The sequence below is a fragment of the Bufo bufo genome, chromosome 11 (genome assembly GCF_905171765.1).
Source record: "Bufo bufo chromosome 11, aBufBuf1.1, whole genome shotgun sequence".
Taxonomy (NCBI): Eukaryota; Metazoa; Chordata; class Amphibia; order Anura; family Bufonidae; genus Bufo; species Bufo bufo.
In genome coordinates, this window is record NC_053399.1 from 35,382,663 (window position 1) to 35,516,823 (window position 134,161).

Genomic DNA, 134,161 nt, shown 5'->3' on the forward strand with positions numbered 1-134,161 from the left:
GTATTTGATATGTCATTTTAATGTATAATGTCATTTTATTAATGTTATTTATGTGTATTTCCTGGTTACCAGGCTTATTAGGGTGCAGTTCCTCCTCCTAGACGTTAGCGGGAGCTAGGGACCCCCTAATATAAATAGCCAGGTCTAGACAAGAGAGGGAGGTGCAGAGTCAGTGAGGGCTGTGGATTCCTGAAGTCAGTGAGCACCCTAGGCAGAGGGTAGCTGGGATCCAGCCTTTGATATGCAGCTAGATAGCCCAGGCTTCTAGTTGCCCCACCAGGAGAAGGGCCTACCTCCTGAGAGAAACCCAGTTCCCATGACATAGCAGAGCCGAGCCAGTATTCCAGCCAGACAAGAGAGCTGAAGGGCAGAAGGATTAATTGAAAGCAAGGCTATATACCTGAGGAAGATTCCCTAACCAAGGATAAAGCTGACAATAGGGCATACGGGCCTTGGGATAAAGACAGACAGGATTTCTGAGGAAAAGTGCACAGGATTTCTGAGGAAAAGTGCAGCCTGATCTGTAAGTGTGTTAACCCTCTGAGTATCTTGCAAGAACAAGAACCTAAGACTGTAAATAGTTAATTGTTTCCAGTAAAAGGAAGTTTTGGTTCACCACAACATCGTGTTCCTCCATTATTCCTATTACAAATCGGTGTGCCACCGTTACCGACACTGGCGTCACGAACTTAAAGGGATCTTGCCACCGGCACATTAAACCTGCAACACCCAGGGCACCTCACCTACCACCGGCCTGGTCCCTATACATTGAGAGTGCCCCAGAGGACTTCTGTGCCAGCCTCTCCATCACTGCTGTACGCCTGCCCAGGGTCTTCCTATAAACTGTGAGTAACCAAGAGCAACCCTTGATTGCCTAGTAACCGTGACCTCACTATCGCAATACCCTGCAGGGCTGCGTACTGCATATTGTGATGGGAAAAATGAATCCGGCCAGCAAAGGAGACAATATGGACAATCACAGTACATTAGTAAGTGCCTTGTATTCACTTTCTCTACATGATAAATGCCATTTGCTGAAGTGAGACAACCCCTTTAAGTTGATGTATCTTTCACTATACGGCCCTACAGAGATATGATAAAGATATACAGTCATGTGAAAAAATTAGGACACCCTTTGAAAGCATGTGGTTTTTTGTAACATTTTTAATAAATGGTTATTTCATCTCCGTTTCAACAATACAGAGAGATTAAAGTAATCCAACTAAACAAAGAAAACTGAAGAAAAGTCTTTTCAAGATCTTCTGTAAATGTCATTCTACAAAAATGCCTATTCTAACTGAGGAAAAAGATAGGACACCCTCACATGTATTCCCTCTTAAATTGGCTCAGATCTCACACAGGTATATCACACCAGGTGCACATAATTAGTAGATCGTTACTCTGCATGTTGAATGAGGCTTGCCCTATTTAAACCTCAGACATTTAGTTTGGTGTGCTCCTGACTGTTGAAGTGAGAGTGAGCACCATGGTGAGAGCAAAAGAGCTGTCAGAGGACTTCAGAAAAAAGATTGTAGCAGCCTATGAGTCTGGGAAGGGATTTAAAAAGATCTCAAAAGATTTTGAAATCAGCCATTCCACTGTCCGGAAGATAGTCTACAAGTGGAGGGCTTTCAAAACAACTGCCAACATGCCCAGGACTGGTCGCCCCAGCAAGTTCACCCCAAGAGCAGACCGCAAGATGCTAAAAGAGGTCTCCAAAAACCCTAAAGTGTCATCTCGAGAACTACAGCAGGCTCTGGCTACTGTTGATGTAGAAGTACATGCCTCTACAATCAGAAAGAGACTGTACAAGTTTAACTTGCATGGGAGGTGTGCAAGGAGGAAACCTTTGCTTTCCAAGAGAAACATCGAGGCCAGACTGACATTTGCCAGAGATAAAGTTGACAAAGACCAGGACTTCTGGAATAATGTTCTTTGGACAGATGAGTCCAAAATTGAATTATTTGGACACAACAGCAGAGGACATGTTTGGCGTAAACCAAACACAGCATTCCAAGAAAAGAACCTCATACCAACTGTGAAGCATGGAGGTGGAAGTGTCATGGTTTGGGGCTGCTTTGCTGCAGCAGGACCTGGTCAGCTCACCATCATAGAATCCACGATGAATTCTACTGTGTATCAGAAGGTGCTTGAAGAACATGTGAGACCATCAGTTAGAAAATTAAAGCTGAAGCGGAACTGGACCATGCAACATGACAATGACCCAAAACATACTAGTAAATCAACCAAAGATTGGCTGAAAAAGAAGAAATGGAGAGTCCTGGAATGGCCAAGTCAAAGTCCAGATTTGAATCCCATTGAGATGCTGTGGGGTGACTTGAAAAGGGCTGTACGTGCAAGAAACCCCTCAAACATCTCACAGCTGAAAAAGTTCTGCATTGAGGAGTGGGGTAAAATTTCCTCAGACCGATGTCGAAGACTGGTAGATGGCTACAAGAACCGTCTCACTGCAGTTATTTCAGCCAAAGGAGGTAACACTCGCTATTAGGGGCAAGGGTGTCCTATCTTTTTCCTCAGTTAGAATAGGCATTTTTGTAGAATGACATTTACAGAAGATCTTGAAAAGACTTTTCTTCAGTTTTCTTTGTTTAGTCGGATTACTTTAATCTCTCTGTATTGTTGAAACGGAGATGAAATAACCATTTATTAAAAATGTTACAAAAAACCACATGCTTTCAAAGGGTGTCCTAATTTTTTCACATGACTGTAATTGAAGAATTAAATGACTAACATACAAAACGCAGGGGAAAATAATACTTCAGCTCCCCCTAGGAGATCACGACTGGTCTTGTATGAGCAGCAAACACAAAGTCCAGCTTTATTATCTGAGCCTCGATGGAGAAATAAGCCTGTTTTTATCTAAAACTGTACAATAAGGCTGTTGATGCAAATGGTTAATGCATCACGAGGGCTGAAATCTAATCAGCTGCACTAGCATGCAAAACATATCAAGATAATGTCCTGCTTCACATAAAATAAGGAGCTCATGATTCTGATTCCACCTCTTCCTTCGGCACAATGAAGAAATCCCAATCATCCACTTATCTAATTAGGGTTCTTTCGACTGCAAAATGTAGGACAAGACAGACGAGCGACACAAGGCCATTGTTTAAAGAAAAAGCCAAAAAGGGGCGCAGCGGTCGAGCCTCATTCACACATCATCCACGGACAGCGCCCGTCCCCATTGATTTTAATGTGTGTATTCGCACATCAGTTTTTTTAGCACGGTCCGTGTTTTTAGTACGGATGCAGGCTCTATTTTGTCTGTGTTCGCGGATCCATCACGCCCATTATAGTCTGTAGGTCCGTGAAAACCACGGATGCCATCGGTGTTTCATGGATCATCAGGAAGAGATGCTTTGAAAATTTGTTTTCAGCTGTGCAGTGTCGGTGACACACGGATGAAACGCGGACATCAGAAAACGGACACACAGACCAAACACGGACATCTTCACGGAGGCATCACTGGTTCTGCTGGGGCAGTATTTTATGCTACAATGTGGTAGTTCTGCTGGGGCGGTATTTGGATCGGTTGGGGCTCTGCCTATTTGGGTAATCCCTGCCTTCTGCCAATTTGTAACCTCCCCTGACATGTCTGTTTTAGTAACTTCTTGCATTCCCTATAAAATAACAATTCTGAAGCACCTATTCTTATGGCTCTATGCTGTGCTATCCCTTTATTATTCCTACTAGAAGTTATGAAGAAATTACCAGCAGTCTGCAATAAAGGTCCAGATGGGTGCTACCAGTTGAGGAAGGGGGGTGTCCCTGCACAGTCTGAGACTGGCAACACTGGTTGGATAGTGTCAGACTGTGCAGGGACAGACCCACAGACTGTGCAGGGACACACCCACAGACTGTGCAGGGACACACCCACAGACTGTGCAGGGACACACCCACAGACTGTGCAGGGACACACCCACAGACTGTGCAGGGACACACCCACAACAATGTAGTGGCCCCCACTTATTAATGTCAGTGCACCTAGATTTTGGTGTCAATTGAGCCAAAATGTGGTACATTATTTCTCATTTACTGTAGGTTTAGAGAAATGATCTGTGCCTAGCCTGACAAGGCCATGTCAATTGGTGTTAAAAAATAAATAAAAAAAGGGAACTGTCACTTCACAGTAAAAGGAGTGTGACCCAATATGTGACATTTTGACCCAAAATGGCAACGCAGTTTGGATGTAAAATTCTGTCTCCAATTAAGCCAATCAATTTGGCATCACATTTATCGCCCAGCATCGGGAAGTGTATGCGTGTGGTGCAGGTGTAGATGGTGTAAGATTACCCCCTCTACAGGATTAGGAACTCAGTTTTTTTTTTGTTTTTTTTTATAAGCAGAGGAGTTGTCTCCGCTCTAACAGATTGTCTTGTTTTAATAGTGACCATACATGTAATATTAGGCTACTTTCACACTCGCGCTTTGGGCGGATCCGTCATGGATCTGCAAAAACGGATCCATTACAATAATAGAACCGCATGTATCCGTCATGAACGGATCAGTTTGTATTATCTGTAACATAGCCAAGACAGATCAGTCATGAACTCCATTGAAAGTCAATGGGGGACGGATCTGTTTTCTATTGTGGCAGAGAAAACTGATCCGTCCGCATTGACTTACATTGTGTGCCAGGACGGATCTGTTTGGCTCAGTTTCGTCAAGCGGACAGCAAAATGCTGCAGGTAATGTTTTGGTGTCCGCCTCCAGAGCGGAATGGTGACTGATCGGAGGCAAACTGATGCATTCTGAGCGGATCCTTTTCCATTCAGAATGCATTAGGGCAAAACTGATCCGTTTTGGACCGCGTGTGAGAGCCCTGAACGAATCTCAGAAACGGAAAGCCAAAACGCCAGTGTGAAAGTAGCCTTAAAGGGGTTCTGCAGTTTGCTTAAACGGATGATCTACCCTCTGGATAGATCATCAGCATCTGATCTGCGGGGATCCGACCCCCCAGGACCCCCGTCGATCAGCTGTTTGAGAAGGCAGCGGCGCTCCAGCAGCGCCGCAGCCTTCTCACTGTTTATCTCTGGCCGAGTGACGTCACGACTTGTATCAACTGGCCTGGGCGCGGCTAAGCTCCATTCAAGAGAACGTAGCTTAGCCGCGCCCAAGCCAGTGATACTAGTCGTGACGTCACTGGGCCTGCGGTAAACAGCGAGAAGGCCGCGGCGCTGCTGGAGCGCAGCTGCCTTCTCAAACAGCTGACACCAGGGACCCTCGCCGATCAGATGCTGATGATCTATCCAGAGGATAGATCATCAGTTTAAACAAACTGCAGAACCCCTTTAAAGTACAAAAGAAAACCTGAATAGGAGGGTCACGCTCTTTGTTCTAGGGTCTCACATACATAATATTAATGTTACATATTATTCTTTGATAAGGAAACTAGAAATTCCAGTGTCCTGAAGGCAGAAAGTTAAATTAAGAATTGTTGGACAATGTACGAACAGAGATCGGCGTATTCTCAGACGCCGCACGCTACAGGTGAGTCAGTGTAATGTTTTATGTAATAATCTGTAATATATTCTAATATATAATGCACAGATCTCTCAGCTGTATCCAGACCTGGATGTTGTCCCCCGGTGTTGCTTTTCAGCGCCTCTGTTTGCTACGTGTGGTTTGTTCAATTGCCAATTATACAATTGCTGCAGAATAATAATGGCTAAACACTTCCCTTGCTGTTCGTTAGCGATTCACTGGATATGTACTTGTAATCGCGAATACGTGAAAATACGGTACCACACAGAACTTCACAAGGGGGCGGTTCTGCAAAGCTGTACTCATCGCCGCATGGTACTGTCCACACTCCACTTAATCACATGGATCTCGCATTACACAGTATAAATGTAATATCGGGATTGTTAAATTACAAATTAACCAGGGATGCATGGCGCAAAAAAAAATAATTATAAGGGCTTATGCACGCGAATGTTTGTTGTTTTGCGGTCCGCAAAAGACGGATATCGGCCATGTGCTTTTGCATAACGGAAGGTCCAACCCCAAATATAACCCCCCTATCCTTGTAATGCAAACAATAATAGGACACATTTTATTTTTTTCGGAACGACCATGCGGACACGGAATGCACACAGTCACTTACGTTTTTTTTTTCTTCCCAGCCCCATTTAAGTGAATGGGTCCACATACGGGCAGACATGGGGAAAAAAATATGTTTTGTGTGAATGAGCCCTAAGGCCCGGGATGTGGCTGCGGATTTTAAGTTGGCAAATCCGCAGCATTGTACGGTAACAGCAAAGTGGATGAGAATTTCACAATGGTCATTCACAGGCTGTGTAAAAAAAAAAAAAAAAAAACGCTGAAAAACTGGTGTTGCGGATTTCAAATCCGCAGCATGTCAATTCATACTAGGATTTCTCTTGCTGATTTCACCCTTTCCAATGGAGAGGAGGAAATCTGCTGGCTTTTCGACGGCAAAAAACACATCTAATACATGCGGTTTTGTTGCAGTTTTTCGTGGGTTTTTCAGCTGGTTTTCGTCAGACACTTATGAGCCCAGGCATAGGACTGCACACACTGCTGATTACAAGCGCCTTTTCTGCAGGACCTGCACTGATGTCACCGCGCTCACCATGTGATTACATCATCAAAGGTCCTTTTGCAGGTCCTCAAAGAAGAAGAAAGAAGACGATGACGGCTGCATGATCAAGTGTATGAGGAGAGTTAATTTTTTTTATTTTTTAACCCCTCAAGCCACATTTTACTAAGCATTCTGTATTAAGAATGCTATTATTTTCCTTTATAACCATGTTATAAGGGAAAAATAATACAGTAAATTGACTTTTATCAATTTCCTAACATCATCTCCTAGCAACTATGCGTGAAAATCGCAGAATATAGAACATGCTGCGATTTTCACGCAACGCACAAGTGATGCGTGAAAATCACTGCTCATCTGCACAGCCCCATTGAAGTGAATGGGTCCGGATTCAGTGCGGGTGCAATGCGTTCATCTGACGCATTGCACCCGCGCGGAATTCTCGCCCGTGTGAAAGAGGCTTTTGGGTCATTTTGGTTCAGTTATTTATGAGTTTGTTTTTTGGTGTGGAGTTTACCGTGTTTTTCTGCACACAAATCTGCACCATGTGAATGAGATTTGCCAAATACAATGTTCACTTTTTGTATTGCATACGCGCGGAAATTGACCCGCTGAGTGGATTTTAAAAACCGCAACAGGTCAATTGTTTGTGCAGTTCTGCACCTTATGGCCTCATGCACACGACCGTTGTTGTGTTCCGTTCCGCAAAATGGGGTTCCGTTGTTCCGTGATCCGTTTCCGTGTGTGTCTTCCTTTATTTTTGGAGGATCACCAGACATAAGGGAAAGTTAAAAAAAAATCGAAGTCAAGTTTGCCATGCAAATGATAGGAAAAAAACGGACGCGGACGACAATCTTGTGTGCCTCCACGTTTTTTCACGGTCCTATTGACTTGAATGGGTCCGCGAACCGTTTTCCGTGAAAAAAATAGGACAGGTTATATTTTTTTGACGGACTGGAACCACGGATCACGGACGCGGATAGCAAACTGTGCATTAGCCGAGTTTTCAACGGACCCATTGAAAGTCAATGGGTCCGCAGAAAATCACGAAAAACGGAACAACGGACACGGAATAAAACAACGGTCGTGTGCATGAGGCCTATGTATGGTTTCCCCCATAGACTTCAATGAGGTTGTTAAAATAAACTGAAAATCTGCACACAAAAAAAAAAAAAGGCATAAAAACACAAAAACAGCAATAATGTGAATTCATATCCGGTTTTTAACCCTTTCCTGACATGGTGACTATGTTTTTGCTTTTCACTCCCTGCCTTCCCAGAGCCATTGTGGGTTTGGTGGACCAAGAAAGTCCAAGAAAAACGGACAGAGTAACGGGCGCAAATCCACAACCAATGGTAGAAAACAATTTGGTTTATTCAGGGTGACAACGCGTTTCGGGGTGCATGACCCCTTTGTCAAGTCTACAGAAAAAAATGTGTATCAATCATATACATGAACTTCGGTGAGGATAAATAAATATGGATAATAAATCTGGGAAGTCGTAGCGGGGATATAAATGTATATACATGTATAAAAGAGTAGATACGTAAATATGTATTCAAGTCAGTTAAATCGAGGATATAAAAAATACATATAATACACATACATATATATATATATATATATATATATATACATACACACACACACACTCTGGGAGGATTTAATGTTAAAAAACATATATATATATATATACTGTATATATATACATATATATAGAGACATCATAAAAGGTAACATGATAAAAGTACAATAGTCTCCAAGGGATTCATTGAAGACATCTTTGACGTTGGCATGGGTATATGCGCTTATCACTAGCTATCTACTGAGAACGTTAAGTTTGAGTGTCACAGCAATATGGCAATACTTGCATAATTTAGGGGAAATGCAGGGAAAATTGGGGAGAAAGGGGAACACATGGTAGAATTGGAGATGAGGGATGGAGATCAAATTAGGATTAAGTGTGACTATGGATAAAGATGTATATATGTATGTATGGAGATTTATGTGTCTGAGGTCATAGCAATAGGTCAAAGGGTTGTATGGTAAGAGATGGGAATAAAGGATAAAGATTGGATGAACAAATTGTGCTTGGGCCCCAAAGGGTGGCGGACAGGGTTGAATATGTGGTCAGGATGAAGAAGATAAGTTACTGGTGTAGGCATTTGGGAGAAGAGGTGCTGGCCTGCATGGATGTGCCAAGGCAAGGTAACTAACCTGGTGGATCACAATGGAGCCGCTCGTATCCCAGCACGTGGGGCGTCTGTTGCGATCGATTCACAGAAAAGGGCGCGCACTGTCAGTGTTTTAAATGAGCCGGCGTAGGAACGCTGGTCACGTGGGGTGGGTGGGGCTATGATCGTGATGCTTGCCGGAGGGCGGGGACGGCGAGAGGCAGTGGCGGTGGGCGGGGCTGGATTGATGACGCTGGCCGGAGGGCGGGTCGGGGGCGGGGCATGTTTTTTTTGCGGCACAAGTTGTACTTTCTAATGCCACCATTTAATACTTAACGGATGCAGTGGGAAGCAGGAAAAAAAATTCCCACACACTACAGAAAATGTGTGCACTAAAATCTGTACATAACGACGTGGCACGGATATTTAAAGGGCATCTGTCAGCAGTTTTGTACCTATGACACTGGCTGACCTGTTACATGCGCTTGGCAGCTGAAGACATCTGTGTTGGTCCCATGTTCATATGTGCCCGCATTGCTGAAAAATTATGTTTTAATATATGCAAATGAGCCTCTAGGAGCAATGGGGGAGTTACTGTTACTCCTGTATTTCTGGAGGGTAATAATATTACAGGCTATAGCTACTAGAGAGGGGTCGTTGATCCAGGGAATTATTCTGATGCCTGATTGGAGTCGGGAAGGAATTTTTTATTCCCCTAAAGTGAGGAAAATTGGCTTCTACCTCACAGGGTTTTTTTTGCCTTCCTCTGGATCAACTTGCAGGATGACAGGCCGAACTGGATGGACAGATGTCTTTTTTTCGGCCTTATGTACTATGTTACCTAGAGGCTGTGGTCTTTCTGATTGACAAGGCCAGGTATTATCATGTTTTCACTGCCTGGTCCTGTCAATCAAAGTGTAGGGGGTGTGGCAACAGTTTCAGAGAGAGCAGAGCCTCTAGGTGTAATGGCACCGCCCCCGTTGCTCCTAGAGGCTCATTTGCATAGATTACAACTTCATTTTTCTCAGCAATGCGGGTACATAGGAACATGGGACCAACACAGATGCCTTCAGCTGCCAAGACCACATGTAACGGGACAGCCAGTGTCATAGGTACAAAACTGCTGACAGATGCCCTTTAACCCCTTCAAGAGAAGTCTCGGGGTCACAGCACTGGTTATACTTTTATACAAGATAGAAAACAAATTAATATTTTTTTTTTATTGAGACCATAAACTAAAAGGCATAAATAGGTGCCAAGTTTACAGCTCCGTTCACACTATGTTCCGCATGTCTTCCATGTGAGTGCGGAATGAATTGGTTGTCTGACAAATTACTGTCCCTTTCATTGGATTTTGTACATGGCAGGGACTGTTCTTCCAATATGTTCCTGCATCCAAGCCTTAGAAGGCTGTCCATGTGCACACAGAGCGCACGGTGACTTCTCTTCCTGTAATGCACAGGGAAAAGATGACGTTTGGAAGGTCAGAACCCACTGCCTCGTGATCCTGCTTGGATTATGTCGCCGTTTCTGGAAATCCCCAGACATTCGCACTCGCAGCGGTCTGTAAAAGCACCTGCCTGATTAACCGTGAAGTGGCCATGCTAAGAAACCAGCAAACGTGGTGAATCAGCAGCTCTGTCCCCAGGGTTAATGGATCCAATAGATTTATTAAAAAGCTTGTCAAGTGCTGGTTTTTAATTTTACAATGAAGAATAATGCAGCAGACTCTCTCTGCACATCATAACCAACTGAGAGCCCAAGAAATGGGAATACATCACTTGTGTGAACAGAGCTTAATGCGTTTTTTTTTTTAACTTTAGATTTTTTCCATCTTGTCGTCATTCCGATTTTGTTGCATTAGAAGTCACTGATTTCTGTGAATCCTGCGCAAATACAAGGTAACCGACCGGAAAAGACAGAGCTGCACATGACTTCTCACCTGTGTGCATTTTTTGCGGATAGCACACCGACCCATTTATTTCTAGGGGACCATGCCCACGTTTGTGTTTTTGCAGATCCGTGTGGTCATTCCGCTAGTGATGGAACATGTCCTGTTGTGGATGAGGTTAGCCATTTCCATTGATGGGCGTGAGAAAAATGTAAGGTTTCAAGGGTGGTTTGTGGATGGGAATGCGTATAGGGTCGTGTGCATGAAGCCTTAGGGCTTTTTCACACGAGCGGATGCCGTGCGGGTAATCCGCTGCGTGAAAGACAGCCAAGCTGTGCTCCGGACAGCAGAGACACGGAGCATTAACATGACTGATAGTGCTCCGTGCCTCGATCTGACCTTTTTACTACAAAATCACGGAGACAACTTTATCTCACAGTGATTTTGTAGTAAAAAGGTCACAGAGAGGCACGGAGCACTATCAATCATGTTAATGCTCCGTGTCTCTGCTGTCCGGAGCGCAGCTTGGCTGTCTCTCACGCAGCGGATTACCCGCACGGCATCCGCTCGTGTGAAAGAGCCCTTAGACATCAGAACCAGAACAGCAGATTGAGCCTCTAAGGATAAGACCACATGGAGCAGCCGTGCTGCGTTTGGGATGGGACCGTCTGCAGCCGAGTACTGCGCGGCCATTAGAGCCACAGTTACATCCTATTAACTAATTACAGCCTCATTGTTTCTTCCGTCTTCATTGTTAATGGCCATGCACCCGCAAAACGGTGCAGCCATTAAAGGGGTTTACCCATCTTGCACTTTGGTGGCATAATTCTAGTATATGCCACCAATGCCCGATAGGTGAGACCCGCACCTATCTGACATTGGTAACAAATTGCTAGGATATGCTACCAAAGTGTAAGATGGGCCAACCCCTTCAACATTGCAGATAGAAGAAACAATGCAGATGCGGCTCATATGGCCGAGCGGTGGCAGGTAAACACTAACGGCTCATGCACACGAATGTATTTTCTTTCCGCGTCCGTTCCAGTTTTTTTTTTCGGACCGTATGCGGAACCATTCATTTCATTGGGTCCGCAAAAAAAAACAACTGAAGTTACTCTGTATGCATTCCGTTTCCATATGTCCGTTCCGCAAAAGGATTGAACATGTCCTAATATTGTCCGCATTACGGACAAGGATAGGACTGTTCTATTAAGGGCCAGCTGTTCCGTCATCCGTATTTTTTGCAGACTGCAAAATACATATGGTCGTGTGCATGAGCCCTAACCAAAAGGTAATGATTCAAACTTGGCATTATAGTAAGTACATTCCCACCTCACCAAAAGGGGAGCGTGACAGCCATTTTCAGAACCATTGCAGTGTATGGGTCTATTCACACTACAGTTTCTTTAATGGCTTATGAATAACATCATATGTGAACCCAGCCTTAAAGGTGTGTTCACATATGTTTAGAAACGTTTCAAATGCAGTCATATTACCGGATTTTCAGTCCATAAGACGCATATAGGATTAAGAGGTGGAAAGTAAGAAAAAAATATTTTTCATCAGTCCCCCAAATCAGACTCCCACTCAGATCAGATCCCCTTCTGTAGTTTTGGTCCGTATCCAATCTACATTTTTGTGGATTGGACGTGGAATCATTCATTTCAATTGGACTACAAAAGCTGCGGACAGCACACCATGTACTGTCCTCATCCGTATGTCCGTTCCGCAGCCACACAAAAAAGATAGACAAGGGTAGGAATTTTCTAGAGGAGTTTATTTTAAAAATGGTGGCATGCAGACCACAAAACTGACACAGTTGTGGGCATGAGGACTAATGGTAGCGCTCACTAGTATTCTCACCATAAGACGCATTGATATTTGGGGTGGAAGTGAGTCTTGTGGAATGAAAAATACTTGGATATGATCACAAGCGGCATATTTGTTGCAAAAGTCTGATTAAAAATTCGTTCCATACATATGATTGATTGTGGTTGCTTCTGCAGCACGTGCAAGGACTTCTGCAATCTCTGGTCAGATGAGGGAACACTTGCAAAATGTCTGCAACAGATCTGTTGTGTGTGAATATAACCATCCAGTCCACAGCTGTAGCCACAATTCTGTGGCCTCCACAAACATAGATCCTCACCAATAAGGCTACATTCACACAAACCAATTGAAGTTCATGGGGCTATTCACACAGATATATATATTTTTTTTTTAACGACCAGAGAATAGCTGCCATCAAAAAATAGGACATGTCCTATTTTTGTCCGTTTTTACAGCCAAACGGACTCCATTAAAATTAATGGGACTGTTTTAATGCACCCGTCAAATAGCTGTTAAAAACAGGTGCAACAAAACAAAAACAGGGGTTAAAATAAAATAATAATAATACAATAAAATATAGATATTATGAAAAAGTAAATAAAAATATTGACTCACCTCATCCACTTCCTCGCTGCAGGATTTAGGAACTGACGCGCCAAGCATGGTGGCATCATCTGACTGGGAGCGCAGTGAGGAGCGAGTGTTTCATCGTGTGCAAGTGAATGAGGTGAGCGTTTTATTTTTAATGGATCTGTTGACTACTGGGGGGAGGGGATGTGCAGGGGCACATTACATATACTGGGGTACTGGGGACACAAATGTATATAATGAGGGGCACTAACGGACCATTATTTATACTGAGTGGGCACTATGTGGGCAATGGCGCTAAGGGGATACTGTTTATACTGAGGGAACACTATCAGGCCATTATTCATACTGGAGTCACTTTAAGTCCAGTGGGCACTGTGGGGGGGGGGAATAAAATATACTGAGGGCACTGAAGGGGTTGAGATGTAAAAAATAAAAAGCCAATGAACTACATCCATAAAAACTGATGCAAAATGAATGCAAAACGGTCATTAAAAACAGATACATGCCCAGAAAATGGATGCACAAACTGATGCAAAATCGGCATGAAAAACGGACAGATTTTAATGGCCTTTTTTTTTTTACTGTTATGTGAATGTAGCCTAAGACCTCGTTCACATCTTCGTTAAGGAGATCCGGCGCAAATGCCGGCTGTTGGCCGGACAAAAAACCTTTGCATTGAATTGTTTTTGTCCGACTGAAACCCGACATTTATGCCGGAAAGCAGATGGATCACCGCCGGACCTCATTACAGTCAATAGGGTAACGGCGGTTAAGTAGAGAATCCGCCAACTCCAGATCCTGCAAGATCCAGCAGGCTGCTCTGTGCCGGAACATGGAGATGTGAACGAGGCCTAAGGTGTACAATGTGAGCACTGAAGTGTCTGCTCTCACATGACGGTATGCCACAGTCCGGGCCGGGAGGCCCCTGCAGACTACATGCAGCCATCTTGGTGTGTGGCACATTTTGTGACAACCTTTTTCTCTACCGCCATAAACTGCCGGTCTCTGATCCAAAATCTAGACTATTAAAAGCTGAGATTTATAGTCTCATCCTTTACAAGACATTCTCTGTCTGGCAGAATTAATGCGTTGACAACTTTATGTCTTCCATGGAAGAGAATAAACAAGAGCACTTCTTATTACTCAGCGGGACATTGAGTGGTGAAGGAATACGGAAAATGTCAGTGGCATGACTGTAAATAAATTATTATGTATTTTTTGTTCTAGAACTGGAGTCTGCAGAAAAGTTCGCAAACAATGTAAGAAAATGGACAAGTCAATAAAAAGGTAAAAAAACAAACAAACAAACAGCGCAATAGTCAACTTACATCATGAAGATGTCCATGGAGCAAACCTTTCATCATCAGGTATAAATCATTTTAGTAAATCATTGTATTCCAGACGCTTGATTGATACATAGCGTTGTTTGAAAACATTTAGTAAAACTTGTCATTTATTTCTTTAAAGGGGTTGTTCACCCCCAAAGGCCTCCTGGTGTGTCTGGACCATACTTACCGGATCCCCAGCCTGTGAGATCCAGCTCCTTCGGTGCCCAGCGTCAACATCTGCTTTGAAGTGGGTCCTGTGTGCTGGCAGCAGCAGTGAAGCATCACCCATGCACCATGTGACCCAGTGACAAGATGCTGGGGCGACACATCACTGCTATGGGCAGTCGTTGGCAGCAGTGGCTAGGCGACCTGCGTCAAACCACATGTTGACCCAGGAGCTGTGGTGGAGCAGTGGCGAGGATCAGGTAAGTATGATCCCAACCAAATGTGGGAGGGGGGGGGGGGGCTAAAGAAAAGGTCCAGAGGAGGGGATTTTTTTTGCGGTGCGGATGGATCACGGACCCATTCAAGTTGAATGGGTCTGCATCCGTCTGGCGGCAACCGAACTGATGGTGCCCGTGCATTGGGGACTGCAAATTGCGGTATCCAATGCACAGAGCAGCCGGCACACATTCCTGTGAATGAGGCCCAGGTGCGGACTGAGAACTTAGTGGCCCTGGAAAAAATACTAAAAGTGGCCCCGTTTTGTAGTTAGATCCAAATTGATGGAAGGCAGGGCCAACAATACCATATTGTGGCACATTATACCACCTCAACAGAGCCAAATACCACAGTCCATCATAAAATACTGCCAGCAGCACAAAATACATCCCCAAAAACTTCCACTGGTTGGCCAAGAGAAGGGCCCAGGCGGCCCCCTGGAAATAATTTCCCTGTAAGGTCTCTGGCCAATCCGCCCCTGATGAGGTCTTACTGTGTCAAAAGGTACAATATTAAGGTCATGCACTTCTTATAGCACGTTTGATCCCAGGAACCTGCTGCTCACTCTCTGGAAGAAAGCGATATATTCAACACAAAAGTACATCACATACCAATAACAAGAATGGTAATATCGCCACCTACTGTCCAATCGCAGCGCGTCACAGCCAGGGAGAAGGAACGCCCAGGGAGAGAAGCTGATGTCTCCTCCCCGGTGTTCCGATAGTAGTAATTAGAATACAGCGAGGGAGACGGTAACGGGGGCCACAGCGGGCGAAGGGAGCGGCGCCCAGAAATAATAGTAAGTGCAGGGAGATCTACATGTCCTGCTACTTAGTTAACAAAGTCCGAACCCATAAAAGGTCCTCTTTAACCACCTCAGCCCCCATGGCTTAAACACCATGAAAGACCAGGCCACTTTTTACAATTCTGCACTACACTACTTTCACCATTTATTGCTCGGTCATGCAACTTACCACCCAAATGAATTTTACCTCCTTTTCTTCTCACTAATAGAGCTTTCATTTGGTGGTATTTCATTGCTGCTGACATTTTTACTTTTTTTGTTATTAATCGAAATTTAACGATTTTTTTGCAAAAAAATGACATTTTTCACTTTCAGTTGTAAAATTTTGCAAAAACAACGAGATCCATATATAAATTTTGCTCTAAATTTATTGTTCTACATGTCTTTGATAAAAAAAAAATGTTTGGGTAAAAAAAAAATGGTTTGGGTAAAAGTTATAGCGTTTACAAACTATGGTACAAAAATGTGAATTTCCGCTTTTTGAAGCAGCTCTGACTTTCTGAGCACCTGTCATGTTTCCTGAGGTTCTACAATGGCCAGACAGTACAAACACCCCACAAATGACCCCATTTCGGAAAGTACACACCCTAAGGTATTCGCTGATGGGCATAGTGAGTTCATAGAACTTTTTATTTTTTGTCACAAGTTAGCGGAAAATGATGATTTTTTTTTTTTTTTCTTACAAAGTCTCATATTCCACTAACTTGTGACAAAAAATAAAAGCTTCCATGAACTCACTATGCCCATCAGCGAATACCTTGGGATGTCTTCTTTCCAAAATGGGGTCACTTGTGGGGTAGTTATACTGCCCTGGCATTCTAGGGGCCCAAATGTGTGGTAAGGAGTTTGAAATCAAATTCTGTAAAAAATAGCTGGTGAAATCCGAAAGGTGCTCTTTGGAATATGGGCCCCTTTGCCCACCTAGGCTGCAAAAAAGTGTCACACATCTGGTATCTCCGTACTCAGGAGAAGTTGGGGAATGTGTTTTGGGGTGTCATTTTACATATACCCATGCTGGGTGAGAGAAATATCTTGGCAAAAGACAACTTTGTATAAAAAAAATTGTAAAATTTGACCAAGATATTTCTCTCACCCAGCATGGGTATATGTAAAATGACACCCCAAAACACATTCCCCAACTTCTCCTGAGTACGGCGATACCAGATGTGTGACACTTTTTTGCAGCCTAGATGCGCAAAGGTGCCCAAATTCCTTTTAGGAGGGCATTTTTTGACATTTGAATACCAGACTTCTTCTCACGCTTTGGGGCCCCTAGAATGCCAGGGCAGTATAAATACCCCACATGTGACCCCATTTTGGAAAGAAGATACCCCAAGGTACTCAATAAGGGGCATGGCGAGTTCATAGAAATTTTTTTTTTGGCACAAGTTAGCGGAAATTTATATTTTTTATTTTTTTCTCACAAAGTCTCCCTTTCCGCTAACTTGGGACAAAAATTTCAATCTTTCATGGACTCAATATGCCCCTCACGGAATACCTGGGGGTGTCTTCTTTCCGAAATGGGGTCACATGTGGGGTATTTATACTGCCCTGGCATTCTAGGGGCCCTAAAGCGTGAGAAGAAGTCTGGAATATAAATGTCTAAAAAATTTTACGCATTTGGATTCCGTGAGGGGTATGGTGAGTTCATGTGAGATAACAAGTTAGTGGAATATGAGACTTTGTAAGAAAAAAAATAAAAAATTCCGCTAACTTGGGCCAAAAAAATGTCTGAATGGAGCCTTACAGAGGGGTGATCAATGACAGGGGGGTGATCAATGACAGGGGGGGTGATCAATGACAGGGGGGGTGATCAATGACAGGGGGGTGATCAATGACAGGGGGGTGATCAATGACAGGGAGGGTGATCAATGACAGGGGGGTGATCAATGACAGGGAGGGTGATCAATGACAGGGAGGGTGATCAATGACAGGGAGGGTGATCAATGACAGGGGGGTGATCAGAGAGTCTATATGGGGTGATCACCCCCCTGTCATTGATCACCCCCCTGTAAGGCTCCATTCAGATGTCTGTATGTGTTTTGCGGATCCGATCCATGTATCCGTGGATCCGTATAAATCATACGGACATCTGAATGCAGCCTGACAGGGGGGGTGATCAATGACAGGGGGGTGATCAGGGAGTCTATATGGGGTGATCAACCCCCCTGGAAGGCTCCAGGGAGACGCCTGTATGTGTTTTGCGGATCCGATCCATCTATCAGTGGATCCGTAAAAATCATGCGGACATCTGAATGGAGCTTTACAGGGGGTTGATCAATGACAGGGGGGTGATCAGGGAGTCTATATGGGGTGATCACCACAGTCATTGATCACGCCCCTGTAAGGCTTCATTCAGACGTCCGTATGCGTTTTGCGGATCCGATCCATCTATCAGTGGATCCGTAAAAATCATGCGGACATCTGAATGGAGCTTTACAGGGGGTTGATCAATGACAGGGGGGTGATCAGGGAGTCTATATGGGGTGATCAGGGGTGATCAAGGGTGAATAAGGGGTTAATAAGTGACGGGGGGGGGGGTGTAGTGTAGTGTAGTGGTGCTTGGTGCAACATATTACAGAGCTGCCTGTGTCCTCTGGTGGTCGATCCAAACAAAGGGGACCACCAGAGGACCAGGTAGCAGGTATATTAGACGCTGTTATCAAAACAGCGTCTAATATACCTGTTAGGGGTTAAAAAAAACACATCTCCAGCCTGCCAGCGAACGATCGCTGCTGGCAGGCTGGAGATCAACTCTCTTACCTTCCGTTCCTGTGAGCGCGCGCGCCTGTGTGAAATGTGAAAATCTCAGGATGCGTCCAGGAGGAATGAATCAACCACCTTCCGGACGCATCCGTGCGTTAGGCGGTCGGGAGGTGGTTAAAGGCTATGTACTCCTTTGAGGACAATTTTTTTATGATTGCATTTTACTCATTTGGAGCTCAAAATAATTTTTTCAGTTGGTCTTTATTAAAAATATTGAGCCATTCTATCACAAAGGGTTAACTGTTTTTCTAACTGTGTGACTGGTACTTTCACTTTGTGCTGGTCATCTAATAACCCTTATTTCAATTTCTAAAAGGTCATAAACACTTATTTAAGCCACATTCTTATCAGTAAGATAAGGATTGAGTTTTGATGAGTGCTTATAAGGTCTAAGAGCAGATATAAGGAGCCCATCAACTCCCTGTCTGACCAGAGAAAATTCTGATCCTCCTAGTAGAGCATCTCAACTCTGTACAGAGAAAAGGGCTCCATATTTTTAATGAAGACCAATTAAAAAAAAATGTTTAGCTCATAATGAGTACAATGCACTAATAACAAAATTGCCGGTATAGGTGTACATAGCCTTTAATTATTGTTTGGTCAAATTATATCTAATTCACAGTGCCTTTCACTGATTGGCATTCACTGTTTAATGAAACAAAATGTTCTAAATCAGGGATGCACAACCTGCGGCCCTCCAGCTGTTGTAAAACTACGACTCCCACCATGCCCTGCTGTAGGCTGATAGCTGTATACTGTCTGGGCATGCTGGGTGTTGTAGTTTTGCAACAGCTGGACAGCAGAACTTTGAGCATCCCTGTTCTAAATGACAAAGTATAAAGGCTGATTCACATGGCTGTTCCAATTTACGCCTGCCAAAAATAGATGTATGCCATGCTGTGTGATGCCAGGGTGTGCCAGTGTTTTTTCCACACCCATACACTTGAATGTTCGGATGTAAGATGGACAAGAACAGTGCTTGCTATGAGAAGGTCTGTGCCGGAAAGCAGATGTGTGAATTGAACCACTGTCTTTAATGGGTTTGGGTGCAGTCCGCTGTGAACACAGTAGGCACATGGATGGAAAATCCTGTTGTGTGAATCAGACCTAAGAGTAACTTAGACTGAATCTCAATCCAAATAACACAAATAAATGGAAGAAAAAAGCACCTAAAATATACAAGTGTATTTGACGTGTTTCAATCCTCAATGGCAGGCGTGCTTTGTGTACAAAGAGACAACGAAGGATTAGCAAAATAACACAAAAACAAATGTAGAAATCTGGGCTAAATAATTTATTCAATAATTCATTTAACTTATGTAAATTGGAGTTGAGATGTCTCATCCAGGAAGGGTTAAAGTGTAAATGCCATTTCTTCTTCTTCTTTTTTTTGTTAAATGTGTAGGGTAAGTGATAATGAACATTTTTCCAATATGGTTTATTTATTGATTTTGCACTTTTTAATGAAAAAAACTGACACTGAGGTCTTTACAGCAGAGTGAAGATGTTCCTCACTCGCTGTCTCCCTCATACATGACTAAAGCTGGCCATAAACACGTATATATTTATATACTGCCCTGTCCGACATCTTTGCACAGTCAGCAGTGAGTGCCGACACCGTCCGTGCGATCTGAATGCCCGACACGCTCACTAGCTACCGGGAGATGCAGAGGAGCCGGCAGTGATCTGCTATCTCCCAGGGGCTAATTAGTGAACAGGCCAGAGACATACAGATCACAAGGACGCTGTCAGCACTCACTGATGACGGTGACAGGGCAGTATATAAATATATATAGATTCATCTTATTAGCCAGAGCTCTTCACCTCACAGGTGAAGAAGCGCCCACCTGCCTGTTGATTGACAGGGCCATACATCTCACAATCTGGGTCCTCCCCTGCATAACGGAAACGGGACGGATCCGTTATGCAGCCCATAGACTTCTATTATGACGGACCTCTAAAGACATTCCGTCATAGAATTGCATTACGGTCCGTGGTAACAGAATCCATAATGCAATTCTGCTTTTACAAGTAAACAAATCACAAACGAATTTCACAATATGAAATTCGCTCACCTCTAGCGATAAGGACCCAGTGCCAGGTTTTGCACTGTACGTACTCATAGTATACTCTTTATTTGATTTATTTGCTTTTCGCACCCGTCTTCTAGGCAGTGTACTGCAGTAAGTGGATGACTACCCAGAATCTTCTGGTTCTTGTGGAGACCGGTGAAGTCATCCACCATCCAAAGGTGTTGTATTGCTGATGTGTCAAGAAAGTATATTGGCCTCAGCGCTGTATGCAGTAAAAACAAAAATATGCTTTTTATTACGTTTTTAAGTGCAGTTTACAGGTGGAGACATAGGGCACTGGAACAAGTCAGAGTTCATCTTAAAATGCTTCTGTGATTATGAAGGTCACTCCAGATAGAAATGGGCCCTAGAGCCTCAAGGATGTCCAGTAATGTATCTAGTAAAGGTGGTTGTGGGATACTGGACATACAGAATACAATATATACTACCGTAGCTGGCTATTTTTTTTTAGATCTTTTCTACTGCATCTACTCTGTGTCCTTGAGCATGGCTTCCCAGCTTTATGATGCCTCTTTTGCTTGCTGTTGCCGCTGTGTTACCGCTTTCAAATACTTTTCCCTGAGAGGTGGAAGAGCGTCGTACAAATCAAAGCCCAGCGGACTGCTGCCTAAGAGTTGTCTGTAGTACAAGAGATGCTTCTTCAGACCCTGGAATTAGAAGGGTAGATTAGCAAATATCCTAACAAACAAAGTCTATCCATTCTCTCCACCATGCGCTTCCTAATTCCTGTTCGGGAAAGTCACTATTACACAGGAGGAACAACCCCTTCCCTTAATAAGGACCTTCGAGCGGCTACATATTTTTCCTGCAGCAGCTTTCTACTCTGCCTGTTAGAAGGACCCCCCCCCCTTCCCTTCTAACAGGCAGAGTAGAAAGCTGCTGCAGGAAAAATATGTAGCCGCTTGAAGGTCCTTATTAATGGAAGGGGTTGTTCCTCCTGTGTAATAGTGACTTTCCCGAACAGGAAACCATGGGCGTTACTACCAGGGTAGCAGGCAAAAGCAGCTGCTATGGGGCCCATTTCTGCTCAGACGTAAGGTGCCGTTAGTAATGACTGTGGAAGGCGGTGTGTAAAACTGAATAAAGCCATGTGTTATCCCTTTGTGTGGTGGTTAGAGATGAGCGAATTTCCGCTTATGAAATTCGTTCACACTTCGTTTGGTGGTAAAAGGTGAATTGCGTTATGGATTCAGTTACCACGGACCATAACACAATTCTATGACGGAAAGCATAATGGATCTGTCCTGTTAAGTTATGCAGGAGAGGACTCCCCAGCATAACGGAAACGGGACGGATCCGTCATGCAGGCCATAGACTTCTATTATGACGGAATGAATAAAGGAATGCCTCTAAAGGCATTCTGTCATAGAATTGTGTTATGGTCCGTGGTAATGGAATCCATAATGAAATTCACCTTTTACCACCAAAAGAAGTGTGAACGAATTTCAAAATATGAAATTCGCTCACCTCTAGTGGTGGTACTTGTTGAACTACTCCTGTACCATATCATGTACATTATACCAGCACGTGACATCATTGTAGGTTTTTTCCCTTGCTGTGAGGTCATACAGTAGGTACACCGTAATCTGTTTTTGAGGTTTGCATCATCTCTGTGCTATATGATGTTGTGCATTATCCTTGTACGTTTGTATAAGGGCTCATTCAGATGGCCGTGAATGTTTTTGCAGTCCGCAAATCACAGATATCGGCCTGTGTGCGTTCCGAATTTTGCGGAACGTACATGGCCATCCCTATACTTGTGTGATTGTGGACAAGAATAGGACATGCTATATATTTTTTGCAGGGCCACAGAACGGAACTGCGGCTGTGGAGAGCACACAGTGTGCTGTCCGCATCTTTTGCGGCCCCATTGAAATCCATTGAAATGAATGGGTCCACACCCATTACGCAAAATTGCGGAACGGATGCAAACTCATTCACACGACCGTATTCTTGTGCTGTAACCTGTGTAGATGATCACTGTGCACATTGCCTCACTACTGTGCCATCACTATAAGCACAAGTCCACTATAATGATATCACTGTTTGCATTATCCCTGTACTGTGACATCATGGAAGCATTATCCAACTATTGTCAGATACCTGTGCCTATTTCTTTTTTTATAGTATCGTGACATCATTCACTACTGTGACATCACGGCAGCGTTTTCCCACTATTGTGACATCATTGAGCATATTATTATACTGTCGTGGGATCATTCTGGGCATTATCCCTGTACTGTGTCATTAGGGAGACCAAAATAATCATTAAACTTTCCATATTCTGAACTTGGCAGAAAATGCAATTACAGAATGTTCCAAATAGAATGCAATTATTGTAATTTCTAAAAACAGGAACGTTTCCTATAATAACCTGCAAGACTTCAGAGAAATCAAACTCCTTACACGTGTCTTGTAGGCAACTTCTGTAAATATCTTAGTACACATAGCTTGTCAAAGGAGAGGGGATAATAAATATAATATATAAACTGGCTGCGATCCAAGGCGTACAACTACATTAGTAACTCTTGAGTGTACAGCCGGTGTGAAATCATTATAATATGAAGTAGATGACTCTGATGTTCAGTGAAAGGAGCCTTGTAATGTATTTGTCTTGTGTGATATCTGGTCTGGAAGCGCTGAGATAAGTGTCGGTGTGCTGGCTTACATACCTCATCCACCAAGAGGTACGTCTTCCTGAGCATGTTTTTCCTTGCTGCATCCATTTCCTGGAACAAACGAAAACTTATAAGGAACTGAACTGCTGCTCCTTCACTACAGCCTCAGCAAAATCCTAAAAAAGGATTCACTGAAGCCCCGCACTCGTTATGTAACCATAATCGTGAATTAACACCCTAAAGAGAATACAGGTTGTGCAATGTACACACAAGCTGATCCTCCTGGGCAGGTCACCACAGGCTCTGTGTTAGGGCCCTTGCACACGACCGTATGCCCTCCGAAAAAGATGTTCCGGAGCGGCATTGATCGTGTGCAGGGGAATACACAACATTATAGGGTACTGTGATACTGTGCACGTCGAATCGCCCGCCGGACTATTGTCCAGCACAGTATCATTGAAATGTATGATGCTGTGCGCTCCCGTGCGCATGATCAATGCCGCCCTAGGACATATGGCCCGCTCACGGACCGTATGTCTTGGAGGGCATACAGTCGTGTGCAAGGGCCCTTAAAGGGAGTGTTCAGCTATATTTTTTCTTACTAATTAAAACCAGATAGCGATACATATTTCATTTTTTTTCTAATCTGGTTTTATTTTACTTTTTAAATTCTATTTTCTGCACGAGATTATGGAAGCAGCCATCTTTAGGCTTAAGTAAATCGAGCTTCCAAGCATAGATCTGAAGTCGAGTCATTAAAAAACTTTGTTTGTAATACTGTTTCCGTACAGCATTAATCCGTATCGGCTCCATGTGGCCAAGATTCGTTCGGCGAATGACTACGAAATTCCTATCTGCAGATACTGAGGTACCAGCCAGTACTTCAGATTCCTATCTTAAAATACGCAGATAGGAATACTGTAGTCATTCACCGAAGTCTCGCACAACAAAGTTTGGCTATACGGAGCCTAAACATTTTAATGCTGTACGGAAACAGCATTACCAACAAAGTTTTTTTAACGAATCAACTTCGGATCTATGATCCGAAGCTGAATTCGCTCAAGCCTAGCCATCTTGCCTGAGCTGCTAACAGCATTCAGAGATACATTTTACAGCAGGCACCATATGCTATAGGAATCTGTAGTATGTAGAAGACCCATTGACTTCTATAGGAGTGTTGTGGGCATGTTCACTGACCTGTGTAGAGGTCACTGTGCACGGACGGGAAGTAGATAAGCTGTGACCATCACCTATTGTGAATGGTGGATCCTGTGTTAAGGCCCCTTCCCGACAATCGCCTGCTCATCAGTGGAGGAGAAAGCTACATGTATCTCCTCCACAGTAAGGGGAGCAGCGATTGCTAATGCCATCGCTCGTCCCCATAAAGAATCATTGTGTTTTGTTTCTCTCTCCCTATCACTTTGTCCTTTGTAAACTTCCAGTATATAACACAATGTGATCTTTGTCAGTCCATAAACTTTGCATGCAAGCTTTTTTTTGTTTTCTGCAAGTACTGTACCTCAGCCACACGCTCTTGTGAAAAAATAAAGCTATTCACATGGGAAACTGCCACAACATACAGCACGGGACACCAGGCCTGACGGAGGGCTCCTGTCACCAACGTCCGGAAATAGAGACGTAAGAGATTCAAGTTGTCTTCAGGAGGGGATGTGTACAAGGTCAATGGGACGGGAAACTGGAGGAGAAGAGAAATATGTCAGAGCTCTGGAAAAAGTACAATACAGTGGATCTGTTAGATTTACTATGCTAGCATGCTTAAATTAGAGATATGTTGTTTTCTGGTTTTTCTCCTAAAATAAAAACTAACTTTAAAAAGTTAAAATGCTGTCACAGTAGTGAGCCCTTAAAGTGGTTCTCCGGGCTTCTAATATTGACCTGACACCCCCACTGCTCAGCTGTATAAAGGGAAGACACGTTCCGTCTCCCTGCTTGCCCTAGACATAGCAGCAGCGAGTAGGGAGACGGCGCATGCCTTCCCTTCATACAGCTGCCGGGTGTCGGACCCCTGCCGATCTAATATTGATCCAGAGGAGATAATCCCAGCAGACGTACTTGCTTTTAATGGTATACAACGGTTCACAGAACGCGTTTCGGCTTGTCCAGCCTTGTCCAACTGCACAATGTGAACTGACACCTTCTCACATTTTATAGGCACAGACCACAATCACATGGTGATGACATCATCAATCAATTAGTAACATAGGAACTAACATCACTATATAATGGCAGAAAAAAAAATCATATCCTGATTCATGTCCATCCAGACTAATTTCGTGGCACTGCCGTCTGCAAAGAAATAAAGAAATATGAAAAACCCAAATTAAAAACACATGACCTCATAATCTCTGTTAAGCCCTTTTGGGTATAGCGTATCCAAAAGGCCTCCCTGCGCAATAACCGCCTCTTCAAATCGCCTCCCCTCCTTGGTTGACATACCTGCTCTATGACTTGATATCTAAGTGAGAAGGTATAGGTAACAGCAGATTTTGTTTGCGTATTGTAGATTTATGCTTGCATATACGGTCTTTCACCATTTGGATTGTCTCCCCCACATACAGCAGGCCGCACGGGCACTTAATAAGATAAATGACATTTTTTGTGTCACAAGTATATTAGCCTCTAATCTTATAGGCCTTCCCAGTGCGAGGGTGATAGAAATATTGTCCCTCCTGTGCATCACTACACTGCATGCAGTGGAGAAAAGGAGATGTACCTCCCTTCTGTACATTACTGCACTGCATGCAGTGGAGACAAGGAGATGTACCTACCTTCTGTACATCACTGCACTGCATGCAGTGGAGACAAGGAGATGTACCTACCTTCTGTACATCACTGCACTGCATGCAGTGGAGACAAGGAGATGTACCTACCTTCTGTACATCACTGCACTGCATGCAGTGGAGACAAGGAGATGTACCTACCTTCTGTACATCACTGCACTGCATGCAGTGGAGACAAGGAGATGTACCTACCTTCTGTACATCACTGCACTGCATGCAGTGGAGACAAGGAGATGTACCTCCCTTCTGTACATCACTGCACTGCATGCAGTGGAGACAAGGAGACGTACCTCCCTTCTGTACATTACTGCACTGCATGCAGTGGAGACAAGGCGATGTACCTCCCTTCTGTACATTACTGCACTGCATGCAGTGGAGACAAGGAGATGTAACTCCCTTTTGGCTGACCAAAGTTCTCTGAATCCGTGTATTGATGGTGGTTCCTATATCTGAGTGAACTAGGTGGTCTCTCAGGTTAGGACTACGTTTGTTGCATATGAGGGGTGGATTTTTGAACTCCTCCACCATAGGGTAGGATTTAGGCTACTTTCACACTAGCGTTCGGAGCGGATCCGTCTGATGTTTCATCAGACGGATCCGCTCCGATAATGCAGACGTTCGCATCCGTTCAGAACGGATCCGTCTGCATTAAAACTTAGAAAATTTTCTAAGTATGAAAGTTGTCTGAGCGGATCCGTCCAGACTTTACATTGAAAGTCAATGGGGAACGGATCCGCTTGAAGATTGAGCCATATTGTGTCATCTTCAAGCGGATCCGTCCCCGTTGACTTACATTGTAAGTGTGGACGGATCCGCTCGCCTCCGCACGGCCAGGCGGACACCCGAACGCTGCAAGCAGCGTTCAGGTGTCCGCTCACTGAGCGGAGCGGAGGCTGAACGCTGGCAGGCGGATGCATTCTCAGCGGATCCGCCTCCACTGAGAATGCATTGGGGCCAGACGGATGCGTTCGGGGCCGCTCGTGAGCCCCTTCAAACGGAGCGCACGAGCGGACACCCGAACGCTAGTGTGAAAGTAGCCTTACCCAGGATGTGCCAGTGTTTGCCCACAATATTATCAAAAAAGTGGTTATATGGGTGATATTTGTGAACAAATGGTATGCTTGCACCTGCATTCCTGTCTGTTGTTGTAATTACACCCTCGCTGGCCCCCCTAGCTTCCCTGAGTAGCCCCTCTGGGTAACCTCTGTCCCGGAACCTGGAAGACATTTCTTCCATTCTCAAGTTTTGCGTTTCAGGAGTTGACACTATCCTTTTAACCCTTAAAAATTGGGACTTGGGGACAGCCTTTTTCAAGGGAAGTGGATGTGAACTCTGGTAATGCAGTACGCCATTTCTGTCTGTTTCTTTGCGATACAAATCTGTGGCCAAACGCCCATCCGCCTGTTTGAAAATTTGTACATCCAAAAAGCTAACAGTATGGCAATCATATGTCATAGTACATTTTAACTCTTCCCAGACACTGTTTAGATGTTCCGGCAGTAAGAGGAGGGGCTCGAGTTTGGGGTTTTCATATTTCTATATTTCTTTGCAGACGGCAGTGCCACGAAGTTACTCTGGATGGACATGAATCAGGATAGGAGGTTTTTTTTCTGCCATTATATAGTGATGTCAGTTCCTATGTTACTAATTGATTGATGATGTCATCACCATGTGATAGTGGTCTGTGCCTACAAAATGTGAGAAGGTGTCAGTTCACATTGTGCAGTTGAGGAAGGCTGGACAAGCCGAAACGCGTTCTGTGAACCGTTGTTTTTGGAATAAAGTATACCATTAAGAGCAAGTACGTCTGCTGGGATTATCTCCTATGAATCGTATGGGGATTGCTCCTTTCCCGTGCAGACATTGTTACCAAGGTCGTGAGCTGTCTGATTTGGAATTTCGATCTGATATTGATGACCTATCCTGAGGATAGGTCATCAATAGTAAAAGCCTGGAGAACTTCTTTAAAGCCTCCCTAACGTCACCCTCAATACCCGTTCCCATCATGGCCTGGATCAAAGTGTCGACCATACCTGTGGTCTGGGACAAATAATGGAAAAGTTGTGAATCCCTTTTTGGACTCTATTCAGCAAATTGAGGTGGTTCCAGTAACCGTTCCTTTTAATCATTTGTTCCCTTGCAAAGGTGGACACACCCTTTAAAGGGAACCTGTCATCAGGATTAACAAAAAATAAATGTCTATGATGTCATCAGCAGGTACTTCATGGTTTCATCTGGACGTTGTTCTGTCTGAAGGTCACAAATCATCTCCCCGCACTCACACCCATCTCGTTCTCCAAGGCCTCTCCTACACCTCCCCTTTGTATCCTGATGTCAGCGCCGGTGCAGAAGACTTAAATGCACTGCCGAGATATGGGCCAAGCCAAGGTGTATACACTGCCGATCACTGCACATGGCCGTATTAAAGCAGTGCATGGAAGTCTCCTGCGCTGGCGATAACATAAAAAACATAACCAATACTCGCATATTCGATCCCTGCAGCTTCAGCACTGCTGCTCCAGTGATTGCCACCGGGTTTTGCTTACTTGTCCTTCAGTGATGCCATCAAGTACATCCACATGACCTCTGCAGCAAAGCACTGGCCTCAATGGTCTTGTGCCATACAGTACATGCAGGCATCACCACTGAGGTCAATGACTGGATGCAGCAGTTGTGTAGTTGTAAGGCATCTAATTTCTGCAGAACAGGAAACAAAGACAGACAGCGGAGAAGCTGAGGGGATCAAACGGGTCAGTATTGTCTGTTCCTTGCATGTAGCTACATTTTTTTTACATATCGGTATGTACTTTAATACATTACCTCTTTAAGGGGCACAGACAGGGATCTCAAGCTGCTAACATGCTCACCAAACAAAGTTTGCCTAAGTTGGACGCTGAAACGTCTCTGTAAGGGAAGAAGTACAAATGTTCCAAATAAGGGGTCTCCAAACGAAACCCCCTCAAACTGCTCCAAAAGGTCCATGTAAAAATCATAGAATGAAGCCAGACCGGGAAGAGGTGCATCAAGCTTTAGAGATTCCATAAATTTTGGTTGACAATAAAAAACGGTAAGCGCAGCCGTGTATGCATGGACAGGGCCTTCTAAGAAGAGGTCACTGCCTGTGAGAAAGACGCAGGCCAGACGCGCCAGCTTTGCTGCGGTGGGTATGCTCTGCAAGGAGCTGGGGCGCCAAGTTTCCAAAAGAAAGACCCACTGCAAGTTCCTAGTTACTGTGTTCACCAGATCAGGGGGGAGGGTGTTCACGATATTTCCTTTGGTCTCCGCATTGGTCACTTTATTGTAGAGGTTGATTAATGGAAGGAACGACCAGTCAGATGGCAAAATCGGACCTTTGGCTTCTGGAAGTAAAGCAGTCTGGACGAAACAAGTCCTTTCCTGGTAGACAACCCTGGAGTGGTGGAGAGCTTGTTCCATGTGTGCAAAGTGAGTCAAATAGCAAGCCCGGATGGAAGGGAGATCTTTGAAGGCTTCTTCCAACAAAGCACCACGGCTTGGAGAGGTGGAGGTTGCAGCAGCTGAACGAGGGGCTGCTCGTTTGGTGTCAGATGTAATGTGCAAAATATCTGACAAATCCGCTGCTTGTGGACCTCCCGAACTTCCTTCTCTGTGAAGAAGATGACATTAAAAAATAATTGAAATCGCAAGCCATCTATTCACATAAAATTTATGATGCTGTGCATATTAAAGGGGCTCTCTCACTATGAAAACCTATGTCCATATGAGCTATTGCAGCATAAAGATATCAAAGAGGGTATTCTCCACCCTATGTGCCACAATGGAAAGCCATCCCGTTAGAGCAGCTTCTTTTCTGGTGAGCCTGGGGCGTCCATGCCCCTGCAGTGGAATATGTGGCTACTTTTGGTTTCCCCCCTTTCAGGTTACTTTTTAGAATAAGCGGGGATGTGCGTTTACATAAGGAATAACATTATATCTAGCTATTATATGACTTGTACTCTGCATTTCTCATCCGTATCATTGGGGGACACAGGCTTGACCATGGGTATAGCTATTGCCACTAGGAGGCGACACTAAGCACAAAGGTGTGAGCTCCTCCCTCCAGCTATACCCTTCCTACAGGGACTACGATAAAACAGTTTTAGCTTAGTATATGGTATGGTAGGAATGGCTCACCCCTTGGATAATGTGGAATAAGGGTGCTCCAACTGTAATAGACTCACCCAAGTATATTGATTTATGTCTAGTATGTATATTGTTTGGTTGGGCACTCCTAATACCTGAACCCAATTATGGATACACTATAATAGTACATATAATATTTATTAATTGAAAAATATGAAAAATAAAAATTGATAAAAACCGTACACAGTATAAAAATAGATACCAGACGCGTTTCAGAGTTATTGCACTTACTCCTTCAGTGGTCACCAGTGCAATAACTCCGTAACGCGTCTGGTATTTATGACCCCCTTATTAAAAAGGCATCAGACACAGTTGATGTAAATAAAGACAAGTAGCGCGCCCGAACAAAAACGTAGCAGTTTTTGCCAAGTCATCTAAGTACTGAGTCGGAACACAGACCAACCTAAACAATATACGGTAGAAGCTGCAGATCCACTTTGCCATCTAGTGGTAAGTAGTGACCATGACAACATGGCTCACTGAAACAGGAAGCGGACTTTAAGATCGCATTTGGAGCGCAAATACACGTGGGATGCCACGGCAGCTGAGAGACCCCGCTTCGGACCTACAAACAGTAAGTAACCCACTCATAGACTGTGCCACTGTTAAAAATTGAGAACCACATTGGCCACAAGTGGAGAATATTGTTCTCTTAACAACCTGAAAATAAAGAAATATGTTTAACAGTTGCAAGAAAAAGTATGTGGACCCTTTGGAATGATATGGATTTCTGCACAAATTGGTCATAAAATGTGATCTGATCTTCATCTAAGTCACAACAATAGACAATCCCAGTCTGCTTAAACTAATAACACACAAAGAATTAAATGTTACCATGTTTTTATTGAACACACCATGTAAACATTCACAGTGCAGGTGGAAAAAGTATGTGAACCCTTGGATTTAATAACTGGTTGAACCTCCTTTGGCAGCAATAACTTCAACCAAACGTTTCCTGTAGTTGCAGATCAGACGTGCACAACGGTCAGGAGTAATTCTTGACCATTCCTCTTACAGAACTGTTTCAGTTCAGCAATATTCTTGGGATGTCTGGTGTGAATCGCTTTCTTGAGGTCATGCCACAGCAGCTCAAATCGGGTTGAGGTCAGGACTCAGGCGTATTTTCTTCTGTTTAAGCCATTCTGTTGTTGATTTACTTCTATGCTTTGGGTCATTGTCCTGTTGCAAAACCCCTCTTCGATTGAGCTTCAGCTGGTGGACAGATGGCCTTAAAGGCCTTCTGTCACCCCCCAAAACAAATTTTTCATTTTTGGGCATATTAAAATCCTTATTGTACGACTATTCCCTATATAGGGCTCTTACCTTGTTCTGTGGCTTTGTTTCATTAAAAATTTAGCTTTTAAAATATGCAAATGACTTCACTACCAGCAAGTAGGGCATCTACTTGCTGGTAGCCGCCGCATCCTCCTTTTAAAAAAACGCCCCCTCCTCCAGTTGATTGACAGGGCCAGCGAGCGCTCTCCTCCTCCGGCTGGCCCTGTCAGCATTTCAAATCCCGCTCCTGCGCCTTACCTGTCTTCATTCGGCGCAGGCGCTCTGAGAGAAGGATGCTCGCTTCCTCAGCACTCCCTTAGTGCGCCTGCGCCGAGGACGTCACCTCTAAACCCGAAAGAGAATACGTAATCGGCGCAGGCGCACTGAAGAAGCGAGCGTCCTTCTCACAGAGCGCCTGCGCCGAATGAAGACACGTAAGGCGCAGGCGCGGGATTTGAAATTCTGACAGGGCCAGCCGGAGGTGGAGAGTGCTCGCTGGCCCTGTCAATCAACTGGAGGAGGGGGCGTTTTTTAAAAGGAAGATGCGGCGGCTACCAGCAAGTAGACGCCCTACTTACTGGTAGTGAAGTCGTTGCATATTTTAAAAGCTCGATTTTAATGAAACGAAGCCACAGAACAAGGTAAGAGCCCTATATAGGGGATAGTCGTCCAATAAGGATTTTAATATGCCCTTAAATGAAAAATGAGTTTTGGGGGTGACAGAAGCCCTTTGTTCTCCTGCAAAATGTCTTGATAAACTTGGGAATTCATTTTTCCTTCGATGATAGCAATCCGTCCAGGCCCTGATGCAGCAAAGCAGCCCCAAACCATGATGCCCCCACCACCATACTTCCCAGTTGGGATGTTGTGTTTTTCTTCCAAACAACTCAACTTTGGTTTCATCTGTCCACAGAATATTTTGCCAGTACTGCTGTGGAACATCCAGGTGCTCTTGTGCAAACTGTAAACGTGCAGCAATGTTTTTTTATTGGACAGCAGTGGCTTCCTCTGTGGTATCCTCATCCATTATTACATCCATTCTTGTTTAGTGTTTTACATATCGTAGATTCGCTAACAGGGATGTTAGCATATGCCAGAGACTTTTGTAAGTCTTTAGCTGACACACTAGGATTCTTCTTCACCTCATTGAGCAGTCTGCGCTGTGCTCTTGCAGTCATCTTTACAGGACGGCCACTCCTAGGGAGAGTAGCAGCAGTGCTGAACTTTCTCCATTTATAGACAATTTGTCTTACCGTGGACTGATGAACAGCAAGGCTTTTGGAGATACTTTTGTATAAAGCTGGAAAGGGTTATAAATCAAAAATTCTCAATCGTAGGTCTTCTGAGAGCTCTTTTGTGCGAGGCATCATTCACATCAGGCAATGCTTCTTGTGAAAAGCAAACCCAGAACTGGTGTGTTTTTTATAGGGCAGGGCAGCTGTAACCAACACCTCCAATCTCATCTCATTGATTAGACTCCAGTTGGCTGACACCTCACTCCAATTAGCTCTTGGAGAGGTCATTAGTCTAGGGGTTCACATACTTTTTCCACCTGCACTGTGAATGTTTACATGGTGTGTTCAATAAAAACATGGTAACATTTAATTCTTTGTGTGTTATTAGTTTAAGCAGACTGTGATTGTCTATTGTTGTGACTTAGATGAAGATCAGATCACATTTTATGACCAATTTGTGCAGAAATCCATATCATTCTAAAGGGTTCACATACTTTTTCTTACAACTGTATAGCAAGTCCTAACGCCACTGTTGTGACAAGTCCTAATGCTGTGACCATTGACAACTTTACCGGCAGCATATGGAACTCTATTGCCATTAACCACAATTGTGTATCTATGTTTGACATTAGCTGCGGACAAGAGTGTAATTCTGGTGTTATTATCACTGTTAATATTGATTGCATATTAGAAGTTATACCGCTGGTCACAGTATTTTAGGAATGTATCGGAACGTCGTATATTAGACAGTCACCATATTGACTCGTTCTTACCAGAAGATTTTTCTATTCTATCCCAAACACTTTTGGAGTATTTCAATTAAATTTTTATACTGTATACAGTTTTTATAAATTTTTATTTTTCATATTTTTTAATTAAAGGGGTATTCCCATCTTAGACAATGGGGGCATATCGCTAGGATATGCCCCCATTGTCTGATAGGTGCGGGTCCCACCGCTGGGACCCGCACCTATATCGAGAACGGAGCGGGGAGCGCTGTGGCTGGAGGACCCCAGATTTCCAGGGGTCCGTCCAACACCAAGCGCTAAACCCCGCCTCTCCCATAGAAGTGAATGGGAGCGTGCCGCGCATGCGCAGCCTATGCTCCCATTCATTTCTATGGGGCAGACGGCAATAGCCGAGCCAGCGCTCAGCTATTTTCGGCAGCCCCATAGTGCACTCTCCTTCACTTTCGAGGCTCCGTTCTCCTCCCAGCGGGAGGGACCCGCACCTATAAGACAATGGGGGCATATCCTAGCGATATGCCCCCATTGTCTGAGATGAGAAAACCCCTTTAATATATTATATGTACTATTATAGTGGATCGATAATTGGGTTTAGGTATTAGGAGTGCCCAACTAAACAATATACAGTTTTAGCTTAGTGTCCGTAGGAGGCAGACCTCCCTGCTTTGCAGGTCTGCTCTTTTTCTTTTTTCCTTTCTTCCAGCAGGATTACAGGCAGTCCTAGCTGCCTGCACTCCCACGCAGGAGACAGGAGACCAGGGGGTCTCCAAACCCTCTACTCCCTCCCGGAGAACCAGAGGTTCTTAAAGCCTCTGTATCCCACCAACCTTCAAGTCTCCACGGCCGCCCACGACAAGTCCCCTCTGTTTCCGGTGTAGCGGCCCTCCTGTCACGGACGTTCCCGTGGCAGGTACCAGAAGATCAGAGAGACTGGCAACACATGGGTTAAATTGACAAGTTCCTTGTGGATCTTATTGCGTCTGTGTTTTGGTGAATGCCACACCCCTTGCTTCAGGTGTTGCTTGTTGGTAATTTACCTTCCCCATAAGTAGCCGCTTCTCACTCTTGGAGGTGCGGTTTATAGATTTTCTTCCTGCCTTCTAACTAGCTGGTCGGTTGTACTCTGTGGTGCTTCTGGAGTTGCCAGTTTTCTACTTTAAGCTAAGTCTTGTCTTTTATTATTGTATTGTGTTTGTTATATTCCCTGTTGTTTGTATCTGGGCCTGAGACAGAGACTTCCATTCGTCCATCTGGGGAGGAATGGGTTGTTTCTGGTCCTAACCTTATTCCAGGGCCTTATAGGGATATAAGGGACTAGGTATCCAGCATATGAATATTCCTACCTTCAAGGTCTATTCATATTGATAGGTAGTTAGGGCCCGGATTAGGGTTGTTTAGGAGGTGACCTGTTCCTTCCCTAGTTTCCAGGCCCAGTCACTGTTCCCCATCCCTCCTGTGTTCAGTGTGGAGTTTTCCCCCACACTGACCGTAACATCTCCCCAAGGGGCCGCACACCGCAGGTGGTGATCCGGCTGGAACCAGGGAGCAGAAGACGCCGGACGGGTAAGTATTTCTGGCTCCAAGCCCCCCTCAGGTTACTTGCTAGGATGGTCCCCAGGAAGCCTGTCCCCCCCAGGCGGGGAAAGAGTTAACAGCTTCTGCATGTCAGCTATCCTGTGAGATTGGGGGTGGGGTAAAGGGAAGCCCTCTGTACTTTCCAAGCTTCTTTCTGGGCCCTAACCCCCACTTCACCTGCCCGCCCACCACCTGCTTCATGCGGAGTTCCGCTATTCTCCACCGCCGGGGCCGCTTGTAAATTGACTAACACAAAATTAAATAGGATCTATTAGCACATGTATGACGTTTACATTACTAGTGTCTATTACCATTTGGTCATCTATTTTCATGTGCTATTAGTTTAAAACTTCACTTTTATTATTCCATTAAATATCAAACTAATAAACTGTGAGACTTATTATTTAAAAAAAATATCAGTAGGTTTTAAGCAGATAGCCTAATTAGGTTATTTAACCTGAAGTATAGATCGTGTTGCTGTTAGTTTTCCACAGCAGCACTTCGCTACTTGTAACAATGTAGCTTGAATCAGTCAGTGCGTGCTCTGACTGACTACATTTTGTTTCAGTTTAACTCAATTTATATACACATGCTTTCTCTAATGCTGGCTGCTTACTACTGAATCTAAAAACACATGCAAACGCACACCCTGCTTCCCGACATGTTTCGCCGGCAAACCGGCGTCTTCACGGTAACATGCAGGTCTGCAGTCAGACTCTGGAGACCCCCTCTGCTGCCCCCTGCGCGGCCGTCCTGCAAAACGGGCCAGACCACCCTCTCCTCAAAGGGCGTATGCGTCCCCCGTTTCACCCACCTCCCCGCCACCCCCCCAGGGAGTCTTACTCCGAAGCGTGTTCTGAGGAAAAGTTGTCAGACGCTGACTTTGTCTTACCGGAGGACCAGTCTTCCAAACTGTCCGCTATGGTAGACAATCTCATCGCGGTTATAGAAACCTTACAGGTTGAGGACCCTGCGCCCTCCTCTGCCGGTTCTGGATTTTCCTTCAGGCGATCCCGTTGCTCGCCAAAGATGTTCCCCAACCACCCGGAGTTTGATTCCTCCCTTTCCAAGGAATGCAACTTCCCCGACAGGCGTTTTGCTTTACTGAAACGCTTAGACGTCTTACATCCCTTTCCAGAGGATTTGACAAAGAGGTGGTCCTCCTCTCCTATTGTTGACCCTCCGGTATCCCGTCTGGCTAAGAATACCACCTTGCCTATGGCAGATGGGGCTTCCTTCTCTGACCCGAGTGATAAGAAATTGGAATCCTTTGCCAAATCTTCTTTTGAAGCAGTTGGCACTGCCCTGCGCTTGTTTTTTGCCTCGACAAGTGTTAGTAAGGCTATGACCAAGTGGGCAAACAAGCTACGTCAGGGCCTCGTGTCTGGGGACTCCACGGAGGAACTTTCGGATATTGCAGTGCAACTTTCCCCTGCCAGCTCTTACATCTGTGAGGCCTCTCTGAACGCGGCCAGGCTTTTGGCCCGCTCTTCGGCCCTTTTAGTGGCTATTCGCCGTACTATGGCTATCTTGCTGGGCAGCGGACAATGCTTTGAAAACAGGCCTTGACGTCCCTCCCCTTTGCAGGTAGCAGACTTTTCAGCAAGCGTCTGGATAAGATTATCTTTGATGCTACAGGGGGAAAAAGCACCCATTTGCCGCAGAGCAGGACGTGCTTCAACAGATCTAAAAAGCGCAGACCTCTTTTTCTTTTTCTACGGTCCATCCCATCCTAGACCTCAAAGCCCTCAACCAATTCCTTTGGCTCCGCCGCCTCCGGATGAAGTCCCTGCTTTCGGTCATTGCATCCATGGACCCGGGGGAATACCTGTCCTTGATAGACATCAAGGACACCTACCTTCATATTCCCATCTGTGTCGGTCACCAGAAATATCTTCGGTTCGCAGAGGGACCTTTTCATTACCAGTTTGTGGCCCTCCCGTTCGTTCTTGCCACAGCTCCCAGAGTCTTTACCAAGATTCTGGCCTCAGTCATGGCTCTGCTTCATGCCAGGGGGATAGTGGCGGTTCCGTACTAGGACGATATCCTGATCAAGGGTCCGTCATTCCAGGCAATGGCGGACAGCCTGCGCATCGTCCGGGACACCCTGGAATGCTACAGATGGGTTCTGAACCTATCAAAGTCAGCTCTTCATCCATCTCGGCTACCTTTCTAGGTATGCTGTTCGACACCGATCGGGCCAAGATTTTCTTGCCCCCGGACAAACTCTTTGCTCTCCGTCATCAGATCCTCCCTTTGTTGAGGCCTCTTCCCATTCGCCAGTGCATGAGGGCTCTGGGCCACATGGTCTCTTCCTTCAAAGCAGTGCCCTATGCTCAGTTCCATTCCAGGGCTCTTCAGCTGTGCATTCTGACCATTTGGGACCGTTCCCCAGCCTCCCTGGATCGACTCATCAGTCTTCCTGCCCCAACGCGCCGAGACCTTCAGTGGTGGTTCATGTCTCCGATGCTGATGTTGGGCCGCTCCTTCCATCCCCTGCTTTGGGATAGGGTTGACGATGGATGCAAGTCTCCAGGGCTGGGGGAGAGTTCTGGACAATCTCTCAGTCCAGGGCTCCAGGTCCTGTGAGGAACGTCAACTTCCGATCAATATTCTGGAATTGCGGGCGATTCGTCTCTCTCTGGTTCATTGGACAGACCGTCTCTGGGGGTATCCAGTTCGGGTTCAACCAGACAACTCCACGGCAGTCGCATATCTAAACCACCAGGGTGGCACCCGGAGCCCTGCAGCCATGTCGGAAGCAGCGCTCATCCTCTCCTGGGCGGAGAGCCATGTTCCAGCTCTGTCGGCAGTTCATATCCCGGGCCTCGACAACTGGATCGCAGACTTTCTCAGCCGAGAGAGACTCGATCCCGACGCATTGGCTCTGCATCCACAGGTCTTTCTCCCAATCTGCTAGTGATTGGGTCAGCCGGATGTGGATCTCATGGCCTCCCGCTTCAACCGCAAGGTAGAGACCTCTGTGGCGGTCCGAAGGTCTGCCCGTCATTCTCGTGGCCCTGGACTGGTCACGCAGATTATCGCACGCATCCCTAGTCTCCCTCCTCGCCCACGAACTCTGGCATCTTCCCCTTCGGGAGGACCTCTTGTCGCAGGGACTGATCTTCCACCCGAATTTAGGGTCGCTACATTTAATGGCATGGCTGTTGAAGCCGCCATACTAAGGACTCAGGGTTTCTCGGATGCTGTTGTACAGACCATGATTCGGGCTAGGAAACCATTGTCCTCCCGGATCTATCACCGGACCTAGAAGTTTTACTTTAGTTGGTGTGAACTCCACCAGTTGTCTCCAATTCGGTTCTCATTGCCTCGACTCTTGTCCACCCAGCAATCGGGCATTGACTTGGGGCTGCCTATCAGTTCCCTCAAAGGGCAAGTTTTGTCCCTTTCCATTCTATTTCAACGAAACCTGGCTTTGCTTTCTGCGGTTCAGATCTTCCCAGAGGGGGTGGCACACGCTGCGCCCCCTTACCGTCCTCCATTGAATCCATGGAACCTTAATCTGGTGCTCAGCGCTCTCCAGTCCTCTCCGTTTGAGCCTTTGCAGCAGGTGTCCCTTCGCTTTCTGTCCTACAAGGTGGCCTTTTTGGTGATCACTTCTATCCATAGTGTCAGGTGTCAGAGCTAGCGGCTCTTTCCTGTCGGTCTCCCTCCCTTATTCTCCACCAGGACAAAGTGGTCCTTTGCCCTGTCTAGTCCTTCCTCCCAAAGGTCATGTCGGCATTCCATCTCAATGAAGAGATCATTCTTCCTTCCTTTTGTTCTGCGCCGCCTCCTCCTCATGAACAGTCGCTCCACACTCTGGTTCGTCCATTCGCATCTGTCTCAGACGTCCTCTTTCCGACGGACGGATTGTCTATTCGTCATTCCAGAGGGACCGAGAGGAGGGCTGGCTGCGTCCAAAGTTTCAATGTCCCAATGGATTCGTTTGGCCACTGTGGAAGCGTACCGCATCAGTGACCGGGCTCTGCCCTTCCGGGTTACTGCTCATTCTGCTCGGGCAGTGGGGGCCTCTTGGGCAGTACATCATGGGGCTTCGGCCCTTTAGGTGTGCAAGGCAGCTACCTAGTAGTCTTTACACACCTTTTCCAAGTTTTACAGAATACACAATTTTGCATCTGTCGCTTCTCTGGGGCGTAGAGTATTGCAGACCGCGGTTCTCCGATTGGCCGGAGGGCTTCTTCGTTATGGCCCACCCCTTGGACTGCTCTGTAACGTCCCAAGGTCAAGCCTGTGTCTCCCAATGATACGGATGAGAAAACTAGATTTGTACTTACCGTAAAATCTGTTTCTTTTCCGTTCATTGGGGGACACAGCCCCCAACCATTTTCTCTTGCTGCGGGCCTCGTCATAGCCTGTGTGATTCTGGGTTTGTACATTGTTTGGTTTTCCCGTTTTTCCTTTTGCTTCTCCTACTGCTTTTGCACAAACTGTTTTAGCTTAGTCCCTGTAGGAAGGGTATAGCTGGAGGGAGGAGCTCACACTTTTGTGCTTAGTGTCGCCTCCTAGTGGCAATAACTATACCCAAGGTCAAGCCTGTGTCCCCCAATGACCGGAAGAGAAACAGATTTTACAGTAAGTACAAAATTCTAGTTTTTTCATCACTTTGTCATAACCCATACACAGCGCACATCACAGCAGAAGAAGCATGGAGTACATTACACAGAAGAACTGAACAGTGTAGCTGTGAATCAAACACTGGGGTGAGGCAGTAAAACACTTACTAGCTGCAGCAGCATCTCTATGTGTTTGTGTCTCTGTTGCTTCTCCTTCCTACCCTTCCCCTCTCCATAGACTTCTATGGCCAGAAGCTAGAACCTGAGCCATCAGGAATGCTGAAAATTTGTCTCAAACCAGCTTTCTCAACACAGATTTTAGCAAGAAATTAAGAGTGAATGATCAGTGTTGGAGGCATGAAGAGATGAAGATTAGTCTGATAAGTGGAGAAAGAGGCATTTTATGTAATAAGATGTGTTAAGTTTTTTTAATTATCTGAGAAAGAAAAAGATAAACAACTAATGGGTTGCATCAAAAGGGGCATAGATGCCCGTGATAAGAACATAGTCCTAGCACTTTACAAATCGCTAGTCAGACCACACATGGAGTACTGTGTACAGTTCTGGGCTCCTGTGAACAAGGCCGACATAGCAGAGCTGGAGAGGGTCCAGAGGAGGGCAACTAAAGTAATAACTGGAATGGGGCAACTACAGTACCCTGAAAGATTATCAAAATTAGGGTTATTCACGTTAGAAAAAAGATGACTGAGGGGAGATCTAATTACTATGTATAAATATATCAGAGGTCAGTACAGAGATCTCTCCCATCATCTATTTATCCCCAGGACTGTGACGAGGGGACATCCTCTGCGTCTGGAGGAAAGAAGGTTTGTACACAAACATAGAAGAGGATTCTTTACGGTAAGAGCAGTGAGACTATGGAACTCTCTGCCTGAGGAGGTGGTGATGGTGAGTTCACTAAAAGAGTTCAAGAGGGGCCTGGATGTATTTCTGGAGTGTAATAATATTACAGGCTATAGCTACTAGAGAGGGGTCGTTGATCCAGGGAGTTATTCTGATTGCCTGATTGGAGTCGGGAAGGAATTTTTTATTCCCCTAAAGTGGGGAAAATTGGCTTCTACCCCTTTTTTTATTTTTGTTGCCTTTTTTATGTTTATATTTGTGTTTATGAGAATGCGAATAGTTCAATCTCTTGGTCAAGCCCTTGTGGTGCAAGGCTATTTAAGTTATAGATCCACTTTGTTTCATTTCTTGACATTAATTTAATGAAGTCCCCTCTCTAGGGTCAGGTTTTTTGTAGTGGCGTGAGAGCGGATGGCCCTTAAACTTTTTATTTATATTTCTAATATGTTCCCCTATTCTAGTTAATAGCGTTCTTTTGGTTCTACCTACATATAACTTTGCACACGGGCACTTTATGAAATAGATAACGCCCCCAGTGTGGCACGTAAGGTGATTCTCTAGTCTATAAATGTTGTGTGCAGTTTCTATTGTTTTTAATGGTTCATTTTGTTTTACAAGATGGCATGCCTTGCATACTTTGCAAAGGAAGAAACCAGACTTAGTATTCCGGACTGTTTAAGATTTTGATTCTTTGAAATTAGCTTTAATAGAAGGGACTATTAAATTTCCCAGATTTTGTGCTTTCTTAAATATGAAACATGGGTTTTGGGGTAGTTTATCCTCTATAATTTTATCTTGTTTTAGGATCTCCCAGTGGCGTTTCACAATTTTTTTGAGAATAAACTCCTTTTGGTTGTATTAGGTGATAATGGGGACTTTAAATTCAGTATCTTCTTTTCTGGGAACTTCCGGAGGTTCTCCATTGGATCATGCAGGTGGGAATCCAGAGGTCCTGTACTGGAGTGCGCTGGAGAACTATCAATCACACGACCAGAGGGTGGATTGGGAATATATCAGCTGTCCTTCCCTGGATCTGCGCAGGTGGAGGAATGTAAACCGACAACCCAGGAGGGCGAATTGGGAACTATGAGAGGTCCTCCTTAGTCCGATATAGGACACAGGCCCAGCCTGGTACCACACAGACAGGGTGGTCCTGCGGTGATATGGGGGGGGGGCGCGTATGATTTTTCTCGCTCTATTTTTTTATGAAACAAGGATGCCCAGCGTCAGGTGGGCAGAAAGGCCGGCTTCAGAGGTGGCTGACCAGAAGGGGTTAAAACTGTCTTGAGGACCGGTGGCGGGGCCTAGCAGCTCGTGGAGAAGTGAGGCGGGAAGGATTTACGCCACAGCGCACCCCCACCCCCTGTACAGAGATGTGATTAACCCCCTAAGTGCCCAGACGAGTGGACCGCATATAAGGGGGGGTTTGGGGGGGGGGGCCTCCCCGGATGAAGCTGCAGCCGGGCCTAAGTTGTCGCGCACGGCCGACCGGAGCTGTCAGTCGGCCGGGACGCAGAGGGACCGTAAACAGAGAGCGGAAGTTCCGCTTGCGGTCGCCTGCCGGGGGACGTTACCCCGGACTGGAGGATTGCGGGCTGTAAGTCCTTGAGGTGGCCACATCATACGGGTGTTAACCCTTCCGGAGTGGCGCTTCGGCTCCCAAAAGGGTGGATAGTGGCAGCTGCGGGACCAGTCGGGGACATCACAGTGTTTGACCGTGGCAGACTGAGTAAGCAGCGCCCACGAGGATATAATTAACCCCTTAAGTGGCCACGAACCGACAGCCTATAGGGGGAGTGAGAGGGGGTCCTGGTGCTAGAAAAAAGTGTGGCCAACTTAAAATCTGAGGGCACCCTCAGATCCTGACTGCTGTTGGTACTTGGCTGGAAGCCATTCCACTGTTTCCTGGCAGAACCTAGTGAAGCCCTATGAAAGCAGCAAGTCCGCCCCATATCCTGCGGCAGAAAAAACTCTAGTTCTACAATAAAGCCGCGTGTCTGTTTTTTGGTGCCCACCCTAGGAAACTATGGAGGGGGAAGAGGGATATACTTACCTAATCCCGTGTACTCACCTCATGTTCCTCCTCTTCTCTTCACCCTCCCTAAGTGGGCCCATAGGGTCACCTTCTCCAGCAGGGTCACCTCCTCAGCAGCTGGCACCGGAGTGGCAGGAGTCTAAAATAAAAAGTCTTCAGGAGATTCCCCGCAGAGCAGGGAGGTCTTGCCTCCTATTGACACTAGAAAAAACTGAAGCTCTCTCTCCAGGCTGGAGGGGGTATAGCTGCCAGGGGAGGAGCTAACAGCTTTTACTAGTGTCAACGCCTCCTAGAGGACATAGCTATACCCACGGTCTCTGTGTCCCCCAATGAATATGGGCGAGAAATATTGGTTTCCACTATAAATTCATGCACATTTTGCAATGACAGTATTCCTTTAAGGTTGTGTTCACACAATGTTCAGTGATCCATAGGGTTTATATATGGTATACCGTGGAGTATGTTCGGGCTTTATACTGGGTGCATACTCTGCAAGATTTCCCTGGTGGATATGCCAAAAGAAGCTCGTAAACAGAGCCTAAATCTGAGGAACAAACTTGGAGGCAACACAATACGCTTTTTAGAAAACGTAGGTATATTGAGTTACCTATTAAGCTGGTGGGCTTGTGCCTCATGCACATGACTGTTACCACTCTGCGGTCCGCAAATCTGCAAAATACGGTTGCAGTCCGCATTTGTTTCCAGACCCATTGACTTTAATGGGTCTGTGGTCCGCATTTTGCAGAGATATCTTTTTGCAGAACGGACATATGGAGGAGGAAAGCACAGAGGTGATCCATGTGTTTTCTGCATCCATATGTCCGTTATGCAAAAAGATAGAACAAGTCGTATACTTGACCTAAAAATTCAGACCACGGACCTCGGACCAGCGTTTAGCTATTTTTGGAATTCCCATAGTGGTAACTGAAGGGCTGCCGAAAACTTGCAGTGTGCTCTCCCTTCACTTTGTGTGCCTCGTTCTGGAGATAGGAGCAGGTCCCAGAGGTGGGACCCACACCGATCTGCTAATCCAAGCATATTAGGTAATTAGTATAAAACCGTCATAAACATCAAAATAACAATCAGCCAAGTCACTGACTACATCCAATGATAAAATAACCAGTCAAGAATTCACATACAATAATTAGTCATTTTGATAAGCCGCGTCATAGCGAGAACTTACGGCAAAAAAGTCGGATTGAACGTAAAGGAAGAAATAATCTTATGGGCCAGATGCTCGCTGCCAGGCAAGAGTCGACTCAGTAAGGTAATGGAGACAGAATGACATAGAGATGCATGCTGGGAATGTTCTGGATACATGGCCGCCTATTAGAAAGGGAAATGGAGGAAATAAAAAGTTATTACAATCTGTTCCCAATTTCTAGAAAAAAACAACAATAAAAAGCAGGAATCCATAAAAGGAAGTGCTAAAAATACACCGACATAAAACAGATCAGGAAGATGTAAACTTGTGGCATAATAAATGTGAGAAAATCAAATGACAGAAGTACTAACCACTTTATATAGCAGAGACAATGCAAAGTACTGAAAGTGGTACTCGTGTCGAAGGAGCCAGCTGGAGGATGGAGTCACTGGTGGAGTCGGGCATTCACTTATCTTCAGTAGGTATTTTTCAAGTCCTTTGTATTGAAGGATAAAAGAGAACTGCCCAAAAAAGCAAATATAACCAGTGTGAGTACATACGGTATTATTACAGTACAGTGCAGTACTGCGCTCCTTCATAAATCTGCTCTGAACCCAGACAAACCTCCATTTTCACCCAGGCAGCCCCCCTGACTTGAGCATCGGAGCAGTTCATGCTCAGATGCGCTCCCTTGCCCTGCGCTAAATTGCGCAGGGCAAAGGCTCTTTTGTTTACAATAACACACTGCCGGGCGGAGGCAGTGTGTTCGGTGACGTCATCAGCTCTGATGGGCGGGCTTTAGCTCTGCCCTAGCCGTTTTACTGGCTAGAGCAGCGCTAAAGCCCACCCATCAGTGCCGGTGACGTCACCGGGCTCCCTGAGCAGCCGGAAGAAGAGGCTTCAGCTCGCCTGCAAGAGACCCGGTACGTCACCGAGTATAAGAAAAAATAATTTCCTATATGAAAACGGGGCTTCAGAAATATGTGGCAAAGGTAGGACATGTATGTATGTATTATGTATGTCACTCTAGTACTATTACAACAATGCCCCAATCCCGGACAACCCCTTTAAATCTTGTACATGAGTGCAGCAAAAGAGTTATTCACATCCATTCACATGCGCCAATCACACCGTCCTCAGATGTGTCCCGCACGGCTTTCACATCCCCATTATACACCGCATGAAGGCTCCTGTGCAGCACGTGTCCATGGGAGGCCAGAACGCTAATTATTCTAGCACGTGTGAGACACACAGGATAATAGGGCTATCCCTTGAAAGGTATTTATCACCTCTCCATAGAATAGGCGATAAATACCGTAATGCTTTGGTCGGAGCGATCCTAAAGACTAGGGGTTCCTAAGTCCCCTCTCTGAATGAAGCAGTAACGCCTATGTTGGTCCAGAGCTCCATTCACCTTTATGGAACTGACAGAGACTGCTCTGCCTTCAGTCCCATAGAAGTGAATGGAGGACCAACATGCACAGTTGCACACTACTGCTCCATTCATGGAGGACAAGGGGATCAGGTAACTATATAGTCATCTCACCTGGTCCTGTCAATCAGGATAGAGAGGAAGGAGCGGGCAGAGACTGCTGGAGGAGAAAGGGTGCACAGAATGGCTTAGGCCCACCCTTGGGGCACTTAACTGCTCATTTGCATATGGATTTGTATTAAAGGGCTTCTGTCACCCCACAAAACTCATTATTTTTTTTTTGGATAGTTACATTCCATATAGCGCGATATAGGAGAATATAATCTTATCACTTACTTTCATGCGGCCGTTTCTTTAGAAAACGAAGTTTTATAATATGTAAATCCGGTCTCTACCAGCAAGTAGGGCGTCTACTTGCTGGTAGCCGCAGCAGAAAACCGCCCCCTCGCCGTGTTGATTGACAGGGCCAGCCGGGATCTCCTCCTCCGGCCGGCCCTGTCAGTATTTCAAAAATCGCGCGCCTGTGTTCATTCGGCGCAGGCGCTCTGAGATGAGGAGGCTCGTCTCCTCAGAACTCCCTCAGTGCGCCTGCGCCGATGACATCACTCCTCTTAACAATTTTGAGGAGTATTTTTAGCCGAGGAGGAGTACGAACTTTGCGGTAATTCACATATATAATGCATAGGCCCATATAACGCTATGAGGCTGATATTTCTGCAGGGAACCATTGCTAGTCTCCCATGCAGAAATAAACTTAGACAATTTTACATTTATCCAACATCATACACTAAACATAAGACCACTGCTGCCATACAGGGCGCCCACCTGACGCTGCCAGACACGGCGCCCACCTGACGCTGCCATACATGGCGCTCACCTGACGCTGCCATACACGGCGCCCACCTGACGCTGCCATACATGGCGCTCACCTGACGCTGCCAGAAACGGCGCCCACCTGACGCTGCCATACACGGCGCCCACCTGACGCTGCCATACACAGCGCCCACCTGACGCTGCCATACACGGCGCCCACCTGACGCTGCCATACACGGCGCCCACCTGACGCTGCCATACATATTACATACACTGCTCTACCACATGCCCATTACACAGATAGTTTACTATATGCACATTGCACACAATACATATTACATACACTGCTCTACCACATGCCCATTACACAGATAGTTTACTATATGCACATTGCACACACAGCTCTGCTACATGTCCATTACACAGATAGAACTACTGTGTGCACATTACACACAGAAAACTAGACTGGTTACACTGACATAGCCCTGCTTTATACACATCGTCCATACATAAAGTACCTCTGCATTCTCCCCCAGCACAGTCCTACACGGAGCCTGTCTTCCCCTAACTCCTCCCACACACATGGCTGATCACATGACTGTGACATCACCACAGGTCCTGTAACCACAATGCAGTGTTTATTCCAGACTCTGGAGCTGCTCCTGGTGAGAGAGATGTCTGTGAGGGGCGGGGTTCTCTGGAGAGGGGCTTCATGTGTGCCGCACCTGGCAGCTTCTGATACAGTGCACCTGACTAGAAAAAGACCATGCGTAAAAATACGCATGAGTCTTTTTCCAGGGAGTAAAATGGCCTGAACAGGCATCTATGACACTTGTACAGGCGTTATTGCGACCTCTGGTTGTCTCATCTTAGACACTGGTGGTATATCGCTAGGATATGCAAAAGAAAGTTAAGCCTCATTCACACGTCAGTGTTCGGTCAGTGATTTCCATCAGTGATTTTGAGCCCAAACCAGCTGTGGCTCTAAACACAGAACAGGTGCAGATCTTTCCCTTATACCTCATGTCTGTGGAGGCTACAATCCTGGTTTTGGCTCACAATTACTGATGGAAATCACTGACCAAACACTGACATGTGAATGAGGCTTTAGACCAGCACTTCCAAACTATGTATAAAGAAAGTTCAGGTACACGCTACCATGGCTGCAATGCAAAAGCAAAGAAGAACTACAAGTAGCAGCACACTACTTTATGCACAAAGACACATGCAAATACTGAAAACATGAATAAAAGTAGATTGCATTACTGCTATACTTACTATATGAAAATTAGAAGCGGTTTGTGCATATTTGTGATATAAATAGTGTTGGGTCCACCTACCAACGTCAAGGTGGCTTCCAACAGACAGTGCTTCTAATCAGGGTATAACATAGCTGGATCCTACATTGCCCTGAATTTTGTAGGACAAATACCCAAGAGAGGTAAACCTGTAAGTGTAGGTCCCATCTGCTAGAAGCCACCTTGCTGCTGGTAGGTGTGCTCGACACAATTTGATCAAAAATGTGGGTAAAGAGCTTCTAATTTTCATATAGTAAGTATAGCAGTAATGCATTTACAGTTATGTTTCCAGAGTTTAGGTTATGTTTCTTGCACAAAGCAGTGTGCCGATACTTGTAGTCCTTGTTTGCCTTTATATCGCTAGGATATGCCACCAATGTCGGATAGTTGTGGCTCCCACACCTATCTCCAGAAAAGGACAAACGTGCGCAGCCGCCCTCTATTCATTTCTATGGCTCGGCTATCTCCGGCAGTCCCACAGAAGTGAATGGAGTGATGGCCGGGCCTGCGTGTTGTGCTCTCCTTCACTTTCGGGTGCCCATTCTGGAGATAGGTGTGGGTCTCAGGTCTCAATGGTGGGACCTGCACCTATTTGACTTTGATGGCATATCCTAGTGATATGCCATCAATTTCCCAGATGACACAACCACTTTAAGGGAAAACAGCCAAGCCATATATCCATTTTCCCTCCCTCATCATTACGGAGTGGGATTCTGACTGGTTGAGTGAGGTGGTTCAGATACTCTGGTAGATATCTATTTGCATATTATTTTCCTATGGAGTAGGGGCACTAAGTCCACATACACAGCTGGTCTCCTTACCAAGAGCCAGTATCTCCCATAGGTTATTTAACATCTGTACATTAAACCTATAACATAGAGCCACTTTATACATTATATTATACATTTTCACTATCTTTCCCTTCTGAAGCAGGAATGATCAGGGGTATTGGAGCGGACCAATGCAACCACCATTTGGAATAGGATGTATTCTCTGAAGGGACTGTGGCAATGACTGTTCGTACCAGAGAATAAAGGCCACCACAAATAGTTTAAGAATTCTGTCGGATACCCAATACATTTTTTTTATTCCTCCAAATGCATCAAAAACAAAATGTAAAGCAACTTTGCAAATTGTCTTGATCTAAAATAACCTACAATGTTGTATCTGCAGCTCCTATGCAGACCAACGCATTTCCAGTCATGTCCTGCTCACCTTGCTGACCAGTCCCTTGTGTATGTTGGTGATGCTGCAGATGAGATTGAGCACGGATGTCAGGATGGGGTAAGGTGATTTTACTCCAGCCAAGCTGAGTGGTGGCTTTTCTCCTGCGCAACTCAAAGTCACAATGCTGCTGACAGACTCCGGCAATGGGGAGCAGGAAAGGGGATTGCACGCAGCAGAGCAAGACCTTAGGGTAAAGGATTTCGGCAAAAGAGGAAAATATGTTTTGCTCGTCAGAATTTGAAAAGACAGGTTAATATATGAAGAACATTTTCTTTAAAAAAAAACAACAACAACATGCTATAGGCTATGCCAGGCGATGCTCAACCTGCAGCCCTCCAGCTGTTGTAAAACTACAACTCCCACCATGCCCTGCTGTAGGCTGTCCGGGAATGATGGGAATTGTATTTTTGCAACAGCTGGAGGGCCGCAGGTTGAGCATGCCTGGGCTATGCTATTGGGAATAAGCAGAATGGCACCATGCACCGTGGATTTGCCACAACAACAAAAATCTGCAGGATATCAAATCTGCACCAAACCATGCCGATTTTGCAGTGCATTTAACTGGAGAAACCTGTGGATTTGCATGGCAAAGGATGAGATCTGCAGTAGATATCTGCAACATAAATGGACATGCTGTGGGTTTAAAATCTGCACCGAACGGTAAGTTGTGTGTGGATTCCAGTGCTGACACTCTCCGCAGCACATGGATAATATATTTTTAAATCGCATCCACTTAAAATCTCATCCTCTTTGCTGCCGCTGTAAGGGCTCTTTCACGCGAGCGGATGCCATGTGGGTAATCCGCTGCGTGAACGAGAGCCAAGCGCCGCACTGGATAGCAGGGACACGGAGCAATAACATGAATGATAATGCTCCCTGCCTCTCTGTGATCTTTTTTTTAACAAAATCACAGTGAAATAAAGTTGTCACCGTGATTTTGTAGTAAAAAGATCACAGAGAGGCACGCAGCATTATCAATCATGTTATTGCTCCATGTCTCTGCTGTCCGGAATGGGGCTTGGCTCTCTTTCACGCAGTGGATTCCACGCACGGGATCCGCTCGTGTGAAAGAGCCCTAACCACTGCAGGTTTTCCCACACACAGTTTTCTGCTGTGGAAAATCCCTGGCGTGCGACAACACCTTTAATTGGTTAATTATTATTACTGAGCTCATGTACTACTGCCAGCATCTTACACAAGAGAAAGGATGTCAGGGTTCAATATTCACCCTCAATATCAAGTGACTGTTCTTTCCTAATATTGCTTTAAAGGGGTTGTTCAAGAATGGGGGGGGGGGGGTGAGTTTCGGCAAACCTCCCCCACCCCCTTGGTTAGACCTGTAAAGGAAAGATTACTCACGTGCTCCCCGACGCCGACTCCTCGCTCCTTTTCTGGCCTGATACTCCACTGGCCTGATACTCCACTGGGCTCCCTCGCTGTCAACAACCGGTTTGACATCACTACGGCCGATCCCTGGCTGCGGCGGTGACCAGCAATCCTTACTTCATCACAAGTGGTCACATGACGCAAGGGGAACTGGTCTCTGCCGCGACCAGTGATTGGCTGCGGCAATGTTTCAGCGAGGGAGCTGGTCAAGAGAAGGAGCAGGGAGCCAGCGCTTGGAAGCAGGTAAGTAAGCTTCTCTTTACAGGTCTGCCCAAGTGGTGGGGGTGGGGGGAGGGTTGCAAAATTTCCCCTCATTCTTGCACAACCCATTTAAGAGTACTGTCACACATAGCAGAAACATAGCAGAAAAAGGAGATTTTTGTGAAACTCACCTGTAAAATCTTTTTCTCGTAATTTCCATTGGGGGACACAGACCATGGGTATAGCTTAGAGATATTACTAGGAGGGACACTATGCAAAAAAAGAAGCTCCTCCTCCTCGGGCTATACCCCCAGGCACCTCCAGGAGAACTTCAGTCGTTGCAAAAGCAGTAGGAGAAGGAGAACGGAAACAAAACATTATGGAAACCATCACACAGCACACCCTAAGGCGTAAACCAAAAAAAAAGGGGGCGGGAGCTGTGTCCCCCAATGGAAATTACGAGAAAAAGATTTTACAGGTGAGTTTCACAAAAATCTCCTTTTCTCGTTCATTCCATTGGGGGACACAGACCATGGGACGTCCCAAAGCAGTCCATGGGGTGGGAAAAAAGAACAAATCCAACACCGCCAGGAATAAACGTCCAGTAGTCAAACCGGAACCACAGCCTGCAATACCCTGCGCCCAAGAGCAGCATCAGCCGAGGCCAGAGAGTGTAACTGATAAAACTTTGTGAAAGTATGTAAGGACGACCAAGTGGCCGCCTTACACAACTGGGAAACGGATGCGCGATTGCGTCTAGCCCAGGAAGCACCCACTGCCCTTGTGGAGTGAGCGGTAATCCGCGACGGCGGAACGTGGCCGCGAGCGCGATATGCCGCAGCAATAGCGGAACGGATCCACCGCGCCACGGTGACCTTGGAAGCCGCCAGGCCCTTACGGGACCCTTCAGGAATCACAAAGAGAGAGTCTGAACGCCGGAAGGAAGCGGTAGCCCCCAGGTACACCTTCAGGGCCCTGACGACGTCCAGGGAGTGGAGAGCACATTCCTTGGGGTTCACCGGAGAAGGACAAAAAGAGGGCAGGACAAGATCCTCGTTAAGGTGGAAGGGAGAAACCACCTTGGGCAAAAAAGAAGGCACCGGCCTGAGCACCACCTTATCCTGGTGAAAGACCAGAAAAGGTTCCCGGCAGGAAAGTGCGGCCAGCTCCGAAACTCGCCTGATGGAGGTTATGGCCACCAGAAAAACTACCTTCCAGGTGAGTAAAACCAGAGAGATCTCCCTCAGAGGTTCAAAAGGCGCCGCCTGAAGGGCGCGCAGAACCAAGTTGAGATCCCAGGGGGGCAAGGGAGGCACATACGGAGGAACCGAATGCGCCACCCCCTGCAGGAAGGTTTTTACAGGTCTCAAAAAGGCAATGGACCTCTGAAAAAAGATAGCCAAAGCAGAAACCTGACCCTTTAAAGAACTGAGCGACAGACCCATGTCGAGGCCGGACTGGAGAAAAGACAGCACCACTGGGACAGAGAAACGTAGGGGCGAGTAGCCCGATTTCTCACAAAACACCAGGAAGGCCTTCCAGGTGCGATAATAGATTCGTGAAGAAGCCGGCTTTCGAGCCCTGATCATGGTTCTTACCACCGCATCAGAGAAGCCTCTCTTCCTCAGGATGGCGGTCTCAACAGCCACGCCGTTAAACGCAGCTGCCGTGAATTCTGGTGGAAGAGCGGCCCCTGAGACAAGAGATCCTCTCTGTCGGGCAGAGGCCACGGGACGTCCGCCAACATACGAGCGACGCTGGAGAACCAGGCGCGACGAGGCCAATCCGGAGCGACGAGAATGGTTGGTATCCCCTCCGCCTCGATCTTGCGCAGCACCTTCGGCAACAGAGGAATCGGAGGGAAGACGTAAAGGAAGCTGAACCGCTGCCATGGAAATACCAGCGCGTCCACCCCGTCCGCCCGTGGGTCTCGAGCGCGGGCAAGATACACCGGCACCTTGTGGTTGAGCCGGGAAGCCATCAAATCTACGTCCGGACGGCCCCATCGGTGGCAGATGTCCTCGAACACCTCCGGATGGAGAGACCACTCTCCCGGATCCACCTTGGTGCGACTCAGAAAATCCGCCGTCCAATTGTCGACTCCCGGGATGTACACTGCCGACAATACTGGAACATGAGACTCCGCCCATAAGAGGATCCTCGCTACTTCCCGCATTACTGCCCGACTGCGAGTCCCGCCCTGATGGTTGACATAAGCCACAGCCGTGGCATTGTCCGACTGAACCCGCACCGGGCGAGTCGCCAGGAGAGGAGTCCAATGGGAGAGGGAGTGGAAAATCGCCCTCAATTCCAAAACGTTTATCGGGAGACGGGATTCCTCCGTCGACCAGACACCCTGAACTGTGAGGTTCCGGAGAACACCTCCCCAACCGATGAGGCTGGCGTCGGTGGTGACTATCGTCCAGGAGAACGGAAGGAAGGACTTTCCTGACGATAGGTTCAGGGGAGACTGCCACCAAGGGAGAGACGCTCGAACTTGCCGGGACAGACGAACAGGAGTGTCTAGACCCCGAGGGTTCTTGTTCCAGAGGGCAAGGATCATCTGTTGTAGCGGACGAGTGTGAAATTGGGCGTACGGAATCGCCTCGAAAGAGGAGACCATAAGGCCCAGCACCCGCATGCACTCCCGAATGGTGGGACGTGGAGAGCGTAGAAGGAGCACCATTGCCAGACGAATCTGGGAAGCCTTGGAATCTGGAAGAAACACCCGAGAAATCGAGGTGTCCAAGATCATCCCCAGGAACGAAAGTCTCTGGGAGGGGTGCAGAGAGGACTTGGGGAGATTGATCAGCCATCCGAACCGTTCCAGGGATTGAACCGTGATTCGGATGCTGTCCTCGGCCTGTGGAAGAGACGGAGCTTTTATCAAGATGTCGTCTAGGTATGGTAACAAAGAGATGCCCCTGGTGCGAAGAAGCGCCATGAGAGGCGCCAGAATCTTCGTAAAAACTCGAGGGGCGGTTGCCAACCCAAAAGGTAGGGCGACGAACTGGTAATGACGCCCCCCTATGGCAAAGCGCAGAAAGCGATGGTGGGACTCTGCAATAGGGACGTGCAAGTAGGCGTCTTGAATGTCCACAGACGCGAGAAATTCTCCTGGAAGCAGAGAAGCAATAACGGAGCGAAGGGACTCCATGCGAAACTTCCGCACCCGTAGAAACTTGTTGAGAAGTTTTAGATCCAAGATTGGACGCACTGACCCCTCTTTCTTTGGAACAACGAACAGGTTTGAGTAAAAACCTGTCCCTTGCTCTTCTGGGGGAACGGGGGAAATGACACCACGGTCCAGAAGAGAGGAGACCGCAAAAAAGAGGTCCGAGGCCCTGGCTGGATCCCCCGGAACGCGAGAAGGGAAAAAACGTTCCGGCGGGCTGGACGCGAACTCCAACTTGTAGCCGGACGTCACCACTTCCAGAGCCCAGGCGTCCTGAACGTGAGCCCTCCAGACCTGTTGAAAGGAGAGCAGACGGCCCCCCACCACGAGGGGTGGGGGCACCCCTTCATGCGGAGGGTTGCTTGGGAGCAGGAGGACGGGCTGACTGCGCCCGAGGCCGCCAAGAAGGCTGGGGCTTGAAGAAAGGCTTCTTGCGGGAGTCCTGGGACCCCCCTGCCGATGAGGATGACGGCGTCCTGGCAGTGGAGAAGCGACGAAAGGACTGGCCCCGGAAACCTGAAGGCCGAGACCGAAAGGGACGCTTGGTCCTGGGCTGGGGTAGATGAGTGCTCTTGCCCCCTGTTGCGGCAGAAATGAATTCATCTAGTTGAGCCCCAAAGAGCCTGGACCCTTCAAAGGGAAGGTTAGCGAGGGATCGCTTGGATGAGGCATCAGCATCCCACACCTTCAGCCAGACCTCCCTGCGCTGAATGACAGAGAGGGCCGAAATACGGGCAAAGAGGGAGCCGATGTCCATTGAAGCCTCACAGAGATATTTAGACGCTTGAGACATCTGGATGATAAAATCCAGAGTATCTGCAGAGGCGTCCTGCTCTGACAGATCCTGGTGGTGGCGCTGCAACCACGTTGTAAGGGCTCTGGCGACCCAAGCCGACGCAAAGGCCGGTCGCAGGGAAGCGCCCGCCAGCGAGAAGATGGACTTGGAAAGTGAATCCAAACGTCTGTCCACCGCATCCTGCAGAGAGGAACCGTCTAGGACGGGAAGGGCCGTGTTCTTGGCTAACCTGGCCACCGGAGGATCTACCTTAGGGGAAGAAGTCCACTTTTCCACTGTGTCAGCTGGAAAAGGATAAAGCGTATCCATACGCTTGGTGGCCGAAAATTTTTGATTAGGTCGATCCCAAGCTTTTGATAGGACCGCAGTGAATTCCTCGTGAATAGGGAACACGGCGGACTCCTGTTTCTTGGGTGGAAAAAGGGAGAACTCCCGACTAGTGGAGGGAGGAGAATCCCCTTGTATATTAAAAGTGTCACGGACAGCTGCCACCAACTCGGTTACCATGGTGGAAAGCTTAGGCAGGGGTTCCCGCTCCGTGACTTCGTCCGATCCGGACAATTCCCCATCGGATTTGCGCTCCCTGCGAGGGGGAGAGTCAACCGGGCATGCCTCAAGGCGAGGGGGAGAAGCGGAGTCATCCGAGGAGGAATGCTGCCGCTCACGCTGCCTTTTAGAAGTCAGACGCCCTCTGTGAGAGTCGCTGAGAGGGGATGGAGTGGTGGATGCCACTGGAGTAGTAGCCGCCATGCGCTCCATGAAGGACATGGCTGCCTTGGCAACTAAGGCCAGATCAGCTGCCGCATTAGACATGGCGGAGGCCCAGGCGGGTACCGCTGGATCCGCAGGGGCAGAGGGAGGACCGGGCTGAGCAAGAGAAGGAGGCTGATCCTGTCCGGGAGCAGGGCATGAGTCACAGGAACCAGTGACAGAAAAAGGCCTAAGGCATATTTTACATGACTCCAGTGGAGCCTGAGAGGAAGCCTTGGAAGGCTTAGGGGCCCCAGGTTTAGGCATGATGGTATTCCAAAAAAGATTTCCTACCAGGTTGCTGCAATTCCTACCACCCAGGCAACAGCAGAAGTCTCCGGTCACCGAGAACTGAGGAGCTGCACGGCCGCAATCCAGCAGAGTCTCCGGCGTAGGGAGAGACAGAGCTGGACGCCGAGGCTCCGCCCCCTTGGACGCGTCATTGCGGCGCGAAATAAGCGCGCGAAATACACCCCTTCGCCAGAAACGGCGCAGCGGGGGTTAATATCGGGAGGAGCAGGCCGGCGGGAGCTGCAGAGAGCGCAGCGGCCATAAGATAAAATACACTCCTTCAGTGCCAAGATTGCCGCCGATGCGGCCATAGTCTGAGCTGCAGGCAGGTATCAGTGGAATCACCAGCCCTCCCCAGAAAGGCCCCCTCCCAACGGGAAAAAATGCCCCCAGCCGGTCCTTCTCTAGCTCACCTCAGGTCACAGAGCGCCAGACAGACGACATGAAGGGGTGGGGGGAGGGGGGGGAAAGGAGGGAGATTGAAGCAGGCAATACTTATCTGCACAGCATGCTCCCTCGATGTCCAGACCAGCAGGGATTCACCTCTTCAGACGTCTGACTCCAATCAAGGAGAGCAGTGCTCTGGTGGAGGGTAGGCAGCAGGTGTCCCAGCAGCTGGTGGGATGCCAGAGCTAACATGTCGAGCCTGGATCCACTTTTCTTCTGTGGGGGAATGGGAGGTAGCCAGGAACCTTCAGAAGACCGTGGCAGACCCTCCACAGGGGCCAGGAAAGCGCAATGCTGACCTGCGTCCCCATCTGAAACCAGAAAAAAATAACAAACAGGAGAAGAATAAATGTCAACCTCCTTGAACGGACACTAAGCAAAGACTGAAGTTCTCCTGGAGGTGCCTGGGGGTATAGCCCGAGGAGGAGGAGCTTCTTTTTTTGCATAGTGTCCCTCCTAGTAATATCTCTAAGCTATACCCATGGTCTGTGTCCCCCAATGGAATGAACGAGAAATACAGTGCATTACAAAGTGCAAATAAAATACTGGGCCGCTGATCATGTAATGACAGGAGAGGCTGTTACCAGAGAGAATCCCACATGGACCGCACAGCCACATGATGCAGGAATGGTAGTAGTACGCCATCAGTCAGCTTCTCAACTTCCTCGTTACATAAGACAGTATTCAGTGACGGCTACGGAAAGAAGAAGCATAATTGTCACCTTATACATTGTAGGCTCCCCATAATCATAGCCTTGATGACTACAACAATAGAATAAATTTAATTCACATAAATAAAATATAAATATCTCGAGGGCACAACGTCTCCGTGTTTTGCAGTCCATAAACTGCGGAGCCGCAAAGCACGGACACCGCCCGCAATTTGCGGACATGAATAGGACTTGCTCCATTGAAATGAACGGGTCCACACCCGTTCTGCACAATTGCGGAACGGATGCGGACCCATTCATGCGGTCGTGTGAATGAGCCCTAAAACTGAGAAAGAAACAGATGCGTCATTGTGGAGGTTTAGGCCCACCTGTCGGCAAGCTGCCTTGTAGTAAGAAGCCAGGAAGTTGATGGATGCAGTGGTGAGGGGTTGGAGAAGTTCCCAGGTGCTGGAATCTGATATTTCTTGGAGACATCTCATCAGACATCCTTCCACTAAAGGTAGCAGCCCAGTGATGTCGGCCCAGGACACAGGAGGTGGAGGAACCTGAGGCTCTGTATCAATAGGTGTGCTGTAAGTCACGCAAGTCTTTTCATTAATAGGAATAAAGCCCTGGTAGAATACAGTGTGTTTCACTTTAACGAGAACTGCAGAATATTCATGGATCCATGTAAATACATTCATACTGAATTTATTATCAAATTTCGTATTGAAACCTCTGCTATAAAGAAGTTCGGCGCTGATTGAGCGGTAGGTCAGTAAAAACTGTCCTCATGTACGGTCACAAGTCTCCAAGATATAAAAGCGTTTCTCCAGGGCTTTAGCATTGATGTCTTATCCTTTGGGGGGCCCCTTCACTGATTACACAGGTACATAGGCACATCCATATGAGTGGCTATGTCTGGTACTGAAGCTAGCCCCAAATGAATGCGATAAGCTGCAGTGCAAGTTAGGGTACTTTCACACTGACTATAATGGGGGCGGGGGCGCAGCTCTGGCGCAGCACGGCAGTTCACGGTGAGAGGCCGCCGGACTAAAAAATCGGACATGCAGAACTTTTAGTCCGGCGGCCTTTCGCCGTGCACTGCCGTGCTGCACAGGAGCTCCGCCCCCGTCTCCATTATAGTCAATGAGGACGGAGCGGCAGTTCGGCGGCACAGCGAAATAGCGGCAGGACGGATCCGACAGGGTGAACAGTCTGTCGGATCCGTCCTGCCGCTAGTGTGAAAGTAGCCTTACAGCCACCCTTGCGAACAAGCAGTGGTACCTGTGTAAGTAATTAAAGGTCTATGGGCATGATCACATGCACCGCTCCAGCCAATGACTGGCTTCAGCAGTAACATGGCCAAAAGCAGCATGTCACCACTGAAGCCAGTCATTGGCTGGAGCAGTGCATGTGATCATAACCAGATGTGCTGGGATCGGAAGATGGACTGGAGCGACATGGAGCAGGAAGGTAGGAATCTTCTTTTTCAGGAGGCAGGCTACGGGCATTACTTAAAATATAATTATAACTGCAAAACCCCTTTAAGGTGACACTTTGTTTAGAGAGCACCACAACCCCTTCATTCTGCTCATCAAGAGGGATCCCAGAGGTCAGATCTCCGCCGACAGGCCACCAATGTTTAAGTCCGGGGGAACCCCTTAAACCTCAAGGCCTAAAATAATATGGCAAAACTGAAGCACATTTAGTGCTCCGTTATAGGAGCTTTGCACTCTGGATTGCTGCGTTGAGGCTCTTAAATGAGGCTCCGTAGTATATTTTTTGTAGCTGATCTCCCTAAGATCAGCTATTGTTGTGTTTCAGTTATAGGAATGCTATTCTATAGAGCTTTAGAAATGCCAAACTATACGACCCTGTCGAGTATATAAACTCCTTAAAACCCCTGTTACCTGTGGAGTTGAGCCTCCAGCTCGGCTGTACAGCCTGCAGTCTGAGTCACGTGAGAGATCAGAGTAATCACTGCAGCGGCTCGCTGGATGGAAACAGTCACCAAGGTCGGAGTCCTTTTGCAAGAAGTGATCAGAGGAGGAAAGGACTGGATGATTCCCACAAGAACAGGGTACAGATCTCTGGAAGGCGAAAGAAACACCTTGTGTTTGTTTTTTTTGTTAGATATTGGCATCATAAAAACTAAAAATCAATTCAAGTCAACTGCATGATGATGAAATTACCAATGTTTAGGAAAAAGCGCCTATTAGCATAAGGGAGCAGGTACCGTATGTATTTACACTAAAGTTGTGAATGCACAAAAAAAGTTGTCTCAGCTACCAAGCACCTGTCTGACAAGGGGTTAAGCTGGCAGAGCTGATCTCCAGGGTCCAACACTTTAATGTGGACGACCACCGAAAGGAACAAGCAAACAAAATCAGTAATCAAGAAGGACCCAAATCAGGAAATGTGGCCAGACGATGGCAGAACCTGCAGCATCAAAATGTCAAAAACACTTTGGAGAAGAATGTGTATATTTTTGCTTGTAACTAGGGATGTTTTCAAGTTCGGGTTCGGGGGCGGTGGATGGATTCCGTTAGCACGGAATATAACGGAGTTCTATGACGAAATTCAAAACGGAAGCCTTTAAGAGGCGTTCGGTCATAGTAGAAGTCTATGGGCAGCATAACGGATCCGTCTGGTTTCTGTTATGCAGGACAGGCCTTTGTTTTCCGTCCTGCATAGCGGAACCCTCACGGATCCGTTATGCTGCCCATAGACTTCTATTATGACGAAATGCAAAATGGAATGCCTCTTAAATTCCGGAATCCATAACGGAATTCATCCCCCGCCAAACGCCGAACCTGAAAACGTTGGGTTCGCTCATCCCTACTTGTAATAAAAATCCTGTCTATCCATTCCTAGAGCGCTCAGTGAACTGGGCACCATTGCATGTGAACGCTGAGGGGCGAACAGGTCCGTACATTAACTCCCCTCCCCCCACAGCCTTTGTAACAGGCGGGACAAGTGTACATTGCATAGGGAGGTTTTCCTGCCATGTCCCATGACGGCATCAGGGGTAAGCGCTTCGGTGAAGAAGAGGGCTAGGACTTCAGTACCATGATATTGAAAAACCCTTTTATACAAGCAGAGGGCAAAAGACATACAACATAAATGCAGAATACTCACATAATTATTCATCCTGAGTAACTAACCTGTATATATCACAGGCCTGGCCATAGCCGGCAGCTATAGCCCAGAGGCGAAAGGTCTCCGTACTTAAACGCTCTGCTTCTCCCTTCAAAAGGGGAAGATCTTGGGGTTCCTGAACCACAAATCTGCTGAGTCGGCTTTTCATGTCAAAGGTGTTCAACTACAACAGAAAAACGAAACGCTGCTAAAATTGATGGTTTTATTCTTACAGCAGCTTTAAAAGGGAGGAGGTAAATATTCATGGGTCCGTTTCCTGTCATCCCAGCTAATTAGCTGTTGGAAGGAGCTGTGAAGGTCGGCGGCACACAGCGACCTCTTTCTGTGTCCACCAGTCACACGGCCTTTTTGCCATCCTGAGGATAGGTCATCAATATTTAAATTGGCTCATCTCGCACTGTGGTGGCATATCGCTAAGAAAAAAAAAGTATGTACCATTGTCCCCTGTCCCACAGTGCTACACCTCCTCTGTTGTCCTCTGTATTACCCCGATACCCCTCAGTTATGTAATATATCTGAGGGGTATCAGGGTAAATTATACAGGGGGTAATATAACTAGGGTTATCAGGGTACATGAGGGGTAATATAACTAAGGAGCGCTAGGCTACTATCAGACATTATACAGGGGTAATATAAGTTATCTTACCCCTCACCCCTGTATTATGTCCCTGATAGCCATCCTCAGTTATATTGCCCCCTGTATAATATACCCTGATACCCCTCAGTTATATTGCCCCCTGTATAATGTCCCCTGATAGCCCTCCTCAGTTATATTACCCCTGTATAATGTACCCTGATACCCCTCAGTTATATAATATAACTGAGGGGTATCAGGTTAAATTATACAGGGCGGGGTAATATAACTAAGGGGTATCAGTGTACATTATTATACAGGGGTAATATAACTAAGGGGTATTAGAGGATATTATTATACAGGGGTAATATAACTGATATTACCCCTGTATAATTTACCCTGATACCCCTCAGTTATATTACCCCCTGTATAGTGTCCCCTGATAGCCCTCCTCAGTCATATGTCATCCACAGATGCCCCCATAACATTGGGTCATCCACAGATCCCCCATAACATTGGGTCATCCACAGATCCCCCATAACAGTGTGTCATCCACAGATCCCCCATAACAGTGTGTCATCCACAGATCCCCCATAACAGTGTGTCATCCACAGATCCCCCATAACAGTGTGTCATCCACAGATCCCCCATAACAGTGTGTCATCCACAGATCCCCCATAACAGTGTGTCATCCACAGATCCCCCATAACAGTGTGTCATCCACAGATCCCCCATAACAGTGTGTCATCCACAGATCCCCCATAACAGTGTGTCATCCACAGATCCCCCATAACAGTGTGTCATCCACAGATCCCACATAACAGTGTGTCATCCACAGATCCCACATAACAGTGTGTCATCCACAGATCCCCCATAACAGTGTGTCATCCACAGATCCCACATAACAGTGTGTCATCCACAGATCCCCCATAACATTGGGTCATCCACAGATCCCCCATAACATTGGGTCATCCACAGATCCCCCATAACAGTGTGTCATCCACAGATCCCCCATAACAGTGTGTCATCCACAGATCCCCCATAACAGTGTGTCATCCACAGATCCCCCATAACAGTGTGTCATCCACAGATCCCCCATAACAGTGTGTCATCCACAGATCCCCCATAACAGTGTGTCATCCACAGATCCCCCATAACAGTGTGTCATCCACAGATCCCACATAACAGTGTGTCATCCACAGATCCCACATAACAGTGTGTCATCCACAGATCCCCCATAACAGTGTGTCATCCACAGATCCCACATAACAGTGTGTCATCCACAGATCCCCCATAACATTGGGTCATCCACAGATCCCCATAACATTGGGTCATCCACAGATCCCCCATAACAGTGTGTCATCCACAGATCCCCCATAACAGTGTGTCATCCACAGATCCCCCATAACAGTGTGTCATCCACAGATCCCCCATAACAGTGTGTCATCCACAGAGCCCCCATAACAGTGTGTCATCCACAGATCCCCCATAACAGTGTGTCATCCACAGATGCCCCCATAACAGTGCACCTGCGCACTGAGGAGAGACTGAAAGGAGGGGAAAGAATCCACAGAAGCAAGCAGAGGACGGCACAGCAGACGACTGAATAGCTTTTTTTGTAAGTAAATTATTTTATTATAGTGCTGAAACTGCTTTAAACTCTGAAGAAAAGTTTTGGAGAGTGTTTCTCTCTTTCTCAGGTCTGAAGCAATACCGAGGAAGAAAGGAAAACTCTTAAAAGCTTGTCTTTTAAGTATTAGGTTAGTACAATAAAAAGGTATCCCTGCATAACGCAATACTCTCGTATTTTGTAATCTTATTTATATCTACTTTTTTTTTTTTTTCAGTAGTATGATTAAGCGGTGAAAAGTTATAGTGCCCCCCCCCCCCCTATTTTTGACTGTGGTATCTTATGTGCCCCCCTATATATTGTTCCTAGAGTCGCCACTGCACAGAGGCGGAGTCACGGTAACGCTAGGGTGAGGCCCGGCCTGTGTGTGCATGTATATAATATATATATATATATATATATATATATACACACACATAAACACGTGCGCGGAGCGTGTGTGTTTGTACTTTAGGGAGCACACCCTAATGCAATAGGCTGCACACGCCTATGGTAGCTCTTGTGTGGTGCACCCTTCTTCACTTTGGGGCCCCTGTTCTAGAGATGAAGTGGGACCTTTCGGACATTGGTGGCATAGCCTAGCGATATGCCACCAACGTGCAAGATAAGCCAACACCTTTTAATTCTGTCAAAAGGCTTTAACCCCAGTTGCCAACCACAAGACATGATAAGGTGCACTGTTAAAATTAAAAGATCAGCTCAATTGCATATTCCAAGCTACTTACTAGTCTGGCAGCAGCATGACGACCTGAGGTACCCAACACCCGTAGAAATTTTATTGCTGCGGCACAGGGCACGCCATGGAGACTGGAAGGACCAGGATCATCAGTATCCATTGCCGTACTCCACTGCATGGGCAGGAACTCGCGTACAATCGTCTCCATTAGCCGAGGACAATCTAGGAGCTATAGATAACAAAGGAGGAGTTAAATGAAAATTCCCAACTTTACTGAAACCCATTTTGTCTCCAGATGTGCCTCGTGCGTCAAGGTCCAGTTTATTTTAGGTGCAGAGAATGCTGTATATGGCAGCATATACTTCATTTCAGATAAGCCTTGCACCTGTTAGTACAGTGTTTGGAACACGGTTCTCACACAATTACATTTAGCCTACGTTTCAGTCTCTTGATGTTAACCTCACCTGGCTGCAGGCTGCTGCAGAATGGCGGGCCACTCTCGTCAGAATATCAAGAATTTGCAGGACCACCGAGGCTGGTGGCCTCACAACTTCCAAGATGTATCTTAGTCGATGGTGAAACTTTGTCTTCAGAAGACCCTAAGTAAAAGCGAGATGAGTTATTATATTGATTATAGTAACGCCAAACCCAAAAATGAATGTTAAAACTTGCTCATAGTAAACACTCCGAGGTATTCGTCGGAACCAAAGCCAAGTTCGGTTTCACGTTTTAAAGTGGTTTTTGATTTTAAAAATCAACTACCGAAGTTATTGAACGTAGTCACGCGCGACTTTGTGAAAAACTAACTTCAGCTCATCGGAGCCCGTACAAATCTCCGTACAGCATTATTCCGAAGTTTTGAGCAAAGCGACTTTGGATTAAGCATCCGAAGCTTGCCTCGCTCAACTCTACTCCTAATACAAACTGCCTTGCACAAATCCTTCCAAGAACACAGATTTTTGCTGATCCTTTCCGTTTTTACATAGCTGGGATTGTAGCCCAGTGTGCAAAGTCTCATACTGATTACAGAGCAGTCAGGGAACGCTCCACAGGCAGTTGCTTTAGGCCTGATTAACACGACTGTGCCCGGTCCAGGAAACATGGCCCATGTATTAGCCACATCTCCTGACCAACAGAGGCTCCTCTGACCCAAAACTGGCTGCATCATAGTGAGTGATGATACAGCCAGTTCCAATCTGATCGCAGGTCTATTGTACTGTGCTCACACGATGCAACTAGCTCCATGATCACATAGGAACTACTATAATAGAGTCAGTTTGGGTCAAGTGAGGCCCGGTCGGCCTGTGAGATGTGGCCGACACACGGACCGAGTTTCCCGGTCCAATCATGGGTTGTGTCAATCAATCCTTAATAAATCTGGTGCATTGTTAAAGGGGTTGTGTCACCTCACACATTGGTGGGATATCGATAGGATATACAACCAATATCATATATGGAGGTGGGACTCGCACCTATCTCCAGAATTGTGCCCCCAAAGTAAATGAGGGTGCACCACGCATGTGTGACCTGCTCTCTATTCTTCTATGGGAGTTCTGAAAATACCCGAGTGAGTGCTCTCGGCTATTTCTGGGACTTCCATTGAAGTGATCGCAAACCGCACCGCTCAAGTGCAGCCACCTCTCCATTCCCCTCTATGGGAGTTCCAGAAATAGACGAGTGAGTGCACTCAGTTATTTTAAAAAGTCCCATAGAAATTAATGGAGAGTGCACCGCACGGCTGCTCTATTCACTTCTACGGGACTGCTGAAAATAGCCGAGCCAGTACTCTACGCATGCGCAGTGCACTCTTGCTCACTTTGGGAGTGATAGAACAGGATTATTTGAACATAATTAAACCTTGGATATACCTAGGGTGCAATACTTGGTATAAAAGCTAGATGGCAATAGAGGGGACCTCATATCTGGACAAGGCATTCCTCGGTTTAGATTTTCCCTGCGCTGTAGTATCCTGTGTCCAGATTTACACTATGATGATGTATACATCACACTTTGCTAAACCACATGTCACATGCCTATTGTTTTATTTGTATTTTATGTTGTACGGGTCACACCCAGGTTTTCTGCCATAAGGAGTGGGCAGAGAGGTAACCTCAAATATCACCATAAATCAAGTCTCCTCATTCTTTTACCCCTAGACTAAATTTTTAAGATCTGGAGCATTGCACACAACACGGTTAGATCCCTTGTTAAGGGCTCCGTTCTAGAGGTAGGTGCAGGTCTCAGAGGTGGGACCCACACCACCTATCTGACATTGGTGGCATACCCCAACAATATGTCCAAAGTGAGACACCCCCTTTAAGCGGTTCTAAACACAGAATACTAAGGGGCACATTTATTAAGACCAGCGTTTTAGACACCAGTCTTAATAAAGGCCCACAGCTAGCAGTGGGTCCGCTGAAGTTATGAAGAGGCGCCGGCCTCTCCATTAACTTCGGCGCATCAAGCGCCAGTTCTAAATGTAATCTAGCTTCCGAGCTCTTACATTTAGACCATTTTTTATGCCTAAAACAGGCGTAGAAATTGATGAATGAGACGGACCTGACGGCCCTTCCCCGACCACAATTTTAGACCTGATGCGAGCGGGGCAAAGTCGCAGATAGAGGTATATTCGCCTGAAATATGCTTAATTTAGGCGTATTTCAGATTAGTAAATGGCCCCCTAAGTTTATGCCTGCTATGTAGAAGCCCCACTGACAAGACAAAAGTCAACACTCAGCTGTTAGTTTATCTATACATTTCCTGGAGTAATAAATAAGGAACAGCACAAGGATTTCTGTTCTAATAGGTGCGCTCAAACTATTATTTTACTTTACACCTAAAGACACAAATGTATGTTAATGAGGGTCACCATTAGTGGGGTGCATGCTTTTTTTGGGGGGGGGGCAGCTCTGTCTCACCTTTATAGCATCATATCGAGCAACATCAGGATCGGATTTCTTTTCATCTTTATCCTTTTGCTTGTCCACTTTTCCTGTGGTTTTATTCAGGCCTTTTTCTACCTCATCTTCATCCTCCTCCTCCTCCTCCTCCTCTTCCTCCTCCTCTTGGCTGGGTAGGAAAGGAAACACTTTTGTTCCTTGATACCAAGAAAAAGTCTTATCCAAGTATTCCTGCTCCGAACATAAAACAATAAAAACTGCGCATTAAATCATTAGATGACAAACAGCGCAATAATTCACAAAGAAACGTCTAAATAAAATGTGGAAACAGTATATGAAATATTGTGCCCGCTGTTTTAAATGATAAGTATATTGACTGGGGCCACGCTGCAGTTCTCGGCACAGCGGGTGGTTCGGACACCAACGCTGCGTGGTTTGGACCCCCACAGTGATGGCATATCAACATTTCCAGGGTCGGAAAACCTTATTAAAACAGTTTTTTAATGAAAATATCTCCATCAAATTATATATATATATCCCCAAGCTAAGCATCTCTTCCTCTATCCTATGCCGCAATCGGACGAGGGTGGCATTGGATGCCTGACATATCTAAAAGCATTGATTCACTTATTATAATTTGCCCCATAACTAATGCAGCCTTCTTCTCTTCATCAGTTTTGCTCTGCAAAGTTTCATAGCCATAGTCTTAAAAACATATACATAATATAGTGCAGGGTTCAGTGTGGATTGCCTATACGACCAATACAAATGGGATACAGTGCTGCAATTTTCTTGACGTTGCTGATGTAGTGAGCTGTTCAAGACATTAACCTCTTCCTGACCACAGCGCGTGAACTGGTCCCTGTGCCTGCACATCCTGATAGTTTACATGGTCAGATGGCACTGTGCTCTGCTGACCTGTTACATGTGCACTTGGCAGCTAAAGACATCTGTGTTGGTCCCATGTTCATATGTGTCCGCATTGCTGAGAAAAATTGTTTTAATATATGCAAATGAGACTTTAGGAGCAACGGGGGCGTTACCGTTACACCTAGAGTCTCTGCTCTCTCTGCAACTGCTGCGGCCTCAGCACTTTGACAGGGCCAGGCAGTGTAAGCATCATCACACCTGGTCCTGTCAATCAAAGTGCAGAGGGTGTGGCAGCAGTTGCAGAGAGAGCAGAGCCTCTAGGTGTAATGACAACGCCCCTGTTGCTCCTAGAGGCACATTTGCATATAATAAAACATCCTTTTTCTCAGCAATGCGGGCACATATGGACATGGGACCAACACAGATGCCTTCAGCTGCCAAGTGCACATGTAACAGGTCAGCCAGTGTCATAGGGACAGATCTGCTGACAGATGCCCTTTAAATGAGAACAAAATGTAACAAAATTATCAGGTTAAAAATATTAATTTAAGGGGCGTGGCCTGACCGAGCTAGATGGCGGCTGCTTGAGAGCGGAGCTCCCGCCACTAGATTCCCTATAGCCTATCTAATAGCACTACCCGCGAGCAGAAATGAAGATCCAGCCAAAGGATTCTGCTAGAACCTCCACGGATCAGAAGCGGGATCTTCCGCAGCAACCCGACATGGAGAAATACTTTCAAAAATCGGCTCCCCAGACATCAGCACGCGCAGGCAAGATGGCGCAGAAGCGGCATGGGGAGGACGACGCATCCGGAGACCTGAGCCATGAGGTTCAACATACAGAAATGGCGGAGGTATGTGGGGCATGTCCTGGAGACGAGTCAGCATTACTTACCCGAAACTTTCTGGAAGAAGCACTGCACAAAGCGCTTGCCCCGATTGCAGCAGACCTCGCTACCATCAAGGCGGATGTACGCCATATAGGAGACAGAGTGGAGGCTTTAGAGCAGGTGCAAGAAGCTATGCTGACTTTTGATACGGCGGTTAAAGACACCCTGGGGGCACACACTAGAGCTATGAACAGCTTACTCCTACAGATGGAAGACCAAGAGAATAGGAGTCGAAGGTGCAACATCAGAATTAGAGGGTTGCCAGAAGCTGAGAAGAAGGAGGATCTGATGAGCACTATGGGCCTACTCTTCACTTCACTACTAGGGCCTGAAAGGGCTGAAGGAGTCACAGTGGAAAGAGTGCATAGAGCCTTGCGGCCAAAACCCGGCTCAGCTGAAAATCCTAGAGATATTATCTGCGGTTTGCTGAGCTACAGGGACACAGAGGATATCCTGCAAAAAGCAAGGGCTAAAGGAGACATACACTTACAAGGGAGAAGCATTCAAATATTCCAAGATCTAGCGGCCTCCACGCTTCAGAAGAGAAGGCTACTTAAACCACTAACGGATCTTCTCCGGTCCTCAAAACTGCCTTATAGGTGGTTGTTCCCATTTGGCATTTTGATCACGGCGGGGAACCGCCGGTTTACTGTCAGGACACCTGCGGACTTGACACCATTCTGGAAGATGTCAGACCTGACTCCGGTGGACATCCCTTCTTGGCTACCTGTGCCCTCAGAGGAAGAGCTTCCACCACTACCTCAAGCCTCTCCCTGGCAGAAACCGAAGCAACAGAGAACCGGCCGCAACAAGAAGATGGCGATCAGGGATATAGACACCTGAAGCAGAAGACGTCAGAGGTCGTTTGCGATCCAGTGAGCATAAGGGGACAGTGTTGATTGAAATACTTCATTAATGCAATTCCCTTCTCTCTCCCCCCCCCCCTCCTTCTTCTCCCGTATGCGCATATTTGCTCCTATATATGCTCTATATATGTTCTTTTTATATGTTCTTTATATCCTAATATGTGGGCATATACTTATGAAGCTATTATTCAATACTTCCATAATGTAAAAGTACATTAGGCAGTACTATTGCCCTCATGGCAGTACTATGTTTGGGTAGAAAAAACTCACCTTACTTTCTGCAAACTAGGCTAATAGGAGAGTCTAGGCCGATCAGGGTTTACTGATGTTACTTAGTTCCCTCCCCCCTACTACTACTAGGAACTCATGGAGGGTTTCCTATCCTGGTTTATATATGCAGGTTTCATGCTTAGTTAATAGTTATTTTCAACAAATGTTTGGTGCTCCACCTTCTGGTCATACTTGTGCTTGCAAGGAGTTTTGTATCATCATATTGGCATATGAATGGCACCTTTAGTTTTAAATATCGCCACATACAATGTGCACGGCTGCAACAATCCAATTAAGAGGAGTCGTGTGTTTCGAGGTATTAAAAAAGCAGCAATTGATGTTATTATGCTGCAAGAAACTCATTTTACGGCCCGACATATTCCTAACCTGAGTAACACTTCCTTTCTTCATTGGTACCATTCTTGCTCCGATAATGCCGCTTCCAGGGGAGTGAGCATAGGGATTAAAAAGAGTGTTCCATTCACTCTATGCTCACAATTGGCAGATCCTGAAGGCAGATACCTCCTGCTGAATTGCGAGATAGGACATACTAAATATACGATATGCAATCTATATGCGCCGAACATAAAAACAGTCCACTGGCTCATTGAAACTTTAGATAAAGTAACCGCGTTTGCCTCTGGTGGGTTAATTATTGGAGGAGACTTTAATTTGACCCTGAATCCGTTATTGGACTCCTCAGCCAAGAAATCGGCTATATCGTTTAGGGCACTGAAGTCCTTACAGACCTGTCTGCGGGATATTCATGTAGTGGATGTTTGGAGAGCGGTTCATGGGGACAGAAGGGATTATACCTTCTATTCAAATCCACATAAATCGTACCAGAGACTGGATTATATTATGATCCAAGACACCAGTCTGTCACTGGTAAAATCGGCCGATATAGATTGCATAGCGATTTCAGATCATGCAATGGTACAATGTGCCTTACAGGTCCCTAACACAAGAGGGAAGGAATGGTCATGGAGATTGAACCATACGTTATTGGACACCCAATCTGAGGTAAATACTATCACTAAAAAAATGCAGGAGTACTTTGACCTCAATGTAAACACCGCGACCACACCTGCTATTACGTGGGAAGCACATAAGGCGGTTATGCGAGGCGAATTTATAGCTTTAGGGGCATATCTAAAAAAGGAAAGGACAAAGCAACTGACTGAACTACTGTCCCGTATCTCCCAAGTGGAGAGAACCCATAAAAGATCTTTGGCAATTAAGGACCTTGAGACACTTATAAGGCTCAGACAGGAACTTAAGGCACTATTAAATGTTAAGGCGGCAAAAGCCTATTTAAGGGTGAAGCACAAACACTATATACATGGGAATAGGGGCAGCAAAGTCTTGTCCGCCATGATCAAAAAACGAACTGAGCAGACCTTTATTAAGCAAATGGTGACCCAATCAGGGAAGACCACGATGGACCCTGGAGAAATTTCCAATGTGTTCACTAAATATTATCATGAACTGTATAATCTGCGGAAGGGAGAGACTATTGAGGAACAGCTAGTTAGGCAAGGGAGGACAGATACCTTTTTGCAGGAAATAGGTTTGCCGTCGTTGTCTGCAGAGGAAAGTGAGAATTTAATTGCCCCAGTAACGCTACAAGAGGTAGAGAAAGTCCTAAAATCAACACCAAAAGGGAAAAGCCCAGGACCTGACGGACTGACGGTAGCGTACTATAAAAAGTTTTTCCCAATATTAGGCCCTCATATTGTATCTCTCTTTAACTCTTTGTTAAATGGAACCCCACTACCTAAGCAGGCACTAGAAGCCCATATTACAATTTTACCAAAGCCGGGGAAGGACCCTAACCTGCCTTCTAGCTACAGGCCAATCTCATTGCTTAACGCGGATGTTAAGTTATGGGCAAAGGTCCTGGCCTACAGAATATCCCCTCTTCTTAAGAACCTGGTCTCACCCGAGCAGTCAGGCTTTGTGGGTGGAAGGGAGTGCAGGGATAGCACCTTCCGGGTTATAATGGCACAACAATATGCTTTGTCACATGGGCATAGTATCACGCTGTTAAGCACTGACGCTGAAAAAGCGTTTGACAGAGTGGACTGGCAGTTTATGGCGGCCTCTCTTCACAGGTTTGGTTTTCCTCCCCAATTTGTGACTGCAGTGCTATCCCTGTACTCCTCCCCCACGGCAGAAATCCGTGTAAATGGTATTCTTTCCGCCCATTTTGATATAAGGAATGGGACACGGCAGGGCTGTCCATTGTCGCCAACTCTGTTCATCCTTTGTTTAGAAACCTTCCTGCAAGCGATAAGACAAGATAACGAGATACAGGGACTTAAAGTAGGTCAGCAGATGCATAAAGTTGCGGCGTTTGCCGACGATATGCTCCTGTTGCTATCAAATCCTAAAGCTGCATTTCCTGCATTATTGAAGCAATTAGACAGATTTGGGAATCTGTCTAATTTTAAAATAAATTTAGCTAAATGTGTGGCTTTGGGGGTTAACACTCCGCAGTCTACTGTGACTCATCTTAAAGCACACTACCCCTTCCAGTGGAAAGTGGAGAGTTTAGATTACCTTGGAGTTCAAATAACGAAGCACCCGGATCAACTCTTCTCCCAGAATTACCCCAAAATATTAGAGAGTATTAAGCTGCAACTAAAAGAACTTAAAATCCCTTTTCTGACATGGTTAGGGAGAAAAAATGTTATTAAAACGTATATTTTGCCCAAATTACTATACTTAATGCAGACTTTACCAATAGCTCTACCCTGTCAATTTCTAGGCCAAATAAGAAGAACCTTCACCTCGTTCGTGTGGAATCAGGCTAAACCCAGGATTGCTTATAAGCAATTAATACTTCCCAAACATAAAGGCGGGTTTGGATTGCCAGATGGGAATAGTTATTATAGAGCAATTCAAATGAGGTTACATTCTGAGATCATAAATCTAAAAGTGGATAAGATGGGCTGTCAAATAGCGAGGAAGCTGTTGGGTCCCAGAGGGATAGCTAATTTGTGGGCCGTTGGTCAAAAACACCAGAGGGGTTCAGGGGTTCCTACAATACTTAAAGGGGTGGCTGATTCTTGGCATAAAATGTCGGAATTTTTGCATCCCACTGGTTGTATTTCCCCCTTGACGCCCATCAAATTTCTACCATACCTGGTTAGGGAGGACTTCAGTGACGAAATGGGAATGTGGGCTGCTTTGGGGGACGTAGCAATAGGAGATCTGTTAGTAAATCGTGAGATCCCAGACCTGTCATCTATGAAGGACACCTTTAGGCGGGTACCCTGGACCTTGTCACAATACTCGCAATTTAACAACATATGTCGACAATATTTGTGCACTACATCCAGTAACTATGTCCCTTCGTGGTATGATGGGATATGGTCACAGGCAGCCGGCAGGAAGGGGGCAATCTCCCGGATTTATAACAAAATTATGGAAATAGGTTCTGGGGCTAGACCTAGATTTATTGACCAATGGGCTTCTGAAATGGACATCACGATTAGTGATGTTACCTTAGAGAACATATTAAAACACTCACACGGCTATTCGCGCTGTATAAAAATACAAGAGAATGCTTTCAAAGTTATCACTAGATGGTACAAGACTCCGGATAAGTTACATATCATCTCGCCCGCCTACTCTGCTGACTGTTGGAGATGTGGGGAAGACAGAGGGACCATGTTCCATATTTGGTGGACTTGTCCAAAAATCAAAAAGTTCTGGGACATGGTGTCGGAGAAGGTGCAAAGTATATGTAAGATCAAATTTCCTATCACCCCCTCAGTAGCTATACTAAATATGTCAGACAGCAATTATAAACTGACAGCACATTCTTTGGTGGCACAACTAATAGCAGCCGCAAAATTACTAATACCAAAATATTGGCTGTCAAAGGAAGTGCCGACTTTAAGAGAATGGATGTATAAGGTTCAGGAGATATGCCAGCTAGAAGAAATGACAAGTTGGGAATCCTTGTCTCATGATAGATTCCTGGTGTGCTGGAGTAACTGGAAAGAATGGTATAATTCCGCTTTGATATCTGATCCGTGAGAGAAGAAATGGCCCAAAAACCTGAGTCTAAGGGAAATGGGTAGGGTTATGGCCCAGTGGAATAAAGGCTTAATTGGGGAGCTAGATATGGAAACTGTGTCAGTGCGGGTAGAAAAAAGAAGTTCACAAAAGGATATATCGCAGTGTACATTGTATTTTGATTGTAGGCGTATTTTCTCAAGTGCCTTTATAAAGGTGTCAATTTTTTCATACAGGAGTAATTTGTGCACTCTATTCACTTTAAGAATCTAGATGTGATGATTGAATCCTTGCATGTATAACTGCATTATTCATGTAACCAGATACGTTGTTATGGAGCAATTATTGTTTTTGTGGTTTTCACTTGTACTTGTCATACGATGGAATCTCAATAAATAAAGATTTGATAAAAAAAAAAATAATAATAATTTAAAAGCACCTCGCATCCCCTGTCCCCAAAAATGTGCAAGAGCACGATTTTGGACATTCTACATGACACAAATGGGATTGCATTGGCGTCAGGTGCTTGACCATTAGCAAGTTTCTGACTGGCAGAAAATGTGTTTCGCCAAATATATAATAATTGCCCCCGGCCGCCAAGTTTTGCCTGTTCTACCCAACTATATCTACTTTTGTGCTGTTACTGAAAGTTTTCGGTAGTTGGATGATTATTGTCCTTGCACAGAGGCAGCATCTAAACTAAGGGAGAGCGATACATGTCGCTAAAATAGAGTTTCTGTGATTGATGCTATACACAAAGCGCACATAGCTGACACAATTCTGTGCTTGGGAGAATTAGATGATTTATCGAACAAACTCCTCTAAAAACACAGCATGAAAAACATTTTACCATTTCCCTGAAAAAGACCTACTGATATCCACTCCAATTTTATCATAATAATAAACGTGACCTAAAAATGAAAGAAAATAAGGAGACTTTTGTATTACTTACCAGTAAAGTCTCTTTCTCGCTCTTCCTTGGGGGACACAGGAAACCATGGGTATAGCTCTGCTCCCTAGGAGGCGTGACACTAAGTGAAAGCTGTAAGCCCCTCCTCCATCAGCTATACCCCTCAGCCTGGAGAAGAGACTGCCAGTTGCGTGTCCAAGTAGTGAAAGATAACCACCAACCGGAAAAAAGAACTGTCGAGCCCCAACGGGGGCAACCAAGCCGGAACCACAACTGTAACCCAAATGAAGGGCGGGTGCTGTGTCCCCCAAGGAAGAGCGAGAAAGAGACTTTACTGGTAAGTAATACAAAAGTCTCCTTTTCTCGCCCATATTCCTTGGGGGACACAGGAAACCATGGGACGTTCCAGAGCAGTCCCAGAAGGGAGGGACCAGAACAAACTAGACCAACACCAGAGGCATCAATCAACTGCCGCCTGCAACACCAGACGGCCTAAAGCAGCGTCAGCCGACGCATGAGTATGCACCCTGTAGAACTTGGTGAAGGTGTGCAAGGAGGACCAAGTGGCCGCCTTGCAAATCTGCTCCGTAGAAGCCCGATTCCTCTGAGCCCAGGAAGCCCCGACCGCTCTAGTGGAGTGAGCGGTAACACCAAGGGGCGGAACCTTGCCCTTGGCGAGATAAGACTCAGTAACAGCCATCTTGACAAAACGGGCGATAGCAACTTTGGATGCCGCCATCCCTCTGCGCGACCCCTCCGGAACCACAAAGAGCGAGTCAGTACGCCTGAAAGAGCTGGTTACCTCCAGGTAAACCTTGAGCGCCCTGACAACGTCCAGGCGATGAAGCTCCCTCTCCCGCGGGTGGGAAGGGGAAGGACACAAAGAGGGGAGAACGATGTCCTCGTTCAGATGAAAGGCGGAGACCACCTTAGGAAGGAAGGAAGGGACCGGACGAAGAACCACCTTGTCCTGGTGGAACACTAGGAAAGGTTCCAGACAGGAGAGTGCAGCCAATTCGGACACCCTCCGAAGAGAGGTGACGGCTACAAGGAAAATAACCTTGCAGGACAGAAGTCGCAAGGAAACCGTCCGCAGGGGCTCGAAAGGGGAAGCCTGGAGCGCTGAGAGAACCAGGTTCAGGTCCCAGGGCGGTACCGGAGGACGGTACGGGGGAACCGCGTGAGCCACACCCTGAAGGAAGGTCTTGACCGGACCAAGGGGGGCCAGTGGGCGCTGAAACAAAATGGACAGCGCAGACACCTGACCCTTCAAAGAACTAAGGGCCAGCCCTTGGGCCAGTCCGCTCTGCAGGAAGGACAAAACGGTGGGGAGAGAAAAGCGGAGCGGAGGAATCCCCAGATCGGCACAGAACCCCAAAAAGGTCCTCCAGGTCCTATAATAGATCCTAGAAGAGGACGGCTTTCGGGCGCGGATCATGGTGCGGACGACGTCCGCAGAAAAACCCCTACGCGTCAGGACGGTGGTCTCAACAACCACGCCGTCAAACGTAGGGACCCTAAACGCGGGTGGAAGATCGGTCCCTGAGAGAGAAGATCTTCCCTGGCGGGCAGCGGCCAGGGCGCGTCTGCCAGGAGCAGCATGAGGTCGGCATACCAAGACCGGCGGGGCCAGTCCGGAGCGACCAGAATCACCGAGACGCCTTCCGCCGCTATCTTCCGAAGGACCTTGGGCAGGAGAGGGATGGGAGGGAATATGTATGGGCGCGCGAAGCCTCGCCAAGGAAGAACGAGGGCGTCGGCTCCGCAGGCTCCCGGATCCCTGGCCCTGGACAGATATGCGGGGACCTTGTGATTGAATTTTGAGGCCATGAGGTCCACGTCCGGTATGCCCCAACGAAGGCAAATGGCCTCGAACACCTCCGGGTGAAGAGACCACTCGCCGGGGTCGACGGTGGTGCGACTGAGGAAGTCCGCCGCCCAATTGTCCACCCCTGGAATAAAAATTGCAGATAGGGCCGGGACGTGGGCTTCCGCCCAACGGAGAATGCTGGTGACCTCCCGCATTGCTGCAACGCTGCGAGTGCCCCCCTGGTGGTTTATGTACGCCACGGCCGTGGCGTTGTCCGATTGCACACGAACTGGATGACCCTTCAGCAGATGAGTCCAGTGTCGCAGAGACAGAAGGGCCGCTCTCAGCTCCAGGACATTGATCGAGAGTTTGGACTCCGATGGAGACCAAATGCCCTGGACGGATCGGGGAGGAAACACGCCTCCCCAGCCCAAGAGACTGGCATCGGTTGTAACCACCAACCAGTTGATCGGCAGAAAGGACCTGCCCAGAAGAGGGGACTGCAACCACCAGCGGAGAGATGACCGTACCGGAGGCGATAGATGGAAAGGATGATCCAGAGACTCCGGCGATTTGTCCCAGGAGGAGAGGATCGCCCGTTGGAGAGGGCGGGAGTGAAACTGCGCAAATGGGATTGCCTCGAAGCAGGCAACCATCTGCCCCAAGACCCGCATGCAGAAGCGGAAGGACGGTCGACGGTGGAGAAGGAGACCCTGAATCGCCCGACGGAGGGTCAGACGTTTTTCCGAGGGAAGACGTACCTCCGCCGCTTCCGTGTCTAAAAGCATTCCCAGGAAGACCAGTTGTCTGGCGGGAGGAAGGGAGGACTTGGGGAAGTTGATGACCCAACCGAATCTCGCCAGAGTCTCTAGAGTGAGATCCACGCTGGCAACCGCTTGGGAAAGGGACGGAGCCTTGATGAGGATATCGTCCAAGTACGGTAGCAGAAAAACACCCCTGGAACGGAGTAAGGCCAAAACCGGGGCCAGGACCTTGGTGAACACCCGGGGGGCTGTTGCCAGCCCAAAGGGAAGGGCGACAAACTGGAAGTGGAGGTCCCCCACGGCGAATCGGAGGAAGCGATGGTGACACCGGGCTACCGGAACATGGAGGTAGGCATCCTGTATATCGATGGAAGACATGAAATCTCCCTGCTCCAGGGAAGCCACCGCGGAACGGAGGGACTCCATCCGAAACCGTCGAAGGAAGAGAAAACGGTTGAGCTTTTTGAGGTCCAAAATGGGCCGCACCGAACCTCCCTTCTTGGGAACAACAAAGAGGTTCGAATAGAACCCTTGGAACCTTTCCTCTAGAGGAACGGGGGTAATCACCCCTCTGTCCAGTAAGGCTTGAACAGCCGCGGAGAACGCAGCCGCGCTTTTCGGGTCCCGCGGGGGGCGGGAGCGAAAGAACCGATCTGGAGGGAAAGACGCAAATTCGATTTTGTATCCTGAGGACACAATTTCGAGAGCCCAGGCGTCGGAGATGTGAGCCATCCAGATGTCCCTGAAAAGGAGGAGCCGGCCCCCCACCCGGGTGGGTGGGGGCGCGCCTTCAGGCAGAGGATTGCTTTGCTGCGGGTGTGCGGGCAGCCTGCGGCCTGCGCCAGGAGGGCTGTGCCCGAAAAAACGGCTTCCTACGTTTATCCTGGGGAGGGGCCGAAGCGGCAGCTGCGGGGGGAGCCCCAGAGGTCCTGCGGGAGGACCGAAAACGAGACGCACCGGGGCGTCCGCGGGGGGCGCCCCTGGCTTGGGGTTGAGGGAGATGGGTGCTTTTACCACCTGTGGCCTCCGAAATAAGCTCGTCTAGGCGGACCCCGAAAAGGCGGGAACCCGCAAACGGTAGCCCCGCCAAGGAACGTTTGGAGGCAGCGTCCGCTTTCCAAACTTTCAGCCAGAGCTCCCTCCTGACGGAAACCGCCAGGGCGGAGGAGCGTGCAATAAGGGCTCCCGCATCAAGGGAGGCCTCACAAACAAAATTCCCGGCCCGAATAATAAGCTGGGCCAAGGAACGTAGGTCCTGGATGGGGACGTCCGAGTCCAACTCCTGTTCCAGCTGCGCACCCCAAGCAGAGATTGCTTTACCTGCCCAAGCAGAGGCAAAAACCGGTCTGAGAGCAGAACCGGAGGCAGCAAAAATGCCCTTGGAAAGGGTCTCCATGCGACGGTCCTCCGCTGACTGAAGAGAGGACCCGTCGGGAACAGGGATGGCCGTGTTTTTTGACAGACGGGCCACAGGGGGGTCCACCTTGGGTGGGGACGACCAGGTGGCCACGACATCGGCTGGAAATGGATAGCAAATGTCCAGCTTCTTGGGATTGACAAAACGGGCGTCCGGGCGAGCCCAAGCCTTAGACACCACGGAGGAGAAATCAGAGTGGATTGGAAAGACTTTTGAGGCCTGCCTGGGTCTGATAAAGGAGACGCTAGCTGCGTCAGAGCTAGGGGGGTCATCCTGCACCTTAAAGGTGTCACGAATATCCGAGATGAGTTGACTCATCGCTGAGGCTAGCTTGGACGGCAGGGCCGAGTCCATTTCCAAATCTGAAAACCGCCAATTCACCTTCAGAGAGCGAATCCTTTGGAGAGGAGAGGCTCGTCTGGGTGCGCACGCGTGGCGGGGAGAGGGAGGCATCCGAGGAGGAGGCTCGCTCTACTCTAAGACGCTTCTGAGAGTGCCTAGCTCGGGAGGGGTCACTAAGAGGGAGTGAACCCGCTGCAGCGGCAGAAGCGGTGGACCCGGGGGGCGCGACAGTAAAAGTAGCGTCCTGCGGGGTAGGTGGCCTGTCTATTAGGCGGCCCACGACATGAGTGAGGCTTTCCACGGCCTGGGACAGGGATCTAGCCCAGTCAGGCGGGTCAGAGGAAGCAGGGAGCGACACAGCGGGCGACTGAGGCTGCGGTGGAGCTCGGCATGCAGGACAGTGCGGATCAGACTGCCCCCGGGGAAAGGGTTCCCTACAAGCAGTACAGGCATGGTACCAAGGCTTGGCAGCTGCAGAAGGGTCTGACATGGTGGAAATGTTGCCTTATGGGAGACCCCAGGGCTAAAGGAACGGAGATTACACCCAACAACAGTACTGGCACGGAGGGGGTTAACAGTCCTACCAGACCCTGCAAGCGGCAGCAGCAAGGGAAGCAGACTGAAGGAGGCTGTGGAGGAGAGGCAGCCGGCACGGGGATGAACAGCTTCAGGATCGGACGTAGCAGGATTCCACGCAGTATGCGATGTGGAGCCCGACGAAACCGGAAGTAGCGGAGCGCTATGAAGCTCCGCCCACCCCTCGCCGCGCTGAAGAGACGCAAAGCCGCGCGCGCGCGGCAAAATGATTTTAACCCCCAAGCTTGGATGAGTGCCGGCCAGCTATGGCGCCTGTTCGTGCCAAGGAAAAACGGCCCCCAGCCTACAGCCGTCCCTGAAGGCATGAGTTCGTGCCCTGCCGCTAATAAAGTGAATTTTTGCCCTGACAAAGTCCCCCCCAAATGATAGGTTGCCGGTAAGATATGCCCATGGGGGGGGGGGGGGGGGCGGCTCGATGTAGCAGCAGTGGGAAGGAAGGGGAGGCTGGAGCAGCCACTCTCACCATCGCTGTCTTCACCCTCAATCCATCCAGCAGGGTCGCCCCTTCAGCTACTGGCACCGCAGTGGCAGGAAGCCGGGGGAGGGACTTGGCGTGCGGGCGACCCTTGAGCTGGCGGGACGCAGGGGAGCGAGGCTGCCCTGGTCCACCTTGTCTTCTGTGGGGGAGGCGGCAGTGCGGTATTACCGGCACTGGCGCAACTCAACCCCGGGAGAAACAGAGGGGTCTAATGCGCCTCTGTTGTCCCTGTAGGTAGAAAAAAATCGAATTAAAACAACAAATAACGCAAAAAATAAAAAATTATAGGAAAACAACCCTGCATAAGCAGGGGGTGTCTTGCCTCCTTGGACACTAAGCAAAAACTGGCAGTCTCTTCTCCAGGCTGAGGGGTATAGCTGATGGAGGAGGGGCTTACAGCTTTCACTTAGTGTCACGCCTCCTAGGGAGCAGAGCTATACCCATGGTTTCCTGTGTCCCCCAAGGAATATGGGCGAGAAATAACATTTTGGAGAACACTGTCTAGAACAGGGATGCCCAACCTGCGGCCCTCCAGCTGTTGTAAAACTACAACTCCCACAATGCCCTGCTGTAGACCAATAGCTGTAGGCATGCTGGGAGTTGTAGTTTCGCAACAGCTGGAGGGCCACAGGTTGAGCATGCCTGTTCTAGAAGATCCCTGTAGATACTAGGCTTTTCTGAGCGCTGCCGAGGATGGAGAGTCTTCAAGCGTAGTTTCTTCTACTTTTTTATTGACGTGTAAAAGGCAACGCGTTTTGGGACTGGACTAGTCCCTCCATCAGGCACTACGAAATAAAATAGTATCATTCTGTTTTATTGTATAAGGCCAGATGAAGGAAACTGGTCCAGTTCAGTCCCGAAACGCATTGCCTTTTATACATCAATAAAAAAAAGTAAAAGAACCTACGCTTGAAGACTCTCTATCCTTGGCACGCCAGTATCTACAGTGGACCTATACTGGTTTGGACTTCGGGATGCAGCTCTAACCTTCTACACGTCTTACAGGGTTGTTGTGGTTCTAGAACAACTCCCCAAGGTGCGCACACCCAACATTACGTTTTTTATTGGGATAACGCCATATGTTCTGCCACTGTGTTTTTCCTTTTTAGACTCATTTGTGACCTTCTAGAAGATGACACACTCCTGAGGAACTAATCATACCCATTTACCCTTATCCATACTTAATACTGCTGATCTGCGTGGTCATGTTCAATTGGCATTTAGTTCATAGTATGCAGAGAAAGTGCCATGCCATTTAACTCAGGTCAAACATCAAATTCTTTACTCGCCTCGTCTTCTTGTGAAACCAATAAGGAATGAAGTGCGCCAACCGATGCAGAAATAACGTTGTCTATGGGATCATCTATAGAAAAGCGTAGGAGGAAGAGGAACCCTGCATCCAGCAAAAGTCGAAGCACACTTCCCTTAAGAACAGAGGCAAACTCTCCTTGTTTGGCCTACAAGACAACAAAGCACAGATTAATCCAATGCCAGCTACCAATTAAAGGGGTTGGCCGGTCTCCTACATTGATGACCTTGTGATATTCCAATACCTTATGAGATGGGTAAACCCTTTTAAAGGGGTTGTCTGGGCTTTTTTATGTTGACCTTAGGATAGGTCATCAATATCAGATTGGCGGAGGTCCAACACCGGGCACCCCCATGATCCGCTGTTTGAGAAGAAGGCGTGCGCAGTGCGCATGTGCCGTCTCCCTTCTCTCTGCTGTATGTCTATGGGACAGCAGCAGCAGAGCAGGAAGGGAGAAGAGAGACAGCACGTACGCACTGCGCGCTCTGTCTCCTCAAACAGCTGATCGGCGGAGGTGCCGGGTGTCAGAACCCCGCCGATCTGATATTGATGACATATCCTGAGGATAGGTCACCAATATTAAAAAGCCAGGACAACCTCTTTGATGTCGATGATTTTATGTGTGCGGGAACCTTCCTTACCTTCTTCACGATACGCCCCAGGACCTGCAAGGACACAGTTCTCTGCTGAATGAACTGGCTGCGAGTCAGATGGAAAAGCTCTTGTAGGGAGTAACCAGCTCTCTGTAAAATCAAATACAAAGGATTACGCAGTGACTACAAGGAGTAGAAAGTCAGCAAAGTGATGCTGAAGATTCAAACACTATGCTATCCGAGTGGTGTATCAATGGTGGCCAAGTGATCAGCTAGGAGTTAAAAAAAAATATTATCCCCATAATCTGTACTATAGCAGCCAAAGTGAAGGGGTTTTTCAGGAATATAAATGGAGGGCCTAATCTTAGGACCCCCGGCTCACTGGAGCGCTGCAGCCTCTTCAATGCATATCCAGGGACAGCGGCCTGTCTGCATGTGTGACTGTGCTTGGTAGTGCAATATCATCAGCAAATTACCTCCGCCTCCTCTCCATGATGGTGTAGCCCTAGATGAGTAGGCATGTCAGCATCTGGAGGTATCAAGTCTCCCTTCAGGCTGAATCGTGCTTGCATTCCCTGAAATCGGATACAATAGGTTTACACTGCATCCAATGTTAGATGAAAATAGACAAATACAATTTAATGAGTAGTTAAAGACAGTCTGACACCGGGCAACAGTGATGTCCTGTTCGCCCGCGAACACATGCGAGCTGCCATCTTTACTCACAAGTCCGGCGAGGCACAGGTAAGTCCTTACCTGTGCCTGTGAGCGAGCCGGTCTGAAATGAAACGCGGTCACCGGGAGCAGGCAGTTCCGAGAACAGCCTCCGGGGGCCTTCATCGAGCTGTTCTCGGAACTGCCTGCACCCGGAGACAGGGCTGGTGCAAGGACTTTTGCCACCCTAGGCAAAAGCTAATTTTGCCGCCCCTTGACTCTGCCCATTGACCACACCCTTTTGCCCGCCCCTTTTTCAGCCACCTATTGCATGCAACATTTACCTATGGTCGTGTACCCTGTGCCAGTCTATGGTCATGTACCCTGTGCCAGTCTGACTATGGTCGCGTACCCTGTGCCAGTCTGACTATGGTCATGTATATATAATATCCAGCCATTGTCTGCCACCTAGTACCATCCCAGTGATGCCAATCACTCTGCGCTGTTCAGCAGGTTGGCACACCAAACACGAGCAGTGCCACCTATTCTCTGCCAGGCGCCATTCAGCCACTGTCTGAAATCCTGTGCCACCAGGGCAACATAAAACAGTATGCTGCCTTGTGCCCTCTGCCAGTCTGGCACTGTCCTGCACCCTGTACCATTCATAGCCCTTTAGACAGTCTGTGCCACCTATTAGGCTCCATGTGCCACTGCTGGGCACCCTGTGCCAGTCAGAATCTATGGCCCCTAGTCAAGCAGTAGGTGTGCCCTGACCCCTGTACACAAGTGTGTGCCACCCTGCTGCCAGTCACTGTCCTGCAGCCTCTGACACCCTAGTGCAGGTTGTCAGAGTGCGGTTGCCAGGGGTGCTCACCAGGTTCTGCTCCTCGCTGTGCTCCAGGTCCACATTGCCTTGGCTCTTGCCAAGATCATGTGTCTTCGGCGCGTGATCCCGCGAGACCCACCTCTGGAGGTTACTGGTCTCGCGGGATTGCGCGCCCGAAGTCAGGGCCGGTGCAAGGATTTTTCAAGGCCCCCCGCCCCATCATTTCACATTTCTGCCCCTCATGATTCATGTCCATTTCTTGCCCCCCCCCCCCCCCCCATGTGCTAATATCATAGTGCCATCCTCTCCCCCTGCCCCCTAATGTGCCAGTATCAAGTGCCTCTCTCCCCCCCCCCTCCATGTGCCAGTATCATGCTGCCAATAGCCCCCCTCCCCCGTGGCAGTAAAGTAACAGTCCGGTATTTAAAAAAAAAAAACACTTTCAGAAAAGTTTCTCCTGGGATTCAAACTTACAACCTTTCACATCAGAGGCAAGGCATTTACCCACACAGCTATGAGAGCAGTATAGCCATGTACTTAAAAAAAAAAAAAAAAGTAAAGTAACAGTCCGGTATTTAAAAAAAAAAAACACTTTCAGAAAAGATTCTCTTGGGATTCAAACTCACAACCTTTCACATCAGAGGCAAGGCATTTACCCACACAGCTATAAGGGCTGTATAGCCAGTTACTTAAAAAAAAAAATATATAAAAGACTTCTACTGTAGATAACTTTGATAGTGTACATCCATACACATGACAGCTGCCCCAGTACACTGTGTATGGATGTAGAAGAGCTGGGTGTGTTGGGGCAGCTGTCATGTGTATGGATGTATACTAGGTATCAAAGTTACCTACAGTAGAAGTCTTATTTTTTATTTTTTTTAAGTAACTTTCAATACAGCTTTCATAGCTGTGTGGGTAAATGCTTTGCATCTGATGTGAAAGGTTGTGAGTTTGAAACTTTTCTGAAAGACAGCCTAAATGAGATTTAAAGAGGACCTTTCACCAGAATAAAACATCTAAACTAACTACACAGACGTGTAGAGCGGCGCCCAGGGATCTCCCTGCACTTACTGTTATCCCCGGGCGCCGCTCCGTTCTCCCGGTATAGCCTCCGGTATCTTCATAGTTAGGCTCCACCCAGGGGAACCTGACGGCGTCTCTTTCTCCTATGCTGTAGCGCTGGCCAATCGCAGCGCTCAGCTCATAGCCTGAGAGTTTTTTTTTTCTCTCAGGCTATGAGCTGAGCGCTGCGATTGGCCAGCGCTACAGCACGGGAGAAAGAGACGCCGGCAGGTTCCCCTGGGTGGAGCCTAACTATGAAGATACCGGAGGCTATAACGGGAGAACGGAGCGGCGCCCGGGGATAACAGTAAGTGCAGGGGGATCCCTGGGCGCCGCTCTCCATGTCTGTATAGTTAGTTTAGATGTTTTATTCTGGTGAAAGGTCCTCTTTAAATACACCAGGGTCTCGTAGCTGTGTGTCAGCTGATCGCTCTGCCCGAAGTGACTGAACAAACTCATACTCGCAGCGGCCTGCAAGTACAGGAACAGAAGGAGTCAAGGAGATGATGTCAGATGGGGGCGGCGGCCGGGTGCTACTGCTTGGACTCCAGGCAGAGTGCGCTCTACGCGGTGGCCTACTCTGCTTATGGGTGGCGCCGGCCCTGCCCGGAGACCGCATTTCATTCAGTTAAGATAGCAGCTCCTATGTGTTCGCGGGTGAACACGGCGAACTGGCCATCACTGCCGGGCAATTCACTGGTAAACCAAACACATTGCCTTGCAGGGCTAGCTCTGCTGAACGTAATGATACCTTTGTTACTTTATTCTGGAGAAAAAGTACTTTTAATCTATATGCAAATAAGCAATTAAGTGCACCAAAGGTGGGCCCAAACCACTCTGTGCACCCTTGCTCCTCTTTCTTCCTATGCAGCCCCTCCCTGATGTTCTTGATTGACAGGGCCAGACAGGATGACTAGGCAAGAAGAACCTAGCCCTGTTATTCAAGAAGGAGAAGGAGAGACTGACAGAAGAAAATTGTGCACAGAGTAGCTTGGGTCCGCCCTCTGTGCACTTAACTGCTCATTTACGTATGCATTAAGAGTACATTTCCTCCAGAACGAAGCAACAGATCGCTAAGGCTACTTTCACATCTGCGCTTTTGCTGCATGGGATCTCAAAACCACAGCAAAACGCTTCCGGTATTTTAAAACAACTGGCTGCATCCGTTCTGAACGGATCCGGTTGTATTATATTGAAAATGAAAAAGCCGGATCGGCACTAAATGGGCGCCGGATCCGTTTTTTTGTGTTCGAAAAAAAAAAAAAAAACTGATCCGGCACCATTGACTTGCATGGCTTTTGGTGCTGGATCCGGCTTCTTCAGTTCCCCATGCCGCACATAAAAACGCTGCTCGCAGCAATTGGGTGTCCGGCATGGGAACACAACAAACCGGAACGGAATGCATTCTGGTGCACTCCGTTCTGGTTTGCTCGGTTTTGTCCCCATTGACAATGAATGAGGACAAAATGGAGGCGTTGTGCTGCGGTTTTGATAGCCTGTCTCGGATCTCAAAACCAAACAGCACAACGCAGATGTGAAAGTAACCTAAGTGAAAGGGAATATTACTTTTAGAGGAGTTAGCCCTAGAAGGTGCTGTGCCTGGTTTAATAACATAATTCCCTGGTGACAGACTCCCTTTAAAATTATGTGAGTAGACAAAATGTAGAAAACCTGCAACAAAAAAAATCCAATATACAAATACCTTCTTAGTTTTCTTTTGTCTGATCTGCGGCAGGTCCTTTATCCACTCCAGCTTCTCAAGCTCCACCTTCTCCATATGCACCCACTCCTTCTGAGGCTTCACCGGGAGGTCCTCAACTAATGTGAAAGACTGGGATTGACTGAGCAGCTCTAACCAGTGGGAAGATTTTAAGATTTCCAAAGATACCTTCCAACATAGTATGAGATATTATATGGCACCTGCTAAAAGTAATGGCCAACCATGAAATACAAACGTCGGCCGCCTTATTTTCTCACCACCTGCGCCAGGACGGTCACTTTAACGCGATTTGATGTATTACTGCAATGTGCTTTTGTTGTAAGCTAGTGAAAACAAGAAGGCTGCATCTGTATGTGGTCGTACTAAGTAAAAGCTGCTCTTACAGCGTATATCAGCTTATAGTAGTCTGAAGTGGAGACCACAGTCCTCCATTAAAAGGGGTTGTCCCACAAAAAATATTCCACAGTTTTCAAACCAGCACCTGGATCTGAATACTTTTATAATTGCATGTAATAAAAAAATTTGAATAGTCAACTGAGTTATTCAATAAATGTAGCTGTATAGCGCCACCTGCTGTTTGTTTTTTCTTATTTCTTTGTCCTGCTCACTGAGAATGCTGCACATGCTCAGTTTCATCCTTCAACTGCCTCCTGAGCTGTGATAGGGAGAGCTGAGACACGCCTCCTGAGCTGTGATAGGGAGAGCTGAGACACGCCCCCTGAGCTGTGATAGGGAGAGCATGGGCACGCCCCCTGAGCTGTGATAGGGAGAGCTGAGACACGCCCCCAGAACTGTGGTAGAGAGAGCTGAGACACGCCCCCAGAACTGTGTTAGAGAGAGCTGAGACACGCCCCCAGAACTGTGGTAGAGAGAGCTGAGACACGCCCCCAGAACTGTGGTAGAGAGAGCTGAGACACGCCCCCAGAACTGTGGTAGAGAGAGCTGAGACACGCCCCCTGAGCTGCAGCAGAAAAGACACTCCCCTTGAGCTTTCAGCTTGATATAAATCTAGCAGAGCAATGAATGGGAAGATCTCTGGATCCATGTGAGGTACAGGGCTGGTTCTAGCTTTGTTAGAAAGAGGTTGTCATGGACTATATGAGGTCTGATTTTAATTTTTTTACATTAGTCATGGGATAACCCCTTTAAGTCATCAATATGCCCAGACAAGTTATGTGCACAGTAGTAATTCTTGAATGGTGAACCCTTTTAGGGACCATTAAAGTGAATCAAATCGAGGCATTCTCGGTGGCAGAATGTAGGTCAAACCCAGTGATAGTACTTGCCGAAGCTGTATTATTCGTGATACACACCTACATAAACATGGTCTGTTTCCTAGGGCCAGATGACAGCTGCAGCTGCATGTCTCAATGCGGTTGCAGTCATGGGTTGGGGTTAGTTGCAAACTCAAATCAATACGTGGCACCTATAAAAAGTAATGGCTGACCACGAAATACAGATGAAGCCAGCCTTATTTTGACACCAGTTGCGCCAGTATGATCCCTAGGGTTAGTTGCAAACTCAAATCAATATGTGGATTATCTTCATCTCATATCTGCAACATCTGCTGCTGCCGGACACCAACTATGCTATATGGGGTAGCTGCAGGAAGCTAAAACTGCAACTAACCCTAGCCTAATTCTGTTAAAGGGGTTTTCCCATCTCGAGGATAGGAGACAAATATCAGATAAGTACATGTTCCACCCTTGAGACCCGCTCGTATCTCCAAAACTGGGTCGTCCCCCCGAAGTGAAGATGAGCACAATGTGCATGCGTGGCATCCTCTCCATTCACTGCTATGGGATTCCCAACAATAGCAGAGCGAGCAGCTTGCTTCGTAAGTCCCAAAGCAGTGAATGTGGACCAAGTTGTGCATGAACGGCCATCTCTCCATTCACCGCTATGTGACTGACAGAAATAGCCAAGCCAACGCTCGGCTATTTTCGGAACTCCCACAGGGAAAAATGGAGGGAGGCCATGCTTGTGTGTCTGCACTCCCTTCACTTCGGGGGCCCCATTCTGGAGGCCTTCACCTATCTGTTACATATGCTAGCGAGGGAATCATACTATCTGACTCCTTAAGCTCCCCCGCCTCCATTGTTCCCACATAAACATTCGCGAATCACGTGACGCAGCAGCCAATGACTGGCTGCCGCAGCCACGTGATCCATGTCAAACTGGAGTGGGAGCGAAGGAGCCAGAACCCAGCAGTGGAATCAGGTTAATATGATACTTTCTGCAGGTCTGCCCATTGTAGGGGGAGTCTGCCTAAAAGGCCCTTGTGGATGGACAACCCCTTTAAGCTCAGTGTGTGTACATACACAAGGTCAACATGCTAAAAGTAAAGTTTCCATAAACTGACACAGGAAATGGGGGCGCCGGATCTCATAAGGAAAGCAAAGGGTGATGACATCATCGCAATGGACGGGGCTTTGATTTGTCAGAACCAGGGTTCCAGAGGTGAAGCCACATGAACAGGACAAAAGAAAGTGACAGCCCAGCTACACACTGGGAACAACACAAGACAGATCTCTGTCTGTGATATATATAGGGCCATAAATGTAATTCTTCTTTACGTTCACATTATAGGCACTCGGTTTTATAGGTGTGATGAGGATACTGCTATAATATTTAGAAGAACGAGAGAGTGAAAGCTATTTTTCCAAATGAAAGCATTGCCATGTTATGTTGAGCTCATCTTTAGTATTTAGTACTATTGATCCGCTCTGCAGAGGCCCTGTCGGGAGAATGATTGATTACCTGACGGCAGACTTGGATTTTCTTCATCCTTACTTGAAGTCTGCTCAGATGAATTTGTCGCTGCTGGACAATGAGGATGTTCCATATCGACCGTCTGGCGTTCCTCCGCTGAACTTGTGTTCTCCTGGGTGGTCTGGTTCTCCCTCTTCGATCTCAGGAAAGCAACCATCTTGGGGTCTTGCGGAGTGCAAATAAGCATATGAAAAGTTAAAAAGCTATAGGCGTAGATTCCAAGATTATTCAGTGAATCTGTATGAATAACGACTGTGCGGAACTCACAGAACTATAAGGGTCAGTTCACACAGAGTTTTTTGGCACAGCATTTATGCCTAAAAATCTGCTCCAAAAACACCTCAGAACAGCCTCTCATTCATTTTAATGGGAAGCAGCACTTGCTTCTTTTTTACACGTGTAAAAAAGAAGCAGCGTGTCCTATCTTGGGGCAGGATCAGCGCTGATTTTCCCATTTAAATTAATGGGAAGCAGAAAAAAAAAAACATACCATTTGAGATGTGCACATAAGCGCATTTTTTTCGTGCTTTAACGCGCCAGAAAACACTTATGGGAAAGGTACTATAGAATTTAATATAGTCAAAAATATGCCTGAAAAACGCTTTACAAAAAACATATAAAAAAACGCTCGTAATTTTGAGATGTAAAAATCTGCTTGGATTCAGCGCAGATTTTTTTAGGCTACTTTCACATCTGCTGGATCTGGCATGGATCTAGGGTTGCACCGCGTATGGAATTATCGATACCAAATCGATACTTTTGTACCCCGATCGATTCGATACCGGGATTTGCCTTTTACCGATACTAGGGTGCGCTAATGCGCAGCCTAGTATCAGAGAACATGGCCTGCGTTGCTCTCAGCGCACACCATGTTCTCCTCAGCCACTGCTGCCACCAATTACAAGAGAGAATGGAGGAGGATACCCCAGTATTAAAAACACTGGTGGCGCAGTGCGCCCTCCCCCCCCAACCCCCCAGTATTAAAGTAATTGGTGGCAGTGGCTACCGGGTCCCCTCCCCTCCTCCTCATTGGTGGTGCAGTGGCAGTTCCGATCGGAGCCCCAGCAGTGAAATCGCGGGGCTCTGATCGGTTACCATGGCAGCCAGGACACTACTGAAGCCCTGGCTGCCATGGTAATCTCCCTGCTGCTGTGTGCACAGAGCACAGGGCAGCAGGGAGAGTGTGAAGTCCTATTCACCCTGATAGAGATCTATTAGGGTGAATAGGACAAGGGATTAAACGATCCCAGATTCTAGCCCTTAAGGGGGAAAATGGTTATTTATTTATTTATTTATTTAAACTCTTTTTATTAAAAGAGAATGACACAAGTATGGCAAGGGAAAATGGTTATTAAATAAAAAGTTTTAAAAAAAAGTTTCAAAAACAAACAAAAAACAAAACACCAAAATATTAAGTATAAATCACCCCCTTTCCCAATTTTACATATAAAATATATAACAAATAAATAAGGAGACTTTTGTATTACTTACCAGTAAAGTCTCTTTCTCGCTCTTCCTTGGGGGACACAGGAAACCATGGGTATAGCTCTGCTCCCTAGGAGGCGTGACACTAAGTGAAAGCTGTAAGCCCCTCCTCCATCAGCTATACCCTTCAGCCTGGAGAGAGAGACTACCAGTTGCGTGTCCAAGTAGTGAAAGATAACCACCAACCGGAAAAAAAGAACTGTCAAGCCCCAACGTGGGCAACCAAGCCGGAACCACAACTGTAAACCCAAATGAAGGGTGGGTGCTGTGTCCCCCAAGGAAGAGCGAGAAAGAGACTTTACTGGTAAGTAATACAAAAGTCTCCTTTTCTCGCCCATATTCCTTGGGGGACACAGGAAACCATGGGACGTTCCAGAGCAGTCCCAGAAGGGAGGGACCAGAACAACTAGACCAACACCAGAGGCATCAATCAACTGCCGCCTGCAACACCAGACGGCCTAAAGCAGCGTCAGCCGACGCATGAGTATGCACCCTGTAGAACTTGGTGAAAGTGTGCAAGGAGGACCACGTGGCCGCCTTGCAAATCTGCTCCGTAGAAGCCCGATTCCTCTGAGCCCAGGAAGCTCCGATCGCTCTAGTGGAGTGAGCGGTAACACCAAGGGGCGGAACCTTGCCCTTGGCGAGATAAGCCTCAGTAACAGCCATCTTGACCAAACGGACGATAGTAACTTTGGACGCCGCCATCCCTCTGTGCGACCCCTCCGGAACCACAAAGAGCGAGTCAGTACGCCTGAAAGAGCTGGTCACCTCCAGGTAAACCTTGAGCGCCCTGACAACGTCCAGGCGATGAAGCTCCCTCTCCCGGGGGTGGGAAGGGGAAGGACACAAAGAGGGGAGAACGATGTCCTCGTTCAGATGAAAGGCGGAGACCACCTTAGGAAGGAAGGAAGGGACCGGACGAAGGACCACCTTGTCTTGGTGGAACACTAGGAAAGGTTCCAGACAGGAGAGTGCAGCCAATTCGGACACCCTCCGAAGAGAGGTGACGGCCACAAGGAAAATAACCTTGCAGGACAGAAGTCGCAAGGAAACCGTCCGCAAGGAGAAGCCTGGAGCGCTGAGAGAACCAGGTTCAGGTCCCAGGGCGGTACCGGAGGGCGGTACGGGGGAACCGCGTGAGCCACGCCCTGAAGGAAGGTCTTGACAGGACCAAGGGGGGCCAGTGGGCGCTGAAACAAAATGGACAGCGCAGACACCTGACCCTTCAAAGAACTAAGACCCAGACCTTGGGCGAGTCCGCTCTGCAGGAAGGACAAAACAGTGGGGAGAAAAAAGCGGAGCGGAGGAATCCCCAGATCGGCACAGAACCCCAAATAGGTCCTCCAGGTCCTATAATAGATCCTAGAAGAGGACGGCTTGCGGGCACGGATCATGGTGCGGACGACGTCCGCAGAAAAACCCCTACGTGTCAAGACGGTGGTCTCAACAACCACGCCGTCAAACGTAGGGACCTTAAACGCGGGTGGAAGATCGGTCCCTGAGAGAGAAGATCTTCCCTGGCGGGCAGCGGCCAGGGCGCGTCTGCCAGGAGCAGCATGAGGTCGGCATACCAAGACCGGCGGGGCCAGTCCGGAGCGACCAGAATCACCGAGACGCCCTCCGCCGCGATCTTCCGAAGGACTTTGGGCAGGAGTGGGATGGGAAGGAATATGTACGGACGCGCGAAGCCTCGCCAAGGACGAACGAGGGCGTCGGCTCCGCAAGCTCCCGGATCCCTGGCCCTGGACAGATAGGCGGGGACCTTGTGATTGAACTTGGAGGCCATGAGGTCCACGTCCGGCATGCCCCGACAAAGGCAAATGGCCTCGAATACCTCCGGGTGAAGAGACCACTCGCCGGGGTCGACAGTGGTGCGACTGAGGAAGTCCGCCGCCCAATTGTCCACCCCTGGAATAAAAATTGCCGATAGAGCCGGGACGTGGGCTTCCGCCCAACGGAGAATGCTGGTGACCTCCCGCATCGCTGCAGCGCTGCGAGTGCCCCCCTGGTGGTTTATGTATGCCACGGCCGTGGCGTTGTCCGATTGCACACGAACTGGATGACCCTTCAGCAGATGAGTCCAGTGTCGCAGAGACAGAAGGGCCGCTCTCAGCTCCAGGACATTGATCGAGAGTTTGGACTCCGATGGAGACCAAATGCCCTGGACGGATCGGGGAGGAAACACGCCTCCCCAGCCCAAGAGACTGGCATCGGTTGTAACCACCAACCAGTTGAGCGGCAGAAAGGACCTGCCCAGAAGAGGGGACTGTAACCACCAGCGGAGAGATGACCGCACCGGAGGCGATAGATGGAAGGGATGATCCAGAGACTGCGGCGATTTGTCCCAGGAGGAGAGGATCGCCCGTTGGAGAGGGCGGGAGTGAAACTGCGCAAATGGGATCGCCTCGAAGCAGGCAACCATCTGCCCCAAGACCCGCATGCAGAAGCGGGAGGACGGTCGACGGTGGAGAAGGAGACCCCGAATCGCCCGGCGGAGGGTCAATCGTTTTTCCGAGGGAAGACGTACCTCCGCCGCTCCCGTGTCTAAAAGCATTCCCAGGAAGACCAGTTGTCTGGAGGGGGGAAGGGAGGACTTGGGGAAGTTGATGACCCAACCGAACCTCGCCAGAGTCTCTAGAGTGAGATCCACGCTGGCAACCGCTTGAGAAAGGGACGGAGCCTTGATGAGGATATCGTCCAAGTACGGTAGCAGAAAAACACCCCTGGAACGGAGTAAGGCCAAAACCGGGGCCAGGACCTTGGTGAACACCCGGGGGGCTGTTGCCAGCCCAAAGGGAAGGGCGACAAATTGGAAGTGGAGGTCCCCCACGGCGAATCGGAGGAAGCGATGGTGACACCGGGCTACCGGAACATGGAGGTAGGCATCCTGTATATCGATGGAAGACATGAAGTCTCCCCGCTCCAGGGAAGCCACCGCGGAACGGAGGGACTCCATCCGAAACCGTCGAAGGAGGAGAAAACGGTTGAGCTTTTTGAGGTCCAAAATGGGCCGCACCGAACCTCCCTTCTTGGGAACTACAAAGAGGTTCGAATAGAACCCTTGGAACCTTTCCTCTAGAGGAACGGGGGTAATCACCCCTCTGTCCAGTAAGGCTTGAACAGCCGCGGAGAACGCAGCCGCGCTTTTCGGGTCCCGCGGCGGGCGGGAGCGAAAGAACCGATCTGGAGGGAAGGACGCGAATTCGATTTTGTATCCGGAGGACACAATTTCGAGAGCCCAGGCGTCGGAGACGTGAGCCATCCAGACGTCCCTGAAAAGGAGGAGCCGGCCCCCCACCCGGGTGGGTGGGGGCGCGCCTTCAGGCAGAGGACTGTTTTGCTGCGGGTGTGCGGGCAGCCTGCGGCCTGCGCCAGGAGGGCTGCGCCCGAAAAAACGGCTTCCTACGCTTATCCTGGGGAGGGACTGAAGCGGCAGCTGTGGGGGGAGCCCCAGAGGTCATGCGGGAGGACCGAAAACGAGATGCACTAGGTCGTCCGCGGGGGACGCCCCTGGCTTGGGGTTGAGGAAGATGGGTGCTTTTACCACCCGTGGCCTCCGAAATAAGCTCGTCTAGGCGGACCCCGAAAAGGCGGGAACCCGCAAACGGTAGCCCCGCCAAGGAACGTTTGGAGGCAGCGTCCGCCTTCCAAACCTTCAGCCAGAGTTCCCTCCTGACAGAAACTGCCAGGGCGGAGGAGCGTGCTATAACGGCTCCCGCATCAAGGGAGGCCTCACAAACAAAATTCCCGGCCCGAATAATAAGCTGGGCCAAGGAACGTAGGTCCTGGATGGGGACGTCCGAGTCCAACTCCTGCTCCAGCTGCGCACCCCAAGCAGAAATTGCTTTACCTGCCCAAGCAGAGGCAAAAACCGGTCTGAGGGCAGAACCGGAGGCAGCAAAAATGCCCTTGGAAAGGGTCTCCATGCGACGGTCCTCCGCTGACTGAAGAGAGGACCCGTCGGGAACAGGGATGGCCGTGTTCTTTGACAAACGGGCCACAGGGGGGTCCACCTTGGGTGGGGACGACCAGGTGACCACGACATCGGCCGGAAAAGGATAGCAAATGTCCAGCTTCTTGGGGTTGACAAAACGGGCGTCCGGGCGAGCCCAAGCCTTAGACACCACGGAGGAGAAATCAGAGTGGATTGGAAAAACTTTTGAGGCCTGCCTGGGTCTGATAAAGGAGACGCTAGCTGCGTCAGAGCTAGGGGGGTCATCTTGCACCTTAAAGGTGTCACGAATATCAGAGATGAGTTGACCCATCGCTGAGGCTAGCTTGGACGGCAGGGCCGAGTCCATTTCCAAATCTGAAACCGCCAATTCACCTTCAGAGAGCGAATCCTTTGGAGAGGAGAGGCCCGTCTGAGTGCGCACGCGTGGCGGGGAGAGGGAGGCATCCGAGGAGGAGGCTCGCTCTACTCTAAAACGCTTCTGAGAGTGCCTAGCTCGGGAAGGGTCACTAAGAGAGGGTGAACCCGCCGCAGCGGCAGAAGCGATGGACCCGGAGGGCGCGACAGTAAGAGTGGCGTCCTGCGGGGTAGGCGGCCTGTCTATTAGGCGGCCCACGACATGAGTGAGGCTTTCCACGGCCTGGGACAGGGATCTAGCCCAGTCAGGCGGGTCAGAGGAAGCAGGGAGCGACACAGCGGGCGACTGAGGCTGCGGTGGAGCTCGGCATGCAGGACAGTGCGGATCAGACTGCCCCCGGGGAAAGGCTTCCCTACAAGCGGTACAGGCATGGTACCAAGGCTTGGCGGCTGCAGAAGGGTCTGACATGGTGGAAAAAAAGTTGCACTTAAAGTGGGAGACCCCAGGTGAAAAACGGGGATCACACCCAAGTAACAGTACTGGTGGCACGGAGGGGGTTAACAGTCCTACCAGACCCAGATGATGCAAGCGGCAGACAGCAAGGGCAGCAGACTGAAGGGAGGCTGTGGAGGAGAGGCGGCAGGCACAGAGGTGAATAGCTTCAGGATCGGACGGCAGAGAGAGAGCTCCACGCAGCACCTGAGATGTGGAGCCCGACGAACCAGGAAGTAGCGGAGCGCATGTAGAAAGCTCCGCCCCCCCCCTTGCCGCGCTGAAGGAGAAGCAGAGCCGCGCGCGCGCGGCAAAATGATTTAACCCCCTAGGTAGATGAAGTGCCGGCCATGAAAAGGTGCCGTTCGCGCCAAGTAAGCGGCCCCCTGCCTGAATGTGACGACTCCTCATACAGCCGTCCCCCTGACTGCCCTGCCGTTGAAGTGGTAATCACCCCCCTAAGAACCACCTTGTCCTGGGTCTGCAACACCAGAACGAAGTCCCCCCCAAATGATGGCCGGTAAAGTTGCCGGCCCCGATATGCCCATGGGGGAGGGGGGGGGGGGTTGATGGACACCACGGAGAGATGTAGCAGCGGTGGGAGGGAGGGAAGGGGAGGCTGGAGCAGCCACTCTCACCATACGCTGTCTTCGCCCTCAATCCATCCAGCAGGGTCGCCCCTTCAGCCACTGGCACCGCAGTGGCAGGAAGCCGGGGGAGGGACTTGGCGTGCGGGCGACCCTTGAGCTGGCGGGACGCAGGGGAGCGAGGCTGCCCTGGTCCACCTTGTCTTCTGTGGGGGAGGCGGCAGTGCGGTATTACCGGCACTGGCGCGACTCAACCCCGGGAGAAAACAGAGGGGTCTAATGCGCCTCTGTTGTCCCTGTAAGTAGAAAAAAAACGAATTAAAAACAACAAATAACGCAAAAAATAAAAAATTATAGGAAAACAACCCTGCCTAAGCAGGGAGTGTCTTGCCTCCTTGGACACTAAGCAAAAACTGGCAGTCTCTTCTCCAGGCTGAAGGGTATAGCTGATGGAGGAGGGGCTTACAGCTTTCACTTAGTGTCACGCCTCCTAGGGAGCAGAGCTATACCCATGGTTTCCTGTGTCCCCCAAGGAATATGGGCGAGAAAAACATATTACATATCTCCTATGTAGTAAACACAGTAACAGAAAAAAATTAAATAAAAATTGCAATTTTTAGTCACCTTGTCCCCCTAAAAAAATAGGATAGGACTGTTCGATTATGGGCTGGACGTTCAATGAAATGCGGAATGCACGCAGCTTTTTTGGTGTTTTATTATTTTTGCATGGTATTGAATAGTATAGAGTATTGCAATACTTTTTTGATGGTATCGAAATCAAATCAAAATTTTGGTATTGTGACAACCCTACATGGATCAGCAAAAACGCTTCCGTTATGATAATACAACCGTCTGAACGGATTCTCTCTAAAGTGACCAAGACGGATCCGGCACTAAAACCATTGTAAGCCTGAAAAAACTGATCCAGCACCACTGACTTACTGTACATTGTGTTTCATGCCGGATCCGTCTTGATCAGTATCCCATGCCGCACACAAAAAAACGCTGCTTGTGTCTAGCATGGGAACGCAACCAAATGGAACGGAATGCATTCTGGAGCACTCCGTTCCGTTTAGTTCAGTCCCCATTGACAATGAATGGGGACAAAACTGAAGCGTTTTTTTCCTATGACGGATCTCAATACCGGAAAGGAAAACACAGATGTGAAAGTAGCCTTACAAGTGTATTCTGAAAATCAGCCATGTGAACTGACTCTTAAGGCTAGTTTCGCACCTGTCCTCTTCGGAAAGCTGTTCTTGCATAAAATGCTGGGAATCAGCAAGACAGAATCCGTTGCGTGCAGCGGTTTTTGTCAAACGATTCCCAGCATGTTTACTGGGTAGTGGCCGGATCTCTGCTGGACCCTATTAAAGTGAATGGGGTCCAGAGGTCCGGCAGGCAGACAGCAGTATCTGGCAATGCCGAATCCGGAGATCGCGGGGAGGTTGTTTTATGCTGGGACAACCTGCCGGAGAAAACGGCTGCAGATCTGAAACTAGCTTACGGCTGGGGCTACTCAGTCAATGCGACTAAAAACCACGCTTTGACCTGCAAGTTGCCACAACCACAACTGGACTGTCGCAAGAAATCCAACCCTGCTGAATTTCTGTCAGGCAATGGTCGTGGCAACCTGCAGGTCATAACACAACTCCATTCACTTACGTTACAGTTGCGGATAAGGTCGTCATATAGTGCTAGCCTACAGCTTCAGGTTCTTACCGAGCTGTGACATCAGCCGGTCACGTTCCTGAAATATCTCTTCTTGGGAAAGAGCCTTCAGCTTCTCTACGTTTTCTTGATGTATCCTCTCTGCTTCTTCATAACCTGTTGAACTTCGAAGGCCGTCCCCTGTTACCAAACAGGACTTGTCTGTGCGTGCGGCATCTGAAATAGAACAGTACGCCATAATATCAGTAAGACTCTTTAGCCTGAGGTTTATTTTTACTGCATTCAAATATAAGGTTACGGCTACAAGGCAACACAGGTCGAAGGTTTTGAATCTTGCACTGTGATCCCATTAATTTCTATGGGATCAGTGCTACTCTGTGATCCTGGCTGTGACCAGTGTCGCCTTGGAGCCGTACCCTAAGTGGGTCTGTTCACACAATATGCCACTGCATTGTAGCCATACTATTAGTAGCCAGTGCCCTGAAAGAGTACACCAGACACACAGTTTATGAGTCCAGTATTTTCATCAGGCGCTCCGCTCACCTCTCTCTGTAGTCACTGACAGGCCACTGTGTATATTTGCATTCTGGGGTCATGGGGGTCAATTATTAACCTGAAATACACCTACATTTACTTGTGCCGCAATCTGCGACTTTTCTCCGCTTACGCCAGGTCTAAAAATGTGGACGTGGTGTGGGCTGGGAAGGGGACGGGCCAGGAGGCCCGTCTCATTCATCATTTTCTTCGCCTAATTTAGGCGTCAAATTCGGCAACAAAGCCGAAGTTATGGAGAGGCCGGCACCTCTTCCTATATTCGGCAATCCACCGCCAGCACAGGGGGTTTATTAAGACCGGCGTCTAAAACGCCGGAATTAATAAATGACCCCCTATGTGTCTAACAGGGCCAATTTTCAGGCAGTTTTCGTTACTAGTAGTACGGACCGGTAGCTGCAATATGCTGCCCTTACACAGGGAAGCGATTAAAGTGGGCAGATCATTTGAAAGACCAGCATGTAATACCACATTGTCCCTGCAGGGGTCACCATCTTCGCCGACTATATCCGCTGTTCACAAGTTTCAGATGCGACACTTGGGCCAAGAAAAACAGGTGAAATTAAATAATGGGAAACCCCTACCCAATATCATCCTTTGGGTCATTGATGAATTCCTACCCTGGAGGAAATCACTTTATGGAAATTAAAGGGGTTATCCCATCACAATGATCACTGTTAAATCTGTTAATGATTTGACAGTGATCATTTTTGTAAATACATTTTATTACCCAATTCCCACCCTTTTTGAGAAAAACGTCTCTCCTGTCGAATCCGGCCGGGCCGCCCTTGCGCAGAAGACTGAAGATTTTCTCCCGGCCGGGCAATGTCCTGAACGCCCACGCCTGGCGCGCATGCGCCATGATGACTTATTCCTGGCCAGTATAGTACAGAGCTGCGAACATGCACGCCGGCTCTGTACTATACAGGCTAGGAATAAGTCACCATGGCGCATGCGCGGCGGCGTGCGCGTTCAGGACATTGTGCGGCACGGCCGGGAGAAAATCTTCAGTCTTCTGCGCAAGGGCGGCCCGGCCGGGAGAAGACGTCAATGAAGCCCAGCCGAATCCAGGAAGTGAACGTCGCGCTCGCTGCAGGTAAGTATGAAAACGGATGATGGGAATACCCCTTTAAGTCTCATATTACCGATGTAATAATAACAGCTGGTACTAGAGGCGTACATTCAGTGGTCATTTACCTGTTGTTTTTGTTGTTTGCGAAGATTTCATTTCGTCCGAGGGAATGACATTCACCGGATTTACAGAGGGTCCACGCTGTGGTTGGGCTGTAGAGGTGTCGCCACTTTTCGCTGCCTCAGAGGCCCTTTTGGCAGCCATTTTTTGAGCAAAGATGCTTACCTTTCCAGATTTTGGAATAGCCTTCAAAAAGAAGAGATACAAGATAACACCTAGGTTAAAGGGTACGTCTACTTGTGCAACTATCATCCCCCGTGCGCCAGGGCATAGAGTAGATTATAGAAAAGTGGCGTAAAAGACAATACATGTGGCAGGCCCGCTGGCCCCGACTCCTTCTCCAACCTCGCTTTGGCCCCTTTTTGGGAAAGTGGCATAAAAGATTTTTGCACAAGTGATGTTAAAACTACAACGACCGGAAGACTAGATGTTGATAAATGCTGTAACATTTATGGTATTTTCTTTTGTTTCTTTATAACTTTCTTCTTTTATTTCTATAACTTTTTGTTTATTAAAAAAGATGATTAGACTTCCTATGCAAATTACTGTACGTGCTCTGGAACAATATTACTTTGATATCTCCATTGGAAATAAGTATATTTAATATTAACACATACGATGATTTGTACAATCCTTTTTTTCTGCACAAAATCTTGAAAAACCCAATAAAAATCATTTTGATGGAAAAAGTCACAAACACGCAGTTTGCCACTTTTAAATTTTCTAATGTCATTTTAGATTTCTGACTTTTTTTTTTGAAAAAATAAAAATAAAAAATCCTGCTCGGACAACCCCTTTATATATAATGGACATAACATCAACGCCAGCTCTCAGCAATATTTATTTGAACATTTTTTTTCTGAACCCGCTTTCAAATTCCTTAATGAGGCATAAGGGGGTCCTGATGGGGGAGCCTACTTGGGACACCCCTCTAGTAGCCAGATCGGAGAGATTCTTACAAAGAGTGACACGACCTGTCGACATATTACAGTCGGCCATTCATCAGATGAGAGCTGACTACTGCATTAACTTTTAAAAAAAAGTGTTGTCATACTGAAACAAATGGAGTCATTTATTAAAACCAATGTTTTAGACGCCGGTCTTAATACCCCTTGTTATGGTGCATAATGCGCCTAAGTCACGTAGAGGTGTTGGCCTCTACATAACTTAGACACAGCCATCGCAGGCCTAAATCTACACTAGCTCACTTGCTGGCGTAGATTTAGATAATTTTCTACGCCTAAGGCCTCATGCACACGGCCGTTGTTTTGGTCCGCATCAGAGCCGCAGTTTTGGCGGCTCAGATGCGGACCCATTCACTTCAATGGGGCCGCAAAAGATGCAGACAGCACTCCGCATCCGTTGCTCCGTTCCGTGGCCCCGCAAAAAAAAAATATAACATGTCCTATTCTTGTCCTGGCTTTGCGGACAAGAATAGGCAGTTATATTAAAGGCTGTCCGTGCCGTTCCGCAAATTGCGGAATACTTACGGACGCCATCCGTGTTTTGCGGATCCTCGATTTGCGGACCGCAAAACACACAACGGTCGTGTGCATGTAGCCTAAAACAAACGTAGAAAATAATAAGACGGGCTGGGCGGCCTGCCACCTTTTTTTTTTAGACCCAGCGTGAGCGGGGAAAAGTCACAGATTCGGCTGCAAATCCCCTTTGCAATCGAATCTGAAGAATTGGCGTATATCTAATAATAAATTACCCCCCAATGTCTTTAAGGGGATGTCTATAAAGGATGTAAACTGCAGCAGAGAAATTCGAAGCAGTCTGCAGGTGTTACATGGGGATTTGTCCCAGCTTTTGCTCCCATGTGTAAAAGGTGAAAACCACAGAAGAAATCTGTAGCACAAAATGAACATTCTGCAGATTTAAAATCCGCATCGCAGATCCAGTTGCGCTGCAGATTTCATTTATTTTCTATGTGTGGATGAGATTTGCTGATTCTGTAATACATGACAGCAATACGTAGCGTATCCTCCTGGAGTGGACATCCCCTAAGTAAGGCTGTGTGTGAATTAGGGCTCATGCCCACAAACGTAAGGGCTCCGTGCCCGTACTGCAGACCGCAAATTGCAGTCCGCAATGCATGGGCACAGACCGTGGGGCAGCCGCATGCGGATCGCGGACCCATTCACTTGAATGGTGTCAGCGATCCGCATCCGACGGTCCGCACCGCAAAAAAGTAGTGCATGCGCTACGTTTTTTTGCGGTGCGGAGGCATGGCCAGAAACACCACGGAAGCACTCCGTAGTGCTTCCATGGGGTTCCGATCCGTGCCTCCGTTCCGCATCTCCGTGATTGCGGACCCATTTAAGTGAATGGGTCCGCGATCCGTGATGCGGAATGCACACGGCCGGTGCCCATGAATTGCGGACCCGCTGTATGCGGGCCGCAATACGGCCATAGGGGGCACACGGTTGTGTGCATGAGCCCTTAGGACAGGCATCGGCGTGGGGTAGGAAACTTGACATGGAGATTCTTTGTGAATTATTACTCTTTGCTACAATGACTTTTATAACCAGTATAACACGGTGGATTTAAAAGCGTCTGAGCTGCGAGCTCTCCTCCAATGGTTTCCTGGCTAATGAGCTGTCTATGCAGGGCACAGAAAGAAATCCATCATGTTTCATAGTTTCCAAGGAAACTATGTCACTGGATCATGTATTTCCAGGCAACGTCACTAATGTCTGAAAATGGCTTTGCACGCAAGAGATGAAGTAGATTTCAGGGAGAGCAGAGTGCGGGTGGCATCCTCAGATCTGCAGTTTATAGTGCAGATGGGTATAATGCAGTCTCTGGCACTAGCATCAATGTGTGGGATCTACGGGCACTGTGATAGTTTCCCTTCACTTGTGGCTGCCCGAGGCAACATGTTGTATTCTGTACATGTGGTGGCAGTATCTCGGCCTTCTGGCTGACTCCCAGGACACAGTTGCCACGCATGTCGTTGCCTGCGGTAACAGCTGCAGTGTGATAAGGGTTTGTACACTTCCCCTGTATGTGGCTGTTTTCCCTTGCCTGGTCTAGGAAGGGTTAACTCCCTTCTGTGTGTGTGAGCACTGGGTGTATCTGTGTGGGTGTGGCTACTTGGGCTTAGAGTTGTTGCGATACCAAATTTTTGATTCGGTTTCGATACCATGAAAAAGTATTGCGATACTCGATACCATTCGATACCACGCGAAAAAAATAAACAAAAAAAGCCACGTGCATTCCTCATTTTTAAAAATGGCGAATCGCGCAGTTTTTATTTTATTTTTTCTGTTCCGGCATTCACCACCTAGATTTTTTTTTTATATTTTAATAGTTTGGACTTTTCTGACGTGGCGATGTAATATGTTTATTTATATATTTTATATGTGAAATTGGAAAAAGGGGGGTGATTTATACTTCATATTTTAGTGGGGGGTTTTTTTTTCACTTTTTATTTAATAACTATTTCCCCCCTTAGGGGCTAGAACCTGGGATCTTTCATCCCTTTTCCTATTCACCCTGATAGATCTCTATCAGGGTGAATAGGACTCCACACTGTCCCTGCTGCTCTGTGCTTTGTGCACACAGCATCAGGGATGTTACCATGGCAACCAGGGCTTCTGTAGCGTCCTGGCTGCCATGGTAACCGATCGGAGCCCCAGGCTTACACAGCTGGGGCTCCGATCAGAAGCTGCCACTGCACCACCAATGAGGGGGAGTGGAGAGGTCCCTGTGGCCACTGCCACCAATGATTTTAATACTGGAGGGTTGAGAGGGGCCGGCGCACTGTGCCACCAATGATTTTAATGGGATGGGGGGATTGAGGGGGGGGGGCACACTGCACCACCAATGATTTTACCCCTTTATACAGGAGGCGGGTACTAGCAGATCAGCGGCAGTTAACTGCCGCTGATCGCAGCTCCCTGTCAGGGGCAGGGTGCCGGCAATGCGATTCTGCTGCCGGCACCCGCCTCCTGTATGTGTTAAAGACTGACTACTGTATATGAGTCTAGACTTTCACTATTAGGCCACACAGAGCGGCGCCCAGCGATGTCTCAGCACTCACCATTTAGTCCTGGGCGCCGCTCCGTTCGCCCGCAGTGCCCCATTACTGTCTCCTCTCCTGCTCCACATGCTGCTGATTACTATCGGAGCGATGGGAGGAGACATCAGCTTCACTAGTGGGCGTTCCTTCTCCCTGGCTGTAGCGCTGTCCAATCGCAGCGCAGGGAAAAGGAACGCCCACTAGTGAAGCTGATGTCTCCTCCCATCGCTCCGATAGTAATCCTATCATTGGTGGCGCAGTGCGCCCGCCCCTCCTCCGCCCCTCTCTTCTCATTGCCGCCCCTCCTCCACCCCCTCTCTTCTCATTGCCGCCCCTCTCTTCTCATTGCCGCCCCTCCTCCGCCCCTCTCTTCTCATTGCCGCCCCTCCTCCGCCCCTCTCTTCTCATTGCCGCCCCTCTCTTCTCATTGCCGCCCCTCCTCCGCCCCTCTCTTCTCATTGGTGGCAGCGGCAGCAGCACAGGGGGAGGGAGGACAGCTTCCTTCTCCCCGTGCTGCTGAGAGAGAACATGAGCGCGCCGATAGCAGCGCGCTCATGTTCAGAGATACTAGACTGCGCAGAAGCGCAGCCCAGTATCGAAAAAAACGGAAATCCCGGTATCGTATCGATACCGGGACAAAAGTATCGATTGGGTATCGAAATTTCGATACCCGCAACAACCCTACTTGGGCTATAAAGCCTCTGCTGAGAGCAGTAGTCAGAGGGGTACTTCAGCCAAGGTCTGCTGGAGTCATCCTCCTACTTTATACCATCTGCCAGTGAGGGCCACCCTTGTGGTCATAAATGTTGTTATGTGGTGTCTGTTATTATTGCAGCTATGGTTCTGGCTTCCTGTGTGTTTATGTGTGCTGTGTCCTTTCATGTCTGTGTGTGGACTTCAGCACTTGTGTCCAGGGATCCAGTCAGTGTGTCTGTGGCAGGTAGAGGTGGAAGTCTTTCACTCTCCTGCCATATCCATAGTCTGTTTATGTTTATATCCCGTTGCAGCTCGGCCAGTTTTAGACTCCTGTTTCTCCGCATCCAGGAGGAACGGGCTGTCTACCCAGCTCCTAGTTCAGGGATTGGCGGAGGGTGAGTAGGGATCCGAGGTTCCTGAGCATGAGCCCTCCTACCTTCAAGGTCGGCTCATGCAGCTAGGAGTCAGGGTCAGATTAGGGATGCGATAGGAGCTGACCTGCTCCCTAATTCTGTGGTCCTGGCCGAGCAGCCACTTACATCTCCTGGCATCGCACGGCTGAGGGTTTTCCCCATCCTCAGCCGTGACAGCTTGGTTTTAACGTAACTTTATTCTTTCATGAGTTATTTACAAGTTTCTCTTTGTTTACAGCCATTGACATTTCGCCGAGGTTAACACGTGAGGAGCGGATAGAAATTGTGTTGATGTCTGGTGAACGCAATAACCGGGTCATTGCAGCAGATTTCAATGCAAGACACCCTACGAGACCACCCATCTCCCAGGCTACAGTTAGCAAACTGCTTGCTAAGTTTTGTGAAACTGGTTCAGTGTTGGGTTTGCCAAAATGTGGACGTATGAAATCTGTCTCTAATGAAGAAACATCAGTGGCTGTCCTAACTTCATTCAGCAAGAGCCCACAGCGTAGCACTCGCCGCATGTCACTGGAGAGTGGCATTAGTCGAACATCCCTTCGGCGGATATTAGCTACTCACAAATGGCACCCTTACAAACTCCAGCTACTGCAGCATCTCAACGAGGATGACCCAGATCGGCGCACTGAATTTGCAGAATGGGCAAAACAAAAATTGGAACAGGACCCTCAGTTTACGCAGAAGATTTTGTTCAGTGATGAGGCAAACTTTTATGTGAACGGTGAAGTTAACAAACAAAACCACCGCTATTGGTCTGACACTAACCCACATTGGATAGATCCCTCCAAGACTGTTGGAACAAAAAAAGTGATGGTATGGTGTGGTATATGGGGTACAAAGATAGTGGGGCCATACTTCATCAATGGAAACCTCAAGGCCACTGGATATGCGAAATTGCTACATGATGATGTGTTCCCCTCTTTATGCACTGAAGCTGGCACGTTCCCTGAGTTTTTCCAGCAAGATGGTGCACCACCACATTATGGGTGTCAGGTCCGAGCATTCCTAGATGAACAGTTTCCTGGAAAGTGGATTGGTCGTCGTGGGCCAGTTGAATGGCCCCCAAGGTCTCCCGATCTGACCCCCTTAGACTTTTATCTTTGGGGTCATCTGAAGGCAATTGTCTATGCTGTGAAGATACGAGATGTGCAGCACCTGAAACTACGGATACTGGAAGCCTGTGCTAGCATTTCTCCTGCGGTGTTGCTATCAGTGTGTGAAGAGTGGGAGAAGAGGGTTGCATTGACAATCCAACACAATGGGCAGCACATTGAACACATTTTATAAAAGTGGTCAGAAACTTGTAAATAACTCCTGAAAGAATAAAGTTACGTTAAAACCAAGCACACCATTGTTTTTCTTGTGAAATTCCCAATAAGTTTGATGTCACATGACCCTCTTCCTATTGAAAAAACAAAAGTTGGATTCAAAATGGCCGCCATGGTCACCACCCATCTTGAAAAGTTTCCCCCCTCACATATACTAATGTGCCACAAACAGGAAGTTAATATCACCAACCATTCCCACTTTATTAATGTGTATCCATATAAATGGCCCACCCTGTAGATGTGGGAAAGGAGTTAAGCAACACCAAGCAAGGCTTTGAATCCTTTGCCACATCCAAAGCCTATAGTGCATAGCCCATGGTGATGGATCATGTGATTGGACCATGTGATATGATGTCACCCCAGGTCCTTTAGCCGGCAGCTCTTGATTAAAGAAGTAAGAAGAGACCGGCAGCTACGCGATCAAGAGGAGAAGGTGAGTTAATTATTTTTTATTTTTTAACCCTCAATTGACCACCTACTACGCTTTCTGTATTAAAGAATTATATTATTTTCCCTTATAACCATGTTATAAGGGAAAATAATACAGTGAATAGAGTGTCATCTTAGCAACCATGCGTAAAAATCGCACCGCATCCGCACTTGATTGCAGATGCTTGCGATTTTAACTCAGGCCCATTCACTTCTATGGGGCCTGCGTTGCGTGATAAACGCAGAATATAGAGCATGCTGCGATTTTCACACAAGGCATAAGTGATGCGTGAAAATCACCGCTCATGTGCACAGCCCCATAGAAGTGAATGGGTCCAGATTCAGTGCGGGTGCAATGCGTTCACCTCCCGCATTGCACCCGCGCGGAAATCTCGCCCCCGTGTTAACTCAGCCTTAAAGGGGTTGTCCAATTTTTTTATATTGATGACCTGCCAATCAGCCGTGCCAATCAGCACCCTGCCAATCAGCCGTGTGAAATGGCTGTAGCGCTTGCATGAGCTCTGTGTGCTTTTTAATGTTTATCTGCATGGTGTTTGGATGGTAGCGGAGGTGCAGTGTAATCGTTCCATCCACTTGTATGGGAGGAGTTGCTGTAATCACGCTGCAATGTATATAGCGTGCAGATAAAAGAGGATGCAAAGCTCGCACGACCGGCGGGGGGGGGGATTGCGCAGAGGCAGACGCCCACCAATCTGATACTGAGGATATGTCTTCAATAAACCAGACAACCCCTTTAAATAGACTTGAGGCAAAATACGGACACCGTTTGTGTTGCAGCCACATTTTTTGCAGACCCATTAACAGCACACAGATGATCCGTGTATTTACGGCATCCATGTGTCCATTCTTCAAAAGGAAGACCATGCACCCTTTGAAGTCAATGGGGGAAATTTACTAAGCATGTTGCGCCAGAATTATGCCGTAAAATGCGCCAAAAAGAATGGCGTTTTAATTTGTACCAAACATATCAACTGTTTTCTCCAAATTTTTCACCGTAAAGAATGCATCACTCCAAAAAAGAGTTATAAATGTCAAAGGGGGCGGGGCTATCAAATTGGCGCATATTACACCTCATTTATCATCTTATTATAGGCTTGATTGTTTGGTCACCTCCATGCTGTATAGGCCTCATTCACACTTCTATGTCAGTGGTTCGTCCGTGTGTGATGTGTATTTCCCGCAGACCGCTAAGCTGAAAATTAGTTTCCAGACCATCTCCGACCAATGGTCCGTGAAAATCACTGACAGAACACGATTGTTGTGTCAGTGGTTTTTTCGGATCCATCGGCTTCAATAGGCATCACGGACCAATATAGTAGATGTTTCATAAGTCATAGTCAGTGGAAAATCACTGATGTGTTAATAAATGCATTATTTTAATGCGCACGTGTACTGTCCATGGAGCACACGGACAGCACACTTCTGTGATTCACTGTCATGTCTTAGGTAGAAGATTTGCTATAAATTTTCTACAACTATTGGCAGTCCGTGCATCACAAAATCAAATCTATGCCAGCTATATAGATTTGTGCTCCAATTTACGCCACCTAGTTTTTTGAGAAATGGTGACAGCAAAATGTGGCTTGTGCAAAAATGGCACCAGTGGTATGGCATGGCACCAGTGGAGGTAGTGTTTAGTGTTAGGTTCCTATCCTGGAGGGATCGCCTTGACGCTGGCGGACAGGCACAGATAATTTTGTATTTGACAGGAATCTCACATTTATGACGCAGCATTAGCATTAGTACATTTTCTATAATGAGTACGGCACTATTTTATTTACTGTATTATTTGCGTTTGCAGAGTGCTATTGCATTGTTTGTTCCTTACTTTGTGCAAAAATGTGCCACTTTTACAGGCAATGAAAAATTCCCCCCCAAAAAATCCCAGCTGGTAAAAACAGTTAATATCCAACAAGCACTAAATGTCAGAAAAAGATTTATTGCATCTTTGCTCATCATAGGATGAAAGTTATTGACTTTTTTTTTATATCGATTTTATAGAGAACTGGTCTTCAGGTGTAGAACTCCTTCTCCCCTAGTTTTCATCTTTCTGCTCAGCCTGGCATGTGACATGACGCATGAGAGACAAATCATCGCTGTGGCAGTCATTGTTTGCAGCAGCCACGTGACACACTTAAAAACGGATGTTGACACGGTGAGACCAAAGATCTGTGGCAGCAGGGGTGGAGCGAAAGAGCCAGAACCTAGCGGTGGGGATCAGGTAAATATGATTGCCTCTGCAGGTCCAGCCACGCTGGTGGGTCTGCCCGAAAGACCTCAGAGTGTAAACAACTTCTTTAATGACTGGCTATATAAAATGGGCCTTTACTGGGAGTCATGTGAGGTACCTTGATGATGGCATGATACCTCACCTTGATGGTGAGGTATCATGCCGGCTCAGGAAGAGTTCCCTACTGTGTCTCTAAATGGACTGATATACAGTCATTGACAAAAAAAACGCACCCAGATGTCAAATTGCTGCAAAACTTGGCATGCAGATGTGTCTCAGGTAGGTATGTGGACAGTCGGTTTTGCCACAAGAGGGTGTAAAAGTGCTTCCCTGCTGTCCAATAAAAAGGTTCTCAGAGACTACTTTTGGGCAGTGCACATCTTGGTGGGAGATTGTTGAATGCTAGACATGCCTCTAGGATGCACTCTAAGACATTTTGACCCGTTAACAGACCTAGAGAGAGGGGCATCATTAGACAGAGAGGCACAATGGTCGTTTTGACAAACTGCCCACCATCTAGGTCAGTGGTGGCGAACCATTTAGAGGCTGAGTGCCTAAACTGTAACCCAAAACCCACTTCTTTATCGCAAAGTGCCAACACTGCAATTTAACCTGAATACTACAGTCCAATATAGTATATCCTCCATGTACTTTATCTTTTAGCTATAATAGCTGCCTACATTCAGTGCGCTGCTTGTGTTGTTCATAGTGCGCCCTGCGCTGAGGAATGGCAGGAAAAGTCTAAGGCATATTGGCACGACTCAGACATTTTCCAGGGTGTGGGTGCCCATAGAGAGGGCTCCGAGTGCCGACTCTGGCTTCTGTGCCGTAGGTTCGCCATCACTGATCTAGGCCATTCTGACCTGGGTGTTAGGAGGAGTTGGGTGCAGTGGTTATTTGATGGTATGCACACACAGCTAACAGGCTCTGGACGGCCCACCAGTAGAAAGGAGCAGCTCCCATAGTTTCATTGCCCACCATCCGGATACAGGTGGCACCTTCATTACACACCCCTGTCTGGACCATCTCCAGGTGCTTAGCAGAAGGACATTTGGTGTCATGGTACTCACTAGGTGTCCTGCCAGTGACAGCCAGCTACCAAGGCCTTCGTTTGCAGTGGTGTCATGAACAAGAAACCTGGACTAATACAGACTGGAACCGTATCATCTTTAGTGACGAATCCAGGTTCTGTTTGTGATTATAAGACGGTCAGGTTTGAATATGGAGTCCTCATGGTGTGCACTTCAATACTACCTTTGCTGTGGAACGACACACTGCCCCAACTGCTCATGTGATGATCTGTGGAGCCATCGCATACGACAGCCGGTACCCCTACTAGTGATACGAGGGACACGTGATGCCGCCACATGCGTTTCCTCTCGAAGTAGGGCTTCCAACTGGCATTTTTCAGCAGGATAACGCTCACCCACACACAGCAAGGGATTCCCAGGAATGTCTCCTCCAGGTTATAACCCTTCTTTGGCTGCCCGGTCGCCAGATTTATCACCAATCATTTATTGGACCAACTGGGACTCCATCTTCAGTAACCTACAAGTGTGCAGGACCTATAGGCCCAGCTGTAACATCTGTGGGCAAATGTGTCACAGGATACCATAGGGAACCTGTATGCCTCCATACCCAACCGTATCTCATCTTGTATCCAGGCTAGAGCTGGCCTAACAGGGTCCTAGAGCCTCTTTTTAATTGTAACAATTTTCTCTAATAAACTTATCCTATAGCTCGAATATTGTAATCACTTACACAACTCCTTCTTGGTGTGTTACCTTTTTCATTATTGAGCGTATAATAAATGGAGAAGTTTTGAATTGGTGCGTGCTGTACTGTTTATCTTCTCTTTAATACACCTTTGGACTTGAACTGCTAATTGACGGCACACAGCACTATTGTAGGATCGATGAGCGGTCTGCTGATGCGAAATGCTGGATGGAATCGCACTGTATGGATAGTGTAGTGGCAATGGATTTATCTTTATCTGATTTGGATGCTTAAAGGGAACCTGTCACGTGGAACATGGTGTCTGAGCTGCAGGTTATAGAGCAGGAGGAGCTGAGCAGATTCATATATATTTTTATGGGAAAAGATTCATTTATATCTGTGCTCATTTGGGGCTTTGAAGTCCAGGAGGCGGTCCTATCAGTGATTAATAGCCTTCCCTCTATGAGGTGGAGGTCCCATCAATCACTGATAGGACCTCCTCCTCATAGAGGGAAGGCTGTCAGTCACTGATAGGACCTCCTCCTCATAGAGGGAAGGCTGTCAGTCACTGATAGGACCTCCTCCTCATAGAGGGAAGGCTGTCAATCACTGATAGGACCTCCTCCTCATAGAGGGAAGGCTGTCAATCACTGATAGGACCTCCTCCTCATAGAGGGAAGGCTGTCAGTCACTGATAGGACCTCCTCCTCATAGAGGGAAGGCCGTCGTCACTGATGGGACCTCCTCCTCATAGAGGGAAGGCTGTCAATCACTGATAGGACCTCCTCCTCATAGAGGGAAGGCTGTCAGTCACTGATAGGACCTCCTCCTCATAGAGGGAAGGCTGTCAATCACTGATAGGACCTCCTCCTCATAGAGGGAAGGCTGTCAATCACTGATAGGACCTCCTCCTCATAGAGGGAAGGCTGTCAGTCACTGATAGGACCTCCTCCTCATAGAGGGAAGGCCGTCGTCACTGATGGGACCTCCTCCTCATAGAGGGAAGGCTGTCAATCACTGATAGGACCTCCTCCTCATAGAGGGAAGGCTGTCAATCACTGGTAGGACCTCCTCCTCATAGAGGGAAGGCTGTCAATCACTGATAGGACCTCCTCCTCATAGAGGGAAGGCTGTCAATCACTGATAGGACCTCCTCCTCATAGAGGGAAGGCTGTCAATCACTGATAGGACCTCCTCCTCATAGAGGGAAGGCTGTCAATCACTGATAGGACCTCCTCCTCATAGAGGGAAGGCTGTCAATCACTGATAGGACCTCCTCCTCATAGAGGGAAGGCTGTCAGTCACTGATAGGACCTCCTCCTCATAGAGGGAAGGCTGTCAATCTCTGATAGGACCTCCTCCTCATAGAGGGAAGGCTGTCAATCACTGATAGGACCTCCTCCTCATAGAGGGAAGGCTGTCAGTCACTGATAGGACCTCCTCCTCATAGAGGGAAGGCTGTCAATCTCTGATAGGACCTCCTCCTCATAGAGGGAAGGCTGTCAGTCACTGATAGGACCTCCTCCTCATAGAGGGAAGGCTGTCAATCACTGATAAGACCTCCTCCTCATAGAAGGAAGGCTGTCAATCACCGATAGGACCTCCTCCTCAGGGGGAAGGCTGTCAATCACTGATAGGACCTCCTCCTCATAGAAGGAAGGCTGTCAATCACTGATAAGACCTCCTCCTCATAGAAGGAAGGCTGTCAATCACCGATAGGACCTACTCCTCAGAGGGAAGGCTGCCAATCACTGGTAGGACCGCCTCCTCATAGAGGGAAGGCTGTCATCACTGATAGGACCTCCTCCTCATAGAGGGAAGGCTGTCATCACTGATAGGACCTCCTCCTTATAGAGGGAAGGCTGTCAATCACTGGTAGGACCGCCTCCTCATAGAGGGAAGGCTGTCATCACTGATAGGGCCTCCTCCTCATAGAGGGAAGGCTGTCATCACTGATAGGACCTCCTCCTTATAGAGGGAAGGCTGTCAATCACTGGTAGGACCGCCTCCTCATAGAGGGAAGGCTGTCATCACTGATAGGGCCTCCTCCTCATAGAGGGAAGGCTGTCAGTCACTGATAGGGCCTCCTCCTTAAAGGGGTTATCCTGCAAAAGATAATGATGACTTATCCTCAGGCTAGGTCATCATTATCACATCAGGAGGATCCAAGTCCCAGCATCCCTGCTTATCAGCTGTTTCAGGGATATACTGCACTCACCAAAGCTTTGGTCAGCGATGCAGGCTCCTGGCAGCTTTCCAAGCACAGCGCCGTATATGGTATAATGGCTTGGTATTGCAGTTCAGCCCGTTTGACTTGAATGGGGCTGAGCTGCAACTAGGCCATATGACCGATGTACAGTGATGTCACTTGCCTAAGAAGAGGCTGCTGCGCTCAAAGCCTCTAACAGCTGATTGGCGGGGGTCCCGTCTGTCAACCCCCCCCCCCCCCCCTTCAGATCTGATACTGATGACCTATCCTGAGGAAAAGTCATAAATATCTTTTCCTGGATAACCCCTTTAACTTCAAGGCCCAAAACTATATATCAATCTGCTTAGCCCCTTCTGCTCTATAACATGCTGCCTGCAGATTACTTAGCATTTTCATGGTGACAGGTTCCCTTTAAGAAGACCGCATCTTTAAAGGGGCTATCCGAGATTTTTTTTTTATTTTTTATTGCCTACCAGCAAGAAATGTTAGAAGATAAAATAAAAACGTAATATTAAAAACTTAAAGAGGACCTTTCACCGATTCTTACCCTATGAACTAAGTATACAGACATGTGGAGCGGCGCCCGGGGATCTCACTGCACTTACTATTATCCCCGGGCGCCGCTCCGTTCTCCTGCTATGCCCTCCGGTATCTCCGTTCCCTAAGTTATGGTAGGTGGAGTCTGCCCTAGCACTGGCCAATCGCATTGCAGAGCTCACAGCCTGGGAGAAAATAACCTCCCAGGCTGTGAGCTCTGCGCTGCGATTGGCCAGCGCTAGGGCAGACTCCGCCTACCATAACTTAGGGACTGGTATCTCCGCCTACTATAACTTAGTGAGCGGAGATACCGGAGGGCATAACGGGAGAACGGAGCGGCGCCCGGGGATAATAGTAAGTGCAGTGAGATCCCCGGGCGCCGCTCTACATGTCGGTATAGTTAGTTCATAGGGTAAGAATCGGTGAAAGGTCCTCTTTAAAGGGGTTTTCCAAGATTTTAATAATGATGACCTATCCTGACCAATCAGATCTTTGAGAAGGCAGCGGCGCTCGCAGTAGTACCGCAGCCTTCTCTAGGCCATGTGACGTCACGTTCATCGGTCACATGGCCTAGGTGCAGCCTTTAGAAGTGAATGGGGCTGAGCGCGATACCAAGCACAACTGCTATACAATGTACGTCGCTGTGCTTGGTAAGCCACAAGGCGGCGCGGTGCTCATAGGAGCGTCAGTGCCTTCTCAAACAGCTGATCGACGGGGGTACTCGGTGTCGGCCCCCCTACCAATCAGATACAGAAGACCTATCCACAGAATAGGTCATCAGTATAAAAAACTCTGGATCTTTTACAAACACGAGGTAAAGTTATTAGTCATCAAGTTTGCATGACAAAATGACAAACCATTTAAGTTTCTAAATGTAACAACTCAATCTATGTGAAGAGATAAAAATTCTGCAGGACCTGCTCGAAGGTGTACAGATTAGACAGAGTTGGTCTCTGTTCACATGGCTGTGAGAGGCGGATGCTCTCGGATCTGATGGAAAGAACAGCACTGCATACAGCGCTATTCATCCTGTCAAAATGACGGAGTCCGCCAAAAAACCAAGCTGACCCCATCACAGGTCAATGAAGTATGTCAGACACCAGTGGTATTACTCATACAATTAGGGATAAGCGAACGTCTGTTCTCAAGTTCGGCGTCGGGTTATCTAAGAATTCCGTTATGAATTCTGCTACCACGGACCATAACTTATGGTCCGTGGGAGCGGAATCCATAACGGAATTCTTAGATATCTTGAAACTGAACCTGGGAAGCCGAACTTGAAAACAGAAGTTCGCTCATCCCTGCATACAATGTGTTCAGAATTGCAAAACAGAAGCCACGATGGTAGTGTGAACAGCGCCTAAAAGGATAGCACAGAAGTCTCTCTTACCGCACTGGCTATCTCCGATCTGTGAAATACTCGAGGAAAGGCTTCTCCAGTGGGGAGTGGAGCGGTGATGGTGGAAGTGCTTGTGTCCCGCTCCTGGAACCACAGACAGATTATTAAGGATAACTATTACTATCACACAGGTGACAGGTGCTACAGATCACACACAGGAAGAAGAAGCTTAAAGGGTCTGCTGGCTATACATTCAGCACTCTCCATTATGATCTTTGAGAATCAGGGAGGTAAGTGGGTCCCCCCCTGCACACTTCCAGCATGTCCTCCGCTAGCTCCCACTCTGTTCTTTACACAGCCTAAGGGTTCATGCACACGACCGTATGTATTTTGTGGTCTACAAAAAAACAGAAGACATCTGTGTTGCATCCATTTTATTTGCAGATCCATTTTAACAATGCCTGTCCTTGTCCGCAAAACGGACAAGAATAGGACAGGTTCTGTTTTTTTGTGGAACTCACCTGCGGACATACGGAAACAGAATGCCCACGGACTCATTTCCGTTTTTTTGCAAACCCATTGAAGTGAATTGTTCCAAATATGAACCTGTATAAAAAAAACTGAACGGAAACGGAAAAATGCATGAGCCCTTAAAGGGAGTCTTTCACCTAAACTGACCATTATAAAACGCTAACACCATGATCTGCATTATAGTCCCCATATTGGAATGCTACTTACCGTATAGCTGTCCGTCGCTTATTTTCGCAAAAAAACACTTTTATTCAATATGTTAATTAGGTCCTGAAGGTGCCCAGGGGCGGCGTTCAAGCGGCCGGTGCCCAGGCCCCTCGTCTCTTTTCATTCATATAAAACCCCTCCCCTTTCACCCCTCTGGCCCGCCCTAGGTTCTGCAGAAATCCAGAGCCAGCGCCGTTCACAAGATTCGCCGCGCCTGCGCACTTCATTCCCCATTATGGGCAGAGGCACAAGGCCGGCTAGATGTACGGGCTGGCGCATGCACATTAAACGTTTTTGTGCCTCTGCCCATAATGGGGAATAAAGTGCGCAGGCGCGGCAAATCTTGTAAACGGCGCTGGATTTCAGAAGAACCTAGGGCGGGCCAGAGGGATAAAAGGGGAGGGGTTTCATATGAAAAGAGATGAGGGGCCTGGGCACCGGCCGCTTGAACGCCGTCCCTGGGCACCTTCAGAAACGAATTAACATATTGAATAAAAGTGTTTTTTAGTGAAAATAAGCGACGGACAGCTATACGGTAAGTAGCATTCCAATATGGGGACTATAATGCAGATCATGGTGTTAAGTGTTCTTTAATGGTCAGTTTAGGTGAAAGACTCCCTTTAAGTATGAGATTCAAGTATACATACTATTACTATGTTAACCTGCTCCTGCCTGGTCTAGATCACAGCCAAGCTGTCTTGGCTTTAAAGCAAGATCCAGACTGCGGCTAGCCGAAGCTAGAGTCTTTAGTCACAAAAGCATATTAGAAACATCCCTAGCTACAGAAGTGCTTCCCTAACAAGACATATCAAATACGTCCTGGGCAGGAAAAAATGTTAAAGGTGTTTTCAAGCCTGGAGATATTGACGGCCTATCCTCGAGAATGGGATCCACTTGAATGGGAGCTGAGCTGCAGCATGGGCTGTACAGGGTGGACTGGGTGGACTGGGCCTTCTGCTTCCGGCTCTGTCCACTTCTTTGTTTCTGGCACTGGGCAGCTGTCGAAAACAACTAATAGGTGGGGGTGTTGGACCTCCACCGACCTGATATTGATGACCTATCCTAAGGATACATCTTCAATACCTCCAGGCAAGAAAACCAATTTAAGGGCATGGGGGACGAAGGCACTTTTGAAGAGCTCATTCTTGCAGACCAATTTTCCCTGAGCCTTCCCTTGCCTCACAGAATGTAGAAGTGAATTGACGTGTAAATAAATGGAGGGGTCAACTTTACTCACGATAATTTTTGAGATGACGGCTGTGATATGTTGGTCATGCTTTTCGAATATGTCTTCTGGATCTTCATCAGCAAAATGAACCCTCGCTCCAGCAACCTTTGATTTCTTAGTTGGCCCCGGGGACAGAATAGGAGGCAAATCAGAGAAATCTTTAAAAAAAGAAACAGAATAATAAGGACAAAATTTCTGGCTGCCCCATCTGTAACGTCAGTTTGCTGCCTCACTCCACGCCACCACGTTTGTCTCCACATATAAAATCAGAAGGACACGTTAGTACAGCATGGACCCATAGCAGGCTTTGGACACCATACTACTGATCTGTAGCACATAGATATGTAACATAGACGTAATAGGCATCATGCATCAGTCCTTACCCGGCAGCGACACAACATCTTTTCCTGCTGCTCCTCTGGCAGGCCCCTCGCTCGTGTTTTCAGAGCCCCCTTTTCTTTTATCTGCTTTCCTAACAACAGTTGCGGCTGAAGAAGCTCCGGCAGCAAGAAATTGGTTTTGGAAGGCCAGAAGATCTTCTTCGGACTCCCCCGGCTTTGGTCTTGACAGCATTGTGATTTCCTTCAGAACATCTAGTAGTGTAAATATAAATTCTTGGTCAGGTTCTGTTACATTAGGATACACTTAGTAGTTGCATACAGGTCAATATGTATTTTATACCCCACTGAAAAATGTGCAAAGTGGTCAGAATCCATCTGGGCCGCCGATACCCCACAGCCCTGTGTAATGATCAGGTTGCAATGATGTTTAATCCATAGGAGAGAGGGAACGCTTGCTAGCTAGTGAAGGAAACCGCTGCTATCATGCAGCCTGGGCAGGAGTGATCACCATGCTGTCTAGGGGTTTGCAGGCGGCAGATCATAATTAGACAACTGCTCTCTCTGCAACCGCGGCACCCTCTGCACTTTGATTAAGAGGGTCAGGTGTGATCATGTTTACATTGCCTGGTCCTATCAATTAAAGTGCAGAGGAAGCCGCAGTTGCAGAGAGAGCAGAGCGCCTAGGTGTAATGGCAAGGGATAAGGTTTCAATGAAGCAGGTGGTTGCACATGCCCACTGTTACCCCATTCCAAACAGAGGCAGATGGTACACAAAGTGCTGTCCGCATCTTTTGCAGCCCCACTGAAGTGAATGGGTCCGCATCTGACCCATAGAAAATGCAGATTGGATGCGGACCAAAATGTGCACGAGCCCTTCACAACAGCTCTAGTGTACAGCCTTTATTGGCAGGTCATCAGGGCTGACTGCACAGGGGTTCCCCAGTCCCCAAAAGTGTTACTGAGAAACATACTGACTCAATCGAAGGAGGATCTCCCTTTGACCACAGTTGACCACGGTGATAAAACTGTTAGGCCTCTTTCACACAAGCGAGTTTTCCGCGCGGGTGCGATGCGTGAAGAGAACGCATAGCACCCGCACTGAATCCTGACCCATTCATTTCAATGGGTCTGCGTACATGAGCGTTGTTTTTCACGCATCAGTTCTGCGTTGTGTAAAAAGCGCAGCATGTTCTATATTCTGCGTTTTTCACGCAGCCCTGGCCCCATAGAAGTGAATGGGGCTTCAGTAAAAAATGCATCGCATCCGCAAGCAAGTGCGGATGCAATGCATTTTTCACTGATGGTTGCTAGAAGATGTTGTTTGTAAACCTTCAGTTTTTTAGAAAGCACGTGAAAAATCCATTAAAGCGCATTGCACCCGCGCGGAAAAAACTGAACGCAATCGCAGACAAAACTGACTGAACTTGCTTGCAAAATGGTGCGAGTTTCCTTGAACGCACCCTGAACGCATCCGGAGCCAATCCGTCACTCTCGAGTGAAAAAGGCCGTAAACAGCCAGGATCAGAGAGTTCTCCGATCCCTATGATTAGAGCAGGAGCTCATGTGTTAGTAGGAAGCCAAGCACCTGCACTAGAGTAGTACCAGATATCTGTGTTATAAAACTGCTGTAGAATAAGCCTCCTTAAAGGAAACCTGTCATCCGATTTTGGACTATTATCTACAGTAAAACATAAGGTGTCCTGCAGATAAGGAGTCCATGTCACTATTTTTTATTTTCTACTGCCCCCAGTCCATCGCTCAGAGCTGCACTGAAATACATTGTCAGGACTGCTGTGCATGCGCAGACGAGTTCTCTTCATCATGTTAGAACAGCACAGCAGTCCGGACTGAGTATTTCTGCGCAGCTTTCAGTGCCGACAGCAGGGAAACTGGAGGCAGGAGAAAAATAAAAAATAGTGACATGGACTCCTTATCTGCAGGACTACTCATGTATTACTTCAGGTAACAGGTTCCCTTTAAGGGCTCTTTCACATAAGCGTGTCCCTTGTGGGAATCATGCTCCGTGTGTGCGCGTTCTGGACTTAGGGAGGGCACGGCATGATCATGATTGAGAATGCTGTATGCCTCAGTGTGACATGTATCCACAGAATTATACTGACAGCTTTATGTCAGTATGATTCTGTTACACATTTCTGGAGCACTGACGCAATTGTAGCGTAAATCTGGCGCAGGATTTACAGTAACTTTATAAAGGTCCAGGCACAAAAATGAAAAAAAATCTGTCTAATATTGAGGCTGTGATTTGTATTCTTAGACACAGTAAAGTGTGACACTATTAGTAAATCTGCCCCAATGTATACCCCCACCCGTCACCATGAAACATGCATCGCCGTGACCTCACCGCACACCGACGGCACACACAGGCTTTTCACCAGATTTAATAGGCGTAAAATATGTAACTGAACAACATGACAAAGGCAAGAAGTGGAGACGTTGCCCATAGAAACCAGTCAGATGATGGTAACTTTTAAGCAGTACTGCAAGAATGAAACCAGACCTCTGATTGGTTGCTGTTGGCAAATGCAGCACTGTTTGCCTGCACTGGGCAGAGGAAGCGTTTATTTCATGCCCAGCTATATTGTACACTAGTATACTGCAGCGCTGCTATGAGACGTTATGTACAAAGCGTACCCGTCCCAGAGGCGCAAGACAGCGCGAGCCACTCACCTGTCTCATAGTCTCTGGAAACCACACGGTACACACTTCCGCCCTAACACTGGGCGGTGACGTCATTTCCTCCCTCTGGAACGCAAAAGTAGCTGGCTGCGCATGCGTGGTGTCTTTCCAGTGCAATTCAGTTACCTCAACTCGTAAATGATTACTGTGTACTGCAGATTTTCCAAATACGTCTCAAAACTTATAATTCTATAGTTATTCTAAAGTGCCCTTATAGGTGGCAGTCACAATGTCCCCATACAAGAGCCAACCACTGACCTTGTGGCCACATAAGTGCCCCCCTCAGAGTCTCCTTACAAGTGCCAGCCATAGTGACCTTATAAATGTCACAGTAGCCTTATACGGTCCATACGTTTATCCACAGACTCAAACAAAAGATCCAGCATGGTACCCCCATAACAGGGCTCGCTGAGGTCCTGATATGTGACAGAGAGGCTACATCGCCCAGAAAGTGCATTTAATCATACAAGCTAATACAGAGACAGCCATCTTGAAGAACTCAGGGGAGCGGCCCAGTATGAGGCTAAGGGTACATTCACACGACCGTGTGTAATCCTTTCTGTTTTGCAGTCCGCAAATAACGGAACCGTGTGTCCGCATTTTGCGGACAAATGACTTCCGTTTGTGTTCCGTATGTCTTCCGTTTTTTACAGTCCACAAAAAATGGAAGGAAAAAAAAGGAATTATTTATGCCTTCAAAAATACGGAAACGTATCCGCAAAAAACGGATGACATACGGAAACCATTCCGTATGTCATCCGCAATTTGCGGATCTATTGACTTGGATGGGGCTGGGGACCGATCTGTGCGGACAATAGTAGGACATGCTTCATATTTTTGCGGACTAGAAATGCGGAAACACGGATGCGGACAACATACTGAACGTTGTCCGCACATTTTATTTACCCATAGAAATGAATGGATCCGCATCTATTCCGCAAAATGCGAAACGGATCGGATGCGGATAAAATTATACGGTCGTGTGAATGTATCCTTATGGATATAGCTGCAGACCCATAACCTAGCACTGCAGACTCATTATCTAGCACAGTGTTCCTCAACTCCAGTCCTCAGGGCCCACCTACCAGTCATGATTTGAGAATATCCCTGAGAATGAATACCTTAGGTTAGTCCTGATGCACGGACACTAATTATATCACTTGCTGAATACTAAGGAAATCCTGAAAACGTGACCGGCAGGTGGGTCCTGAGGACTGGAGTTGATGAGCACTGATCTAGCACTGCAGACCCATAACCTAGCACGGCAGACCCATAACCTAGCACGGCAGACCCATAACCTAGCACGGCAGACCCATAACCTAGCACTGCAGACCCATAACCTAGCACGGCAGACCCATAACCTAGCACGGCAGACCCATAACCTAGCACGGCAGACCCATAACCTAGCACGGCAGACCCATGACCTAGCACGGCAGACCCATGACCTAGCACGGCAGGCCCATAACCTAGCACGGCAGACCCATAACCTAGCACGGCAGACCCATAACCTAGCACTGCTGACTCATTATCTAGCATGCAGACCAATTATCTAACACTGCAGAACCATAACCTAGCACGGCAGACCCATAACCTAGCACTGCAGACCCATAACCTAGCACGGCAGACCCATAACCTAGCACGGCAGACCCATAACCTAGCACGGCAGACCCATAACCTAGCACGGCAGACCCATGACCTAGCACGGCAGACCCATAACCTAGCACTGCAGACCCATAACCTAGCACGGCAGACCCATAACCTAGCACGGCAGACCCATAACCTAGCACGGCAGACCCATAACCTAGCACGGCAGACCCATAACCTAGCACTGCAGACCCATAACCTAGCACTGCTGACTCATTATCTAGCATGCAGACCAATTATCTAACACTGCAGAACCATAACCTACCTGTCACGTTTAAGTGTGGGAGGGAAACCCCACACCGAACATAGGAGGGAAAGGGATGAGGGAATAGGGCCTGGAAACGAGGGAAAGGGATGAGGGAATAGGGCCTGGAAACTAGGAAAAGGAGATGGACACCTCCTAGTAAAACCCTGACTAACTACCAGTATGAAGAGACCCCAGAGGTAGGTGAGTTCATACACAGGAATACCTAGTGTCCTAACTTACCCTATAGGACCCTGGTACTAATGTCAGGACTGAGACAACCTGTTCCTCTAAAAGGAAGGCCGAACAGGAGTCTCCCTCAGGCCTTAATACAAATGACAGGGAAATGCAACACACAAAATAACCCCAAAAAAATACAAAAGGGAAAGAAAACACTTAAAGGGTTTCTATCACTTGGTATGACATAATTAGCTGGCAGACACTAGCGATCTGCTAGTGTCTGCTCTGGCCAACCATCCTACTATAATCACTTGTGGGGCAGCGGTTTTGCTAAAAAACTAACTTTTATAAATATGCTAATGAGCCTCTAGGTGCTATGTGGGCGTCATTAGCACCTAGAGGCTCCGTCTACCTTCATACACAGCCGCCGCCCAGCGCGTCCCTCCAGCCCGCCCATGTCCTCCTCCGTGTGACGCAGCGGACGAGTTCTCGCGCATGCGCCGAGCGCGGCTGTATTCGGGGCATTTGAGATCTCAGCTCGGAGCGGTCAGACATTCAATGCGCATGCGCCGAATACAGCCACGCATGCGCATTGAATGTATGACCGCTCCGAGCTGAGATCTCAAATGCGCCGAATACAGCCGCGCACGGCGCATGCGCGAGAATTCGGCCGCTGCGTCACACGGAGGAGGACATGGGCGGGCTGGAGGGACGCGCTGGGCGGCGGCTGTGTATGAAGGTAGACGGAGCCTCTAGGTGCTAATGACGCCCACATAGCACCTAGAGGCTCATTAGCATATTTATAAAAGTTAGTTTTTTAGCAAAACCGCTGCCCCACAAGTGATTATAGTAGGATGGTTGGCCAGAGCAGACACTAGCAGATCGCTAGTGTCTGACAGCTAATTATGTCATACCAAGTGATAGAAACCCTTTAAAGGGAACCTGTCACCATGTTCTGACATATAAAATCAAATGTACCTTAATGCTTGTTTACCCTGATAGTTCCCAGCGATCGATCCATAATCTTCTCAGGACTAACCTGTCCTATTTTATCGCCATATAATGCTTTCCCGCCGTTATGCTCATTAGCATAAATAATTCCTTCCCCTCACACCATCATAGCCTATTTCCCTCCCCCTAGACTTTGATAAACAGACAATTTCTGCCCTCACTGCTTGTAATCTCGTCAAAAATTGCGCACATGTGCACTTGCACTTTTTATGAAAGACCAATAAGCTACCTTAGTGTATGTCCCCGTACCCTCACGCCACTACGTGCGGAAGTAAATAAGGAGTGTGCATTACGGAGGGTAGCGCTGCGATACTTACGCAACGTAGTTTTGCCCGCGTGCGCAAGATTTTATCTATAGGGGCGTTTCTTAGGTGAAGCTGAGGCACTTGACTCGGAGAAAATATGACTTTTCTCCAGTCAAGCATGTACGATATGACTGTTCTGTTGATTAGCATAAAAGGCAGGAAAGCGTTATAGGGCGATAAAATCGGACAGGTTAGTCCTGAGAAGATTATGGATCGATCGCTGGGAACTATCAGGGTAAACAAGCATTAAGGTACATTTGGTTTTATATGTCAGAAAATGGTGATAAGTTCCCTTTAACTTCGAATGGCTATGGCAGCACCAGGAACTCAGCCGAGATCCACACACCAGCTATCCACAACTCAGACTGAAGCTATAAACCCATAGCATAGTGGGAGAAGCAACAATAAATATAAAAGGGTAACCAGTGGCGACTCTAGGATCAATATATAGGGGGGGCACAGAAGATACACAGTCAAAAATGGGGGGGGGGCGCTAATAATTTTCACCAGCTAATCATACTACTGAAAAATACTAAAGCAGCCGCTTCCCCTGCAGCTACACCCCTGGCATCGGGGTAATATAATTAAGGGGTATCAGGGTACATTGGGTGTAATATAACTGAGGAGGGCTATCAGACATTATAAAGGGGTAATATAGCTTACATTACCCCTGTATTACGTCCCTGATAGGATAGCACTCCTCAGTTATGTTACCCCTTATTAATGCACCCTGATACCCCTTAGTTATATTATATAACTAAGGGATATCAGGGTACATTATCCAGGGGTAATATAACTGAGGGGTATCAGGGTACATTATACAAGGGTAATATAACTGAGGAGGGCTATCATGGGACATTATACAGGGGTAATGTAAGCTATATTACCACCGTATAATGCCTGATAGGCCTCCTCAGTTATATTACTCCTGTATAATAATGTACCCTGATACCCCTTAGTTATATGACCCCGCCGGGATCATATAACTAAGGGGTATCCGGGTACATAATTATACAAGGGTAATATAACTAAGGAGGCCTATCAGGCATTATATGGTGGTAATATAAGTTATATTACCCCCTGTATAATGTACCCTGATACCCCTTGGTTATATTACCCCTTGTATAATGTACCCTGATTACCCTCAGTTATGTAACTGAGGGGTATCAGTCAGGGGACATTATGGGTAATATTATAACTAAGGGGTATCAGGGTACATTATACAGGGGTAATATAACTAAACGACCCGTGTATAATGTCCCCTGATAGCCCTTAGTTATAATATTACCCATAATGTCCCCTGACTGATACCCCTCAGTTATATAACTGAGGGTAATCAGGGTACATTATACAGGGGGTAATATAACCAAGGGGTATCAGGGTACATTATACAGGGAGTAATATAACTTATATTACCATCGTATAATGCCTGATAGGCCTCCTGAGTTATATTACCCTTGTATAATAATGTACCCTGATACCCCTTAGTTATATGACCCCGCCGGGGTGCTTTACACAACTCCATCCGATGCTTGGCATTGTGCTTCATAATGTAAGGCTTGCGGCCATGACGCTCTCGGCACATAGTATTTGTACTAAGGAGGTCTGAACTGTGCAGTTATGGAGTCAGCAGAGTGCTGGTGACTTTTATGTACCATGCTAGCTCGATCTGTAACTTTAAGTGGTCTCCACTTAGTGGCTGAGGTTCCTAAACACTTCCACTTTTTAATATACCAATTATATAAGAGGGACGAAATATCACAAATGAGACATTTTTCACAAATGTTTGAAAAGGCAGACTGCATGCCCAGCGGCTGGATTTTATACACCTGTGGTAATGGGACCGAAACACCTGAAATCATTAATAAGTGTGTCCCACTACTTGGTGCATATAGTGTATGTTGCCGTTCATAGCTGTAGAACACCAGAAAAAATGAAGTTTAATTCCATCTTGTGTAGTATGTATATAAAATGCAAGTGTCCGCTGGAATAATACAACACAAGTAATGGCACTCTGCGAGCTGGAGTAGGATCACAATTTAACAGGTGCACAGAAGAGAACTTCCTACTTCAATATCTGAACACATGATTTTTCGGTCCAACTCTTTAAGACTATGGACGCCATTGTTCTAACATTTTATTTTATTGTTAATTTTCTTTCTAAATGCAAAATTAAGTAATTTTCTAAATAGTCTTCATTAAGTATTTCCTACCATTTTGCTTCTGCGGAGTGTGTGTCAGTCCTTCACCTAGCCTAAATAATAAAAAACATTAAAGCATACAGATACTGCAGTGTGGAGGTCTCATTTATATATCAAGAGTGTCTGCTGGGCATTGATTTGCCAGGGAATTATTTGTCCTGGTTGTTCATCAGTAATCCCTCCCAAACGCCTCCTCTTTCATCTTGGTTGGTGGCTCAGTCTTCCCATAATCACTTTTATTTGCATTGCAATTGCCCAGAAATGCTGAACCATCAATCAAAATGAAAGGAGAGGGGATTGAAAGACATTACTGATGAACAGGCATTTTATTGGGTATCCTACTGCAATGACGGGTAAGGAGGCAGAGGTGGAGACAGGGAGACCAGAGGCAGGTTGAGAACCCTCTGCATCATACTGTTATCCAGTGTCTTTAGGGTTGAGTAGAACACTGAAAACTGATTCTTCTTATCTCATCAATTAAATGTTGCTAAGGGAAGACTTTAGATACAGTTTTCTAATAAAAATTGACATATTTCCCTTCCCTACACGTTAAAAAATTAAATGACAGATACACCTTGAGGGTACGGCCACACATTCAGGTTTTTATGCCGTTTTGAAAGTCAAAATCAGGAGTAGAATATAAAAGGAAAGAATGGATATCGGACAGATAATGCTTCTTTTCTTTTTTTTTATTCACTCCTGGTTGGCTTCCAAAATTACAAAAAAAAAAACTGAACGTTAGGCTACATGCACACGACCGTATGTTTTTTGCGGTCAGCAAATTGCGGATACGCAAAAAAAAAAAACGGATGCCTAAAACGGACAAGAATAGGACATGTTCTATTTTTTTGCATGGCTACGGAACGGACATACTGATGCTGACAGCATACAGTGTGCTGTCTGCATTTTTTGCGGACCCATTGAAATGAATGGGTCCGCATCCTATCCGCAAAAAAAAACCCGGAACGGACACGGAAACAAAATACGTTCGTATGCATGAGGCCTTATCTTGCTCATTACAAAGACGCCTTATGTCAGCAAGTGTGTTCAATATACCTGCAGCGCTACCACAGGGAAAATGAAGCATTACATTGAAGCATTCTCGTTGACCTCAACGAGTTGTCCAAGTAATCTACAGACAGAGATGCTGGGTCCTACAGATGAAGAGGCAGTCTTTGGCTTTTAGAGAAGGATATTTCAACTAATAATTGGTTTTTAACACTTTTAAAGGAAATGTGTTATGGAAAAAAACTGGGGGGAAAAGTTATTACTATTTATTAATAGTAATTTTTTATTTTTTTTAAATAACTGGTTTGCACCAGTTTAGTTTCTTCTGCACATCCTTAGGCCTCTTTCACACTTGCGTTGTCCGGATCCGTCGTGTACTCCATTTGCCGGAAGTGCCCGCCGGATCCGTAACAACGCAAGTGAACTGAAAGCATTTGAAGACTGATCCGTCTTCAAAATGCGTTCAGTGTTACTATGGCAGCCAGGACGCTATTAAAGTCCTGGTTGCCATAGTAGTAGTGGGGAGCAGGGGAGCAGTATACTTACAGTCCGTGCGGCTCCCGGGGCGCTCCAGAATGACGTCAGAGCGCCCCATGCGCATGGATGACGTGATCCATGCGATCACGTCACCCATGCGCGTGGGGCGCCCTGACGTCACTCTGAAGCGGCCTGGGAACCGCACGGACGGTAAGTATACTGCTCCCCCGCTCCCCACTACACTTTACCATGGCAAACAGGACTTTAGCGTCCCGGCAGCCATGGTAACCATTCAGAAAAAGCTAAACGTCGGATCCGGTAATGCGCCGAAACGACGTTTAGCTTAAGGCCGGATCCGGATCAATGCCTTTCAATGGGCATTAATTCCGGATCCTGCCTTGCGGCAAGTGTTCAGGATTTTTGGCCGGAGCAAAAAGCACAGCATGCTGCGGTATTTTCTCCGCCCAAAAAACGTTCCGGTCCGGAACTGAAGACATCCTGATGCATCCTGAACGGATTTCTCTCCATTCAGAATGCATTAGGATAATCCTGATCAGGATTCTTCCGGCATAGAGCCCCGACAACGGAACTCTATGCTGGAATAAAACAATGCAAGTGTGAAAGAGCCCTTAAAGGGGTTTATGATTTTTATTTTTGCTGATAACTGATCCTCTGGATAGGTCATTAGTATCTGATTGGTGGGGGTCCGACACATGAGACCCCCTCCAATCAGCTGGCAGCCTTCTCCAGCTTTTCCTGAGCGTATGACATCACTATTTATCGGTCATGGGGCCTTGGTTCAGCTCAGACCCATGTGAGAGATGGGTTTTATATCTCTATATAATGTGGTGTGAACATTCTGTAGTACACATTTTTGTGTAGTACTCATTTTTGTCCACTAGATGTCCGCAAACCAGATGTATGAGCCATGTGTGCATTCTTTGTTTTAAGGTCAAGGGGGAAGGGGGGAAAATGTGGATTACATTGCAGTTTTCAAATCTACCTATGAACTCAGAGTGGAAGTTGCTGAAACCACTCCTATCAGGTTAAGGAGCCAATAGTCTCTTCTTAAGGAACACCCCTTTTGTGATGTCATGTCTGCTATTTAAGTCAATGTAATGTGAATAAAGTCTCTCTCTTCTACCATGGCTCAGGGGGGATGATACGTACATACTTATACTTCTAATTGATTTGGCACCACACAAACAAGATGAGAAGCGCATGAATTGCGCTGACAAAATGGCGTCCCTGGGTGGGCAGACAGCTTGCGTAACTTCCGATTCAAACGCCACGAGAGCGACTTAAACTGAACCATCAGACGAGATCACATGCCGGCAAGGTAAAAAAGCTTTATTTCTTACGATTCTCCTCTGAAACGTCCGCTTTTGTAGGTTCTCAAGAGTTGAATTGGTGTTATCGTGATAGAAGGGTTCAAATTATAGCTGATCTGTCCGTTAGAACGAAAGAACCCATTTGAGTATTCCTTCTTTGTGTGGCTTTTCATGTGGTAGGACGTGCTGAAACTAAGCGGGAATTGATAGATAGCTGAGTCGGATATCCATGACATAGAATTGGACCTAAGCCATGCTCTGACAAGAGGTTTTGGAGATTCATGAGTAGTGACCAGGGGTCCTGATAAGTGTGTAGGATTAACACGAAATTGCATATTAAATAAGCAATTGGAGGTTATTAAGTTGGTGCCCTACACAAGAGAAATTGTGGGATCAATACTGTTTACCTATTATAAAGTTAATGAGTTAAATAGCAACCAGATATTGTTAAGTTGGTGTCCTACAATGATGGGTAATTCTAATGTTACACAGGATATACACTCACCTAAAGAATTATTAGGAACACCATACTAATACGGTGTTGGACCCCCTTTTGCCTTCAGAACTGCCTTAATTCTACGTGGCATTGATTCCACAAGGTGCTGATAGCATTCTTTAGAAATGTTGGCCCATATTGATAGGATAGCATCTTGCAGTTGATGGAGATTTGAGGGATGCACATCCAGGGCACGAAGCTCCCGTTCCACCACATCCCAAAGATGCTCTATTGGGTTGAGATCTGGTGACTGTGGGGGCCATTTTAGTACAGTGAACGCATTGTCATGTTCAAGAAACCAATTTGAAATGATTCGAGCTTTGTGACATGGTGCATTATCCTGCTGGAAGTAGCCATCAGAGGATGGATACATGTTCTCATTCTGTTTACGCCAAATTCGGACTCTACCATTTGAATGTCTCAACAGAAATCGAGACTCATCAGACCAGGCAACATTTTTCCAGTCTTCAACAGTCCAATTTTGGTGAGCTCGTGCAAATTGTAGCCTCTTTTTCCTATTTGTAGTGGAGATGAGTGGTACCCGGTGGGGTCTTCTGCTGTTGTAGCCCATCCGCCTCAAGGTTGTGCGTGTTGTGGCTTCACAAATGCTTTGCTGCATACCTCGGTTGTAACGAGTGGTTATTTCAGTCAACGTTGCTCTTCTATCAGCTTGAATCAGTCGGCCCATTCTCCTCTGACCTCTAGCATCCACAAGGCATTTTTGCCCACAGGACTGCCGCATACTGGATGTTTTTCCCTTTTCACACCATTCTTTGTAAACCCTAGAAATGGTTGTGCGTGAAAATCCCAGTAACTGAGCAGATTGTGAAATACTCAGACCGGCCCGTCTGGCACCAACAACCATGCCACGCTCAAAATTGCTTAAATCACCTTTCTTTTCCATTCTGACATTCAGTTTGGAGTTCAGGAGATTGTCTTGACCAGGACCACCCCCCTAAATGCATTGAAGCAACTGCCATGTGATTGGTTGACTAGATAATTGCATTAATGAGAAATAGAACAGGTGTTCCTAATAATTCTTTATGTGAGTGTAGTGAGGAGATGTAACAGCGGCTCAGCAAATGCAAGAAAGAGAGCCAAAGTTTCAGTTAAAAAGATGAAAGCATTAAGTCATAGTGTGTAGCAGAGTTATCCGGTATTATCCGGAAATACGTAGTATTGTGCAAGAATTCCCCCTAGAGGCTGCATATCGAAACTAACGTTTTTGTTATTAAGTTAAAATCGTTCATGTGTGCAATTGATATGCCAGAAACTGGTAGACTAAATGAAGGATTGTGGAAAGTGTATTGAAGGAAAAGAGATGTTGATTAAAGGGTAATAGGCTGGTGCAAGCTGAGTTATGGTATAAATTGTTTATGGAAGTGACTGTTAGAAAGTTTAAGCAAGATGGAGGATTTTGAATCCCATAGAGAACAGGACAGTCTGCCATATGGCATCCCTTCCCCCACCACATCTGCTGTAACTTCCAAAAGTAATTATGGGACTTGTAGTTCCACAATAACATTTCTTGTTTTTTTTTTCTGGAATGTGCTTCCCCAGAGAGAAACCCTCCCATCGTGTATTTTGCTCCTTTCCTTTCCATGTGCTCTTACTGAAACCCCCCCCTCAGGAATTCAACCTCTCCATAAGGGGGGTTGGAGGAGGGGGGGCTAGTAATACATCTGTAGACTGTGAAGATACTAACATGTGTGTTATCAATAGATCTTTCAGACAGGGCTCCATTCATCAACCTTTACCAATTGTATGTTTCACTAGTTAAGAAAGTGCCCGCAGTAATTGCTCCATGATGCCAATTGGAAGTGTCCAATCCTATCAATCTAAGGTTGCACCCATTCTTAGTCCTTATTCAGACTTATTTGAGTTGCAGTAAGAGAAAAGTGTAGGGATATCTTCATCATTGTATGATGTATGACATCCACCACACCCAGTAGTAACATCAATTTTGCCATGATGAGTAGAATTCCAAATCCAGAGGATTTACTTGCGTTGCTTTGTAAGAAAATTAGTTATAATATAGAGAGTTTTCTCATGCTATTTGTGAGATTTGGAAAATTTAGTCCAATATAGAGCTGGGGATTTAATGCATAGTGAAGATCAGTGGGTGGAGGAGGAAGCATTTAGGTGATTAGCCAGTCACATTGTCATCAGGATAGGACAAAGTGTGGAGAAAGTTTTCACTAGACTCCAGGAAAGCTGGTTGGATTTGGGAGTTTGAGCTTACCTTAGAGATGCATGAGAAAATCCTAAGTGATGCCTTTATGGATGATCTTAAGGATCATCTGGAAAGGTCTAGTGTTGGCTAGGCTTGAGAGAAGTTCATTTTGTCCCTCCATGTTGCTGAAAGGGAATGGAACAAAGGCCTAAGGGGGGCGTGGCTGCCTATCAGTCCTCCCCACAGGGGGGGGGGGGGGGGGGAAGAGGAAGACTTTGTATGTACTTGCCCACTTCCTCGCCCATGGGAGGAGCTACAAATGTTCCGCCTTTCATAAGGAATTAACAATCCAGAATCAAATGCTGGATCCCTATTATCTATACAATCCTTAGGATCTAATTCCATTGCCTCATTGTCACGGAACCATGAACCAGACGTACAACAAGGGATAAGTGAAAATAAGAAGGCTTTATTGAAAATAAAGCTGTAAAGCAAAAGTCCAAACGGATGGCGAAACCGAAGCAGAGTCTTGCGAAGCCAGAGGTCAGGAACCAGAAGGGTAGTCAGACGAAGCCAGGATCAGGAACCAGCAGGGTAGTCAGACGAAGCCAGGATCAGGAACCAGCAGGGTAGTCGGACGAAACCAGGATCAGGAACCAGCAGGGTAGTCGGACGAAACCAGGATCAGGAACCAGAAGCAGCAGCAGTCTAGAAGCATGTGAACACAGAAGGACCAAGCAAGGAACTGAAGCCACAGACCTCCTATATATATGAGCTAGGCATCCAGCTCCTCCCAGAGGGAAGGAGGAGCCGCAGGGTGGGAGGCTACAAGAAACCCAGAAACCAAGATGGCCGCCAGCACATGTCAAACGAAGGAGAACAGCAAGAAGGTAAGACCATGACAGTACCTCCCCCTCAAGGGCCCCTCCTCCGCGGAGTAAAGAACGGTTTCTGAGGGAAGCGTGCGTGGAAGGCTCGGAGCAAGGCAGGAGCATGGACATCTGCGGAGGGAACCCAGGAACGCTCCTCTGGACCATAACCACGCCAATGGACCAAAAACTGCACCCGACCGCGGACCAGGCGTGAGTCCAGGATATTGCTCACCTCATACTCCTCACGATTACCCACTTGGACCGGACGAGGCCGAGGAACCGAGGAAGTGAAACGATTACACACTAGTGGCTTCAACAGGGAGTCATGAAACACGTTGGAGATCCGCATGCCAGGAGGAAGCGCAAGGGCATAGGCTACCGGGTTTACCCTGCGAAGCACTCGGAAGGGACCAACAAAGCGAGGCGCCAGCTTGGGAGTGGGCACTCGAAGGTTGAGGTTGCGGGTGGACAACCATACACGGTCTCCGACCTGGTAGGAAGGAGCAGGCGCTCGTCTGCGATCAGCCTGGAGTCTCTGGCGCTGCGCAGAGACCTCAAGGGACTTCTGGATCAGTACCCAAGAAGCACGTAGGACGGAAAGGTGATCCTCCACAGCCGGAATATCCTGGGGAGAGAATACCTCCGGTAACACGGCAGGTTGGAACCCATAATTGGCCATGAAGGGAGACGTCCCAGAGGAAGAGTTCACCGCCGTGTTCCTGGCAAACTCAGCCCAAGGCAGGAGGTCAACCCAATTGTCTTGGTGATCGGAGACATAGCAACGAAGGAATTGCTCCAAGGCCTGATTGGATCGTTCTGCGGCCCCATTGGACTGAGGGTGGTAGGCCGAGGAGAAGGAGAGATGAATCCCCAACTGGGAGCAAAAGGCGCGCCAGAACCTGGACACAAACTGACTCCCCCGATCCGACACAATCTCCTTGGGCAAACCGTGCAACCGGAAGACCTCCCTGGCAAAAATCGTGGCCAACTCTTGTGCAGAGGGTAACTTCTTGAGAGGAACACAGTGGCACATTTTGGAAAACCGATCCACAATCATGAGAATGACCGTATGGCCTCGGGATGCAGGGAGGTCCACAATGAAATCCATCCCCAGGTGTGACCATGGGCGCTCCCCGGTGGCTATGGGTTGCAGAAGGCCCAACGGAAGGTGCCGAGGGGACTTACTCTGGGCACAAACGGAGCATGCCGCTACATATGCGGCGATGTCGGAACGTAGGGAAGGCCACCAGAACAGACGTGAAACAGCCCAGGACAGCTGATTCTTTCCAGGATGCCCCGCGGTCTTGGAGTTATGGTAGGTTCGCAACAACCGAGTGCGCAACTCCTCAGGCACAAAACATCTGCCGTTGGGTCTCCCAGAGGGAGCACCAGATTGAGCCGCCAAAATCTGCTCACCCAGGGGAGAGGTCAGGCTGGTGCGAATGGCGGCCAAGATCTGATTCGGAGGTATGACCGAAGTCGGAATCGACTCCTCCCTGGACAGCTCGGAGTACTGCCGTGATAAGGCATCCGCCCTGATGTTCTTGGAACCGGGTAGGTAGGAGACCACGTAATTAAAACGTGACAAGAACAGAGCCCATCTGGCCTGACGTGGAGTCAATCTCTTGGCCTCAGAAAGGTAGGTCAGATTCTTGTGGTCCGTCAGGATGAGGACCGGAACCACCGAACCCTCGAGCAAGTGCCTCCATTCTTTAAGGGCCTGCACGATGGCCAATAACTCCCTGTCACCAATCTGATAGTTGCACTCCGCGGAAGACAGTTTCCGGGAGTAAAAACCACAAGGAAGCAGAGGACCCTCTGGTGTTCTACGCTGAGACAGAAGGGCGCCTACTCCCGTCTCAGACGCGTCCACCTCGAGGACAAAGGGCAACCCAGGGTTGGGATGCGACAGAATCGGAGCCGACACAAAGGCGGACTTTAGAGCCTCAAAAGCTCGGATGGCCTCGAGCGGCCAGACCTGGGAATTACTGCCCTTCCTGGTCAGATCCGTGAGAGGCTTGGCTAGCATGGAAAAGTCCCTGATGAACTTCCGATAATAATTGGCGAAGCCCAAAAAGCGCTGCAGGGAACGAAGACCACTGGGCTGGGGCCACTGTAAGACAGCCGAAACCTTCTCAGGATCCATGGAGAACCCCTCAGCGGAAATGATGTAACCTAAGAAGGTTACCTGGGATCGGTGAAATTCGCATTTCTCAAGCTTACCGAACAGCTTGTTCTCTCGTAACCGTTGCAACACTCGTCTGACATCCAGAATGTGGGCCTCCATGGATTCAGAATATACCAAGATGTCATCCAAATAGACCACCACACACTGCTGCAACAGGTCACGGAAAACATCGTTGATGAATTCCTGAAAGACTGCGGGCGCATTGCACAACCCAAAGGGCATAACCAAGGATTCATAATGACCGGTCCTGGTGTTGAACGCGGTCTTCCACTCATCGCCCGCCTTGATCCTTACCAGGTTATATGCCGCCCTCAGGTCGAGTTTGGTAAAGACCGTGGCCCCTTTAAGGCGATCGAACAGCTCGGAAATCAAGGGTATCGGGTAAGCGTTCTTGATCGTGATGCGATTGAGACCCCTGTAATCGATGCAAGGCCTCAACTCACCGCCCTTCTTTTTCACAAAGAAAAATCCAGCCCCTGCCGGGGACGAGGATTTGCGAATGTGTCCGCGTGAAAGCGCCTCCCTCACGTACTCCTCCATGGCCTCATTCTCCGCTACCGACAGTGGATAGACTTTGCCACGAGGAGGAACGGCACCAGATTGTAACTCTATGGCACAATCGTATGGGCGGTGCGGAGGTAGGGCAACCGCGCGCACCTTATCGAATACATCCCGGTACTCCTCGTATTCAGGAGGCAACAGAGAGTCCGAGGAAGTACACAGCAACTTGACAGACCCATGGATGCAACTAGCCCCACACTGCGGTGACCACGAGAGGATCTCGACCGATCTCCAATCGAAAGTCGGATTATGCTTCCGGAGCCAGGGGTACCCCAAGACCACCGAGTAGTGTGGAGACGAAATAACCTGGAGGCAGACCGACTCTCTGTGAACGGCACCAATGGCTATCCCCACTGGAAGGGTCTCATGAGTCACGTGTGGCGGCAGAAGGGGTCTGCCGTCTATCGCCTCAAGAGCCAGTGGGGAACCTCGAGCCTGCAGAGGAATGGAATTGGCGGCAGCGAACACATTATCAATGAACAAACCACCGGCACCAGAGTCCACCAACGCCTGGGTCGTCACCGAGCCCCCGACCCAGGAGAGGACAACAGTGATCAGTGGTTTGTCAACACGGGAAACCGGGGACGAGGAGACTCCACCCAAGATCTGCCCCCGACAGGATCTCAGGTGCGAGCGTTTCCCGGACGGTTCGGACATGCCAACCGAAAATGCCCACCGAGACCACAGTACATGCATCGGCCCTCGCGTCTCCGGAGTACCCTCTCCCCCTCGGACAGGCGAGCAAACCCCAGCTGCATGGGTTCACCCCCAGACAAGTCATCCCCAGGAGGCGTGGGAGGAGAGGGAGGCACGGGTGGGACAACAAACGTAGGCGCCAATCTGTTAGAAAACCTCCGCAGACTCTCCTTAAAGGAAGGTCTCTCCCTGAGTCTGGTGTCAATCAAAATCAGGAAAGAAATAAGAGACTCGAGCTCCACTGGTAGGTCCTTAGCTGCAACCTCATCCTTCAAGGCATCCGAGAGACCATGAGAGAAAGCAGCGACCAGAGCCTCATTATTCCAGCCCACCTCTGCTGCCAGGGTACGAAACTCAATGGCGTATTCAGCTACGGATCGTGAACCCTGTCTGATGGACATAAGGAGCTTCGCAGCAGAGGCAGCACGAGCCGGCACATCGAATACCTTCCGAAGAGAAGCAACAAAACCGGAAAACTCGGCAACCACCGGATTGTTGTTCTCCCATAAAGGGCTGGCCCAGGCCAAGGCCTTGTCCGAGAGCAGCGAGATCAAGAAGCCCACCTTTGATCTCTCAGTGGGAAAGGCATGTGGCAGCAACTCGAAATAAATGCCCACCTGGTTAAGGAAACCTCGGCACTGAGTTGGCTCTCCCCCAAAGCGCTGTGGAAGAGGGGCAGAACCGGTCATACCCCGAAACACCGCAGGTGCAACAACAGGTGTCGGGGTAGACTCTGGCGCAACAACCGGAGCGGCAGTAGGAGCGGGCCCAGGAGCGACAACCGACCCATCGGCAACGGGAGCGAAATGAGCCGTGCGTTCAAGCAGGGTTTGCAACGCCACAGCGAACCGACCCAACAGGTGATCCTGCTGATCAAGTCTGGCAACCAGCGTGGGTAGCGAGGATGGCCCTGTACCGTCAGAATTCATGGCTTGGTCCTAATGTCACGGAACCATGAACCAGACGTACAACAAGGGATAAGTGAAAATAAGAAGGCTTTATTGAAAATAAAGCTGTAAAGCAAAAGTCCAAACGGATGGCGAAACCGAAGCAGAGTCTTGCGAAGCCAGAGGTCAGGAACCAGAAGGGTAGTCAGACGAAGCCAGGATCAGGAACCAGCAGGGTAGTCAGACGAAGCCAGGATCAGGAACCAGCAGGGTAGTCGGACGAAACCAGGATCAGGAACCAGCAGGGTAGTCGGACGAAACCAGGATCAGGAACCAGAAGCAGCAGCAGTCTAGAAGCATGTGAACACAGGAGGACCAAGCAAGGAACTGAAGCCACAGACCTCCTATATATATGAGCTAGGCATCCAGCTCCTCCCAGAGGGAAGGAGGAGCCGCAGGGTGGGAGGCTACAAGAAACCCAGAAACCAAGATGGCCGCCAGCACATGTCAAACG

General features: G+C 47.7%; 1 protein-coding gene across 3 annotated transcripts; it reads right to left on the reverse strand.

The window, feature by feature from the left end:
* Window positions 1–19,799: 19,799 nt before the first annotated feature.
* RPAP1 (RNA polymerase II associated protein 1) lies at window positions 19,800–117,426 on the reverse strand. Of its 3 annotated transcripts, XM_040411723.1 has the most exons (26): window positions 117,365–117,426; window positions 114,719–114,928; window positions 114,345–114,493; window positions 112,421–112,513; window positions 97,412–97,592; window positions 95,714–95,878; window positions 87,109–87,285; window positions 84,331–84,446; window positions 80,560–80,658; window positions 80,132–80,233; window positions 79,471–79,638; window positions 64,960–65,172; window positions 62,506–62,640; window positions 62,091–62,270; window positions 59,167–59,324; window positions 57,913–58,092; window positions 56,389–56,590; window positions 55,934–56,043; window positions 48,292–48,487; window positions 43,905–44,054; window positions 43,573–43,715; window positions 28,742–29,546; window positions 24,640–24,816; window positions 23,175–23,231; window positions 20,974–21,149; window positions 19,800–20,704 (listed from the first exon to the last, which is right to left on the reverse strand). In XM_040411723.1, exons 2-25 carry the CDS (start codon window positions 114,906–114,908, stop codon window positions 21,003–21,005), a joined length of 4,293 nt encoding a protein of 1,430 aa, XP_040267657.1. In that variant the 5' UTR covers window positions 114,909–114,928; window positions 117,365–117,426; the 3' UTR covers window positions 19,800–20,704; window positions 20,974–21,002. The 3 variants fall into 3 exon arrangements, with proteins under 3 accessions (XP_040267657.1, XP_040267656.1, XP_040267658.1); XM_040411722.1 differs by lacking the exon at window positions 19,800–20,704 and having other exon boundaries at window positions 20,710–21,149; XM_040411724.1 differs by lacking the exons at window positions 19,800–20,704; window positions 20,974–21,149; window positions 23,175–23,231; window positions 28,742–29,546 and having other exon boundaries at window positions 24,655–24,816.
* Between the last annotated feature and the right edge of the window lie 16,735 nt (window positions 117,427–134,161).

Coding starts and splice junctions, on each gene's coding strand:
- RPAP1 (XM_040411723.1), bottom strand. CDS start 114,908: ATGCTGTCAAGACCAAAGCCGGGGGAGTCCGAAGAAGATCTTCTGGCC. Junction 84,447..87,108: donor AAATCCAAGTCTGCCGTCAG/GTAATCAATCAT, acceptor CTTTCACATTAG/TTGAGGACCTCCCGGTGAAG. Junction 29,547..43,572: donor TTCAATCCGACTTTTTTGCC/GTAAGTTCTCGC, acceptor TCTTCTTCACAG/AGAAGGAAGTTCGGGAGGTC.